At 36.0% G+C, this 112,701-nt stretch overlaps 2 protein-coding genes across 2 annotated transcripts in view; one reads left to right on the forward strand and one right to left on the reverse strand.

Annotated features, from left to right (window-relative positions):
* LOC136039849 (uncharacterized) overlaps positions 1 to 842 on the forward strand; it is a 13,072-nt gene extending 12,230 nt beyond the window's left edge. Inside the window, exon 3 of the mRNA XM_065723782.1 lies at positions 577 to 842. Coding sequence (XP_065579854.1) covers positions 577 to 785 — 209 coding nt within the window. The 3' untranslated portion in view covers positions 786 to 842. The remainder of the gene's footprint in view (positions 1 to 576) is intronic.
* Positions 843 to 5,741: 4,899 nt separating this feature from the next.
* On the reverse strand, positions 5,742 to 96,284 carry LOC136039848 (ADP-ribosylation factor-binding protein GGA2-like). The gene is made up of 12 exons (XM_065723781.1): positions 96,174 to 96,284; positions 77,027 to 77,187; positions 65,913 to 66,146; positions 58,789 to 58,983; positions 50,066 to 50,258; positions 45,334 to 45,519; positions 43,305 to 43,509; positions 30,821 to 31,148; positions 25,184 to 25,289; positions 23,793 to 23,959; positions 18,044 to 18,154; positions 5,742 to 5,916 (listed from the first exon to the last, which is right to left on the reverse strand). Exons 1-12 carry the CDS (start codon positions 96,220 to 96,222, stop codon positions 5,821 to 5,823), a joined length of 2,031 nt encoding a protein of 676 aa, XP_065579853.1. The 5' UTR covers positions 96,223 to 96,284; the 3' UTR covers positions 5,742 to 5,820.
* Between the last annotated feature and the right edge of the window lie 16,417 nt (positions 96,285 to 112,701).

Here is a 112,701-nt window from a genome sequence, read left to right on the forward strand (position 1 = left end):
TTAATTTGAGTTTTTATTCTTTGTATGCAGGAAGGTATTTGAACCATGATGAAAATTCTTCATCTCTTTGGACTGGTCTGTTGAACATCCAGTGTGTTTGGTATAAGCTAACCGATGTTTAGTGGATCATCTTTAAAAGCGCCATACATTGAATCTATTTTTAATGTGATTTTGAAAGCATTTTGGTATTATCCTAAATTTTTAGTTGAATGAGGTAAATAAAGAGCCATGATATAGCCTAAAGAGACTGTGTAGATTTCAACACAGATGTTATCTAGCTGGATGGCATAGGAAAATTGTAATAGTAGTTAATTTAAACTCTAGAAGATAAAAATCAAAATAACTTGTTTTGCCCAATAGTGCAAGAATGACCCTCAAATATTTAGAGTGCCACAAGCTAAAATTTGAGTAATTTCATTGTGAGAAGTAGAGTATTGTATATTTAATTTTCTCGTTAAAAGTAATGTCTTAAGAAGCGACAGAACGACCTAACTCTGTAGTCAAAGCTAATAGCTTTGTAATAGAAGCTTAGTAATAATGAAATTTCTTATCATGAATCTTACCTTCTCTTTTCAGGGCTTTATCAGCTTACCCGTAAAATCAGTTGGGTTGTATTCACAACGGCCGCTATTTTATTTGCCCCCATTGCTTTTGAAGTTGAACGAGGACAAATGTTAGAGATGGAGAAACAGCAACAAAGGGCCATACTCCTTGGCCCTGGTGCAGCTGTCTCTGGTGGTCCCCAATTGATTGGTGGTGGAATGGCTCCTCCACCCCCTAAATGAAGTTATTATAACGGTTTTGTTACACTTTTTAAGTAATAGACTTTATTTAGACGTTTATATTCATTTGTTTGTTAATATTGTTGACTTGTCACGAGTTTTGAGTTTTCAATTGACAGTTTTAGCATCATGTTATCAAATCTTGTTTTCATTAACTAAGCGATTTCTCTATGAAACCTTCAGAATAAATAGCGACGAAGACCACACTGCCTTTCCATCATAAACACCAAAAACAAAAAGAGCAATAGGGAATCTCTCAAGACAGTGGGAAACAAATTAGAATGAATATTTCGGCCCTATGTCCAAGGGCCGTCCTCAGCAATACAAAAATATATAAGAAGAAACCACTTACAACAGGATAAAATCAATGAAACTAAAATGAAAAGTTTTCAAAACAGTCCCAGCATCCTTACCTCAACGGAGTTCATCCAGGACTGACGAATAAATTGTGATGAAACGAGGCAATTCAATGAGATGAAAGAGAATGATTTAAAAACACGTTTTTAATGCCAGCCTTGCTTTTTTGGCTGTTTATCTCGTGGGTCTATTTGTGACAGGTTCTGTGTTAATATCTATTGGTTTTTTATAATATTTCGTAAGGTCATTTTTAATTAAATTTGTGTCTAGGGCATTTAGTGAATATTCTCCCAAGTAAGGAAATAATATTATTAATCTTAAGTCTGATTTCAATTGCTTCTCAAACTACTTGCTTTATGCCTAGGTCATTGCTAATAATGGCGGATTCTTCAAAAAGTATTTTGTGGCTAGGATTTTCAAAACATGGCTGCTTAAAGCAGAATCAAAACAAACAGAAGTAATATTAGAACTCAAAGCTTTGGTGATATCATCCTTATGCTGTTGTAGGCGTTTTTCTCGAAATTCTGGTGGGTTCTCCCCACATAGAATTTGTCACTGTCGCATGGTATTCGATAGAACCTCATTGGCGAATAACTGGAGTTTTATCTTTACCGGAATTTAGGAGATTTATGATTTCCAAATTATTTGTAAATACAACATACAGATTATTTTGTGTGCATACTTTTTTAAGATTCCTAGTGATTTTTGGGATATATTGGAGGTAAATTATGTTTTGGGGCTTATCGGGATTCTCACATGGTAAATTATCGCTGATTTTACGGGAGCGTCTTTTCAATCTACGGTTAATTGTATTATTAATAAATAAAAGAGGATACCAATTTCCAAAAATTATGTCCCTGAAAAGTGTAGTTCAGCTGTAATGTAGGAATCAGAACAAATGTTTAGGACACGATCGACGAGAGATATTACGACACCTCTTTTAACTTATGGGGGGTGGTTTGATTCAAAATGTAAATATCTATTGTTTTGTGTTGGTTTTCTGTAAATAGTAAAATTGAGTTCATCTAAGTTACGAATAATTAGCCCATCTAGGAATGAGACTTTATTTGCAATTTCAATTTCTAAGGTAAACTGTAAATTCCTATCATATGTATTAAGGTGATCTAAAAAACCCTAAGTTCATTTTCCCCATAGTTCCAAAGTGAAATTATGTCATCCATGTAACGTCCCCAAAAGATACGTTTCAAAAAATACGAATTTAATGCCCAATTTTCGATATGCTCTACATAAATATTCGCCCGTAACCTGGAGAGAGGCGAACCCATGGGTAAGCCATTTGTTTGTTGGTAGAAAGAATTACGGAATTTGAAATACATTGAGTACTTGTTACAAAGTTTAACCAAGGTCATCAAAACGTCGCAATCTAATCTTGTTGCTGAAACTTCTATTAAGTCGTAATTTTCATTTATTTTATTTTCTAGTGATTTCTCGGATTCTGCTACATTAATATTTGTATACATAGATACAATGACAAAGCTACTGATAATTGTATTTTTTGAAATATTTACATTTTTGAGTTTTCAACTATGTCAACCGAATTACATATATAAGATTTTTAAGAAAAAAGCAAAGGTCTGAAGGCTGTACATAACCATTTTCCAATGTTGGAGGCAGGGGCTTTCGTACAAGCTACAATGGACCTTAAAGGAATGCCTTGCTTATGTAATTTTGGTAGACCATAAAATTTTGGACAAAAGCTGCCCCGGGGGAAAAATTTATTATATAATTGTGGAGTAATTTTACCATTTTGTTCTAGATCTTTTAATAGTTTTATAATTTTGTTAGCAAACTGATCAGTATGATCGTGGGCTATAGTTTTATATGTAGTTTTGTCATTTAGATGTACATAAATTTTTGTGTTGTAATCTGTCGTATCCATGACAACCAAAGAATTGCTTTTATCTGCTTTAGTTATAATAATGGACGGGTCTTTGCGGAGACTAGATATAATTCTTAGGTCATGCAAATTATCTGGTTTTATATTGGCGGGAGAATTAGCCTTTTTTATTATTGTAAAGGGTATCAATAAGACTAGCCCTAACTTCGTCTGGGTTGGAAATAGATGAATAAAATTTGTGCAAAGAAGACTCAAGAGAGGAAATCAAATCCGCCACAGGAACTTGTTTCGGAAGAAAAGAGAATTTTGGACCTTTTTCGAGAGTTTGAAATTCCAATGGTTCAAGCGTTCTAGAGGACAAATTAACCACAGCCGGTTCAGGAGTGAATCTTGGAGCATAAATAGGGTTATTTATTGATGATTCATTTCGTAGGTTTTCCAATTTTTTAGTAAGTTGTTTCCTTGATAAGTGGAAATCGATTTAGACTAAATAAATTTCTTTCCAATCCAGTAACTTGGTTAAAATCAGCAGAAGACAAATTTTCGAATAAAACCTTTTCTAGATATTACCTTTCAGAGGAAATAATGTATCTTCTTTGTTTATAATCTTTAATAATGTGTATTAATGTTTTTAATTGTAATGTATGAGCAAGTCACTCTTCTTTTCAGGTATTTAAGTGTAATCTTAAAGACTTGGGAATAAGATTTTCAAATTTGCAAGATTCCAAGAATTTTTGTTGGTTTATAATATTAGCGTGTTTTTTGCCTAAACTAACGAAGTAAAATATATATTTGGTCAACTGCTCCCCATAAGCGAGACGTAAATAGCGACGAAGACCACACTGCCTTTCCATCACAAACACCAAAAACAAGAAGAACAATAGGGAATTTCTCGAGTCAGTGGGAAACAGATTAGAATAAATATTTTGGCCCTATGTCCAAGGGTCGTCCTCAGCAATACGAAAATATATAAGAAGGAACAATTTACAACAGGATAAAATCAATAAAACATAGATAAATAAATTTTGACGAAACGAGGCAATTGCCTCGTTTCGTCACAATTTATTTCAGTCCTGGTTGAACTTCGGTGAGGTAAGGATGCTGGGACTGTTTTGAAAAACTTTTCATTTTAGTTTTATTGATTTTATCCTGTTGTAAGTTGTTTCTTCTTATATATTTTGTATTGCTGAGGACGACCCTTGGACATAGGGCCGAAATATTCATTCTAATTTGTTTCCCACTGTCTTGAGAAATTCCCTATTGTTCTTCTTCTTTTTGGAACCTTCAGAATTGTGCGTTCTTAAAAGCCCAAGTAACAAAATTCGTTTCCAGCGGCTGTTTGTAATTTATGTCGGGAATTCCGTTTCGTTCCTAGGTATTGGACTAACATGACCAGGGATAATTTTTGCTGAACATGCTGATGCTGCAAAATAGCAAACAATGTAGATGCACGCCCAAACCTTAAGTAGATTAGTATTGCACTTTAGCACCCTAAAGTAAAATCAAAACGGTCTTGTCCTCAAGGAAATCAGTCCGTAATCCGATTATGGTTCGGATTCTCGAATTGTCAGTCTTTTACTGGACAAGATTGTCAAGCTGAATTTATAGCAGGCACATACCCAAGGAGGTCATGTCTAGCTAAGTGGATAGCAAACCAGAGCTAACCTCTAAAAATTTCATTAGAAAGAAAAAAAAATCAATTGACAGTTTTGGGTGTCTATAATTTTTAGACACTGTATTTTATTTATTAGTATGTAATGACATTTCCTGGAAATACTTGCAGTTGCAGGCAAAATCGCAAATAAAATGTTTAACAAGTAATTATGGTGCACCAGTTGCGAATATTTTAATAAAAAAGCAATAAGTTCTCAAAAATAAAAATTTTGCCGTTAATAATATAAATTTTAACCACTAAAAGTTGTTCTTGCTAATTAAATTAACAGTAAAACTTGGGCAGCCAGAAAGTATACTACCAACGAAAATTAAATTTGGATTGCAAAAAGCATCCAACCTAACGTTACACGTGGTCAGATTTCCTTGACCAAATCAAATTTTTGACGTTTTAGCTGGAAGGAAAATCCGAATTAGGGTTTGAAAACCTTATTTGAAGCTTCTTCATCCGCTCTTTCCCTACTTACCTGCTTGTGATAGTCTACAAGAAACATCAGAGCTAAAAAATATCTTCCTTAGAATCAGACTTGCATCCTGGAGCCGCATTCAAGAATGTCTAACCCCTAGTTTCTCCAAAGCCCTTTAACACATGGACTTTTTTTTCCCAATAGACACGAGCCAGTGTGTGCTGGCAATCGGACCTTGTCTCCTAGACAAGAAAACATTCACTGTTTTTTATTCCTTTTCAAATATTTCACGTGTCTTTCACATACAAATGAATGTACCATTTCTTAGTAAACTTTTATCATTTCCAGATTATAGCATTTTTTAAACCCTGAGGATCTTGGTCTTGTAAACAATCCCTAAGAGCTTTTCTACTAAAACCTATCTGTGAAATAATGGCTAACTTACGTAATTTAGGACCGTTCCCCCTGGGGTTGTCCAAATACAATGCTGCAATGTTGCTAGGCTTGTAGACTGTAGTTTCCACTTGGCTAGCCCTAGTTTTGACTGTCTGTATACTTTTCGTTTTGGTGAGACAGGATCAGCCAGGAAGTTAAATTCAACACGGAAAAGTAAGGCCCAATACTTAACACCTTTAAAAAAAATATCGTGCCAACATATATGTAGAATTTTCAATATAGGTCGCAAAAAAGCATTTATGACGAAACTTGAACTCTTAAAAAAAATATTTAAAACAGCAAAATACACTTAATTTGAGATTTTTAAAGACTCGATTTCTTCCATGTCAGTCAAAGTTTCACCATCTATTTCAAAACTTAGGACAAATTTCATGTTTACTTTATCCTGAAAGAAAGAAAAGCAAATATTAATGTTAATCATAGGCACGCATAGTAAAAAAAAAAAAAATACCAAGGGGGTAGGGCAGAAACATGCAAAAAGCTTAGAATTTGTGATCATATTAATTGTAACCAGATTCATTTTCGAGTTTTGAAATAAATTCTCATGCACCTTTGTACAGAAAGGGGTATCGTAAAAACACGGGAAAGGGCTCATTCAACCGGAAATTGTAAGCTCTAGGAAATTTTAAGATACAAAAGTGATTGGAAGGCATCCACCTTCCATGCCCTTTTTTGCCCATATACCCCGTAACCTCCATGGTATCGTATCAAGATCTTAAGATAACCATTTGACTCAGAATAATCAATAAGGTTCACAGCGCAAAGGGCAAATCGAATTTAACCGACCATGTACTTCGCTCAATGTTGAACGATTTAATTAAGTAGAAAAGGTGGGAATTTGGCACCAAGATAAACCCAAAATCTCGCAAGGAATCTAAATATGTATGACTAGAGGTACAAATTAGGCCCTTAGCCCCCAAAACCACCAATGTCGCTTGTACTCCCACACAAACCGCCTCTGCCGGGGATCGGAATCCGTTCAGACATAAAACAACACCTAGGATACTAACTCCGACTTTCCAACAGGTTTGGTTGGGATTCGAAGTTGTCTTCTGGCAGATATTTTATATGATATGTACTTAAGAACTCCTTCCCCATGCCCTCCACAGAGGAAAGACCAAGCCCGAACTGCGAAAAGATAAAATTATGGCACTAGTCCTTACTCCCTAGTGAATTTGATTGAAATCAACCAACCTCTTCCGAAAGATGTCTTAAAGACAAGAGGTTTGAGCCACCCTTTCTCCTTCTCTAAAGAGATCTCAAATCTGTCGAACTTCAAGAAGGCGGGAATGGTGCATTGACTTTTGCTTCGGAACAAATTTGGTTCCGACCTCCCATACAATGTTCGGATCAGGTTCTGACCTCCTAAGAGGAAACTGAGACATTAGCTTTTACTACTACTACTACTAAAAACTTACCGTAGCACCAAGCCACCTGAGGTCAACACAGTTACGCACACCTTCATCCCAATCGTTTCCTAGCCTATCTTCCTAGCCTTTTCCTTATCTTCCATCACATCCAAGGTCTCACAAACTTTTTATACTCTTCTATATCTTTCCCCGTAACTCTGTCACAGTTTAACACATTTTCAAAATGTTCTGCCCGTCTCTCTTTAACTTTTTCATTATCATTAACTGCCCCCATTCCCATCTTTAACTGGGACAAGTCAAGCTTTACTACTCCCTGTCAATTTGTTAACATACCGTACAATATTTTACTATTATGCCGTCTAGCTGCATCTTCCGGATCTTCAGCAATTTTATCCACGGCCTCCACTTCACACCTCCTTAGTTCATATTTTAATGCTTTTCCCAATTTCTTTGCATTCCTCTTATTTTAATATGATCTATCACTCGGATAATTCTTGTGCAAGCCCCTCCTCCTCTCTATTAAATATTAATCAAAAAAAGAACTTTCCGAAGAAGTTTTTAAAGAAAAGTAAAGGATGAATTAAGCTTAAAATCATAAATAGAAACCTACAATAACTCAAAACGACCAGAAATTACTATTTAAGTATAAATGAAGCCCAAAACAAATAGAAATCAAATAAACAATCATAGCAAACAAACATACAATAGGTACTAATATAAATGGGGACGTCCTATACTACTTATGATGAAGGTTTGGCTAGACTTGAACTCACTACATTGGAATCACGACGTCACTTCCTTACCATGAATTTCGGGCACAAGTGCTTTAGTTCTGACTATCATCGACGTCTTCTTCTCCCCTTCAAAGAAAACCCCCCAATCCTTCCCAATACAAGACTTAATGCTCGTAGAGCTCCAAATACTCAACTTGACTTATGTCCCCAAATGTTGACAATGAGGTACAAAAACTCTTTCGTTCCCTATTTTGTTTCGCATTTTAATAATTGATTTAACTTTGTAACTATGTTTATCCCTTAACATTTATTTGATCATTGTAATTATAATTGTTCTGACGTGCTTATACTAGCTTGTGTGCTATTTTAGCCAATAAATCATATTCTATTCTAAATGAATACATAAATCTTAAAACGAGTGAAAGTTAAATTCAATATGCAAATCAAACTTGAAATGAAAAAAAATCACTACAAACAATGGTTTGCGTTTTGCCCCCTTTTCTCACTTTTAAAAGTCTAAAACCTACTGCGTCATAAAATTTAACTAAATATTTAATATATAACGATATTAATTTCTGAAACCTGATCAACTCAAGATTTTGTTTCCCTCGGACAAGGGGGGGGGGGCTAGTTGTTCTCCAATCTCTTTTGACGCTTAAAGAGTGAACTAGAACTTTCAATTTCGAATCAATTAAGCCTCATCATAAGTTTGTACGAGCAGCCCTTCCATAAGAACCATATATGCCCCCAGGGCAAAAATTACAACCCCCTGCCCCTGGGGGGTTGCGTCGGACCCGGATTTTTTGTTATCTAATCTTTGAACGATTTAAAAAATTATCGGATGCATTTAAGTAAAAGGGCGTAGGGGGGGGGGGGGTTTGGCTAGTAGCCCTCCAAATACTTTTGACTCTTAAAAAGGGCACTACAACTTCCGATTTATACGACCACTCCTTCCATCTGAAGTGTCTCTGGGGAAAAACAATAAAATATTGGAGCTTTATGGCATTACAGTTGGTGGGGGGGACTAGAAAAGGTTCTTAAAAAGGGAACTAGAGTTTCCAATTTCTAATCATTTGAGTCGTTTCTAATCAATTCTAATTCAATTCTTTCTTCTAAGTCAATTCTAATCATAAAAACCTTATATGCCCCCAGGGCATAAATTACAACCCTTGACCGGGGCTCTGGGGGCGAAAAGTTGACCCCGAAGCTTTCGTCATCTGACCGTTCGACTCATTCAAACAAAATGGCTATCTCTAATTTTGATCGGGTACATTTGGCAAAAAGAGGGTGTGTGTGAGTGGGGGGGGGATAGATGTCACCTCTGAAGTTTATGCGACAACCCCTTAGATAAAACCTTATATGCACCCGGGGCGTAACTAACAACACTTGCCCCCAGGCACTGGGGGGGGGGGGGTTTAACCCAAAAGTTTCAGTTATTTGATCTTTAATTATTTCGAACGAAATGGCTGTCTCAAAATTTTCATCAGATGAATTTGGGGGGAAAGGCCTTGGGGAGGGGGGCTAGTTACCCTCCAATCACTTTTGACTCTTAAAAACGACAATAGAACTTCCGATTTTCAATCGAATCAGCCTCCTCCGAAGTTTATGCGACCACCCCCCTTCCATAAAAACCTTATTTACCCCTGGGGCATAATTTGCAACACTTGTCCCTGGGTTCCGAGAGGCTGTGTTGTCCCTGGAACTTTTGTAATATGATCTCATGTCTATTTTGAACGAAATGGCTATATAAAAAAAGTCGATCGGACACATTTTGGGAAAAGAAGGTTGGGAAGGGGGGGCTAGTTTCCATCGGACAACTTTTGACTCTTAAAAAAGGAATTAGAACTTTCAATTTCTAATCATTTGAATCCCCTCTGAAGTTTATATGACCAACTCTTCCATAAAAACCTTATATGTCCCCTGGGTACAAGTTACAACCCTTCCCCTGGGCGCTGGGGGGGTATGTTGACCCCGAAGTTTTTTTATCTGATTGTTGAACTATTTCCAACAAACGGGCTATCTCGAAATTTTGATCGGATGCATTTGAGGAAAAGAGGGTTTGTGTGTGTGTTGGGGGGGGGTGGCTCTAATCACTTCTTACTCTTAAAAAGGTAACTAAAATTTTCAATTTCAAATCAAATGAGCTTCCTTCGAAGTTTATAAGACCACCCTCTTCCATAAAAACGTTATTTACCCCTGGGGTATAATTTACAACCCTTGCCCTAGGGTTCTGGGGGGCTGTGTTGTCCCTAGAGATTTTGTTATATGATCTTAGATCTATTTTGAAAAAAAAATATTTATAAAAAATTCGATAAATCCAGACACAATTGGAGAAAAGAAAGTTGGGGAAGGGGAAGAGATAGTTGTCATCGGACAATTTTTTACTCTTAAAAATGGAATTAGAACTTTCAATTTCTAATCATTTGAGCCCCTAAGCCGTTTATACGACTACCTCTTCCATAGAAACCTTAATATGTCCCTGGGGCACAAGTTACAACCCTTTCCCCGGGCAGTGGGGGTTATGATGACCCGAAATTTTTGTTATTTGATCTTTGAAATATTTCAAACAAACTGGCTATATCAAATTTTTTATCGGATGCATTTGGGGAAAATGGTGGGGGCAGGGGATAGCTCCCACCACTTCTTACATAGAAAACCTTATATGCCCCCGGGGCATAACTTAAAACACTTGCCCCCGAGCACTGGGGGATTGTGTCGACCCCGGAATTTTTGTTACCTGATGTTAGAACTATTTTTAACAACCTGTCTATTTCAACATTTTATCGGATGGGTTTGGGGAAAAGGGTAGGGGGGGACTAGTTGCCCTCCGATCTCTTTTTACTCTTATAAAGTGAACTAGAACTTTCAATTTACAATCAAATGAGCCCCCACTGAAGTTTATACGAACACCCCTTCCATAAGAACCATATACGCTCCCAGAGCATAACTTACAACGCCTGCCCCCGGGCCCTGGGTAGCTGTGTCAACAGTGAAGTTTTTGTCATCTGATTATGGAACTATTTTTAACAAGATGGCTATCTCAAGGGTGGCTAGTTACCCATTGATTAATTTTGACTGTTAAAAAAGCCACTAGAACTTCCAATTTTCAATCGAATGAGCCCGAAGTTTATGCAACCACCCCTTCCATATGAAGTGCCCCTGGAAAAAAAATACTAAAACACTGGAGCCTTATTGCGTTTACTACAGACAACGCTATGGCGTTGCTTCTGGTAAAGCAATTTTACTAACATTCCTAGCTGTGTTTCTAACTTTCTTCCCTAAGATACCATCAGTGACTTCACATTTTCGTGATATTGTCCAATTCATCTTCTACACTGTCAAATTTTAAATTCTCGAGTTTAGTATACAACTGTTCCTGGAAAGTTTCTTTCAAATTCTCATCCTGGAGTCTACCAAGGTCATTACATTCGCGGAAAGTAGTTACTCTTCGTAAATTTCAGCTTTTAATTAGCCCTAGCCACAACTGGACGGTGATCGATACTTTTAACATCAATAGCAGCACTCCTATATATCCAATTACCTTGTAATAATCCTTTTAGTCTTTGGTTTAGAATAACATTATCAAGGTTAGTTGTCTTACCATCATGCGAATACCATGTTAACTTATGGACCATTTTATGACCAAATACTGTATTGGTTATAGCTAAATTATTATACCTACACAATCACAGAAGTCTGTAGCCATTAGTGTTTTCTTTTTCTACACCAAATTTACCCAGGCTAGAATACCATCGATCCCTATTTCTACTGACCTGGGTGTTAAAATTTCCAAATAAAAACACGATATTTTTACCTGGAACCCTGTCCATTTATTCCTACTTTAAGTAAAATTCATCTGAGTCACTACTATCTGTGTCAGCCGGTTCTAAAGGGGGCATATTCTACTATGACTGATCCCTGCATTTTTTAGCCATAAAATGAGCGACTAACATTATATTATGAATATCTTCCCAACCTAAACAGCACTTAACAGCTTCCTTATTCATTGTGAGCCCTACTCCCTGTTTGTGTACCCCATCCTTCCTTGATGGGAACTCTTAATAAATTCAGTTCGAATTGTCTAAATTCTTCAATCAAAATGTCAGTAGGATATTTAATTCTTAACGTTGTAACACTACAAGTTGCAATTTTCTTATTCTTTATATCATTGAAATTATTTTGGCCTCGAGAAAAGCAATGGTCTCAGAACCAGTGCAGAACAGGGACTAACACATCTTCTAAGGTCTACACGAATCGAATAAGCCAGCTTTGAACCGGACAGCAAGAAGTCCCTGAGGATCTCCCGTTGAATGTCGCTTTGTGCAATTCTGGGCCCATCTTGGTCTTACAGTGGTTTTCAGCACTTGGCGATGCTCTTCTATCAACAAGAGTCGAAATCCTGTACAGACAATCTCAAGCCAATTATTCGACTTTATACTTCTCCGGCCCACAAATATTATGCTAATACGGTGAGGCACCCTATAGTAAATAAATTAGCTAGGAAGAGGTTTTTCAGCCCGAAAAAGTCCACCAAAACAGACCAAACGAACAAGAATCATCTGCTAATCAGGATCCGGTACAAATGGTGTGTCAATTACTACGATATAACTACCTCAAGGGGCGTCACTCCTCAAGGTTACTTTGGAGCGCGTTAACCATCAACTTAATTGGCGTGAATAATCCGACAATCAAATTCTCTTCTCGACTGTGAAATCGAAAATTCTTATCTAGACTTTTGTTGCTAGATTGAATCAAAACTCCGATACCTAGAGCTTTTTCCTGAAACTCTTCTTTGATAATTCAATTCCAAACTTTTTCATAATCTGATTCCATCGAAATACATATTTTAAACCACCAATACCTTTACACGAAAAAGAATTGAAGAGAGACACAACTTTCACAAACAGTATTCAAACCGAAATAGAAGTAGAAATGAAGGAAACTCTTAAGCATAAGCATTCCTGAAAAGAATATTTTGTTAATATAAAACAACAAAGGGCAGCTGAATTTATTCTCTTCTTTTTTTTTTCGAAAGTAAAAACTCGGTTGAGTCAAAATTTTAGGTGATACTTTGTCTCCAGAACGTCAATTCGTTATGCTGATCTAAGATTTTTATGTAAACATTCAACATTGACATCACACCTTAAGACGCAAACACTTAAAAGCATTAAAAATCTCAATGATTAGGAAAATATCATTTAACCAACACAAAAAACGAACAAAAAGAAAAATTACATCGATGAATATCTATATCTGAATTTTGTCCATTACTGTGTATTTGTCGAAGTATAGAGCGAAGTAAGCTCTATAATCTTCTATTCCATTAAATAAAAAATGAGCAAAAATAAAATTGAATGATCTACCAAACGTAAAACAACCACCAGTCAGCATCGATAAATAAATGGAACCCAAAACGAGCAGAAATTAAGATGAGTAGGGCTCAAAACCCCTATGCCTTCCCAAGGCCAGAACATGGGTCAGGAAGGGTGTGTGAAAGCACAGGATGGTTGGCCCCCAACCCCCCATTGCACTTCCTGGCTGAAGTGCCATGAAACGGAGATATGCACCACCGGTTTGGACCTTAAGAGTCTAGTGCCGTCTTACTTACTTCTTTTACTTAAGGCCAGAACATAATTTGCACTTTACTTGAATTTTATTTTTTTAATGTTTTCGCTTTTATAACTTTAATTTGTAAAATATTATTAACATGTTAAGGGATAAATATCAGCATATGCACATTCATTGAACTTACAATGCATATCCATTTGTATTTCTTTTAGTAAAGTCCATATTATGTTCTGGCCTTGGGAAGGCACGGAGGTTTTGAGCCCTACTCATGTTAATTTCTGCTCGTTTTGAGTTTGACTCACTTATTTATTGTAATTAATGTTCGTTTTGGGTTCCATTTATTTGTCGATGCTAATTTGTGGTAGTTTTAAGCTTAGAAGTGTATTTTTTTTTCGCCAGGGCGCTTCATACCGAACAAATTGTCGTGAAGACTTTGGAAGTGGCTCGTTTGATTAGAAATTAAAAGTTCTAGTTGCAATTTTAAGAATCAAAACGATTAGAGGGCAATCAGCCCCCTCACACACGTCTTTCGCCTCCAATTTCAGTGGATCAAAATTTAAAGATAGCCATTTTGTTCAGGATAATTGAAAGGTCCAATAACTCTTGGGATGCCCACCCCCACACACACATCCCTCGGGCAAGAGCTGTAAATTATGAAATTTACCCATTTTTTAGCGTAAGAGGCGCGTGTTTGACTTTTGGTGTCCAAAAAGAGCGAGGGCAGTCAGATGAAGCTTTCAGAGCATGGTGAGGGTAGCGTCGAACTAAATCGAAACACTATATCCCTAAAGATTGTCAAGAGGGCTGATCTCAGGAGTGGCTTAGGGTATTAAGTTGTAAATTTCAGGGAATGATAAGGGGGATGATAAATTGACTAAAATACAATATGTGAATGCTATTACCCCCGCTATTACTACTGCTACCACTACTACTACACTTACTACATCTACTGGGACTGCTACTAAAGCTGAGAGTATTAAGGTGATATTTTGGGAAATGTTGAGGGGGAAGTTAAAATAAATAAAACACAATATTTGCTAACAGATTGTCAATAGGGTGTGTTAGCAATATGCTAGGAAAGGCTTACACCAATAAATTGAAACTTTCCGGGGATGTGAAGGGAGGTTATCAACTTACTGAAAGGAAATACGTGCATACTACTACTGTATAATTACTTCTACTACTGCTACTACTGTTACTGCTAATAAAAATAAAATATAGGGATTATTGAGAAGGAACTTGAACTAAATAAAAACACACTATGTGCATACAGGATGTCAAAAGGATGTATCAGCAATATCTTAGGAATATACTTTAGTAATGAATTTGAAGCCTACAAGGCATAAAATTAATACTATATTAATTTGAGGATATCAAATGAATTTGATAATTTGAGGATTATCCCCCATGTCATTGGGGATATCGAACGAACCAAAAGACAAAATTTGCATATTACTACTACTTTTACTGCTACTACTAATACTACTACTATTGCTACTACTACTACTGTTACTACTGCTACTCCTGCTGCTGCTACTAAAGCCAAGAGTATTAAGGTAAAATTTAAGGGAATGTCGAGAGCATATTGAACTAAAACAAAACGAATTAATTGCATACAGGTTGTCAAAATAACGCATAAGAAATGAATGTTGAAAAAAAATGGCAAAAAATTAAGCAAGAAAAAACGTACTTTAATTTCAACAATGCAGTGAACAAAAAATAAAAACAAAACAACACTTTAATTAAAAAATATTCCGAATATTTCGACCCCACGTCGGGGAGCATTTCTCAACAGAAAAAAAAACACGAAAAGAACAAAAAAACAAAAAAAAATGTTTTAAAAAACGCACACAAAAAAACACGACAACTAAAAGCACGAAAAAAAAATAAGAACAACTCACATTAGAAACAAACTTCAAGCACTTGTTTATAATGTGAGTTGTTCTTTTTTATATTTTTTCCTTTTTCGTGTGTTTAGTTGTCGTGTCTTTTTTCGTGTATGTTATTTTTTATATTTTTTTGTTATTTTTGTTTTGTTTTTTTTTTTGTTGAGAAAGGCTCCCGGACGTGGGGCCGAAATATTCGGAATATTTTTAAATTAAAGTGTTATTTTATTTTTATTTTTTGCTCACTGCTTTATTGAAATTAAAACCTTTTCTTTCTTGGTTAATTTTTTTTTAAATTGATAAGAAATTATTTACAAATAAAGACAAATAAATAAGTTGAAACTTTCAGGAATGTTGAGTGGGATGTTGAATTAAATTAAGACAAACTATAAATGCAGGGTGTTATGAATGGTGTCAAAAGGTCATATGAGCAATATCTTAGGAACAGTGTAGAGAATTAAGGCTACAAAATCTAAGAATATGGAAGCGAAAATTATAGGGATATTGGGTGGAATTTGACTTGAACAAAAACATATTATCTTCAAGAAGGTTGTCTAAAAGGCGTATCGACAAGAACTTAGGAATAGACTGGACTATTAAGTTGAAACTTACTGGGAATGTTGTGTGGGGATGTGGAATAAAAGCAAAGGCAATATTTGCATGTTACTACTGCCACAACAACAACAACAACTACTGCTACTAAGGCTAGAGGTAAGAAAAATGAAACTTCCAGGAAATGTCCAGAGGGATATCGATTTAAATCAAAACACTCTGTGCATACAGGTTGTCAAAGGGGCGTATCATCAATATCCCAGGAATGGTCTGGGGTATTAAGTGGAAACTTTCAGGCCATGTTAAGGGGGATGTTGAACTAACAAAAAGGCATTATTTGTGCGCTAACACAACTACCACTTCAAACGGGACTAATAATACTACTATAAGGCTAAGGATATTCAGGAGAAATTTTCAAGAAATGTTGAGGGGGATGTTGAGCTAAACTGAAACACCCTATGTGTATGCAGGTTGTTAAAAGGGCGTATCAGCAGTATCTCAGGAACGACTAAGAGTATTAGTTTGAAACTTTCAGGGCATGACGAGGCGTATGTTGAACTAATAAAATGCGTTACGTACATACTGGTACCACTTAGGGTATTAGGCTAAAACTTCCTTCGCCACCAATATTACTGTTACTTTTAGTACTACTTCTACTACTACTGCTACTATTACTCCTACTACTGAGCTAAATCAAAATAGTTTAAGTGGATGCAGGCTGTCAAAATAGACCAGGTTGTCAAGATATCCATGAAGGATATCTTAGAGCTGGAAAAGGGTATAAAGTAGAAACTTTCAAGGAAAGCTTATGTTGCCCTAGAACCTAATCTAGAACCTAATTCAGAACCGAATTCATGATTAGAACCTAATCATGTGTATGCTGGTTATCAATAAGACGTCTCAGCAATATTTCAGGAACGACTGAGGGTATTAAGTTGAAACTTTCAGTGCTACTACTATTACTACTTAGGCTCTTACTACTGAATTAAACAAAAAGGGCATAAATGCATCCAGGTTGTTAAAAAAGCGTAGATACAATGTCTTTGGAACAGAGTAGAGACAAGATTCAGTTTTCGGTGAAAGTTGTGGAGAACGTGTATCAAGATTTTCATAAGGGCGTATATTGTCAAAAATATTGTTCGAAAATTTTGTCTAACATATGAATAGTAATCCAAAACCTGCATTGATTAGATTGATTTTTGTAGAGAAAAACTGAAAATATTCAAAAAATAATAATTTTCCTACGACAATGCTTCTTATTTACCAAATTTTCTAAATAAAGGTTGATTAGATTGATTTTTGTAGAGAAAAACTGAAAATATTCAAAATATTAAAGTAAAAGTATTAAATAAAGTATTAAATAAATTAAAAGACCATAGCAATTGAAAACGAAAAAAATTAATTTTAGGACTTTTTTCCACAAAAGAAGTATTTCAAAGAAAAGCAAAGAGTTAAATTAAATTAAAGACGAGCAGAAACAAAGTGCAAATAGTTTTTCAAGCGTAAACTTACCATAAGAAACAATCAATAAGTAAATGAAACCCCCAAAGGAAAAAAAATTAAATAAGTAACTGAGTCAAACTAACAAAGAGCAAATACATAATTTTTCATTTTAAGAAAACAAGATACATTTTGATTTTTTTTTTCCTTTTTTTTAAGTAATGAATGTAAGATTATAAGGACTTTTAGGAATGAGTACGAGCCAATATATTATGCTGTCAATCAACTTTTTTTTCAGTAATCTTGGTTATGATGGTGATTTTTATTTCTGCTTTTTTTCAATATCATAATAAATAAAACGTATAGCTCGAAATAATAATTTTCAGTAAATGGTAGTTTCTAAAGTAAATTCAGTAATATTTTAGTTTGTAGAAGGCATGGGAGCGTCAGCCCAAGTTCTCTTATCTTCTGTTCGTTTTGAGTTTGACTGGATTTTTTATTTAATTTTTGTTTGTTTTGGGTTTCATTTATGTATCGATCATGGTAGATTTCATGGCAGTTTTCTATTCAATGATTTATTTGTCTTTATTTCTGCTTTTCTTTGGTTTAATGTAGCTCTTTACTTTTATTTGAATTTTTTCTTCTTAATTAATATTATAAAATGGAGCCAGAGTCGGCTATTTCATGAATGTGTAGTAATAGTCTAAATAACAACTTTACTAAATCAAAAGCCTAGCCATGTTTCGGCCCAAAACGCCTGTTAACTTAACTGATGAATTTTATAAAAAGATCAGCTATTTTTTCTAGTAAAATGTTCATTTTATTTCTTCAAAGTAAAATTTGAAAAAAAAACTATGACGAAACCTATTAAGACAAAGTATTTTAGGATTTACACATTGACGGCATTACTTTCCTTTTTTTGAGAGAATAATATGTTAAAATATGGCAAATATTTCACTTACCCAATGTGGAGTAGCCAAAAGTACGACTTGGGTAATTGCTGAAGGCGGAAGAATTGGATTAAAAGCTGGTAAATTCGAACTCGATGCTGGTAATATTTTTATACGACATTCCTATGGAAAAAAATGAAACGGCTTAAAATAATTATTTTCGTAAGATAGTAAGAATAAAATCAAGTAATCTTCAAAATTAACTACACTGAAAATAAGGTATTACTTAGTCACAAACAACTACTAGAAGCGAATAAAGCCAAATTGGTCTTCTGGGTAAAAAAAAAAAAAAAAAAAAAAAAAAAAAAAAAAAAAAAAAAAAAAAAAAAAAAAACAATGAGCATAAGCATAAAGTGAGTCTAACAAAAGTAACAACAAAAGAAATGGAGGAACTATATTTAGGAAAAATGCTAATTTTCCTACGACAATGCTTCTTATTTACCAAATTTGGTAAATAAAGGTTGATTTCGTGACCTGAAAATTTCAAATACTTTCCTTTCGGCATTTCCAAGCCATTAGGTGAGACAGGGAGGGATTTTATTATCTAGTATTTTTAAAACGCACAGATGTGGTACTTAGATGAAATTGCAGCGAAACATTTCATTGAACTTACAGATGCTTCTTAACTAGCTTATGTAGGAGCTGCTCTAATTCAATATAAAATAAAAATTAACCCTAAGTAGGAGTTTTAAGTGTTTAATCATTTAACTTTACATCATGCTCCTCTAGTATTACACGGTTTCTCTACAACTTTCTTCTTTTAGGTGGTTAGCCATTATTTTAACCTACGACAGTCATGTACGTGATGTTAAAAATAAATTCAAATTGATTTGTACCTGTCGCAAAAAGTATACTAGACATGGCACTGGGTAGTTTTTTTTTTCTTGTTTTTTTTTTCTTTTTGATAATTTTGTCCTCTACCTTTCTGGTCTTCAAGTCACTACACCAAAAATCATGCTAAGCAAATTTGGTGTTTATTTTGCCGCAAATGCAGGTCCTAAAATTTATCAAAGCACTGTCTAATTCTATTGAAAAAGTAAATTCTAATTCTATTGAAACTGCGATCATTGTCAGTTTTTGAAAAAAAAAGAAATAAAAATTTACTTTAGGACACTATTTCTCAACTTTAGCCTCATATTACATAGCTTCCATAGCTATATTCCTTACTCCATAGCTTCACAGACTGTAACCGTCGGGCAAATTTTTGCACCAGTTTGGCGTGAAAAACCCCACACTCGGAAAACAAGCAATGCACGGGTACATGAGCAAGAAACTGGGCTTTCAAAAGAGTGGTAAGGATCGAGGCTTAAAATTAATTTGGGTAGAGAATAAGTGCGAGTAGAGGAGTTAGGCTACCTAAAATCGAAACTATGGTGACATATCATTCTTCAAAGAGATCAGATTTAACTGCATAATTTACAGAATAATATCATCTACCATCTTAGAACAGCCGCAAAAGTAAAGTTTCATAGTAAATGCAGAAAAACGGATTTTTTTTCTTTTCTTTTTATTTAGCAAAACCTGACTAGCTGACCATTCTCCGGTCCTATCTTGGATCCATGAATTGGGGTGGGGGGTAAAATATCACACAATAAGAAAAAAATATAGCGTTGTCCACCCAAGAGCACTCAAACGTTCACTGCAAAACAAATGGATCTGTTCCATTCAGCCTGTTTCTTGGCTGATTAGCTCAATACGATTCCTATGACCCATCTAGTTCCGTTTTAAAAAATTGCATTCCTATATAGTGAACATACAACTATTTTTTCGTGCCTGTTTTTACAGGCTGAAAAACAGTTTCTCAGGGGAGTAGTCTTAACTAATCAAACAAACGTATTGTTAATGTTCATAACAAGGAAAATTATCAAACGAAATAAAAATATAAAATAAAAAAAAAACATGTTGACAAATTGTTTTGCCAATGTCGCAATCTAACTGAAAGCCTTGTTAGTTGTGAACACATCTAGAGACAGAAATACAGCCACAAAAGGCAAAAATTACAATTCAAGGGCACAAAACAAATTGTTAATGCATAGATGGATAGATAGATAGATGAGTGTATTTCAAAAGCCCATGGGCCATATACACACAAAAATATAAATAAATAACAAACAAGCAAGGAAATTAAACAACAGTACGAATTACAAACACGCAAAAAAGCAGAATACAACGCGAAAATGCATAATCTAACAACAAAAGAAATAAGTTTCCCGTAAATCCAAGAGCACCGGGCATTTCCGGAGAAAATGATCCAAGTCTTCACCCTCATCTTTACAAAGGGGACAAACATACCGCCTATCAGGACCAACTATCATTTTTTTTTTGTCGAACGATTTGCCTGTTCTGGATTGGATGACAATTCGCCCTAAGCTGAATCCAACGACGTAGAATCATAACCGCTAAATTAAATTTAAAATAAACCTCCTCTCCAAAACTAGGTTTTGCCTGATTATAATGTTGTAGAGTTGTAGAATCTAAAACCAGCCCTTGTTAATGCATATTGTTCAGCCGAGAAAGTTTTCTCTTCCACCCCTTGTTTGATCCTGTTGCTAGTTAAAAAGATTTAATAAAAATCGATCTATATCCCTACCCCCAAATAGATTTTTTTTTTCGAATCTGGCATGTCATTTTCCCAGACCAACGATAACAGCGTAGATTTATTAATCGTGCAAGCAAAGTAAATAAACAGTCCTTTATAAATCGCCTAATCAACGAGATCTAATCAATTCAAAAAAAAAATTCTCAAAAATGTATTATGGCAGACATTATGAAAAGGGACCTGGCTCTAAATACTCTTCTAGTGTTCTGTAGAAAAGGGCTATGTGCAGTGCCAAAGGCGGTTAAAAAGTATCACAGCCTTGTATTTGATCAGCGATCAGCTTCAAAGCTTTAGAATTCACACTCATTCAAAAAGTAATGTATATTTTCGTTTCCCCTGTGCATTTCCTGTATCGTATGTAAGGAGCGACCCGGCTCAATAATAAACGAAACTCTAAAAAACGGAATTTTGATGCTAAAAAATACATCAAAAGAATCGAATTTTTATGCTGATTCTAAATATATAAGTTTCATCAAATTTAGTCTTTGTCACCAAAAGTTACGAGCCTGAGAAAATTTGCCTTATTTTGGAAAATAGGGGGAAACACCCCCTAAAAGTCATAGAATATTAACGAAAATCACACCATCGCATTTGGCGTATCAGAGAACCCTATAGCAAAAATTTCAAGCTCCTATCTACAAAAATGTGGAATTTCGTATTTTTTGCCAGAAGACAAATCACGGGTGCGTGTTTATTTGTTTGTTTGTTTTGTTTTTTTTCCCTTGGGTCATCGTATCGACCAAGTGGTCGTAGAATCTTGCAAGAGGGCTCATTCTAACGGAAATGAAAAGTTCTAGTGCCCTTTTTAAGTGACCAAAAAAATTGGAGGTCACCTAGGCCCCCTCCCACGCTCATTGTTTTCCAAAGTCAACGGATCAAAATTTTGAGATAGCCATTTTGTTCCGCGTAGTCGAAAACTTTGGGGATGACTTACTCCCACACAATCCCTGGGGGAGGGGCTGCAAGTTACAAACTTTGACCAGTGTTTACATATAGTAATGGTTATTGGGGAGTGTACAGACGTTTCAGGGGGATTTTTTTTGGTTTGGGGGGTGGGGTTGAGGGGAGAGGGGCTATGTGGGAGGATCTTTCCTTGGAGGAATATGTCAAGGGGGAAGAAAAATTCAATGAAAAGGGAGCAGGATTTTCTAGCATTACTATAAAAAAACAATGAAAAAATAAACATGAAAAGTTTTTTTCAACTGAAAGTAAGGAGTAGCATTGAAACTTAAAACGAACAGAGATTATTACGCACATGAGGGGTTCTAAAAATACTTTAGCATAAAGAGCGAGGTATTTAGGAGGAGATAAATACCTCGCTCTTTATGCTTAAGTATTTTTAGTAATTTCAACTATTTATTCTACGGCCTTTCTGATTCAGGGGTCATTCTTAAAGAATTGGGACAGAACTTACGATCTAGTGTAAAGAGCGAGGTATTAACGAAGGTACAAACCCCCTCCTATACGTAATAAAAATATAAGAATATAAAAGTTTGTTACGTAAGTTAATTCTTAAGTTACGTATATTTTTTACTAATAAAAACGTTCGTTAAAAATTAAAAGTTCTAGTTGCCTTTTTAAGTAACCGAATAATTGGAGGGCAACTAGGCCTCCTTCCCCACCCCTTATTTCTCAAAATCGTCTGATCAAAACTAAGAGAAAGCGATTTAGCCAAAAAAAGATTTAATATATAAATTTCATTTCAATAATTTATGTGCGGAGAGCCAAAATCAAACATGCATTAATTCAAAAACGTTCAGAAATTAAATAAAAAAAACTATTTTTTTAACTGAAAGTAAGGAGCGACATTAAAACTTAAAACGAACAGAAATTACTCCGTATATGAAATGGGTTGTCCCCTCCGCATTCCCTCGCTCTTTGCGCTAAAGTTGGACTCTTTGCCACAATTCTGCTTTTTAAAACAATTAAAAGATTTAGAGTAAAGAGCGAGGGATTGCGGAGGGGACAACCCATTTCATATACGGAGTAATTTCTGTTCGTTTTAAGTTTTAATGTCGCTCCTTACTTTCAGCTAAAAAACTAGCTTTTTTTATTTAATATTATTTCAATTTGCAGTTAATGAAGATGCAAAAAAAATGTATTTTAAAGCCTAGAGAAAGGGAAAGTTTTGTTTTCTTGCAATGTAAATACCGAGAAAAGGTATTTTTAATATCTGGGGGAAGGGGATTTAAGGAGTAACTGAGCCCCCGCAATCCCCCCACCATTCAGTTTTTTTTTACATATTAACAGTTACAACAGCTTGTTCTTTTGTAGTTGCCACAAACCCAGGTATAATTTAAGCCGTGCTCTTTGCGAGAACATCGCAGCGTGGATCACTCGCCCTTGTAGTTGAAGTGAACTATATTAATCAGGAAGATACTAAGATAAAACTGATCTCAACAGATATTAAGATGGACATCATAGCGTTATTATGACCCAGTACATGAAGGAATATGGGGTAGAACAGTGCGTTGATGTTCTACTTGGCAACTCGAGACCTGGGACTCGATCTCAGTTGCTGCGAGGTTGGGCAACAGGCTTGCTACTTGCCCCTGCAAAAAGATCTACAAATTAAATGTCAATTCGACACCCTATTAATGACTCAGTAGTATCTACATCCTTTATATAGCCACAGGATGACGGTCAGTATGGCTTCAGTCCTATAGAAAGCCAAAATTAGGTAGATTTTCAATCCATTTATTTGAATGATTTTTCCCCTAACCATTCATCCAAAATTTAATAGCACAAATACCATGAAAAATTTGTTGCAAAATTTTGTCCAAAATATACATAGCAAGCCGAAATCATAATTCTTATACAGAAACATCGAAAAAAAAACTTTATAAATATTCCATATCTGCCATTAATTAATAAAAAGAAACAATACCAAATAAGAGGTAAAGCCTTTGTTTTTGCTGACCTTTAAACCTGGAGCCCTGAATGTTTCCCCCTCCTCTCTACCTTTTCAAAGACCTTGAAAGACTAAAATTCTGCGAATTCTTTGAATTCTTTGCTATTCATATTAGAATTAGGCTATATGCGCATAATAAATATCTGTGTGCAAAACTTAATTATGATAGTTATTGATCTTCGATCTAAATCTTGCATTTAGATCTTGATTAGAGCTAAATTGCACGAATACGTTATATCCTACTTATATACCTTTGGCACGATGGCTTGCATTATATAGGAGCTGACTGGACTGGAGTTTCGATTAACTGTAGTTAAAACAATGACAGAGACATCTGGTCTCGGTCGATCATAACAAATATTCAGCGTTATGTCTAGTCCATGTTTTCTCTCAAAAATCTTCATCGGCGGAATACTTCCTATAAAGAAAATAAAAAAAAAATAAATAAATGAAACTGAACACTGCGGAGGCTACCGATAGAACTAATTCTTATTAATTTCAGACCGTTGAAGCGATCACTGGAAAATGAATAGCATTCCGTAGTCCAAAATTTTTAAGAAAAAAAAGTTTAATGTTGATTCACACAAAATTTTCTTTAGTAAATTGGCTTATTTACTAAAGCTAATGTCAAACCAATTATTTATTACACGACTTATTACACAGACCTCAAAATAGCCCAATACAAATTTGAAATAATAATCTACTTTACTGACATATATGCCCACAGGTTGAAAGGGTCCATTAAGATTGGTCTAGAGTAAAGCAAAATAAATTTTGTATTTCTAACTCCTTTACATAAATCATAGGTTACAGAAAAAAAAGACGAGGTACACAAACAGCTTGGTCCCCAAATAAGATATTTTACTTCGAGAAAGTGGGAATTACAGCCATAGACGAACTTTTTAATTGTTATTACTAATGTCTCAGTATAGAATCTGCTACTTCACAATATGCAAGAAAATCGATGAATTTTGCGTATAGACTTATTAAAGTTAAGAAAAAAGATCTATCATTTGAAAAAAGAAATACAACAAAAACACGAACAAATAATAATGATAATAAAAAACATCAGAAAACAGAAAAACATCGAACACACAAAATAATTTACTAGAAAATGCATTGGATTCATCGTCTCAAATAGAGTAGGGTAGGTGGTACATAAATCTAAATTTGACAGAAGAAGCTACATAACAACTTGTAAATTACCACATGTAACGTCAGGGTGACCAAAAGATTCGACATAAGGTCAGTTAGAGATATTAACTGAATCTATTATCACTGCGGCTACAAAAACCAAATTAAGCTTAGTACATAACTACGTAGGTTTAGAACAAAATTTATCAAAAATAAAAAAAAAAACATGTCAAAAGATTCGCTTGGTAAGTTGGTTATTAAAAGCTAACAATTTAAGCAAGTTAGCACCTTCTTAACCCAGCATTGAGCCCAAATGAAAAAAGGAAATGTAATTGCTCTTCATAACAAGCACAGCTTCTTGGGCCAAAAAACTTTTTTACGTTTGTAATAGTGTTTTGGTATTAATTAAATGATTGATGATTGATTCAATATCAACCACATTTCCTTTAAAATTGAAACAAAAGCTTTAGAGCTCCAGAAAGAAGTATCTGATAAAAATTGGACATACCAGGCTTAACTAATTCAACAGATACAGTAAGGTCACCCAGTGGTTTAACTTCACGGCAGTTACTGGACTGGGACTGATTGTCAAGTCGGATATTCACTCCGGATACCTAAAATAAATATTTTTTATGACAATTTTCCTGACACCAGGTCGCCAAAAAATATAGACCTGATATGTCACTAGTCTACGTTTAAACCTTATAATTCTATCATATTCCTTCTAAAGAGATGTAAAAACTATTTTACAAGCTCAACCGTTTGTAGGTAATCCGACCCTACCGTATTTTTGCGATTTTTCCGTATTGACAAGGTAAACGACGACGCAAGTAGACATAACCACACAGGGTGGTGGATGTGCTTGTATGAAACAGCCATTGAGGAAGCATCAAATAGAGGTTGTAAGAGTACACAGTTGACCTCGTTTTGGCCCTATTTCAAGTCCTATTGAGTTCTTCTTTTTGTTTTATTTTTACAAAATCTTTAATAAGAAGCCCATTGAATCTAAACTCCAGCACAAGGTGTCCGTTTTTTATGACTAGTAATTTACGGTAAACGCTATATGTTCAGGTTTAGGTGATTTAAGCAGACTAAATGACCATTCACACAGGGCTTAGTCATAGTCGCGGTCGCGGCTTGGCAATGAAATCTCGTGCACACCGGTCTCAGAGTCTCAGCCCCTGGCGTAATAATAGTTCAAACTGGATCAACTCACCAGCAACTAAGAGTAGGTTTCAACCGATTACATCGAAGATTATTGGCAAGAAATTTGTCAGGAATGGAGGTTGAGCAACTGGTACAGATATGGATTGGTATAAGAGTTGATTTTCTTGAAGAACTTATTGGGCATGTATGGTAAGACAAAGAAAAAGCTGGACCTGGCTTTCAAACAATCTTATTTGATCTCTGAAGATTTCCCTTGTCCAAATCCTTCTGTTTCTTTCTGTTTTTCTAGCTTGGCTTGCCATAAGCACATATAGTCCAAATCTAGACTAAACTCCAAAACTAAACACAAAAACTCTAAGTCTTGAACCTCCTCATCCATATTTTTCAACTTTCAAATCTTGCGCCAAATTCATTACCTAGGCGTGACTACGACAACCCCTATACCCCGTGTAAATGGCGACTAAATCCACAACAATAGAAAAGAAAGATCAATACAATCCAATGAGGTTAGGCAGATATAGAACAAGTTCTGATCACTTTATCATCTTCTGGGAAGCCAGTTCGGCAATTCCGAAGCCAAAACGAGTCAAGTATACGGTGCGACCACTTACTGAGGACTCGATATCTACATTTGGTCGCTGGATCGGTAATTATCAGTTTGAGGACATTTGCTCTGAACAGGATATTAATATTAAAGTCAATAAGCTGAATACTCTGCTTCAGGAGCAATTTCAGACTTGTTTTCCCGTAAAAGTCATTACTGTGAGTGACACTGATAAACCGTGGATAACCAATGATCTAAAGAATTTAATAAAAACCCGTTGTCGCCTTCATATCGCTGGTGATACCGTAGCTTCAGCCAAGTTGCGTAATCATATTGTTAAACTAAACAAGCGTGCCAAGAGGCAGTATGTGAGGGATAAAATTACTCCCTTACTCACAATAGACCCCCACAAATGGCATTCCTCAGTAAAAAGACTTACCGGTAAGACAACACTCAGAGATCTAAGGCTCCTCAAAGAGGACGGTGCCTTAACCTCAGCTAATGAAGTCAATTCTTTTTTTGCTGACATTTGTACCTCATTTCCATCAATCACCAAATCAGAAATCGATACTATCATTGCTGGTGCAGAGATTGAGGACGTATGTGAGGTCTCTGAATTCACTGTTTATAAGGAACTCCTAAGACTGAAAGCGAACTGTGCGTCCTACCCAGGTGAGCTTCCAGTAAAGCTGTTACGTGAATTCGCCATTTTTCTTGCTAAGCCACTCTCTTCTATAATCAACCAATGTTTCCTTCAGCAAGTATTCCCTAGTGCTTGGAAAAGAGCATATGTCCGCGTTATTCCAAAAGTAAGGTGTCCAAAATCTTGTGATCAACTCCGGCCTATATCAATAACTCCGAACCTTTCTAAAGTTGCAGAAACGTTTATTTACCGCAAACTTATGTCACAGGTCTCTGCACATCTAGACCCGTATCAGTATGGATGCTTAAGAGGCAGCAGCACAACTGTTTATTTAGTACGGATGTACCATCTCATTGTCGAGTGGCTCGACCGAGGAAGTGCTATAGTCGACCTTCTCCTCGTAGACTACCGAAAGGCTTTTGATCTTATTCGCCATTCCGTTGCTATCACAAATCTACGCACCATGGGTGCGCAAAAACATATTCTCCTTTTAGTGATCAATTTTTTACAAGCCCGCTATCAGTGCGTTTACAGTCTTTTCCCAGGAGATACCGACTCCGAATGGGTCGAGCTTACATGCGGAGGCCCACAAGGTACTAAGCTCGCTAGTCTACTGTTTTTGGCAGTGATAAATTTCATCCTTTCCGGCTATGAAGAAAGATTTAAGTATGTAGACGACTTGTCAGTCCTACTGAAGTACATTGTTGAGAAGTCTGAGGCTGTCCCCCAATTCTGTAACGAAATAATCAAAAACTTCAAAGATGAATGTACTGCGAACAGCCTCCAAATCAACGAAGGAAAGACTAAAATCCTTCGCTTTAATCCCCTGAAGAGAGACTTTGTGTGCCCTCCTCCTCCTTATCCTAGTGAATCTTCGGCAGTAGTGCTTGGTGTCAAGTTTAGCATCGACTGCTCTTTCAGCCTCCATGTCGATACAATTATCAAAAAGGCAAATAGTGCGATGCGGACACTTATACTAATGCGTCGATTTGGTTTTTCAGTGACACAACTAAGGATAGCCTATCTTACTTACATTCGACCAATTTTAGAGTATGCATGTCCCGTATGGGGCCCACAAGTCAATAACACTATTTACCTAAGTGACCAGCTTGAGTCAATACAAAGAAGAGCAGTCAAAATAATATTGTGCGATGCTTTTATCGAATATAAGTTAGCATTATCCACTTTACAAATTCCCTCTCTTCAAGAGCATCGTCTCAGTTTGATTCTTGAATTTGGCCAATATCTTCTCAGAAGTGATAAATACAGATCGATACTACCACCAGTTTTAGTGAAACATCGAGGTACTAGGTTGAAGAAATTTGACAGATTAGCAGCACCTCCTTCACGCACAAATCGTTTTTCCAACTCATTCATCCCTTTCTTTGTACCAAAGTATAACAATTGTTGATTTTAAACTATTTGTCTTCTGATTTTTTTTTTTTGTCGTTTGATTTAATCCTTTTTTCTTTTTTGTAAGCACAAGCGCCATTTAGTTTTATGACTACGAGAGATTGTGCAAATAAAACCTATTCTATTCTATTCTATTCTATTCTATGGAATTTCTTACCAATATTCATGATTCTTCTTCAGAGCTGAGTTCAAATAAATAAAATCTTCTGTTTTTTTTTTTTAAATAATAATATTTGGTTTCTCACCAGCACAAGATGCGATCAGTCTTTCTTGGAACGTTAAGGTTTACGTTCTCTGTGCAGGTTTTCGATTTGTTATTTTTCTGCGGCCCCACAGTTTTAATATTTGAACTAACATGACAATTTTGCTATTGTTCAATAGTTAAAATACACCTTTATCCATGTTTTGAAACATAGCATGTTTAATCCATTTTTTATTAAATTTGGTTCAAGTTTTTTTTTCTTTTTTTTTGGATGAAAAAAATACGTTCGGAAGGAAGCCGAAATAGTAAATGTTCCTATCTTCATAGACCATAGCAACTTTAGATCATTCTTTGAGAAACAACCAAAGTTGATCCAAAGTCTGAAAGTAAATCAATTAACAGTTTACTTCAAAATGTAATTTAAAGTACACCATTCATTGAACTAATGCCATTAATTCTGGCTCGTTGAAAGGTAAAATGTAAAAAATATGGCATTGGATTTTATAGCCCCTACCGGAGGCACTGATCTTCGTTTAATGGCATTTTAACCAGCAAATGTAATGGGGGGTCAAGGGCCAGCTATCCTGTGCTTTCAGTTACCCTTCCTGTTTAACTTCCCCGGATTTCTTAAGGTACCTATTTAGAGCTGGGTCGATTTCGGCTAAGGTTAGAGAGTCACGCCACAGAGCCTATACATGAACGGATTAAGAAGAAGATAGGGGTTCAGAGCTATCCCTAAGATGTTACTTGAGCGTGGGAGAGGTGGGATGAGATTCCACATCAAAATATATAAAGAGTTCGGCGAGGTCGACAGGTATATTCACCTTCACCTATATTACATTAAAATTTGATTAAAACAACATGATCAACCTTAGTCATGAAAAAAATATATAAAATAAAAACTCGGCAGGCAGTAAGGCTATATCAATTTTATTGACTATTTCATCATAAACTTAGAGAAACTTATCAGGGGACATATGTCCTCTTTCAGAGTGGAGATCAGGATATGGGTGACCTGATTAAGACTTACAAACCTGTAAGCAAATTTTCTCCAACAATGCGTTCAGGAGGTCCTCATTGATTTTCAATCATTAATCATAAATCTGCCACATACGAGATTCCAGTCTACCACAGTTTACCAAATATGGGGGTTCAAAGTTAACGCTTTAAAGCTGGGAGGCTTGCTTTTGTAACCGGACTCAATTGTTACCTCCTCAAAAGGTATGAAAAAACCAACATTTCATTTGCAATAAAAAAACACTTACTGTGCGTGAGTAACCAACACGTTGAACTAAAGAACAAGTCTCTTTTGTCCTTAAATAGCAGAAAAATTTGACTTTACCCTACAATTATGGGGAATAGGGTAGGGGTTCTAGTCAAAACCGTTAAATCTGTAGATATAGCCTTGAAAAAGCCTTAATATGTAGGTTATATAATTCAACCTATAGTTTAAGTACCCGAGACAACATTCTCTAAAGTAAGACGCCAAATCAAAAATCCTTGAGTTTACAAGTCACTTTTACAAAGAGGTACAAGTGTACTCGCTAATGACTTTTCAAAGTCAAGAAAGTGACGCAATAATAAAGGCGCGACTTTCAGCGGGAAGTTTGATTTTTTTTTTGCAATCTTTGCGAGTCCATCAACAACGATGACATGCCGCTAGTCCTTGTAATTTCCTCATTTTATTCTCAGCTTTGATGTATTTGTTGTATCTTCACTTGAATGCTTTAAGCGAGAGATTTTCAGGGATCACATCAGCTAGAAGGTTATTCCAGGTGTCAAAACTCATTCTTAGGTATTCCTGACGGGATGTACCCTGCTCAGTGTAGTCCTGCCAGGCTGCCAGACAATGCAGTCTTGCTCTTTCAGAAACAAGCTTCATAATTTCTCCAAAATCTACCTATAGTTTCATTTACACACTGAAGCAGTTTAGCAATCTGAGCACGCCGTGACTTGTCAGCAGCTAAATCACAACCTCTAACAAAGCTTACTATGTTCCAAACTTTCAGGACAGAAATAAAAAGTTTCAAATGTAATTTTTTATATACATATTTACGTTTCAATTATCGAGTTTTCATCCTATATGTACAATCTTCGTTCCAATATGTAGTTGTTTAAAAATATTACAATCTTACGAAACTTATAGATAAAATGATAGCTAGAGTAATGTACTTACATCCTGTTGGGACATTTGAATCTCATTCAAATCTACTATATCTAGAAAACCACTGCTATCTTTTCTGTGGCTTATGCTATCAACTAAAAGTACATCATCCAGAGAAGAATTGGTAGACTTCAATGATGTTTTGGATCCAGCGTTACTTAATGTAGAATCTATAGATTTCGAGGAATGCTTTGAGGTTGAGATAGAGTCAAATACCAGTGCAGTAGAACTTTCACCAGATAAGAGGTCAAGCTCTTGGCCAGAGAATGTAGAAGAGACGGAGGGACCTTGGGTAGAGTTTAACTTGGTCATTTTGTTCATTGGAATCTTCTCCTTCGACCTATAAAACAAATATATATATATATGTATATATATATATATATATATATATATATATATATATATATATATATATATATATATATATATATATATATATATATATATATATATATGTATATATATATATATATATATATATATATATATATATATATATATATATATATATATATATATATAGTACAGGAGACCAGTATGATCAGAGACGAGATAATAAACAATTTGTTTTGGAAACACCTTCATGAGGTAAAAAACTTAATTTTTGCTTCATGTAAAACCTAATTATATCGTCAATCCACAATCTCGACTCTTATAAACTAGATGTAATAAAAACAAAAGGGTAACACTATTTTACTCCCTGTTCAACATTCTTCCCAAATATAGCAATCACTAAGGTTACTGTTTCGTCCCCGCTTCCACCCAAAATTCTAATAAACTTAATTTATCACCTTTTCTGAATTAGAAAATTGTCGCAATATTTTGTTTCATTACAGTTAGAAATTTCTAATTGGTAACAGTCTATTCGTCCCACATTCCTCGAGGTAGATTTCTTTAGCTAATTTTTATTCACTAGTCATATGTCAAGACATATGACGTAGGGGGGATTCCAATCAGTTCAAAATTTATCGTAGTTGAAGGTTTCGGAAATTATGTCTGCGAGGAAGACCCCCCCCCTACAGCTCTCAGGGCAAGAGTTGTAAGTTGTGTCCTGTGAGCACATAAGGCTCTTATAGATGTTTTTGGGGAAGATCAACTGACAAAAAGTTAAAATAAGGACGTCACTACTAACACTAATACCACTACTACTTTTCCTTATGCTACTACTGCTACTTAACTGCTCAAACTACTATTTCAATTAAAACAACTTGTAAGGCTTAGAGTATTAAGGTATTAAGGTATTAAGGTGAAAAGAGCGTCAAAAGGGTGTCAAAAGCAGATTTCAACAATGTTTTTGGAACGGCTTAACGTGTCAAGGCGAAACTTCCAGGACATCATGAAAGCGATGTTCAACTGATCAAAATGCAATATGCACATGCTACTACCACTATTAATACTGCTTCCACTACTGCTACTAATAAAACACTAACACTGGAACTAATTTTACTACCACCAAAACTACACTGATAATAGTAAAGTCTATGAAGGTAAAACTTGAGAGAATATTGGTGGCAAATTCGAACTAACAATAGGCGCTATGTTCATTTAAATTGTCATAATAGCGTATCTTAAGAACTGATTTTTGAGTTAAGTTGGAACTCTCAAAAATTGCTTAAATGGAAAAATCAATTGACCAAAAGGCAATATGTGCACACTACTAATGCTACTGCTACTGCAACATTTAGTAGTTCTACTACTACTATTGCTCCATTTACTACTTCAATCGCAGCTATTTATAAGGTTAAGAGCATTAAGATAAAAATATCAATAAATATATGACCATACAGGTTATCAAAAGAGCAGATCGACAATATCATAGCAATGGCTAATTGTATTAAGTTGAGTAGTTATGCTACTGCTGTTACTGCTATTACAACTATGCCTAAAGGGATGGCATATACCTGTCATCCGTATGCAGGTTGTCAAAAGGGCATCTCAGCAATTTCTTAGGAACAGTTTCGTGTGTGAAATTAAAACTTCCAACGCTTGGTGTGGGGGATGTTGAACTAACCAAAATCAATGCTTATTTCAGCAATGCTTCAGGACCAGTTAATGTTACTACGTTAAAAATTTCATCGCGTGTTGAAGGGGATTTAGAAAAAAAAGGGTACTATTTGCATACTGCTACTACAACTATTGCTACTAAAACTAAGGGTATTAAGGTGAAGCTTTCAAGGAATATATAGGCGGTTGCTGAGCTAAATTAAAATGAACTATGATCATGTAGATTGCACTTTAGAATTGCATTTAGAAAAGCAATGTTACTTTAGACCTTTCAGGGTAAGTTGTGACAGGTTTTGAACTAGCCAGACACTATGTGTATACTTTTGATACTACTTTTAAGGTTACTGTAACTAACGACACTAAGGGCATTAAGTAAAAACGTTTAAGGGGAGGTTCAACTAAACGAAAAAGCTATACGAATGCAAGTATTAAAAGGGGCATATAAGTAAAATCATAGGCAATGCTTCTCTATCATAGCAAGTAATATCATTGATATTTTAAAGGAGCTAATTTGAATTAAATTCAAAGTTCTAGTACCCTTTTTAAGATTCAAAGTGATTGGAGGGCCATCAGCCCTCCTCTATAGCTCAACAAACACTTCCAAACAAAAGTTAGGATAGCCAATTGGTTCGGTACAGCTAAACAGTCTTGTAACTGTATCCCTGGGGCTATTGCGTGGGTAAACCCCCCACAATTATGCAATTTGCACATTATCTTTAAAAACTAAATGTTACCTTAAGGTTGAATCAAAAAGCATTATGTCTATGTTGATTTCAAATAGGACATCTCAGCGGTATCACAAGAACGACTGAGGGTATTATGTTCAAACTTTCGAAGCTACTTCTATTACTACTTCTGCTTTTAAAATTTAAGTAAATCAAAGAGTGTAGGTGTATCCAGTCTGTCAAAGAGCATAGATAGATTTTTTTGCGAATGATATCAAGTTTTATTGCTCAGGTCAACGAGAAGAGGTATAAAATGAAATTAAATACTACTATTTATGTCCAGATTTTTAAAAGGGTGTATATTGTTAAAAATTGTGGAAAAATTTCCTCCAGCATACAAATAGCAGGCCAAACTATAAATTCTGAAAGAAAAGCCCGAAAAGACTTGAACTATCACTTTCTTTTTCCATGAAAAGATTACGTCAACATAAAACGAACAGAAATTAATTAAAAAAAAACTTTTTCCAAAAAATAAGTTTTTCAAAGAGAAGTAAAGAAATCCATTCAACCAAAATGAGCAAAAATAAAATCAAATAATGTACCAAGCGTAAAACTACCGCAAACCAACATCGATAAGTAAATAAAACCCAAAACAAACAGAAATTAAAATAAATAACCGAGTCAAACTCAAAACCAGCAGAAATTAACATTAGTGGGGCTCGAAACCCCTATGCCTTCTCAAGGTCAGAACATAACTTGCACTTAACTGATTTTTTTTTATGTTTTCACTTATATAACTTTAATAAATCAAATATTATTAACATTTTAAGGAATAAATATCCGCATATATATATATATATATATATATATATATATATATATATATATATATATATATATATATATAAACTGACAATGGACATTCATTTGTATTATTTTCAGTAAAGTGCAAATTATGTTTTGTCCTTGGAAAGGCATAGAGTTTAAGCCCTACTAATGTTAATTTCTGCTCGTTTTGAGTTTGACTCGGTTATTTATTGTAATTACTGTTCGTTTTGGGTTTAATTATTTATTGATACTGATTTATGGTAGTTTTTCGCTTGGTAGATTATTTGATTTTATTTTATCTCATTTTTGGTTTATTGGATTTTTTTACTTCTCTTTGAAAAGCTTATTTTGTGCAAATTTTTTTTTAATTAATATCAAATAAATAGTGTTTGTAATCGGATTATATTTGAAGTGACAAAAAGGAAATTTTAACTGCGCAATTCAAGTATATTTCATAATGAATGTAAGTGAATATAATTTCACAAGTTTTGCTAATAGTCTTAACCTAGTGGGCAATGAAATGAATGAATATAGTAATAACCTTTACTGAAAATTTTTCTAATAGTCTTGACCTAGCGGGCAATGAAATGGATGAACATAATAATAACCTTTACTGAAAATTTTGCTAATAGTCTTAACCTAGTGGACAATGAATGGATGAATATAATAATAAACAAGGCGTCATTATGTCACTGTGAATACGGCAAACATCAAGTGCATTTGAAAGGTGCATTTTCATACATTGAAATTCTTAATGAAATTAAATAGAAACACAGAATAAGTTTTTCCAGCCACAAGTAAGGAGCAACGGTAAACCTTAAAATAAACAGAAATTATTCATACATAGGGGGAGCAGCCCACTCGTGAATACTTCTCTTTTACACTAAAGTTAAATTTTTTGTCCCAATTCTTTAAGAATGATTTCTGAAACACTAGAGCTGTTTGATTAATACAAGAAGCTTTTTTTAAGTATTTGAAAATCTTTAGTGTAAAGAGCGAGGCATTGACGAGTAGACAGCTCACCCACATACGGAATGATTTCTGTTCGTTTTATGTTTTGCGGCTGTTCCTTAATTTCAGTGGAAAAGAACTTATTATTTTTTTTTTTTTATTTAATTTCTGATCGTTTTTCAAATAATCCCAGAAAATCTACCTTCCCCTCCATTGAAATCCTCCTCCACGAAAAGTTTTTCCCGCGTAAAATCCCCCTCCCCCGTCCAGGGAATCACCACCGGACTATTTCATCCTCGCAGCAAATTCATCATCCTGCCAGAAAACTTTCTTGCGGACGATTCTGCCTGAAAAATTATCCTTAGAAAAAACTTGCTTTTCATTTAAATTAGGAACATTTTTCAGGTCATGGCAGACCCCCCCCCCCCCTATGTGGACAATTGCTCCTAGAAATCCCCCCTAATGAAAAGTATCTCCCGCGGAAATTTCCCCATGAAGGAATTCTCCTGATGACAATTACCTCTTGGAAAACATTTCTTTTTGAAAATCCACCCTCCCCCTCTACTTAAAAATCCCTCAGCGAATTCAGACTCCGCTGAAAATTTCCCCTGACAATTCCCCTAGAACATCTCCACATGTAAAACTGATTCGTTACCGAGAAAGTAAGACAAATAAAACGAATTTTATGTATGAATTCCGGCAAATTATCCCCGTGTAAAATTTCCCCTGAAGAACTCCCCCCTGGAAACTTCCCTCCCAATGGAAAATTCATCCCGTAAAAAATCCTACCAGAAAATCTCCTTCCCGACCTAAAAAAAATATATGTATACTTCCCAGCAACAAATAAAATATGTAAACAATGGGCAAATCTTGTTTCATCGTGGGCAAATGTCATCCACACAGGTATAATTCTATTGTTATCAAATTTATGTTTTTTAGAGTTTCGGTTACTATTGGGCCGAGTGGTTCCTTACTTAGGGTTCTTTACCACGAACTGCTTGATTGATGTGCCTCTTTTTCAAAATTTTTATTTCTGTAAATGTTCACGAAAATGGTGCAGAAGAGAATAGATAAGAAAGTAAAAACTGATGGTGGATATGTGAGTGTTGATATATCACAGGAAAGTCTAACCTCAATTCCATTTCCAACAGAGATTAGATAAGAAAGTAAAAACTGATGGTGGAAAAGTGAATGTTAATAAATCAAAGGAAAGTCTAACCTCAATTCCAATTCCAATAGAGAATAGACAAGAAAGTAAAACTGATGGTGGATATGTGAGTGTTGATATATCACAGGAAAGTCTAACCTCAATTCCATTTCCAACAGAGATTAGATAAGAAAGTAAAAACTGATGGTGGAAAAGTGAATGTTAATAAATCAAAGGAAAGTCTAACCTCAATTCCAATTCCAATAGAGAATAGACAAGAAAGTAAAACTGATGGTGGATATGTGAGTGTTGATATATCACAGGAAAGTCTAACCTCAATTCCATTTCCAACAGAGATTAGATAAGAAAGTAAAAACTGATGGTGGAAAAGTGAATGTTAATAAATCAAAGGAAAGTCTAACCTCAATTCCAATTCCAATAGAGAATAGACAAGAAAGTAAAACTGATGGTGGATATGTGAGTGTTGATATATCACAGGAAAGTCTAACCTCAATTCCATTTCCAACAGAGATTAGATAAGAAAGTAAAAACTGATGGTGGAAAAGTGAATGTTAATAAATCAAAGGAAAGTCTAACCTCAATTCCAATTCCAATAGAGAATAGACAAGAAAGTAAAACTGATGGTGGATATGTGAGTGTTGATATATCACAGGAAAGTCTAACCTCAATTCCATTTCCAACAGAGATTAGATAAGAAAGTAAAAACTGATGGTGGAAAAGTGAATGTTGATAAATCAAAGGAAAGTCTAACCTCAATTCCAATTCCAATAGAGAATAGACAAGAAAGTAAAACTGATGGTGGATATGTGAGTGTTGATATATCACAGGAAAGTCTAACCTCAATTCCATTTCCAACAGAGATTAGATAAGAAAGTAAAAACTGATGGTGGAAAAGTGAATGTTAATAAATCAAAGGAAAGTCTAACCTCAATTCCAATTCCAATAGAGAATAGACAAGAAAGTAAAACTGATGGTGGATATGTGAGTGTTGATATATCACAGGAAAGTCTAACCTCAATTCCATTTCCAACAGAGATTAGATAAGAAAGTAAAAACTGATGGTGGAAAAGTGAATGTTAATAAATCAAAGGAAAGTCTAACCTCAATTCCAATTCCAATAGAGAATAGACAAGAAAGTAAAACTGATGGTGGATATGTGAGTGTTGATATATCACAGGAAAGTCTAACCTCAATTCCATTTCCAACAGAGATTAGATAAGAAAGTAAAAACTGATGGTGGAAAAGTGAATGTTAATAAATCAAAGGAAAGTCTAACCTCAATTCCAATTCCAATAGAGAATAGACAAGAAAGTAAAACTGATGGTGGATATGTGAGTGTTGATATATCACAGGAAAGTCTAACCTCAATTCCATTTCCAACAGAGATTAGATAAGAAAGTAAAAACTGATGGTGGAAATGTGAATGTTGATAAATCAAAGGAAAGTCTAACCTCAATTCCAATTCCAATAGAGAATAGACAAGAAAGTAAAACTGATGGTGGATATGTGAGTGTTGATATATCACAGGAAAGTCTAACCTCAATTCCAATTCCAATAGAAAATAGATAAGAAAGTAAGAACTGATAGTGGAAATGTGAGTATTGATAAATCAAAGGAAAGTCTAACCTCAATTCCAATTCCAATAGAGAATAGATAAGAAAGTCAAAACTGATGGTGGATATGTGAGTGATTCGAGTACTGGTTTCGAGTTAGTTATTTATAGTGTGTTGATAAAAAAGAATAAAATATGCTATACTGTGTCCACTCAGCGAATTTCTTCTTGAGTGAATTTTTTATTTAGGAGTTGATATGCGGACTTATATTGACCGACTAGCTGATCTTTTTTTCCGTCTGTTTATTTAATTAAGATATTAAATATTTCCTCCGATGCTGTTACTTTGTCCAATGCTAAGATATAAAACATAATGGTTAATAATATAATTTGGATAATGGTTAATTTAATTGGTGGGTTGAGGAAGCTGGAAGCCCCTAAAATAACCCCAATGCCTTCTCAAGACCAGAACACAATTTGCGCTTCACTGAAAAAAAATTACCTTGGATTGTCAGTTAAATTGACATAAACCGACATTTCTTCGTTAAGGTTTTGATAGTTAAGAAAGGTGAAAACATTTCAAGCGTATTTTGTTTTCAGTAAAGCGCAAATTGTGTTCTGGTCTTGAGAAGGCATACGGTTATCAGCCCTACTCATGTTAATTTTTGCTCATTTTGAGTTTTACTCGGCTATCTACTGTAATTCCTGTTCGCTGAGTTTCATTTATTTATTGATAGTGATTTGTGGCAGTTTTACGCTTGAAAGATTATTTGACTTTATTTTTGCTCATTCCAGGCTTAATGGAGCTAATTACTTTTCTTTTAAAAGCTTGTCATGTGGTAAAGTTTTTTAAAATAATTTATGTTCCTTTTTATTGACATAGTCTTTTCTTCGAAAAAGAAATATTGTATATCTTTTCAGTTTTCTTCTATAAGAATCCGTTTTATGAATTGCTATTTGTATGTTGGAGAAACGTTTTCAACAGTTTTTAATCCTGACACAAACAGTATTTTTTAATTTGATTTTGTAGCTTCTGAAAATGACCTGAAAAATAAAACTTAATATCAATCCCAAAAAAATTCTATCTATGCTCTTTGACAGCCTGGATGTACTTACACTAATTTTTTTATTTAAGTTGTAAGAACAGATGTAGTAATAGTAGTATCCCCAGAAGTTTCAACTTAATAACCCCATTCGTTCTCAATATATTGCTGATGTGTCTTTCTGGCAACCATTTAACACAATACCTTTTCATATATTTTTAGAAAAAAATTTAATTTTAAAGTACAATGGACCAATTACATTGTTGGGGGGTTGACATGCCTAATGTCTCTAAAGACATAGCTACTGGACTGCTCTACTTTGCTGAACAAAAGGGCTGTCCCAAAATTTTGACTGGATACGCTTGGAAAATGAATGGGCTTTAGAAAAGGGCTGATTTCCTCCAATCTGTTGTTACTCTTAAAAAGGGCACCAGACACTTGCGCTGTAATTGGAGCGCAAGGGGGAGGACTTAAAATATCTAGTAAAAACATTTTAAACAAGTAAAAACATAGTGAAAAGTTTTTAAATATATTTTGTTTTCAGTAGAGTGCAACTTGTGATCTGGTCCTTGAGATGACATGGGGGTTGTCAGCCCTACTCATGTTAATTTTTGCTCGTTTTGAGTTTGACTTAGTAATTTATTGTAAAATTAGATAAAAATATACGTTTATAAGGTTTTAACTTTAAATACATTAAAAATTATTAAAATTGTAAGGAACATATATCAGTATACGTATACTAAACAGACAATTCACAGCCATTTTTTCAGTAAAGTGCAAATAAGGGTCTGGTCTTGAGAAGGTATGGGGGTTTCCAAAGACACTATTTCCAAACCTTTCAACAACGCTGAACAAAATGGACATCTCAAAATTTCGATTAGATGTGTTTTGGGAATTGATGGGCGTGGGGGCTTGTTGCCCTTCAATCACTTTTGACTAATAAAAATAGCACTAGCCCTTTCAATTTCAAATCGAGTGAGCCTTTTTCGAAGTTTCTACGACAGCAAATGACCATCTCAAAATTTCTATAAGATGAATTAGAGAAAATACGAGGTTTGGGGGAGTATCCACCCTTAGATCACTCTGAATCTTAAAAAGGGCACTAGAACTTCTGATTTTCAATCCAACGAGCCCCCTCCGAAGTTAATACAATCACCCTTTCTATAAACCTCATGTACTCAGGACATAACTTACCTTGCCCTATGGGCTGGGGGGGGGGAGGCTGTCATCTTCAAAGGCATAATTTTCAGTCCTTTCAATTACGTTGGACAAAATGACTATCTCAGAATTTTAATTGGATCTGTTTGGGGAAATGGTTGGCAGGGGATGGGGGTTAGTTGCTCTCCAATCACTTTCGACTTTTAAAAAGGTCACTGGCCCTTTCAATTTCCAACTGAATGGGCTGTTTTCGAAGTTTCTACGACAACAAATGGCCATTTCAAAATTTCTATCAGATGTATTTCGGTAGAATACGAGGTATGGTGGGGGATATCCACCGTCCGATCGCCCTCAGTTTTAGAAAGTGCACTAGAACTTCTGATTACAAATCCAATGATCACTCTCCGAACCCTTTCTATATACACCTTATATGCCCCTACGGCATAACATACCACTCTTGCCCTGAGGGCTGTGAGGGGGTTGTCATCCTCAGAGACAAAATTTTCGTGCTTTTCAATTACTTTGAACAAAATGGCTATCTCAAAATTTTTATTGCATGTATTTAGGGAAATGGTGGGCTTGGGAGGGGGGTTAGTTGCCCCCCAATCTCTTTCTACTATTAAAATGGGCACTGGCCCCTCCAAATTCCAATCGAATGAGTTTTTTTCAAAATTTCTACGACACCAAACGTTCATCTCAAAACTAAAATCAGAAGCATTTCGAGATAATTCGAGGTTGGGGGGAGAGGGGTATCAATCCTCCGATCACTCTGAGTAATAAAAAGAGGGCACTAGAACTTTTGATTACGAATCGAATGAGCCCCCTCCGAAGTTTGTACGATCACTCTTTCTATATAAGCCTTAAATGCCACCACGGCATAACTTACAACCCTTGCCCTGAAGACTGTGGGGGGGGGGTTAATCCTCAAAGACTTAAATTGGATCTTTCAACCATGTTGAACAAAATGGCTATCTTAAAATTTTATTGCAAATGTTTGGGTAGGAAATGGAAATATGTTTAGTAGGGATAGAGGAACGAGGTGGAGTAAGGGTTTTTGTTCCTAGGAAGTGTAACAACAGTTGTTGTTTTTTTGGGTCGTCCCAAACACGCTAATTTGTGTCGGGACTTATTTTGAATGTAATATGGTAATGTATTTTTTTGGTTAGTATTATATGGAGATTAAACTATTCTGTTTTGTGCCCTATTTGTTTATATAAAAAACAGAAAACAGAATATAATGCAATACACAAACCAATAAATCCGGGTTTGATATAAAAAAGAGGCTATGTCTTCTTTTAAATGTTAAAATGCGTCAGAGCTTCAAAAATGTGCAAAAACATAGACAATTCTAGACATTTTTTCCTTATGCAAAAGGGCAGATTGAAGTAGTCTCTTCCATAGAGGCCAGAAAAACAACAACGTGAGTGGTCACTTTTTAAATTTAATGCCTATTTCAAATGATGATATTTTACAGATCTAGGAGCTTGATGACCTTTTTCCAAATCAGGATCGCTTTTTTTTTTACTGACGGTTTTGATTTGGATTCAGCATTGAAAATCTTACGATTAAGTATGCTCCAGACCATGATGGATTATTTTCTAACCACTTGAACCTTTCTCCGGCTTCCTTTTTTGGCTATACTCCTGTTTTTTTTTTTGTTTTTTTTTTAACTTGGTCTTTTTAGATGGGCAAGTGCTAACTTCTTTTAAAACAGGTGTTTAAAACAGGAACCCTGGTGTCGAAGCAAGAAAAAAGCAAAAGGTTCACAATTAAGTACGTTGTCAGAGCTTAGTGTAAAATCTATATTAAAATTGCTCCATTTTCATTCCAGAAGTTGGTTTTACTAGATATTCAGGTTGTGATCAAGCCCACGTCACCTTTTCGCAGATATATTCTTGGATTAAGAGAAACCTGTTATATATACATTTTTTATTGACAACAACGGGGCGTTTGATCATTTTTCACCTGCTTATGCCTAGCTTAATTTTTTTTTAAAGCTGATTACCACATAGCATGATTAAAGTTTTTCATTTATGGTGTTCTTATCTTTATTCCGCGTTACTTCAGGACCTCAGAATTGTGCTGATGAAATATAGTCAAGAGAGGGATTCCGATAAAACAGTTGGAAGTTTTTTCACTCCGAATTTTCAAATTATGTCTGAAAGATGGTTTTACTTCTTTAGAAACCTCGCTCATTTATTTAATCAGTTGAAATTACTTCTTCAAAAACCTCGCTTATCTATTTATCAGTTGAAATTAGGTATTTGGAATAAGCCGATTATTTTATTTTACTTAGTCGATCAAAAGCGGTTAAATGATAATTAATAATTAATTGATAATTTTAGGATTTTATTAGACAAATTACAGGAAAAAAGAACTGAAGATTAAAGTTGCAAAATGTCAATGTTTTGCAATAAATTATCTTCTTGGCTCTCTCCCTCTTGGTTTCGGTAATGGTTGGCTATTTCATACTTCAGATCCAGAATCCTAATAACTTATTTAATAATAAGTCATTCAGAGGCTAGGATCCAAAGACTTTTCATTTTTCTCATTCATCTGCGAGGCTGAATGAGAAACGAAATATTAGCTAGACTTTCTTACGACTAGACTTTATAGACTTTGGGATGGTTCTCCCTTTGGCTAGCTTCCCTGTAGTTATCTTAATAAGTCTTCAGCCTTCTTTTCTTCTCAAAGCTATATTTTAAATGTCTTGAATTTGTACATGGTTTTTCAAGAATTTATAGAATTAAATACCCTCATTGAGGCAGTGAAGAATAAGTGCCATCTCCAAAAAGGCTAAAAATTATTTATAAGACAGAAATCTATTTCTTTATTTTTTTTTAAAAAAAAAAATCAAATTCATATGCATCATTTTACACTTACTTATTTTTAACTAAAATCGTGGAATTTATCGTTTCGATTATTATTTTACACTGATATAATTAGAATTTTTATATATATTAATTACTCTTCAATTTTTATATTCACAAGGAAACAAAAGCATCATAATGATGAAAACCCTGCTGTTTCAGTAAGTATATTTTTATTTCCAAAGCCTTTTGTTCTCGAAATTTCCAAAACGGAGGTCTCAAACAGTTTTTAGGGAGGTATAAAAAAAAATACTAACTTTGGAACAAACTTTCCCATGGCCATACTTGAGTCACCACCTGGAAGAGTTTTCAAGAGATCCCCAAGGAAATCTAAACTGTCAAGACCATGAGATTGCTGGCTCACTTCAGATGTTTCATTAGAGAGAGGCAAGACTACAGTGGAAGGTTTAATAGGTTTTTGATGTAAAGACGGCACAGTCGACGCACTAGTAAAATTGAAGTCTGCAAAAGATGAAGTTCATTGTCACATATATGATTGTCCTTATTTTTGAGTAGTATTGCAAACGACTTAATCTCAATAAGCGTATTTCATCTTTTTTTTTAATCTGGTCATTTTGCAATTGTCGTTGAGTAGATCATTGAAAAGAAGTTTAGCTGTTAACTTAACGCTTTATTTCGTTTCTATTGTCTATTTTCCAGAGAGTGTGTGAAAAAAAAACTGAAAAAAAATACGAAGCATCTTTGCTCTTGGATAAAACTTTCCAAATTTGGAAATGGCCTTTTGAAATATGATCTAGGCATGTATTTAGGGGAGGGGGCAGATAAAAAAAAATGGAAAGCTAGAAATAATATATGTAAAATTATGAGAGCTCATAAAAATGTCAATATTTTTAAATAAATGTTAATTCTCACACAGACTTGTATAGCCCCCTCCCTGTGCGGGATGCAAGTACTAAATCTCGCTTACACCGAATATCTGTTGGTTCAGACTTACTGGGTTGACAAAAACCATTAACTGAGTTTCAAATTCCGTTAGCTGCGGTATACTTCACAACAAGCTTCACTACAACTAATGGCAGTAAAAATTCGAGAAAAGGACCCATTTAAGCAAGTATTTGAATTCCAATGTCCTTTTTAAGTGGCCAAAAATATCTGGCCTAAATGAACAAAGTTTTTGTCCATTTTGTCCCTTAGAACACATTTTTGGCCCAAAAAGTCATCAGACTAAAACTTATAACATAAACCTACAGGTAAAAAAAAAACATATAAAAGTATCCCAGTTCTCAGTGTCCACGCGGTTGTGTTCTTCAGCAAGTAATTGTGCATTTTAAAGTTTAGTTATTATGAAAAAAGTAGAGCCGAACACTACAAATACCAGCGAAAATTATAAGCAAAAATTTCACACAAAACTATAGGGCAACGTTAAAGACTTAAAACCAGCATAAGTCACCTAAGGAAACTACCCCCCTCCAAGAGGGGGTTTTTATATTCCTCTCTCTCCAAAAGAGAGTACCCTCATTAGAAAACATGAGCCTGGTCAGAATGCGTAGTAGAAAAGGCCAGCCCGTTGTTACTGCTGTCTTAAGAAACTTTGATATATATAGAAACATATAGAAACTTTTGATATATATCCTACTTATACAAAAACAACGCTTCCTCGGGCAGCTTGTCATTACATGTCAGACAGCCGAAAAGGATGAGGTCTCCCGAAAACCGCTTTATGACTGACTTGTAGCCGAGATCTCAGAATGCCTGAGATTTCCTTAGTACCGGAATGGGGAAACGCAACGAATGCGGCCCAGCTTGAGAAGAGTAGAAAGACGTCGATGCTCTATGTGTCATCAATGATTCTGTAGGAACTAAGGTCTAAGGTTAGGTAGCAAATTCACTTCAAAATACATCTTATGTTCCAATATCAGAAATATGATTTACTCTTAATTCTCAATTAATCCCTTCAAAATGTGAAATGAAAATTGTACTATTTTCAATCTTATTGAAAACCATACATTTAAGGCCAGTTTACATATTCGCGTAAGGTAATTATCAAAGCATTGCGACCAAGGGTGCACGTTTGAAAATATGTAGTTATTTTAAAAGAGAAAGTTAACTTTATCCAAAACAAACCTAATCCTTCCACTTAAACTGGGAATAACTTTATGATTCGGAATAACTTTATGAATAACTCCATTCGGTTTAAACTTTATGATCACTCATTTTTCACCATTTATATTTTTTGAAGCCCAGCAGTTTTCATCAGCAGTACAAAAACGGGAAGATAGCAATATCATTATCGTGTAACTACAGCAGTAACACACAAATAATTACCAACTGATAGCAATTCTCCACCCATGCTTGAACCATGGACACGATTTTCGGTGTGCATAGTGGGGTCACTTCCGCCCAAGTCCAATAAGGCTGCCGAACTTGGCTTCTTGGTTACATAGTCTCTGTAAAGATCCAGCACTCGGTTTAATTCATCTGCTGATTTTAAGATCGCTTCAAGAGATTCACCTGTAAGATATAATTTACTTAAAACAACATTATGTAAGTAAAAAGATTAAACTTTTCAAATTCTAACATGGGCCGTTCAGAAGCCAAATCAAATAGCCCCTCAAAATAAGCATGGGAAGTAGATTAAGCGGAAATTTGCTGATTATTTTAATAAGCAGCATGTATGGATCTTGAAGTATGAATGTAGCCAAATTGGCTTCTAAGGGTTCTTTGTTCGTATTTCACGACATAACAGTTTTCTCTTGTGGTTACTTAATTTTAAGCATTTTTGGTTTTAGTTTTTTTTTTAATATACAGATTTAAGATCAAACGAATCAAGCCTAAAATGTAAAAAACGTAAAACAGTGAAGTTCGATCGGGGTCCAGAGTAGCTAACTAGACCTCTGGCGCTAAGACTCCGAGGAGTGTCGCAGCAAATTTGAGCCATGGTTTGCAGTTGTGGAGCAGCAAATGGAACTATATCTCATGGGTAATAAAAGGGCATGCTCCCGTATCACGGTTGTATACTGTAAATTATTATTCGCAGGGTCAACACTTAATTAGAGAACTTCTAGATAAAGCTATTTGCGTGAAAACTAATCGGCAAACTCTGTTTCTGTATAGTTTTACCAGCATTAAGACTCTTTACTATTTACTGCGGTTAATGAACATCCGTGAAACTGTTCATTGGGTGAACCTTAATTTCTTAGTGTATGGTTTATCTTCGGATATAGAAGGATGCATGTTTTCTTGCATGATTTTCGAGGAATTAAACATTTAAAGTACAATAAACATCAATTCGAAATTTTCAAAAAAAAATAATAAAATCGGAATTTCTGTTTTTGAAATCAGGATTTCCGTTATCATTTCCCAAAAATTTATGAGAGATACGGAAATTTTGCTTGGGCTGTCGAAAATATAATATGAAGTTCTATCTGTCAGTTCCAGTTCTTACAATATCAAGATCTGTTAATTCACGTTGGAAAACTAGTTCTGTCTTGTCTAGGAAAAGCTACCTCTTGGATATCAAAAGCATTGGATGTGTCATAACAACTTTGGAAATTATTTCTAAGGAAACGAAGCAATTTCGTATATAAGGAAGTTCATGTTATCTTGCGTGCTTTTAATAGTATTACTCAATTAAAATACAAGAGGCATCCAAATAAAAATTTGAGAAAACAAGCAAAACATTGGGAATTTGGCATTCGAGATAAAATTTTCCGGAACCATTTCAAAGAAATCTAGCTGAGATTCAGAATTTGATTCTCCAGTTCTCAGAAAGATACTTTAATTTTCGGCAGGAATATGGCACAAAATCCTTCTGAAAAGTTTACTTTCCTGGCTACGATAGTTTTGTTTTGACATCAAGTAGAATACGAAAAAATGACTTTTCTGTGAGAAACTACTGGAAACTTAAAAAATCACTGGAACTTTTATTTCCCCTTTCACGTTTCCGATACCAAAAATAATTTCAAGTTTGCATCTCTTGTGACTTCACAGCCACATCCCGCTGACCAAAAATAAAAAATAAATAAACAAAAATCTGCGAAAGCAGTATTCGCACTGTTAAAAAGTTGGTTTTACAGACGACCTCAGACAGGGTTGCCAAAACTGGTGATTTACTGCCAGATTTGGTGGTTCGTTTACGCTTTGGTTAATTTCAGGTGCTCCAAAGGATTCAGTGATAATCGATGATTTTACCCCAAGTCGCAGGTTCTTGGGCGTTAAATATAGTATTCATTGGTCCTTCAGTCATTTTTCAACTACATTATTTAGTCAGATAATGAGGTTATTTAATTTTCCTTCGAATGATATAATTTTCTCTTTTTTTTACAATCATGACTCCGAGCCTTTCGTGCTCTTTGAGCACACAGGGAGCCATCATAGCTTTTATAATTGAATTTAACAAAAAGCGTAGTTTTTCAACAGAATTAAAACTTAAAAAAAAACAAAACAACAGAAATCAAGTAGGGTAAGAACTTAAACTTAAAGCCAAAAGGAATTGACAAAATGAGCACTATCCCCCCCCCTCACTTTTCAACCCAACAAAAGCTAGCGTGCCACTCGGATAGATTGCGTAAATTGGAATTTGTAATTAGCCTGTTGGTTTTCAGTAAATTCGAAAAGAATGAATGAAAAAGAGAGAAAAGATCGATAGAAATCAGTACTATGTCAGACTACATAGTGCTATATTAGAATAATCAAATTGATTATCAGAAATGTACTTGTATAAAGATCTCTTTCGTCAGCAGGCCTATTTCAAAAACCTAAAATGTCTCATTAAACAAGGAAAAAAGTTCAATTGTATTTTAGTTTCGTTTTCAGTAAACCGTCTTTAATCATTTTCAGTTTTATTTTCAATTTAACATCTTATAATAGTGAATCCCTTTTCGTTTTAAGTTTTAATTAAATTAAAAATAAGCTTTTTCAACTGAAAGTTAGGAGCAACATTGAGATTTAAAACGACCAGAAATTATTCCGTATCTGGGGGGGGGGGGTATTCAATTATCGTTCCTGAATATCTGGGGGGGGGGGAAGGCAACCACCTTGGATACTTTCAGTTGAGTAAACTTGCTTTTTAGAAATTTATTTTTTTATCGTTTGTCAAATCATGCCCACACTTAACCCAGAAATGATGTGGGGTTCCGGCTCCATAAACCCCAATTACTCGCTGTTGAATAGTGTATATCAATAATTTTATATTGATTGGTAACACCCCGCTTTTCTGCTTAGGAATTAAAATGATGGACTATAAGTAGCACTTTCAAAAGTAGAACTTTCAAAAGACTGTAGTATTCCTTCCAATGTCAACTCCGACAATATATAACTCTCGAAAAAGATTCTCAAAAACAGACTCTGGACTCTCAAAACAGACTCTGAAAACAGATTAACTACAAAATTACTTTATTCACACAAAGAAAACGTTGTGTTGGGGTGGACCCCAGAATGACTCTGCCCAACCCGATAAATGGGGTCGTCAAATCAATGAGCTGTTTGAATAACATTATCTTTTCAATGACTGAGATCGGACGGGCAGAAATAGATTTAACCAAAAGTTTACTTATCGCGAAACAACTGCCATGGCAACAGGAAGTTAAATTATTTCTTTAAATTATATTAAAAGCAAATCTAATTAACAATTTATCTGAATAAAGAAGAAGGGGCACAGCCTCAACAAATATTTGAGTTACAAAATTCTGGTTTGACAGAGAAGGATATTATTGTTCCTATGGATGGAAATTCCGCGTGACGTTTGATCTTCTACACGGTTGAAGCCATTGTGCCTCTACAATAGGGTTCTCTGATGTTCAAATACACAGTATTAATTTTTATCTAAATACATTAAAATATAGTAGCCAATATAAATCGAAAAAGAGAAGTATTGCCATTTAAAATCTTTGCAAATAAAGCTCCTGGTAACAATTGCCGTTAAGCCCCCTCCCTTCCTCCACCTCTGTGTTGATAGATATATGAATGCAAAATTTTACACGACACTGGAAAAGATTTTTGCAATGGGAGGGGCACTATTGGCCCCCCTCAAGCACCAATAATGAAGGTGTAGACCATAATTACTCCTGGATATCAAGAGGTGTCAGATTATGACCTACTGCCCCTTCTTCATAACAGCTGATGTGCACTTATATATGCCTGCACATAATTTTATGAAATATGGATCAAATCAGTTTAGTTACATGAAGCTTTAAAATAAATATCAGAAACATTTTTCACTAGAAGGAAGATGAGAGATTAATTCCAACCTTTAACCCCATATCCTTTTCTATATTTACCTGAAGGGTCATGGAATGTTAGACAATTTCAACATTGAAATGCACTCTTTTAGGCATCTGCCCCCTCCCCCTACACAATGGCCTGTAACCCCTCCTTAATGCGCAATTATACGTCAATAAATATAACTTCATTAAAAATCAAGTGAATTAAGTAAGTAAAATCAAGCATACATATCCATATTAACCATTTAACTTGTATGAACTCCGTGACTTCTCGGGAGCAAATGCATCCCCATCCGGTATTGCTTCCTCTGCAACTGGTAAGCCCAATATATAGTTGTTTCATATTTTTAAATCAATTGGCTAACACAGAACTTAGAATTGATAGCAATTTGGTCTTCTTTAGAGTAAAGTCGTTGTTTGGTACCACAAAATGAAAGAAAACGCCACTTTCCCGAGGTACAATCTTTTTAGTAGCTTAAAAAGGGAACTATAACTTTTCATTACCTTTGGAATGAGCCTTCTCTCAAAGTTCTGTTCGATACGGTCATTCATAGAAAAAATAAAATAAAAATAAAACAGAAAAGCACCCATCCATGATTTTTATTATGAGAAAAAAAGTAAAATTTCCCATTTTGTCCATCTTAAAACCCCAAGAGAGGGGTTTTCTGATACTCTGAATATAATGATGTGATTTTCATCAAGATTGCTTCCCTTTTTGTGGCTGTTTCCCCCCTTTTAAAAATCAAGCAATTTTCTCAGGCTCGTAGTCTTGAGAATAAAAATACTCGATCAGCTTTAAGAACTATAGAAAGCATAAAGAAAAGAAAACATGAAACCTTCCGTATCGGCAGCAAACTTAAAGAGTTGAGGTCTCAGCTTTTCACAAGTTTCAGCAAGCTGCTGCATTAACTCAAACTCTTCGCTACTTGAAGCCCCATTGTTCATCATATCTCGTAGGATCTTCATGTGATTAGCAATCTTTTCTAATTCTAGCGCCCTCAAAGCAGCCTCTTCTGCTTTCTTTTCATCCTAAAAAAAATAAAAATAAGTAATACGTAAAACAGCAACTAAGACCACGAAAACCTTTCCACTTAACCTTAGAGCAAAAACGTACATATTGTAAAAGACGCATCTCCGTTTTTCTATATAGTAATTTTAAAGGAGTGCATTGATATTATTCTTGTAGAGAAAAGTCTGTATTTATACAAAAATTCTAACTTGTAAAAGCCAAACAAAGTTCATATTTAAGCTGTAAACTAATATTGACTCTTGATGAAAACTATGCACCAAAAGCATTTTACTTTCACAATATCAATCAACATACTCTTGCTACTTACCACTGATAACAATGGAACCTGAAACCTGAACTGAATTACATGTGTCTACTAAAGTAAACGCTTCCATGGAAATTCATGACTTTGGAGAAGAAATTCAGTGCGGAGCCCACGATTTCATTTTAATTGTATCCTGAATGTGTAATTAAGGTGTTATATTATGAAGGCAATATGACTTTAATTGGATTTTTGTGATGCATATGTTCTACATCATGTTTGCAGCAGTGACAGCAGCCTGGTAAAAAGCAAACTTTGGCCAATAGTAGCCCAAAAATAAAAAGCTCATTTTAAAGAAATCTGGTGTACAATAATTGTCAATCGCTATTGATTCAAAAATAGTGACTATGACTAAGGTTCAACTTCATAGTAAATTGTAATTACAAATAAAAAAAATTCAAAAAAGAGCCTAAAAGCCTTTGAGAATGACGGCGAATCTAAATAAACACATAACCAGAGTTTTACACTGTCCACCTTGAAAATCAAAGATGTTAGCATTGATAAAAGCATGCTAGCGCCAGTGGGTTATTGGAAGGCTGCTCAAAGCTACTGTTCAAAAGCTGTAGACTTAACTTTACAGCTTTTGGGTATATATTACCACACGCATTCATCTCTAATTCTTTCATCCCCGATTTTCCATTTAACACTCCACCCAATTTATTGCATCAATTACTATCACTATGGGAAATTTTAGTGGCGGGGAGATGGTCATCATCTCCCTTGCTTTGGTCTACTTCATTTTTTACCTTCGCAGTTATATTTATACCTACCTGACGAGAAAAAATTTTGAAAGTCACATCTCTCTTTTTCCAAATCTTCGATGTGCTGCTGCCAAGCATCGAAACACTCAAATGTATAAAAATCCTATTTCTTTTTATTATTATAACTGTGCATGAAGGAACTTTAAGCCCATTAATTAAAAGTAGAACATTAATTATTTAGTCGGGTTGATTGCGCGGTAAGCTAATACCACTTTTTCAATTTTGCAAAGATGCGGCTCAAAGCTCACTGTGGGTAGTCTTTCTTTTTTGGCTTCACAACGGCGGCTCAAAACTTGCTGTGGGTAGTCTTTCTTTTTTGGCTTCACAACAGCGGCTCAAAGCTTGCTGTGGGTAGTCTTTCTTTTTGGCTTCGCAACTCTAAAATTACTTTTACAATGTCAACGTCAAACTTTTGACCAACCACTTTTGGCTTAAGATGGAAAACTTCTTTTTATTTGTTTTGGTTGCGCATATTTTTCTAATATATTTCTTAGCATTCAAGCATTCTATAAAAAATATCCTAATGAGATTATTGCCATTGTCAGTAAAGCATAAATGACTATTTACCGTTAAAAGTCAAGGGTTGACAATTATAACTGAGGATAGTCCCTTTCTCCTATGAAAAAAAAAAAAAAAAAACAAAAAACATTTACATGCAAAATTGAAAAAAAAAAGAAATAAAGTTTCACAAAAGACAAGTTCTCTTTTCAAATAAAAGTAGAGTGATGATAAAACTTGAAACGAGCGAAAATCACCTCCAGTAGAATGATGGTTGTTACCCCTCTCAATCCCGTCCTAGAAATGTTCAAGTGATTACTTACGCTTGACTGAAACTTCTTACGATATATATAAGAGGTCCAATTAGGACTATAAATGTTCTATCAAGTTCTGAAAAATTACATATAGGTATTTTGATATTCTCAGTGAAAAAATCGAAAACGCTTTGTTTGCGCTGAAACACCAGCAAAAACTTGAACGTTACGACTGATAGGGGGGGGGGTCATCCTCCTGCGCAGGGTAGCTTTAGCTGAAAGGAACCGTAGTGAGAGTATTTGTCTGCCCTCTAAAGGGCCATAGTGAACCCACCTTAAGAAAATAATGTGAAAAGTATATTGGAATTCAAGTCAAGCCAAAAAATTATAAACCTTATTTACCGAGAAGGATTTGTTAGACACTGCCCGTTTAACGGATTTAGGTCTTTATTTGTCAATCCAGCTTCAATTTCGATGAACTGAGAACGAAGTATTTTTTTTTCTTTTTGGTTTACCAAAAATTAAGCTAGTCTTTATTGAACTTTTCATTCGTGTTTTCACTCCAAAGAATGTCGTTGAATATATGATCAAAACATTCGAATGTTAAGGCGAAGCTTCCCCTATCTTGAGAAAAACAAGAAACCCTCATCCCATCACCAACTGTTGGAACAAAAATAGGAAAGTTGCACCTTGTTTGAACAACATGAAGGATCTCAATACGCATGATTGGAGGACCAAGTTTGGGTCATGCCCACGAATAACACTGGGCCTACTCAGCCCCTTGGTCAGTTTGTTACGATACAAGAGGGCATGTTCCGCCTTTTTTCGGATAAAAAGTTCTTAGTCTGTACAAATGGAGGGCCAAAGTAGGCTCATGGCCCCTTCATTCCCCCCACCCCAAAAAAGTCTCCTTATTAGCAGCCGGATAGGTAAGTTACACCATGTTTTAGTCGAAAAACTAAGATAATGTTCAATGTAAATGATTTGAACCAATAGCCCCCCCCCCCATCCAGATTTTTAGCCGTGAGGTAAACATTATTTTACCGTGTTTGAGGCGAAATCAAACGAGATTTTTTTTTCAATCAAAACTGAAGGAAACAAAATTAGACGCATAAGCAGGTCAAGGCTCTCCCCTTCCTTCTTGTCCTATGCAAAATTCAACTTTTTAGCAGAACGGTAGGCATATTGCGTTTGTTTGGGAAAAAGAAATTACAGAAGAGTTTTCAATCTGTATGATTTGAAAGCCAAAGTGGGACAGTTGCCCATTCAAGATACCCTCTTTAAACACTTAACTTTTAAGTGGAAATCAAGTATGTTGCGCCTTGCTTGAATACAAAACAGACAATGATTTAAAATCTGTGATATCAAGAATACAAGATGGATTTTTTCTTTCGAGCAAACCTTTCCCTTCACCTGGGCACTTAGACCCTCCAGGACCAACCACCATCACCAACTTTTCTACAGAGATACAAACAGGTATTTGAATTGTTTTACTATTCGGTTGGAAATTCTAGTAAAGTACCCTAGGCTAAAATGACATGACAATAATGGTTTCCAAGGTTTGTATTGCTTCCCCAGTTCCAAGTTCCTAGAAGCTTAGGGAGCAAGTAAATAGATTTTCAGAGACATCCACCACTTTTGAACCCCACCCACCTTCCAAACTAAAATGACTATTTTCACTGGAAATTTGTTAGGAGAGTACCTAAAGCCAAATTGACTTTTCAGAAACTTCTCCTTTATCACAAAGATTGACTTATAAGCAATATTCGAAACCCTTGTTGCTTTTCAGGGACACCAGAGCAAGGGTTAAATGCTTGTGCTGTTTGATATACCTTTATATTCCTTTCTAATACATTTCAGGAAGGAAAATCTTGGTTCATACGAATACTTAAGCAACGATCATAAACAATAAAGCAACGCAATGACCCAGTTTGGTAATTATTACTAAAGCGTTTACGTGGTAAATCAGTCGGCAACAGATATAGGATCGAATGTATTCACCATTGAATATGAGTAAAAATAAAAATATATTATATAACTTCGAGGCAAAGTAACCTAGCCTTTGCTTGTACGTGCTGCAATTATAGAGGTTCCTTTATAGAGGTTCGTACCTATTTTCTTTTTTTTTAGAAAAAATTATTCTTGAGACACACAATATTTAAAGCTTTGAAAGATTCACAACTACAAAATTCAGCTGATGGTAAACAGACAAAATCAAAATGCCCCCCCCCCCAATTTTGTCAGCAAAGCCAACCGAAGGTTGCTGAATAATTCATGTTGCCCAAGCAAGATAAACCTAGTTTTTCTTAATTTCAAATGCTTTCAGGTTTTAGCTGTTATATTTTGAAGGAAGCCTTTTGGGCAAACTTTTGTTCAACTGCCCAAGAAAATTTTGCCGTTTCAGGTTTTTGAATATGTCCCTGATTTATTAGTGATGGGAGCGCTCATAAACTTTTAAGACCATTCTCTTGATCGTTATGTAAAGGCAAATTAATATCTACAAATAAGAAAAAGAAAGAATTCAATGAATCTGATTTCATAAAAGGAAGCAGTAGCTTTTGGCGCATTTTACGGTTTACTGACCAAGGCTTCCATCCTTCAATTATTTCTACATCTACAACAGTTCTAATCTTTAAAATTTGCAGGCAATTTCCTCGACCCTTTTTTTAATTTTGGTTGAACTCGCTTACAAAAACCAACCACAGTTTTACATGATATTTGAGTACAGTAAATGGTAGTAACAACTGGTGTAGTTACTACAGGAATCGCCGCAACGATACTTCCGAAATAAGTGACTTTAGTTATTGCACAACTAAAGAAGGTGGCAAAAAGTAAACTACCAAGAGGCACTCAGAGCACAGGCAGATAAGCTACACAAGTCCCAGTTACTACCTTATGATCATCATCATCCTCTGAAAGCCCGTGAAGTTAAGGTAGAGAAGGCTTATTTTATCTTCAACTAATTTATTTGCTCATACAAAAAGAGACCTTTAATGAAAGCATAACTTTGCTTTAAGGTACAAGGAACAAACAACCTTAGTAAACCAGAACTTTTGAAACTTTACAAAAAGGAATAAACTGCACGATTGGCATCCATGAGTAAGTGTAACAAGTCACTGGTAGAATTAAACTTAACAGAATTAGCGTCATCATTTCATAGGTTTTTTTTTAAAGGTGATCGATCAGTTCAGATTTACTCTTCAAAACAAGTACTTCCAGATTCTCAACAGATTAAGCATCATCTGGCCTTTCCCTTTCTTTAGAACGAGCTTTTAGTGCTGCTTCCAGCAGGCTTTGAGCCAAACCAATGCTCAAAACGTACTTCTCTTCTACTGCTTTCTTCAGACATTCTCCTGCTTCTTTCAGAAGGGTATCACCGATTTCTTTCTTCTGTTTGGCCATCTCTTTTTTTTCGTAAAATGTCTGACTCTAGCTCCACTATTTTCTACTTCCTCTGGACCAGGTCCTAGACTGCCAATTCAGCATCTTTCTTTTCAGCTTCAAACTTTTCTTTTTCAACTCATCCTGTTTTCATCCAATAAACTGAAGTTCATAGCAAGCTCTGGCCAGATACAGCCACTTTTTTTTTAGATCGGCACAAGCTAGGGTTTGTTTTCATAGTTGCGCAGAGCATCAGCAAAAAGGCTTTTTAGCGTTTATGACCCGCTCCTTTGTATGGGCTTGCATACTATTCATCAACTGAGCTGGACGACGAAATCCCCACCCCACGTCTGCGCTTCCATGACAGAGCGAAAGAGCTGCTCTAATTAATCGAACCGAGGCCTGATATTTCACATCACCACCTGGTGTCTTCAATTCTTGGATATTTGACCAATAGTAATCGATTCCTGTACAGTTCGTAGGTGATGACAGGGGGTCCAACTGTAATAATAACCATCCCTCTTTGACTTTCTCTATGTTCGTCTAAAGCGGAAGTTGCGACGCAGAGAACATCATTGCAATCTATCGGCAGGGGATCTGGCTTGAGAGGTCTGAGGCAGTTAAGGCTTCGGAGAAACTCGTTGTTCACAGGGTATTTTGCCAATAATTCTTTTACAGCAGTTTTGACGTGCTTCATAATTCCTAGGAAAAGAAAGTTTCCTATTTTTCTGAGTCACTTTCGAAGAGGCAAGAGCTTCTAAGATCCACTCATTACACAAAGGTTACTCTAGATTTACTTCTGCAGCACTGCCTACGCTTTCAAACCCACGGCGAGTTGGTGGTTGACCCCATCGGCACCTACAATCTGTTCGAGAAGAACTGTGCATAAGCGACGCAACTAAAAATTCACAACATGAATCAACGGCTCTTGTCCTTGAAACACTCTAGTGAATACAGTGAAGGTATTTGCAGAACTCACAGCAACTCGATTTCAGCTTGCATTGTGAGCTTTCTTAGCCACCTAAAATTTTCAGATACTTTGAATTTGAAATAAAGTACTTTAAGCTCTTTTTTGGCACAAATTCCAGAAAATATGCAATCAGAACATACCCTTGCTTGGTCAAGCGGTCAAAGCTTGGTTGCTGGTCAAGCGGTCTATAGCTTCTCCTACGGTAATCCACCTAGTGGGGACATTCTTTACGAAATTATGTCACGGAGCCTTAGCTTTTAGCTGATGCTGGCTAAAATCGTGACAACGAGCAGAACATCTGCGGAAGAAATGGTAAATATTAATTATCACATCAGAACACTCCTCCTCGAATTCCTGTAATCCTTCTTGGAACGCATTATACATTGCGTGGATGTAACAGACACTGATATTTAAGACCTTTCGAATACCACTTTTTCTTTCCAAGTCAACAATTGACCAAACTTTCATATATAGATTGACCATCGCTCATAAGCATCAAAAGTCTCTCAAGTGGAAGTCCTTCATCTTCTATACACTGGAAGAGTTTCTTCCTCAGATCCTCGCCAGTAGCATGCCCCAGATAATATGTTCTAACATGCTGCATGATAACTAGTTTTTAAACATTAACAAGAAGAAGGACAATAGGAAATTATTTTCGCAAGAAAGTGGAATTCTAATTTGAGTGAATATTTTGATCTTATATGCAAGGGTCGTCCTCAGCAAAACATACTTATATAAAAGAAAAGAAACTTGCGACAAAATACGACTATTAAAACTGTAGTTCAGTCAGCAAGGCTTTCGAGCCAGTCCCCCTTCCGAGGATGTTATATGCATAGTTTTGAATATGTATAGTCAAAGAATAAAAAAAAAGAACTTGAACTAAAGATTTTAATTTAGATTTTTGAAGGAGCAAAAAATCAAAGGGGCAAAAACTTATAAATAGAATTCCCTATTGTTCTTGTTGTTGTTGATGTTTATGATGGAAAGGCAGTCTGGTTTTCGTCCTTATTTATAACAGTTTTTACCTCTTCGACCAGTACCATGCCCTTATTTAGAGCTCCTTTACCCCAGCATTGTTTGTGGTCTCATCATGTTCCAGTACTAAGTTAGACATCTGGATGGCTTCAACCGAAATTTCCCTAAAATGAGGATAAATTGTTTCTGTTAACAAGTAGGTCATTTTTTTGGCATTTAACGAGAAGCCTTCCGGACCCGGGAACATAGTTTAAAAGACATCGGCAACACCATAACACAAAGATGTAGCAAAAAAACTGGCTATTATCTTCAAATCCCATATTATTTCTGCCTTTGAAGCTGCATCTCTCTCACAGAATATCCCAAGCTTCTTCTTAGGTACAGCCTTTCCAGCTTGTGACTTGTTTTCGGGTTGAAGTTGATCCAGTGAGTCTGAGTTAATGTGGGTTTAACACAGCAAAAGCACTCATCTTGTGTTCCTTTTTTGCCGGCATGTTGAAGAAGAGCTTGAAATGCTTTTTGACATCTGTCTTTTTGAATATTTTGCACTAAAATGGACTTTAACCATCATTACTCTTGGCACTCCAGTCTTGAACAATACGTCCAGTACCGTCTTCCCTACCAAACCAGTTTTCCTAAAATTTTGTCTTGCCCATCTCTCAAAGTGACTTGAAAAAAGAACAAGTGTTAGAATTGATTTAGAAAACCTACTCAACAACTAATATGTTTATGCAAATTAGTATAAACTGAGAAAGCCAATGGAAGACACATTCCTTCTCACTTTTTGACGTCCCCAAAACTTATCGGTCTTAATTTGTACCCTCTATAGGAATCAGCCAAACACAAAAAGAGAAGCAATTACTGGAAACATTAAGAATCCAGGCCAAAATGTCTATCTTCTAAGCAGCCGATTTGGGGGGACGCTCAGAGAAGGAAGGCCTATGAGTAGCTATAGGAGGATTATTTATCAAGAATAAACTTACCTTTTCTAGGAACTTGAATGTCCAACCTTTCTTTAGTTCACTAAATTGCTGAGAAAAAGCTCAAACCATGAACAAAAAAAGTGACTGTAGTGACAAATTCAATGAAAAAGTGCCAAAAAGTGACACGTCCTAAAAAAAATGACAAAAAGTGACTGCGGTCAATCCCTGTTACTACCACTACTGGCAGTAACTAGCCTACTGTTGCACTTAGTTTCTATTTTGCAAATAATAAAGGATTTGCCCTTATTTTTACTTCTAATTTGGTGAGCTGCATTAACATATGTTGAACTAAAATTAAAAGCTATCATCCACATGGTAATTAATACAGGATAACCCATACTCCCAATATAAAAGATTTGAACAGCTCCAAAGTCTTTTTATCAAGGATAATAAAAATTCAACCTACCTGTTGAACAAGGTTTTTAATTAGTCTGTTGGCTCTTTCCAGATCTTCGGGTTTTCCACTCTGTATTAAAGCTTTAATCGTTCTCTCTTGCTCTTCATTGCCCAAAAACGGTGTACGAGCCTTTGGTTGTACTGGCTCGTCATTCTCTAGGCTATGGGCGTCTACATTTCGAACTCCAAGATATTTAGGCTCAGACTGAAATAGAAACGCAATGCTTTCACTCAATAATAACAAGTGGAATTTTGAAAATTACCTTTAAATTACTGGGTTTAGATACTAGCAATGTTAGTAGGTTTTGCAACTAAGGTTAGATTATAATTTATAAAAAAAAAACGTAGTTGGTTTGACTAAATAATAACAAATCCTCACTAACATCAAAGTTTCAGGCGAAGCTTGAATATTGGTTTATGTCATTTTTTACATATTTAAATGGTTTAGCTGTGCAAACGGCAGATGAATTTACATCATAAAACAAACACCATAGGAAAGTGCACTAACAGCTTTTAATATGGTAAATTGTTCTAAAGATTAGGTAGAAAGTAATTACATTATTGCTACAAAGGTTTGATTACTTAGCACGTATTTATACATATATTAATGCGCATAAAAGTTACCCAAATTGGCTTCGATTGAACACAAATCCATTACTCAGTTGCCAGTCATCTGGTAATCTCATTTTTACTACAAGGGTTAGGTCAATCAGCTTGCTTGTAGGCCTATTCAGCGCTTTATTTTCAAAAAATAGACTTTGATATTAAAAATATAAGAAATCATTTTCTCATACATATTTTTAAATTCTTCTCCTTTTTTTCATTTATCCTGTGGCATTCAATCCATATTGAGTAAGTTCTCTGACTGCCATTTTTTTTTCTTGATCAGAGAGCCACAGGAGTAAATACCCAGTGTAGTGAAACTACATAGCTATTAAACTGGATAATCAATTTTTTTTTTTTTAAATACACTTGGATTTACAATAATGTGGGCCTACTTCATTTATTGGAATCCATTCCTACTACCAGATCCAACACAAGCTTTAAATCCGAAAAATGAACTCATCTTAATATACAAAACATTAAACTATTGTAACTCGTCTTAATCTTTGCTCGTGACGATATATTAGTTCAATCAATTCAATGGTCACCGTGAACGTTAAAACAGAAAAAGAGAAACATTCAAAGACAGTACAACCCCTGTAACAAAACCGCTGAAATTATGTCATCATAAAGAGTGTCATTCCAATAAGAACAAGTAAATCAGTTCGAAAACTTTGGCTCGCGTGCCCCCTCCCCTAGATTCTCCCCTTGATTTAAATAATACGCTTCTGGAGAGAAAATTTTATTGAAAATACTAATTTTTAGTATTTTCATTGTAAGAAACCTAAAAAACGACAATCTCCCCCCCCTCCGTCCTAAACAAAAATAATCGGGACTTGAAGCCATTATAGAGAAGCAAAATAAGTTTAACTATGATCATTGCTTTTCTTTTTTTTTTCAAAACAAAGTTTTCGCCAAGTTTAGAGCATAACAAAAAAGAAAGAATGAAGAAAATTAACAGCCAGTGAATTAATTAGTAAAAGTGCAAATATTTTCCAGAAAAAATGTCTGCTTAGCTTTTTTCAGTACAATAAGGGTACAACAAATAGCAAAATGGAGAAAATAAAAAAAAATCTCAAAGAGAAAACTAGTGATGGGGCGATTAACCGGCATCTCAATTAGGAATTGAGACATTTTCCTAGAATGGAATTTTTTAATAAGGGAAAAATTTCCCTTGTCATTAATTTGGCAAATGCAGCCTTTACTTGGGTTTGGTAGCTTCTGGTCATAGAGATACTTGTCAAGTATTTAATTTAGCGAACGGTTTCTTATCATACCGTGACATATACAACACGAATCTCGTACGTAAAAATTTATTTTGGAGAGTGAGCGACTCCGTCAAACCAAGAACCAAAAAAATGTCCAAAATAAGTTATTAATATGGGGAAAATCAAAAAAAAAACTTTTGAGAGGATTTTCGAATGAGCCATCTTGCATGTGTGGCTATATACAATCATATGAACTAAAGAAAAAAAAATTAATTCATTCTACAACTACTATTACTAACAACTCACTACACCACCAAAACGTCTGAGGCCAACACAACTGCGCAAGCTCCTCCTCTATTCCAATATATTCAAAGCCTCACTCTTATAGCCTCCCAAGAAGTTCCCTTTCTCTTAAATCTTTGCTTACGACGTACTCCCAACCCATTTGGGTACAACCTGCTGTTCTTTTGACCCTAGATGGTTCGCCGACAATGGACGATCTGTCATCCTTCATTTGTCAAACATATCCTAGCCATCTCAGCCTATCTCCGATAACAGCCCTAGAAAGCAGGACTGTTCTACATTTTTCTTACAGCTTACTATTACAGATACGGTCAGTCAGATGGGTGCCCAAAACAGTCCGTAGGTAATTTCTCAGGAAAACGTCTAGCAAATCCTCCTTCATCTTCCGGAGCACCAGCGCTTCAGAGTCATACTTGCCCACTGGCAACACTGTAGCTTTCAATATTCTAATACTGGTTCGCAGATTTGTCTTCCTGTTGTTTCAAACTATTTCCAAAAGAACGAAAAACACCATGGGCCTTGGCTATTCTACTTTTGACCTCTTCACTGCATCAACCATATTTACTAATAATACTGCCAAGGTAAGTGAAGCTATTCACTTGGTCGATCTTCTCGTTACCCAACATCACCTCTTTACCTCCACTTACTCATAGTCTTAGCGACTTAAGTCTTCTTGAAATTAATTTTCAAATATATTCTTGCAACCTGAACTCTCAAAAATTCCAAAAATTCATTCATTTTGCTAACAAATTCATCTGGGATGCTTAAATCAACAAAATTATCTAAGACTATGAAAGTTAAATGGAACTTCTTTGAATTGTGAATAGAGGGGTTTTTTGAATAGATTGGGATGGAGGAGAAGCATGCGTGGCTTTGTTAGCCTCAGACTGTAATCAAGATTCATTTCCCTCCAAAATGAAAGTTAAGGATAAAGAACCACTTTTTCCTAAGGACACGAAGTGTGTATTATAGTATATTTATATTTTCAAATAACTCGAATACCGCACCCAACCAAAACTATTTTTCAATCCATAAAAAATGCTTCAAAAACTTAAGAATCTCCCTGTTTTCTGAAAACGTCAGGTTGGATCCAAACAAATTAGAACCTTAAGCTGAAATCAAAATTTAGTATTTCCGAGGTATAATTGTCATGAATTTTAGTTCTGTTGGATAGCATTAGACTGTTATTAAATAAAAAAAAACTAGTTTTTTTAACTGAAAGTAAGGAGCGACATTAAAACTTAAAACGAACAGAAATTACTCCGTATATGAAATGGGTTGTCCCCTCCGCAGTCTCTCGCTCTTTACGCTAAAGTTTGACTCTTTGCCAAAATTCTACTTTTTAAAACAATTAAAAACTTTAGCGTAAAGAGCGAGGGACTGCGGAGGGGACAACCCATTTCATATACGGAGTAATTTCTGTTCGTTTTAAGTTTTAATGTCGCTCCTTACTTTCAGTAAAAAAAACTAGTTTTTTTTATTTAATTTCTGAACGTTTTTGAATTAATACATGTTTGATTTTGGCTCTCCGCACATAAATTATTGAAATGAAATTAGTATATTAATTTTTTTTTGGCTAAATGGCTTTCTCTTAGTTTTGATCAGACGATTTTGAGAAATAAGGGGTGGGGAAGGAGGCCTAGCTGCCCTCCAATTTTTCGGTTACTTAAAAAGGCTACTAGAACTTTTAATATTCAATGAACGTTTTTATTAGTAAAAAATATACGTAACTTAAGAATTAACTTACGTAACAAACTTTTATATTCATATATTTTTATTATGTGTACGAGGGGGTTTGTACCCTCGTTAATACCTCGCTCTTTACACTAAATCGTAAGATTTGTCCCAATTCTTTAAGAATGACCCCTGAATCAAAAAGGCCGTAGAATAAATAGTTGAAATCACTAAAAATATTTTAGCATCAAGAGCGAGGTATCTATCTCCTCCTAAATACCTCGCTCTTTATGCTAAAGTATTTTTAGAACCCCTCATATGCGTAATAATCTCTGTTCGTTTTAAATTTCAATGCTATTCCTTACTTTCATTTGAAAAAACGTTTTCATGTTTATTTTTTCATTGTTTCTTTATAGTAATGCTAGAAAATCCTGCGCCCTTTTCATTGAATTTTTCTTCCCCCGTGACATATTCCTCAAAGGAAAGATCCTCCCACAAAGCCCTCTCCCATCAACCCCACCCCCCAAACCAAAAAATCCCCATGAAAACGTCTGTACACTTCCCAATAACCATTACTATATGTAAACACTGGTCAAAGTTTGTAACTTGCAGCCCCTCCCTCAGGGATTGTGGGGGAGTAAGTCATTCCCAAAGACATAGTTATTATGGTTTTCGACTATGCTAAACAAAATGGCTATCTTAAAATTTTAATCTGTTGACTTTTGGAAAAAAATGAGCATGGGAGGGGGCCTATTTGCCCTCCAATTTTTTGGTCACTTAAAAAGGGCACTAGAACTTTTCATTTCCGTTAGAATGAGCCCTCTCGCGACATCCTAGGACCACTTGGTCGATAAGATGACCCCTGGAAAAAAAACAAAAAAAAAAACAAACAAATAAATAAACACGCACCCGTGATTTGTCTTCTGGCAAAAAATACAAAATTCCACATTTTTTAGATAGGAGCTTGAAATTTTTGCTATAGAGTTCTCTGATATACCGAATGCGATAGTGTGATTTTCGTTAAGATTCTGTGACTTTTAATGGATGTTTCCCCCTTTTTTCCAAAATAGGGCAAATTTTCTCAGGCTCGTAACTTTTGATGACAAAGACTAAATTAATTGAAACTTAATATTTAGAATCAGCGTAAAAATTTGAATCTTTTGATGTATCTTTTAGTATCAAAATTCCGTCTTTTAGAGTTTCGTTTACTATTGAGCCGGGTCGCCCCTTACTACAGTTCCTTACCACGAACTGTTTGAAAAGAAAATAATTCGGTATTTCGGGGCTTCTGACATTATTACTCCTTTGCGGAAGTTAGGCTCAAAATTGAAAAAGGATTATGTTTTTTCTCTGGGCCCCTTCCACCTCTTAGTTCGTTTATTTTCCCGTTAGTTTTCACCTGTTTTCGCTTTATAGTTGTGTTATCTCTTAGCAGTTCTTTCGTTAGTTGAGTTATGGTTGTGGTATATATGTTTTATCGCTCGTATAGTTGTGTTATTTTCAAATTATACTCCATAATAGAGAGGCTCCAAACACCCAGCATTGTATATTAAGCTCTTAATTTGACGTTTTTTTCTAACGTGACCAGATTCGTCCTGCGCCCTTTTCATTGAATTTTTTTCCCCCATGGCATATTTCTCCAAGGAGAGATCCTCCCACATAGCCCCCTCCCTCAACCCTACCCCCAAAACCAAAAAAATCCCCCTGAAAACGTCTGTACACTTTCCAATAACCATTATTATATGTAAACACTGGTTGAAGTTTGTAACTTGCAACCCCTCCCCCAGGGGCTGTGGGGGAGCAAGTCATCCCCAAAAACATAGTTATTATGATTTTCGACTATGCTAAACAAAATGGCTATCTCAAAATTTTGATCCGTTGACTTTGGGAAAAAAATGAGCGTGGGAGGGGGCCTAGATTCCCTCCAATTTTTTTGGTCGCTTAAAAAGGGCACTAGAACTTTTCATTTCCGTTAGAATGAGCCCTCTTGCGACTTTCTAGGACCACTTGGTCGATACGATGACCCCTGGGAAAAAAAAAAAAAAAAAAAAAAAAAAAAAAACAAACAAATAAACACGCACCCGTGATTTGTCTTCGGGCAAAAAATGCAAAATTCCACATTTTTGTAGATAGGAGCTTGAAACTTCTACAGTAGGGTTCTCTGATACGCTGAATCTGATGGTGTCTTTTTCGTTAAGATCCTACGACTTTTATGGGGTGTTTCCCCCTATTTTCCTAAATAAGGCAAATTTTCTCAGGCTCGTAACTTTTGATGGCTAAGACTAAACTTGATGAAACTTATATATTTAAAATCAGCATTAAAATGCGATTCTTTTGATGTAGCTATTGATATCAAAATTCAATTTTTTAGAGTTTTGGTTACTATTGAGCCGGATCGCTCCTTACTACAGTTCGTTACCACGAACTGTTTGAAACCTCCACATGACTAGCTTTCAAAGGAAAGTCTGATGGATTTTTTTCCCGAAAGTTATTTTTGACTTTCGGAGTTATTTTTTTTTTAGTTATTCTACGATAAGAGATGAAAATTTTTGACAAAGATATTTAAGCATCTAGAAGATAATTTTTATTTAGCATCAATATAAATTCCAATAGCGTGAGATATTATTAGTTTATTAGACCCAAATTTTTTCACATGGGTATACCAACTACCTGCTTGTACAATATACCACTCAATTTTACACATGTATTAAATACTACACCTGACCGACTAACCGTATTTCAAACAGTATGTTGCACGAAAAATATGGTTCAATCCCACTTTCTAGGGCTATAATGAAAGAAAGGCTGAGAATGCTAGGGAACGTTCTACAGATGAATAGATTGCCGAAGATTGTCCTTTTCAGCCAACTGTCTAGGGCTAAATGGAAAGCAGGTCGTCCTGGTCTGGGGTGAGAGGATATCATAAAAAAAAGATTTAAAAGACATGGGAACTTCGTAGGAGGGTGTAAAGAGGAAGGCTTTGAATAGATTGGGATGGAGGAGGAGCATACTTAGCTGTGCTGGCCTCGGGCAGCTTGGTACTGCGGCAAGTTGTTAGTCGTAGTAGTAGTATCAAATACTACAAATTCAGATAACTGCAGTAATATAGTGAAAGTCAAGAAATGTAATACATTTTGAGGTTTTTTTATAATCATCATTATAGCATGTGAAAATTATTTATGTCCCTTAGTTTTCATAACAAATAATATTTTCAATCTAATAGAGAAAAAGTATTACTTTTTTCTTAGATCTTCAATATATTTGGATTACTATATGCCTAATATTTTTCATAGTGTCAAGTTGAGCTGTTTGACACCTTCAGAGCAAAGGAGAAAATTTTGCTTACTTTAATCACTCCTTGTTTTTTCAACATTCCATAGGCTTCTCTAATCTTTGGCTCATTTGGCACGTCAATCGACCATGTAAATAAGAGTTCAAGTACTCTCTGTTTTACAGATGAATGAGTTTTAGCACCGTCATATTTCGGTGATACCAATTTAATCAACTCATTGAGAAACCTGAATTTGCCAATTTCGTTGTGGAATTTAGGTCCACAAGATTTCACGCATTGATCAAGCAACTGAAAAACATGAAGATGTATTTACAGAAATTAATCTGAAAAATAAGAATTGTTATAGATCTGGGGACAGCTACCTCTAGATTCTAACATTGATTGGCAAACTTTGCCTGAAAATGCAATGAGTCACAGCTTTAACAGACAATACAAAGTACTTTAAGAGACAATACGATGTATTTTAACATCCTAAACTAGATTCTTAAAGGAAGCAACCAGATGAGTATCTACAGACCATGAATGGGAGGGTACGGTGTTTTTTTTTGACTAACAAATAACGAAATACATAATATTGATAAATAGTTTAGATTAAAAGATTTTATGCCTTTTCTTATATGAATTAGAAGAAAAAAAGAATCTTCACTCCATAGTTCTGGTGTAGCCCCAGGAAAAACAGTTTGAGACAAAAGTTTGTAAATACTTTTACTAGTTTTAATGGTAGTCATTACTTTCAGTTGGACAGACTTGTTTTTTAATTTATTGAATTTTTCAGCATATTTCACCCTGTAGATCCCCGATTACAGGCTGATAAATTGTATATATATCAATTACCATAAATTGACTGGTAGGGTTCCACATTTCAGTTTTTCAGATGAAGAATTAAAACATTAAATTGTCGTTAAAACTTTGGGCAAAATTTGGATATTTAGTCAAAGATTTTCCATGAACAGTAGTTTTCTTGAACAAGTTCTTGATACTTTTACTACAGAATTCCGGGTGGACAGAAAGGTGTATTACTGTTCGTACAGATAGAAATCCTGCCTGACTTATAATCCTCTGCGCGGCTATAGCCATTGCAACCTTTACAATAGGGTTCTCTGATGTTTAAATACAGTGTGCACATATGTTTAAATACACCGAAACATTGTACAAAAATACCACCATTTAAAATCGCTGAAGATAAAAGCTCCTTATAGTACTTGCCATGCCTCCTCCTCCTTGAAACTTCATTTATCTAAAGGTTCAATGAGAAAAAGGATATTTAGGCATTAAAATACACGTATTAATGCATCTGCACCCCCACACACAAAATGGCCCTCCACCTCTCTTCCACATTACTATTTATAATCTTATGAAATGTAAAGTAAATCAGATTAGCTAAATGAAGCTTTAAAATAAATTTCAGGAACATTTTTCTGCAATAAAAAGGGATGCATCACCTTGCATTACCCTTATTCATGTTTAGTCTAAATAAAGGCAGATGACAAATTAACTCCTAACCCCACCCCATACCTGTTTCTATACTTATTTAAAAGATCATTGGGAGTTAGACAGTGTGGGTATTCAAATGCGTTATTTTAGGTATTTGCTCCTCCCCCCATCCAGACAATGATCCACTACCCCTACTTCATACTAGCCAAGGCGCAACTATACATCAATAAACATAATTTCACGAAAAATCAAATGAATCAATTTGGTTATATCAAGGATTGAGATAAATGTCCATGTTGACCATGTGTCTTGCATAGACTAACTGACTTTTCATGAACTAACATGCCAACGTAAGGCATTACTTCCTCTGCAACTCAGAAGCTCAATGTATAGTTTTTTTATACTTTTAACAGATTGACTATCACAGAGTTTTCAACTGAGAGCAAATTGATCCTCTTTGGGGCAGAATCGTAGTTTGATACCAAAAAATGGCAGAAACACCACTTTTTCGTGGCACAATCTTTTTGGTGTTTTAAAAAGGGCAGTAGAACTTTTAATTTTCGTTCGAATAAGCACCCTACCGATCTTTTAGAACTATTGATTCAATAAAATAACCCCTTGGAAAAGAAAACATGCATATTTAATCTTTCTTCTGGGAAAAATGTAAAATTAAACATTTTTGTAGATAGGCGCTTGAAACATATACAGCAGGGTTTTCTGATATTAAGGCTTTTAATCCTTGCTTAAGGCTTTGTTAATTAAGGTTTTGCTAATTAAGGCTTTGTGTAATCCTTGGCTCATCTTGGTCACTACATGTTTTTCCACATTGTACGATGCTTTTCTATCAACATGAGTCGATGTCCTGAACGAGAAACCTCAGGTCTATACCTTCAGCTTTTTATATATTCATACCTACAAAGATTATACTAGAATAGTGAGGCAGCCCATAATAGATACCTTAGCTAGAGGAGGATTTTCAGCCCAAAAAGCTAACCAAAACAAACAGATTCTAGAACAATTATCCATTAATCAGAATCAAGTACAATGTTGTGACGTGTACTAGTACAATGTTGTACTAGGATGTACTTCCCTTACGGGGACCCTGCAGTGCTGTTTGCAGTCACGGTTGTGGTTAATCAAGCTGAAAATATTAATATAGTAATATATCATTACAATAATACTTAAATTATAAATATCAATATAATATTTAATTTTAAGCCCGGAAGAGAGAACTTTAAGGCAATATTTTCAACAAAATTAAATACAATATCTTTATTCACGGTGAAAGCTTTAAGGTTACATGAGCATGTCAAAAAAAGAAACAAAAAAAAAACAACAAACAGAAACAACAAACAACAAAAAAAGTATAAAAAAGAAACAACAACAATCAAAATCTAAAGTAACATGTGCGATTTCAAGGTCAACATATCTAGATACAAAAATCAAAAATCAAAGAAAATCAAGGAATAAAATCATTGGCTAAATGACGCATAAGAAAGTGCACAAAGGAGTTACAATATCCTTCTATTGCCGAAGCACAATTTTCTTTAAGTCAGAGGGCACTGGAATATTCTTCTAGTTAGTCTAGTATAGTAAATATTTTGCAAGTTGTCTTGGTAGGGAGAAAGAATACAATGATAAAAGTGGGCTGTAGTTTTATAGAGTCTCATTTGCAAGCAAGTCAGGCACCACTGGCTCCAGGAGGAGCCAGAACGACTTTTGAAATCATTGTTTTTTTTAGTATTCTCCATTTTTCAGGGGTGAACATAAAAATAATAAATAGTTCGTAAATTAGTTATTGAGGCACAAATCTTTTAAGTTCAGATAATGTTTTAGCAACAAGCAAGCAAATTCAATCTTTTTAACTATATGAGAATTAAATTTCAGGGAAGTTTTGGGTAGTTCGGCCAGAGGGTGGAGCTTTTATTGTTTTCACAAAGTAAGTGCAACACATATTTATGATGATGGTAATGAAACGGCTGAGCAAGTATTTGATATACTGTATAAACTTGATTGCGACAAAGCACTTGATTTAAACGATTTTTCGAATACGATGGTGAGCACTTTTTTAACAGTGTCGGCAGAAACCCTACCAAATCTTTTAAATTCTAGTTGAAAACCCAACAAGTGCCAAAGAGTGGAAGGTGCCAAACATTAAACCACTGCACAATAAAGGGAAAAAGCAATCTAAAAAAATACATACAAATACCAAGCACTTTTCTCTTTTGCAGATTTGTTTATAGAAAATAACGGTAATCCAAACACAAAGGTATTTTAAAGGTAACAATTTATAGACTAATGCTCAACACAGGTTGAGAAAAAAACGTCCATCTAACAAGCAACTTCGTTTTATTTCCATAAAATGGTCAACGGTGCATGATAAACGGGCAACGGTACCTTTATAGAAGAAATATTTGTGAAATAAAAACAGCAACAAAACAAGAGCTAAGAGCTCATATGGCACTTGTGACGAGGTCAGACGAGCAAAGAGCCAAGAGCTCCTATGGCATGATCCCCTAAGAATCTACAGATTGATTTAAACGAGAAATCAGAGGCTTAATGCCGTCAGGATTTAAAATAAGAGCTCTGAGACACGAAGTCCTCCTAAATATCAAAATTCATTAAGATCCGATCACCCACTCGTAAGTTAAAAATACCTCATTTTTACAAATTTTTCCACTCCGTTCCGCCCCCAGATAGTCGAATTGGGGAAAACAACTTTATCAAGTCCATTTGTGCAGGTCCCTGACAAGCCTACCAATTTTCATCGTCCTAGAACGTCCAGAAGCACCAAAATCGCCAAAGCACTTGACCCCCCTAACTCTCCCAAAGAGAGCGGATCCGGTTCAGTTACGTAGAAAAGTATCTACGACATTTGCTTATTCTACTCACCGAGTTTCATCCCGATCTCTCCACTCTAGGTGTTTTCCAAGATTTGCGGTTTATCCCTCCAACTCCCCCCAATATCACCAGATCTGTTCGGGCTTTAAAATAAGATGTCGGAGACATAGTTCCAACTAAATCCAAATTTCACTAAGATCCGGTCACCCATTCTTAAGTTAAAAATACCTCAATTTTTCTAATTTTTCCGAATTAACAAACCCCACCCCAACTCCCCCAAAGAGAGCGGATTCGATCCAATTATGTCAATCACGTATCTAGAACTTGTGCTTATTCTTCCCATCAAGTTTCATCCCCATCTCTCCACTCTAAGCGTTTTCCAAGATTCTGGGAAAACGACTTTATCAAGTCAATTTGTGCAGCTCCCTGACATGCCTACCAATTTTCATCGTCCTAGCACGTCCAGAAGCACCAAACTCGCCAAATCACTGAAACTCCCCCCCCAACTCCCCCAAAGAGAGCGAATACAGTACGGTTACGTCAATTAAGTATCAAGGACATTTACTTATTCTATCCACCAAGCTTCATCCCGATTCCTCCACTCCAAGTATTTTCCAAGATTTCCCCCTCCAACCCCCCAAATGTCAAAAGATCTGGTCGGGATTTGAAATAAGAGCTCTTAGACATGGATTCCTTCTAAATATCAAATTTCATTAAGATCCTATTACCTATTCGTAAGATAAAAATACTCCAATTTTCACGTTTTCCAAGAATTCCGGTTTCCCCTCCAACTCCCCCCAATATCACCGGATCTGGTCGGAACTTAAAATTAGAGCTTTAAAGCACAAGATCCTTCTAAATATCAAATTTCATTAAGATCTGGTCACCCTTTCGTAAGTTACAAATAACTCATTTTTCCAAGTCACCCCCCCAACTCCACCAAAGAGAGCACATCCGGTCTGGTTATGTCAGTCACGTATCTTAGACAGGTGTTTATTCTTCCCATCTAGTTTCATCCTGATCTCTCCGGAAATCCTAAGATTTCCGATCCCCCTCAAATGCCCCCCCCCCAATGACGCTGGATCCGGTTGAGATCTAAAATAAGAGATATGAGTTACGAGGTCCTTCTAAATATGAACCTTCATGAAGATCCGATCACTCCTTCGTAAGTTAAAAATACGTCATTTTTTCTAATTTTTCAGAATTAACCCCCCCCCCCCCCAATAGAGCGGATCCATTCCAATTATGTAAATCACGTATCTAAGACTTCTGCTTATTTTTCCCAACAAGTTTCATCCCGATCCCTCCAATCTAAGTGTTTTCCATGATTTCAGGTTCCCCCGCCAAACTCCCCCAATGTCACCAGATCCGGTAAGGATTTAAAATAAGAGCTTTGAGACACGATATCCTTCTAAATATCAAATTTCATTGAAATCCGATCACCCGTTTGTAAGTTAAAAATATCTCATTTTTTCTAAATTTTTTTAGAATTAACCCCCCCCCCCAACTACCCCAAAGAGAGCAGATCCGTTCCGGTTATGTTAATCATGTATCTAGGACTTGAGTCTATATCTAGGACGAGTGTCTATTTTTCTCACCAAGTTTTATCCCGATCCCTCCACTCTAAGTGTTTTCCAAGATTTTAGGTTTCCCCCTCCCACTCCCCCCAATGTCATCAGATCTGGTCAGGATTTAAAATAAGAGCTCTGAGACACAATAGCATTCCAAACATCAAATTTCATTAAGATCCCATCACCTGCTCATAAGTTAAAAATACTTCATTTTTTCTATTTTTTCCGAATTAACCGGCCCCCCACTCTCCCCAGATGGTCAAATCGGGAAAACGATTTCTAATTTAATCTGGTCCGGTCCCTGATACGCTTGCCAAATTTCATCGTCCTAGCTTACCTGGAAGTGCCTAAAGTAGCAAAACCGGGACCGATAGACAGACCGACAGAATTTGCGATTGCTATGTCACTTGGTTAATACCAAGTGCCAAAAAAAGCAGTAGCATATTCTGACTTCTACATTTCAGTTTATTATCGCATTTATAATCAATAGCCCAAGAAATCCAAAAAATTAACTACAATGATGATAAAACACTTTTTGTGAAAAGTCTACTTAGTACATTTTTATGTTGTACTGTTATATTAAAATCGCAGTCTCAGATTTGAAGTCTACAAGCTTAAAAGCCGATAAATGTATACAGTGATAAAAATTAAATATTATTTGTGAAACGCATATGAAGATATTAAATTGAAAACTTATAGCCCCTTGAATAAAAATTTTCTTAAGCCAAAACTTTGAAAGATGACAATTAAAAATCAGGCGTAAGATTCCCCTGTAATTTGCTGACGTAATGAGATTCGGTCGTACAGCCAGCCGCTATGGCTGGGAAATTTTCGCTTATTGCGTAGTAATTGGAAAAATTTTCAAAAGTAGGCGGTGCCACTAGAACTTGTAATGAAATTCATTTGTAATTTGTATCATTTGTTAAATTGCTTTACAGCTGTACACACGTTAAACTTGTAAGAACTTATCCTTTTAGAAAGCATAGAAGAGTACTTTACAGAAAAGGATCAGAATATGGGAAGTATTACATTTGAAGAATTTATGCTGGAAATGCGAAATGAAATATTCAAGCAAAGAGCCTTCAAAACTTACAATGATGACCACACATTTAGAAGCCACAAAGAAGAAGGGCGAGCAAAACAGATGTTTACATTGAGAATGAAAAGTCAACTTTTTGCAGAGACTGTGTATTCTTTGGTAAATGGTACAGATTTTGCACTAAAGAATACTGCTGAGGCTGCTACTACTCAAGAAACGCTGATTGAGCAAGAACAAAGCAAAACAGATGCAGATTTATCAGCAGGAGGATTACTGATTCATGTCCGATTGCCAAACCAATCGCGAAAGAACTGAGCATATATGAAAGACTTAGACAAAGGCTTGAAAGACTTAGAGAAAAGAATGGACAAATTGCCGATCAAATCACAAAAAAAATGAGTATCTATGAAAGACTTGGACCTCATGTAAGTATTCAAGAAAAGCATGGCCAAATTACCAAGCAAATTAAAAAAAAATAGTATTTATGACAGACTTGGAGCTCATGTAAATATTCAAGAAAATCACGGCCAAATTGCCTAGCAAATTACAAAAAAAAAAATGAGTATTTATGAAAGACTTGGACCTGATCTCAACGTTAGAGAAAAGCCTGGCAAAGAAGCCCCCCATTCGAAGTCGTCCGATCAGAACTTTATAGTCATTTTGTTCAACATAGTTAAAACGTCCAATAACTATAAATCTGGTGATAAAACGAACCTCCACAGTTTCTGGGAAAAAGGCTGGAAGTTACAAAATTTAATTGCTTATGTATAGTATTTATTATTTGGAAGAAGGCTATATAGACATTGTTGTGGGGGGGGGATTTGAAATTTTCTGCCTCTGAAATTTTTCATAGTAATTTCTGGGGGCGAGCTTTCGAGGGAGAATTTTTACACTGGGGAAATTACGAGTATTCCTGGGGAAAAGGCTGGAAGTTACTCAATTTAATTGTTTGTGTGTAGTGTTTATTATTTGAAATATATAGACATTTTTATGGGGGGGATTGAGAATTTTCTGCCTCGGAAATTTTTCACGGTATTTTCTGGGGGTGAGCTTTCCAGGGAGAATGTTTACACTGGGGAAATTACCAGTGTTCCTGCACGAAATTCTTTTGTCACTTTGCCTTTGCTGACTAAATTTAACATATGGATATTTTCCAGGGAAGATTTTAAAAGTGATTGGAATTATCTAGAGGATTTTCCCATGGGATGTAGGGATCTAACGTGGAAGAAATTCTCCATGTGAGAGTTTTCCATGGGAACAATTTTCAACTGTGATTGGGAGATTTTCTGGAATATTCTTTAGAGGGGGTTTTCTGACAAGCTTTGTAAAAATATTTAAACCCAGACATCGCTTAAGAAAAATTTAGAGGGGCTACCTCATTGTCAGATAATGGCGACATTCATTTATTTTTGCCTTAAAAAGGGATAGGGTGGAGGACTGGCCTCTTTCCCGATCCTAAGTGTGAGTGCCGATGTTTGAGTTAGCTAATAGTGAAAGAATTTTTTTCAAGACCTATTTATACATTTAGGTAGTTTTAGCTAGCTCCCAGGTCTCCCTCACTTACTTTGAAGTGAGTATTATCTGCTCAACCGACAGGGGTGTCATGAAGAGGCTATCTTCACTTATTATCATCTGGTTTTGCTAAATTTATCTTTTTTCTGTGCCAAAAAGAATTGGGAAAGATATTTTTTCTACCCGACAAGTTTCATCCCAATCTCTCTACTCTAAGCATTTTCCAAGATTTGCGGTTTCCCCCTCCAACTCTCCTAAATGTCATGAGATCTGGTCAGGCTTTAAAATAAGAGCTCTGAGACATGAGTTCCTATTAAATATAAAATTTCATTAAGATCCAGTCACCCGTTCTTAAGTTAAAAATACCCAAATTTTCCTAATTTTTCCGAATTAACACACCCCCCAACTCCCCCAAAGAGAGCGGATCCGTTCCAATTATGTCACTCACGTATCTAGAACTTGTTTTTATTCTTCCCATCAAGTTCCATCTCCATCTCTCCACTCTAAGCATTTTCCAGGATTTCCGGTTTCTAAGATTTCTGTTTCCCCCTCCAACCCCCTATGTCCCCGGATCCAATGCGAACTGAATGGAGTATCTGAGACATAAGATCTCTCTATATATCAAGTTTTATTAAGATCCGATCACACATTCGTAAGATAAGGATACATCGATTTTCACGTTTTCCAAGATTTCCTGTTTCCCTTCCCACTCAAACTCCCCCCCCCAATGTCACCAGATCAGGTCGGGATTTAAAATAAGAGCTCCGAAGCAAAAACTCCTTCTAAATATCAAATTTCATTAAGATTTAATCACCCACTCGTAAGCTACAAATACCTCATTTTTTCTAATTTTTCCGAATTACCCCCCCCCCCAACTCCCCCAAAGAGAACGGATCCGTTCTGGTTCAGTCAATCACATATCTTGGACTTATGCTTGTTCTTCCCACCAAGTTTCATCCTGATCTCTCCACTCTAGGCCTTTTCCAAGATTTCCGATTACCCCCCCCCCCCAGCTCCCCCAATGATCCTGGATCCAGTCGGGATTTCAAATATGAGATCTGAGTTACGAGGTCCTTTTAAATATGAAATTTCATTAAGATCCGATCACTCCTTTGTAAGTTAAAACAACCTAATTGTTTCTAATTTTTCAGAATTAACCCTCCCCCAAACTCACCCAAAGAGGGTGGATCCATTTCGGTGATGTCAATCATGTACCTAGGACTAGTTCTGATTTTTCCCACCAAGTTTCATCCTGATCCCTCCACTCTAAGCGTTTTCCAAGATTTTAGGGTTCCCCTTTCACCCCCCCCCCCCCAATGTCACCGGCTCCGGTCGGGATTTCAAATAAGAGCTCTGAGACACGATATCCTGTAAATATAAAATTTCATTAAGATCCGATCCCCCGTTTGTAAGTTAAACATACCTCATTTTTTCTAATTTTTCTGAATTAATCATCCCCCTACTCTCCTCAGATGGTCAAATCGGGGAAACGACTATTTCTAATTTAATCTGGTCTGGTTCCTGATACGCCTGCCAAATTTCATCATCCTAGCTTATTTGGAAGCGCCTAAACTAGCAAAACCAGGACCAACAGACAGACCGACAGAATTTGCGATTGCTATATGTCACTTGGTGAATACCAAGTGCCACAAAAAAAAAAAAAAAAAAAAAAAAAAAAAAACTTTTCAAGGCTACCTTGCACCGAGCAGAATAAAAACTGGTAACAATAGCAGTTTAACAAATCAAAAATCAAATGTATGATGTTATTACCTATTACTAACAAATGCAATAAATCATGAAAAGTATTTGATAAACATATGCAATGATGGACAGATAGAAAGTATGGCAAACAACTAAAGACAATGAAGCACACTTGACTAAGATCGTAAAATATAATAAAAAGTAAAAACATTGGCAAAAGCCAGCACAAAAATCTATTTGAAAAACAAGATTCCAAAGAAAAGATTCAATTTGATTTTGTGTAAACCTCCTTATAACAACTCTTCATTCAGAAATAATTAAGAATCTAGTGGGATGATGGGAAAGATTTATGTTTGGGCAGTAGTTGCTCCTGTGTCACCATTGCAATGCTAGATAAGAAGAGATCAGACGGGAATATTTTTTATTTATAGGCCTTCCTACTCACATTATAGCCAGATATATAATTCACCGATTATTTATTCTATAGTTAAAGATAGCCAGTCAAAAATTCGAGTTAAAAGTCAAAAACTCACAAATTAAATTGACCTCTGTTATGAACATATTTCCCCTTTTTTATCCAGGCAGGAAATGACAAAGAGCTAGTCTAACAGAGCGATATCAGCATAAGCTCAAAGGGTATGACTCATGCATTGAATCTGATGAATCGAAAAAATTTTATGATAAATTTAATGAATTGAGAGTTTATTAGATTTTATTAATTTTAAGCTATTAAGATTTATTTATTAAAATCTGATGACTTGTTTTTGGTGGCAACTTTTGTTTATATTTTTTTATGTGCCTGGTTTTAGGAAGTATGGTTAAAAAAAGAAAACTATTTTAAATCTAAGAAATTTCTGCTACCCCAAAAGAGTAGCTTCATTAACCAATTTTATTTTTTAATACACTAGACACCTCTTATTGATTATGGTACAGGTTTCTTTGAATGAAAAGCAAGCTCCAAATCTTTGCCAGAGTTCCTCATATTTTTTTTTAGCTAAAATAAATCTAAAGTAAATAAGGAAAGAGAGTGTATGTGATTAGCCTACAAATCAAAGGGTATGAAGACTTACAAATAATGAATTGAGAGCTTCTTTTTCTTGAGGTGAATGTATTCTATATGCAAGCAATTTAGTAGCTTGTTGTGCTCCATCTTCTAACTTACAAACAAGGTGACAAAACTTTTGTACTTCTAAACCATCTATAACTGGACTTAAGGGATTAGTTATTTTTACTAGAAAAGAAAATTCATGATTATTTTATGAGGCACCTAAGAGACAAATTTAAAGCAGAATTATGTTTGAACCATTTAATACTATTTGTCAGCAACCTATAAAGAACAAACGATTATGAAAAATAAGCTATGATAGGTGAGCATTATTACACCCATTAAGTATTACACAAACCTTTTAAATACCTTTAATAGTTTCTACTAACAGAACAACTGACTCCATCCAGGAAAACCTGCACAGGAGGGATTAGGTTCAAGGTAAATAAAGGGGGGAAGGAAGCATCAAACTTGCAGGGAAAATTCCCTACTAGCAAAGGGTTGGATATTCTCAGATAAAAACTTTTGTTTTGAACCATATAATTATATATACATATATATAGGCCATAATTTTTCCAAGGGACCCTCCCTCCACCAAGTAGCTATGGGCTGTATTTCCTTTGGTCCCAACAAGCCTGAAGACTGTTTTGGGGCTGAGCATGTAGTTAATTGGTATATTCTGACGGTAGACTTACACTGCCCTTTTCAAGCAGAAACAAGCTTGTAAGTTTGTATTTTTTAAGGTAATTCATTACTTTTGAAGTTCAGCACCCATGTGGTCAGAAGAGCTTGTGCATTTGGCTATTTACGATTGCACAAGGTAGTTGGGGGAGGTAAATTTATTGGAGATCGCCAAGTCTACGTTGCAATTTATAACTCATTCCTCTGGAGCATGAGTAACTACTTCTTGTCTTGTTAAGTGTAGAGTTGTTTAAGCTTAAGATTACCTAAAAGCAGCTAGCAATGGCTGCTAAAACCATAATGGGAACCAGGGCTGTTCCTTTGGACACATGAAGTGCTAACCATGGTGCAAACAAAAATCCCTTGAGGAGCAATCACAAATGCATTGGATCAATCAGTGTGAAAAGTTTATTCAAAGGTGCATCACTCAGTGTAGACTGCTCACACAGTGAACATTGCAAAGTTTGGAAAACCATGTAGTGACGAAGATGGGCATGGATTTCACATATCCTCTATTCAATTGAAGGTCCCAGAGACTTATTGTTGTCTGGTTCTAAGCTAGCTAAAGTGCTTTGCATAGACGTGAGAGATGTATTAGTACCTGACCTGTGTTGGTGGAACCCATTACTTTCCCTGAGGTCATAGCAATTTCTATGATTTCAGAAACATGGAAATTGCAATTTGGACTTCTTAGCATTTTCAAAAACTCATATTCCAGGAGTTAAGACATATAAAATTAGGCAATCTAGAATGTATTTACTCAGACAGGAAGGATAAGGTACACAGCCAGAGAGTAGGAGTCATGATGAAAACTAAGGCTTCTGAATCATATTTAGTTTGGAAAGGCATTAATAATGCAATTCTAGTTGCTCATTTTATAACTAAAAAGTGCAAAGCATCAGTTTTAGTAGTATATGCTCCTGTAGAATAAACTGATAGAAAAAGTCATGACTCAGATGAATTTTACTGCCAGTTAAAAAAAACAAATAGACAGAATTTTAATGCTAAGGCTGGTAGAAATAGGGATAGATGGTATCAGAGCACTAGTAAACTTGGCATAGAAAAAGAAAATAGCAATGATTATAGACAGCTACAATTTTGCAGATTCAATGATCAAGTTGCGAATACAGTATTTTGCCATACAATGGCCATTAAGTTAAGATGGTACTCACATGATGGCAAGTCAATCAACCTTATAGATTATGCTATTGTAAATCAAGGACTGGCAGGATCAATACAATATACCAGGGTATATAGGGGTGCTTTTATTGATGTTAAAAGTAGAGAGAGTTTTAAGAATTAAAAGTTGCAGTAAATCTTTTGATAATAGCAGTTGAATTATAATAGAATATATATTGAGCTCTGTGCTCTGTGTGCAAGTATGGTCAGCAAAACTCTTGGCTGTTAGTGGAATTTTGTGGCGTTTGAAGTATTCTAACAATTTACATTGCAGGGTATACTGTGCAGACGTCAGCATATTACATTCAAATAGGCAATGATCTATTGTTTCATTTTTAATATTACATGACCTACAAAGGGGGGAGGAGGGAACTTCACCACTTGAATTAGGGATCTGATACGAAAATGCCTGAAAATTTATCCCATTTGAATCTGACCGAATTCTATGATAAATCTTGGAAAGGTGCTTACTGGGGAAAGGTGATAGGGTTGGATTCTTATTATTTATCAGTACCTCTGTAAGTCTCCAGCAGTAAATATCTCTAATGGGGATTAATCTCCCACTTGGCTGGTCAATATTTAAAGCATTTTTTGCTATTTCATCTGCCTTATGGTTACCTATTAGACCAGGGTGGCTTGGAATATACTGGAAATGAGTTAAAATACCTTTTGAAGCAAGAATATCAATAATCCTAAGACAAAGAAATGTGTCAATATCCATCTTGTATTGAGAAGCTGAAGAAAGCAGCTCAAGAGTGGATAAAGAGTCAGAATATATTATAACATTTTCAATATTAACAGTCATATATTCATTAACCATGAGGAAATCTAATGCCATGATTATGGCATTTAGCTCGGCAGACATTACAGATGCATTACCGTGTAATAACTCGCCTAAAGCAATATTATGGGTTGGGAAAAACGCTCCGCTTGCCACTTTCTCATTCATTTTGGACCCATCTACAAAAATTAGGGAATAGTTTTTATATGCAACATTATTGAGCTCTGCAAATTTTTTCTTAATAAAAGCAATGGGGGTAAGTTCTTTGGTCCACTTTGAGAAGTCAGTCTTTATTATGGGGATTGATCAACTCCAAGGGGGGGGGGGAATGTGGGTGCAATAGATTTTACTGGCACTGGGAACTTCTTCTGGATATTTACATATTCATTTGCAATGCTCTAAACGTAGATGGATTTCTTAACCAGTTATGCAGGGTATGAGAATCATTGGCTTCGATTTTTGTAAGGTATTCAATTAGTAGAGATCTTCTTCTTTCATTTATTGGTGATAGTCCACTCTCAGTAAGCAGAAACTTAGTATTTGTTGGTTTCCTAAGACCAAATATGAGATAGGTTATGTCCTTTTGAGTCGTTTCGATTTTTTTGCATATGGGTTTTAGCACAAGCACCAAAAACTATGAGGCGATAATCAATATGGGGTCTTATATGTGATTTAAAAAATTGAAGTAGTGTTTTCTCATTACAGCCCCAAGGTGTGGCTAGTAGCCTTTTAACTATTCTTATTTTTCTATAGAGTAATATGTGGTATAGAGTAGTAGTATGAGACCTAGATAATTAATTTGATTGTCCTTTTGAATAAGTATTCCATTTAGTGTTAGCCTTGCATTAGAATGATTTCGCTTATGGTGGAATTGGATAATTTTTGACTTTGTGGGTGCAATAAGTAAAATGGACTTTTGAGAAAACTTTTCAAATTGGAAAAGTGCATTTTGCAACTTTGAATGTGCAATCTCAAAGGTGTTGCCAGTTGCCCATAATACCAGATCATCAGCATACTGTAGATTGGTATGTGGGAGGTTCATGTCCCAGAGAAATAGTGAAAAGAGGAAGCAGCTCAGGACTGCACCCAGTGTAAGGCCTTTGGTTATTGAAGTTTTGGGTGAAGAGGCTGAGCCTACGCAAACAATGAAACTTCGGTTTTCTATGAAGGATTCAATGAAGGATACAAGTTTGGGGGGTACTCCAAGCTTTGTAAGTTTAACTAAGAGAATCTGGTGGTCAACATTATCATATGCTCTTTCAAAGTCTAGGAATGCAGCAGTTAGGACATTATTTTTTGATAGGGATTCATTTATTGCATTTGTTAACACTATGAAAGCATCTGTTGATGAGTGGTGTTTCCTGAGGTCAGTTTGAGTATGGATATCAGATTATTCTTCTCAACAAGCCATAGCAGCCGATGGTAAATCCTTTTCTCCATTACTATTCTCAGCACAGGGGTAATCATTATAGGTCTATATGACTCAGGGTCATGTTTAGGTTTATTTTTCTTTAAAATTTGTAGGAGAGATGAACATTTCCAGATATTAGGGAATGTGGATGTAGCCCATGCATGGTTATAGCAATTTAGGAGCTCCTGTTTGTACAAAGGGGTAAGATTCTTTATCCATATAGAGTGTATATTATCATAGCTACTTGTAACATCGGCCTTGATATGTTGTATTGCATTATTCAATTCATGTATTGAGAAGGGATGGTTTATATACTCTGAACCAGGTTGGGGCTGGTAAATTGGATTTGTCAAGATTTGAGCAGTGATATTTTTATTTTTAGATGTTAGCTTTTTTGAGAAAAGGGTGGCAAATAGTTTTGTCTTTTCAATGTCATTGTCATAATGAGTATTCTCATGTATTAGTTTGGGGATGTTTTTTTCCCACAGATTTTGCTTATAAGTCAGTGTATGATTAACTCAGATGTTTCTCTGGAAAGATTATTTGCAAAATTATTCCAATAATTATATTTAGCATTAATTATTGTTCTCTTGAGATTAGCCCCTGCTTGTAATTTAGTTAAATATGCAGCAGGGGATTTTTTTTTTTTAAGTATGATCTCCTACTTGCATTTTTTATTCTCCACATAATTTGGTAATCTTTTGTCCACCATGCTTTAGGGGTGTGTTTAGGGATTGTTTTCTTAGGTGATGTTTTGGGGATAGCATGATTAGCTGTATTAGTTAGTATAGATGTCATAACTTCCTCATGTGCGTCAGCTGTTACAACTGGGGTGTGTGAATTCTGGGTGAAACTTAGAATTTCATCATTAAGCTTATTTTCAAACATGGTCCAATTTGCTTTAGTGTTGACATATTTAGGGATATGTGGGAGAATATTAGCTGGTTCATTTAAAGAGGATACTATTGCAAAATGGTCAGGGCATAAATTTTCAATTTTCTTTTTATAAATTTTATTTAGTATATTTATTGACACAATTTGTAGGTCAATAGTTGAAAATTTGCCATTTTGGGGGTTAAAATATGTATTTAGATTAGGAGGGGTAGCAATTGCTAAATCGACATTATTTGAAATCAAGCTTTCAATAAGCTTACCAGCTTTATTTGCTGGCTTATCCCCCCCCCCCCCACAGAAGAATGTGGGCATTGCAATCCCCGCAGATAATTATGTTTTTTAACATATTAGAATTAGTTATGTAAGTGAAAAAATCCATGGCATCTGTAGTCTGGCCATTAGGGTTATAAAGGCTTAATATGTATGTTTTTTGTATTATTTATCCAGATATTGATACCAATAACATTACAATCATTTGAGAAATCTGGGAAATTAATACCACAAAATTTAATATTATTATTTAAAATTATAGCTATGCCACCTCCTTTTCTCTGTGAAGACCTATCCTTTCTCAGGATTGTATATCCTGGAGACTTTGTTTGTTGGTTATTAGTCAAATGGGTTTCCTGAAGGCAAGCAATATCAATGGAATTACTATTCATAAAAGATAAAAGTTCATTTAACTTATTTTCTGAAAGTGATCTTACATTCAACTGAATTATTGACATATACTGTTTTGTTGTTTTAATTTTCATATTGCTGTGTATCAATGTTTAGCTTTGCTAGGAGTAGAGCAAGATTTTTTTTTGCTTGGATATGCATGTGATTGGGTAGGTACGATTTTGCCAATTTGCTTATAATTTTTGCTTTTTGTGGTTGTTCTAGGTTCATTGACTGTACTACATTAGAATTAAGTATAAAAAGGCACATGTTATGTGTTAATTCATTTGGATTTTCATCTGGCTTTTTGTTGATAATTTGATTAATTCCTGATAATACTTCTGATTTGCTTCTATTTGATAGAGATAAGATAAGAGATAAGATAATATTTATTTTCAAAAGACTATCACAAGCTCTTTAGAGCCGAATTCGCTTTATATGTCAGTAAAAGCTAAGAAAAAAAAAAAAAAATTCAAAACAGTACATTAAGTCAAACACTTAAAATTAAAAGGAATTAAAAAAGCGAAATCATCAAAGATAAAGGGCAAATCAGTAAACTTAACAATCAAATTACAAACATATTGCAGTAAACCAAAAAAGAATAAAAACGGCAATAGAGGAAAAGGGGAATTTTGCAAGTACATAATCACGAATTATTATTAAGGTGTTCCAGAATAAAGGGTATAAAACTTTTACGAAACCTTTCTGTAACAGCATGGATTGGAGAGTAAGTTGGGATTGCTAAGGAGGCTGACCAGGGGTGTTTGGAGTCTAATGGGATTGTGAAAATCAGGGAGTAAGTCCTCAGTACGGGGATTGGAAATGACTGATTTAGCGAAAAGCAGGCAAATTTTTTCCCTCCTTTCTTTTCAGGTGGTAATGCGTGCAGCTTTCAGGAGGAAGGAGTATGGAATTTTGCCTTCTTTGTAAATGATCCTGAGCGAACGCTTTTGGACTGACTCGATTTTGTCACTAAGTTCATTTGAAAGTTGCAAATGCCAGACTGGACATGCATATTCCAATAACGGCCTGATAAAGGATAAGTAAACACGGAGGGAATGTATCTTAGGACAATTAAATTTGTTTAGCAGCTTAAAAATGGATAGTGAAACATTTGCTTGTTTAACAATGTTGGAAACATGTGTGTCCCACTTAAGATCATTAGAAATTGTGACACCAAGAAGCTTAACATGTTTCACTAGCATTTTGTTTGGGATCGGGTTGCAAAAAGCAGGAGTAGATTTCAAGAAGTTGATCGTCATTATCTGTGATTTAGTGGGATTTACTGTCATATTTAGATTCTTAGATTCATCCAAACATTGGGTTAGGATTTCAACGGGGTCACTTTTAATATTCCTATGACATACTTCAAGGATTGACAAGTCATCCACATATTTCCATCTTTGGGGGAATTCCTTGCCAATTTCGTTAATCATGACAAGAAATAATAGTGGTCCCAATAAGGATCCTTGAGGTATTCCACAGTACCTAGGGAGGGGGTTAGAGAAGGTATTTTTGTATTTTACAACTTGTGATCTGTCTGAAAGGAACAATATAACAATAATTACTAAAAGTGGGTCAATTTCAAAGTTATCATGTAGTAAACGAATTAGGATAGTGTGGTCAACTAAGTCAAACGCTTTTTAGAAGTCGACTAAAACCAGGTTTAGCCAAACATTTGGTTTCTCTAGTTCACTTAGGATCGTGTGAATCAAGTGTACAAGGTAATGGGTGGTGGAGGTTTTTCTTAAATTACCAAACTGTCCGATGTCAATGTGTGGTATAATTTTAATTTTAAGCCAGTCACAAAGGAACCCTTCGTAAAGCTTAGAAAAAACTGGAGTGAGTGTAATAGGACGCATGTTGGTTATAGTCAGGCTGGAAGATTTCTTTGGGATGGGTGTTATAAAACCTAGTTTCCAGCAACTTGGGAATTTACCAGATTTTGTAATTTGGTTAAAAATATCAGATAAAGGTCCAGCAATTGTGTCTGAAAAGGCTTTAATCAAGTCAATTGGGATGTCTAATGGGCAAGTACTTGATTTTTTGAGCTCTCGGATTTTATTTATAACATCAGAGGGAGAAATTTGGGGGAAAGAGGTGGAGGGAGGAATAGTTTGACCTGAGCCAGTGAAAGGGGGAAGACTTTGTACTATGGACGCAAGATGCAGGTTCAAATCGTAAGGGGGCTCAGGGAGATGAAAATTAACTTCAACAGGGTTTTTTCCGCAAATCTCTTTAATTTTCCTGTACCATTGTTTGGGTTTGTTAGAATACAAATTCTTAACCTTACTATTGTAATACTCAGAAGCTGCCTTTCTCAATTTTCTCTTCAGGAACTTTCTTAGATCATTAGCCTGTGTGATATGTCCTTGCTTGAACAAATTGATTTTTTTTTCCTTATTAGTTTTTTAAAAGTCGCAGCAATGTAAGGTTTATTGGTAGAGCATATTTTAATTTTTTTTTTCACCGGAAAATGGGCTTCATAATTACTCCTCAATAAATTTTGGAGGGACAAAGCCTTGAAGTTGACATCATTTGTTTGGTACACAGGGGACCAATTTTCACTAGTGATCCAAGAGCCAAAATTGCAGAGTCCTGAGTCAATTAGAGGTCTAAAGACGGTTTCAGTAATAGTAAAGGAATGTTTAACTGTAGCTAGTGGAGATAGGAGTAGGCTAAAGTGGTAACTACCTCCAAGAGGGGGAAGAATGGTGATGGGTCTGTAGAAATTTGACATATTGGTGCATATTAAATCAAGAGTAGAATTGCCTTTGGTAGTAGGGGCTTTTAAAATTTGTTTCAGACTAAAAGTATTACATGTAGACTCAAGTTTTAATTCATTTGCATCACCTAAGAGGAAAATTCTAGCATTTGGGTATTTAGATAGTAGATAGTCAGCACTGCCATACAATTTTTCAATAAAATTAATTTTTTCAGCCGCTCTCTGCCCAGGAGAGTAGTAAAAACAACACAGTTCAATCAAATTGAAAGGACGTGGTAAGACCTTAGGTTGAACACAAACCCACAAAATTTCATCAAAGGGAGTAAGACAAGGAACTAATATTTCTGAAGGATAAAAATCATTATGGACAAAGAAAAGAATTCCACCCCCTTTCTTACCCAGTGGGTGGGTTTCAGGTCTGAGTTTAATAAACTGGGTGAAATTATTCATTTTTAACATATGTGTATTTTGAGCATGTACTTCAGTAATAGCAATTATGTCTGATCTATATATTTTAGAAAAGGAGTCTAATTCAATAAGTTTTTCAAAATTAAGACTTTCAGCATTGCTTAACAAAAGTGTGGGAAATTTAAAACGACCTGCAAAGGTACCATTTTTACACTTAACTTTATTTAAATTACAAATGGGTACAGGGAGTGTGGTGGGATTCTTAGCGGGGGCCAAATTAATGTAGTCAGAACAAGGGAACAAGGGAGCACATTTGACTTTTATGGGATGACTATTAGAGTCAACATCAATAGATGAATTATTAGAGTAAGAGAAGGAATTGTCTTGGGGATTTGGGGGTGGGGGGACAGGCAATGATATGGATGAAGCATGAGGAGAACAATTAGGATTCATTACAAGACAATTACTGAATGCAAAAAGTCTCAGACCTGAGTCACGTTGACAGGGTAGGCATGAGGGATAAAATGAATGGGTTGGGGGTGGGGGTTTTGTAAGGTGCTGGGAAAGGGGGGCTGGTTGGGAATAGTGATTCATGTCCATCAAGAAATTGCTGGTTTGTGGCAGAGTAGGGAGGGTATAGGGCAGCATACTGTGAGGGGGGGAGGAAATAGGACTTCTGTATGCGGGGAGGGGGAGGAGGTAGCAAAGGATAAGGGAGGAGAGTTCAGGATCAAGAAGGGTTTGTCAATTTTTGAGCTATGCCTGATGAACTTTGATGAGAAATTTTTGCTTGAGTGTGGTGCATTAAAAAAAGGATGGTGGAAGGGAGATGAGTGGCTCTTACAATTTTTATCTTTGGACAGGGACACTGGAACAGGGCTCCAGGGAGGAGAATTAGCTTCACCTACTTTTGGTGCATGGGCAAACCTACAATATTTGTTATTAAAAGCTAAAACTGGACAAAGCTTCACATGGTCAGAACTGCACTTAATGGAACCACAACTACCTGAAAAAAATTTACAACATATATGTAAGAATTTGCACTGCTTACTAAATTTACAACAATTATGATTAAAATGTTTGCATATCACATTTTTTGTTGTTGGAGCTTTGTTGATGCACTTGGTTGAAAATCACTGAGCTAATTTTTTTTAGTGTAATTTGCATTAGCTCTATTTTTGAAAACACTTTTTGGCTGGAGCTTGGCTGAAGAAAAAACGTGTTCAAATACACAATTGTCTCCTAATTGGCAAGAACCTGCCAAGATTATATTAGCAAATTTTAGTTTATTATCAGAAGAGACAGTCTTATTGTCCACACATTAATTGTCCTTGTTAATGTCCACACGTTTTTGAGCATCTGTAGTGTGGTAATCAAGGTTACCATTATAATTGGGCTGTATCAAGGGTGGATTGAGGTCAATGAGAATTTCTGGATTTGTGTCACTTGTTGTGACAGGTATCACTGGATTTAATCCTCTAAGTCCTTCATCAATATTCATTTGGTTTATGGACATCACACTTTTTTATGGTCAGAGATGAAAGTGTTATTAACCTCATTCAAAATGGAATTAAATGCGGGTTGATTTGCTAGATCACTTTGGTGAATTGTCAAAAAATTGGAGATGAAAGTTAATGCATCCATTAACTTTTCTTGTAAAACCAAGATTTTGGTAATATCTGGTTGTAAGATGGAGGGTGTAGGGACAGTGTCTGTTTGAACTGATTTACCAATGCTACAGTCAATTGTTTGGCAAGATGCATTTGTTTTCCCTTCAGAACAGCCTCAGCGCTGGGGAGGGACAAGGGAAATTGTAGGATCACACAAACTAGTGCCAGCCTTGTTAGAAACGGTTGGTTCTTCAGTTAATAGAGGAAACTGGCTGAGCGGAGTGTCTTGAAAATGTTTAGGGCTGCTGAGATCACTTAGAATGCTAAGAATCCTTCTTCTTTCAACAGGGGTATGGGGTGTCTGAGAAGTTCCAGATGGGGAGATAGAAAGCACTTGAGAAGAAGTACTTGAGAAGAAGTACAATTTACCTTAGACTTAGTAGAGCAATCTAGGCACATCTGGGAGTTACTACTAGTGATTTCTATCATAGCACACTTTTCAGTCCCTGCATGGAACCAAGAACTGCAATTAACACATTTGACTGCATTTGAAGTAACCTGTAATCTGCATTCAGGACAAAATTGTTTTTATTTCGTCATTTAGTCTTGCAACACAGGTTTAAGCCTTACTTGATTGAAAGGTCTTAATATGTCTTAACAGGTCAGAGACTGAAGAGAGGTGGCCATTCTGATCTTCTATCATTATGTGCAGAGGCTATATGGTTTGTCCACAGTGAATCTCTCTTATAGGAGTGTGAGCTTGGTTGTTTTGAGGAAGGAGTCTTATTGGGGATGCTTATTGTGTGATGTTTTTGGTAGAATGGTTGGTCTGTGGGTGAGAGGGTTGGGTGGTTTCATAGAGTTTTTGATCAGGTGTGATTGGGCTGCATTTGCTTCCATTGCTGCAAGTGGGTAAGGTATGTTTTTTTCTGTTGCTATTTGGAGTGTTAGTGCTCGTTTTTTATATACAAGGCATAAAGTTTTATTTGTAGAATTGTGGGAACCATTGCAGTTAATACATTTTGGCTGATTGTTTTTATAATTTGTCATTCCAGAGGGGTGGGATTTTTTACAAGAATTGCATTCATGTAATGTTTCACTGCATGTGTGTTTTGTGAGTCCTAGTTTTAAACATTTTTGGCATTGGATAGGTTTTGGCTTGTAGGGTTTCCTTTGTCCAAAAAGGAATATCTGATCCAGGTTATTATTTACTTCTCTTAGTGTGAATAAGAAAGACTTGCTTAACTTTTGGCCATTGGTATCTGGTTCACCCAATTGGGTTACATCAGCTACTGGGATTGGGTTACCAGTTCTGTCAGAGAGCCTTTCTTTTAGATCCTGAATAGGATTTCAGGAGGGATGTTGTATACTACTATTTTAGTTGGGTTTTGGTTTGGGGTCCAGAGAACAGATTTTATTGGTATGTTAAGAAGAGATTTTGAATTCTGTAGTATATCTGCTGATTTAGAATCTTGGAGGGCTATTAGCAGAGATCCATCATGGTTAATGTTTAATGAGAAAATTGATTTTAACACTTTGAAGATTACAACCCTCAATAGAGCTATCTTTTTTATCTCAAAGGGGGTATCTTGAGTGATTTTTAAGTATATTCCAAGGTTTTGTAAGGGGAATGTTGGATCATGAGGAGGGATAGTATTTTTGATTGGAGAAATTTTTTTTCTTTTTTTTGAGTTTCTTGATAGGACCTCTTGAAATTCATTTTCATTATCATCCTGTATCATGACATACGCCCCACCACTTCCACCATTGTATTATTCAATGACCCCTCAGGTGAGCTTTGAGAAAGTTGACTTGACCAGCCAAGAGGTTGCATTTCATCTGAGTTTATAGAATTTGCTGCCATTTCTTCTCAAAATAATGCTAGATGATGATAATGCAACACTGTCATACCTCTTGGAGTTTGTTTTTCATTTCTGAATCAAATCTTGACCAGCTTGATGTCTTGAACAAACATTGATAGCCAGTAGCATAAATTGTTAGTTCCATTTTGAAGTTTAAGGCAGCATTACTGCAGGCCAGAATGGTAGCCCTGTCTGTTCTACATCTATACCCTGGGTCTGCTACTTCAATTTCTTTAATAAGGTGTTGCTTTGTGGCATTTTACAATCAAGTACTGTTTCATCAAAATTAAACTTTTGACCTTTTGTTATGCTCCCAGCTTTGACAAAAATTTGAAGATTAATTTTAAACAGCTATGTCTTTCACAATTTGATGATAGCCTTTGAACATGGATATGCAATTGACCAATTCTGCATGGGATTTTCAATGTTTTGCTAGCCTCTATTGGATGTAAAATTTGCACCACCACCTTCACTTTTTTTTAAGCAGTTCCTTTATTTTAAGACAAATTCCAGAACAGGCAAACCTTTATTCCTAAGCCATGCAAACTTAATATACAAGGTGTCACTAGTTTCATTATTTCATTTTTTTCTTGTCTTTAAGTCAATCTCAGAAGCTTCTGAGAAAGTGTTTTTTTAATTCTGTTATTTTCTTCTCTAGTCTACAGTGCATTGACTAGCATCATAGTAATCAAATCAATTGTACTACTGGGTGCTGTATGACATCCAGTTACTTTAGATAACTATTTTCATAGATTTCTTATGATTATGTGACAAACCATTCTGAATTGCAAACCTGAGTTGCCTTTCATAGCTTGGTTTGGCTAATTCAGTGTTTGGATGGTAAATGTATGAGTCACCATCCTTAGGAGGTTCAAACTAAACAGTTTATTGATTAATTTCACCACATCATTTGTCATTCCCTTGAAGTACCATTTATATTGATCACAACCACAAACTATGGATACCTCTAATTAGTCATTTTTTTTCTAAGGACTTGGCTTTTTGTACAAATCAGAGGTTATTTGTATGAGCCTATTAATATGCTAGATTTGAAGGAGAATAGAGTAAGTGGTAAAATTCTAGTTAACTGACTTCTTGCTATCTTGGAAATGGGTTAGGTTAGGAAAATGAAACTTTCAGGGATGGGTCTACAGGCTAAAGTATGTCCTGAAAAGGTATTTAGAAGTGCCTAACTCTACTCCTTCACCCTCTAGAGGGCACTGACCTTTGATGACCTTTAAAAATATGTGTGTTATAAAAGTGAAATCTTGCAAAATAGATCTTCTGATTCCATGATAACAATAACAAATCCATGTGGCTGAATAAATTTGAACCCTGGATATATATGTATTAAACTGTGAGATAAAACTGTTTTTCTTTGTTTTTTGTATTTTCCTTGGTCTTGTGTTACCCTAGGTGTTGATTTAAGGGACTTACCTCAGTGCTGTGACTGATATATTTAGACTTTTGGGCAATTCATTTTGTTTTCAATTCTCCAGGGAATTGCGCATCTTCCCGTTCTTCCTTATCTACCTATACAGTGTTGCCACAATACATTTGCGAAGTATTTATTTTTTTTTTGATAAAGCCACAGATTACGTAAGTTGAATCGTTTATTTTCTGCATTTGGGGAAACCTGTGCAGAAGAGAGCGATAACAAACACGAAGAGCCGTATTGGTACCGGCGGGATATCCATCCTTAAACTGCTGGGGATAGGTGATTTGAGTATCCGCGCTTCCCACAGGTCCCCCAAGTTCTGAATCCGTGCCCACAAACTTGACACTCTCATCTGCGTACGAGTACGAATTAATTACAGACTTTTCGAGAAAGAACCACAGATGGCATCGCAGTCATCTAAGCGGAAGAAAGACAGTCCGATTAAAGGCCAAGACAAATGCTCAGCGTGCGCGGTAGCATTAGACCCTAACTCATCTGCCCTTGAATGTGATTCTTGTGAAAATTGGCTATGTATAAAGTGTTTGGAGATGCCCCTAGCTGAGTACAATCTTTTCACAAAGATGACAAGGCGAATTGGTTGCCAGTGGGTATGCCCAGTGTGCAAACTCAGGGCACCGCAGTCGTCCAATCAAAGTAACATTGGTAACCAAGTAAAAACCCTCCTTTCCGAGTTTGAAGATCGAATCGCAAAAAAGTTTGATGATTCGTTCGACTTATTTAAGGACAGTATCACAAAAGAAATAAGCGAGGCAGTAAACCCACTCAGTGATCGGATCTCCAACATTGAAAGAGACATGGCATCTAAGTGTTCTGTTGCTGATGTCGATAGCAGAATCTCTAAACTAGTCGCGGAGGGAAGAGTTGGTACTGACCTAGAGGACCAAGTCCTAAAAGTGATGAGGCAGGATAGGGACAGACAACGCAGGAAACTGAACCTCATCGCTTACGGTGTCTCACCTACAGACGATGATACAAACTTTGTGATCCAGCACCTAGCCTCAGATTATAGTCTCCCCGGCGTCAAAATTCTGAACCTGAAAAGACTCGGTGCAAACAAACCACCCACCCAGCAAGTCCCACACCGCCCTCCCCCGATTCTTTTTAGTGTTACAGACATTGCCACCAAGGTAAAGATCTTGAAAAAATCCGTCGAGCTGAAAGCAGACATACAGTTCCACAGCGATGAGTCCCGAGAGGACAGAGCTAAACGTAAGAGCGCTACAGAGGAACTTAAAAGACGGATTGCAAACGGTGAGACTGACCTCGGAGTACGGAACGGCAAAGTCGTCTCAAAAAACGGTCAGCGAGCTCCACCCCCAGCATTGGGAGCGATGGAGCACTGGATGCACAGCCAGACGAAAGACATGTAAATAGTAGTTTAGTGTCATTTAACAGTGTATTATATAGTAGTTCCATATCAGCTCAAGAACATTCATCGGAATGCAGTTTTGAAACTGCCAAATCTGACACTAGCTGCGTTCTTTCTGTTGAATCGGAATACAACTCGCCAGATTCTTATTCAACTGACGCAGCATCTAGCGAAGCAGACGAAAGTCCGTCATCCAACGATGACGTGCTAGTTCCAGCGGGCTCAGGAAGAAGAAGAAGCAGACAGAAACAAGTGATGAAAGTGTTGTCAACAAACATTGACTCCTTGCCAAACAAGCTGAATGAGCTAAAAGTGTTGCTGGCTCACGAAGATATAGACGTTGTGTGCTTAAGTGAAATTTGCCCAAAAAACTCTCAAAATAGACTGGAGGATAGCCATATTCAGATACCAGGATACACAGTCATTTCGAATCTGGACAGACCCAATGTGAGGAGAGGAGTTGCCATATACATCAAGTCAGCCTTGAAGGTAAATAACTTTGACCTTTTCACAAGTGCCAATTATTTTTGGGTAGAGTCTATCCTGGTTGAATTGACAGTAGGGTCTGAAAAGTTTAGAATTGGTGTGATTTACCGTAGCCCTTCCCCCCCCAGCTCCGAAGAATCATTTCAGTATGTGGCAAATATTATAAATGAAATGACAATATGTAACCCCAAAAATGTCATCATCACAGGAGACTTTAACATGCCGGACACCAGGTGGGTCGATGGTTTAGGCTTTACTCTTCAAAACAACTATACCAATCCAACTCTTGAAGCCTTTGCTGATAACCTGCTGGTCCAGACAGTTGAGTTCCCTACCAGACATAGAGATCATCAAACTCCATCTCTCCTTGATCTCGTTCTGTCAAACAACCCCGAAAAAATTATGTCAACAGCAAACTTACCCCCCCTTGGAGCAAGCGACCATCTTTGTATCCTGAGTGCAATAATCTTGAATCAGATACCAACCAACAAAATCAAACGAACGTTTGTTGATTACAAGAAAATACGCCAGGACCTACAAGAGATTGAATGGGAAAACTCCTTGCAACAAGACACTGAAGCATCCTGGGAGCTTTTCAAGGACATACTACTGAGTCTTGAGTTGAAGCATACGAAAACTTACTTCTCAGAACGTCCCAGAACCCTTCCGTATATGTCACCACAGCTAAAAAAAGTCATTAATAAGAAAAAGAAAGCTTGGAAAAAGTATAAAAATTGTGAGAGTGCAGCCCATCTAGAGCAGTACAAAAAGGCCAGGAACAAACTGAGAAATGCGACCAGAAAAGCAACCATAAGATATGAGGAGTCGATAGCACTAGAGGCAAAAACCAATCCAAAAAAGTTTTGGAGATATGTCACTTCAAACAACCCAAGCCGCAGGTCGATCCATCATTTTACCTCCAGCGATGGAACCAAAATAACCGACCCATTGGTAATGGCAGATACCCTCAATCAATGCTTCTCGTCAAATTTCTCTAAAGACCCTGGATGCCCCCCACCGGATATGCCAACCACCCACATCAAACACCCTATGCCATCGATCCAGTTCACAGCTTGTGATACTTACAAGCGCCTAAAAACTTTGGACCCATCCAAGGCAAAGGGACCCGATGGCATCCATCCTAGGTTGCTGAAGGAGACCGCAGCTGAAATAGCGGAACCCCTGACAAGAATATTCCAGATGTCAATAGCTTCCAAAACTATTCCCTCTGACTGGAAAACAGCAAATGTCATGCCAGTTTTCAAAAAAGGACAGAAAGATAAACCACAGAATTACAGACCCATCAGCCTGACTTCTGTCCCATCAAAAGTCATGGAAGGCGTCTTAAATGATGCAATCGTTGCACATCTGGAAACTAACAGCCTGTTATACGATGGACAACATGGTTTCAGGAAGGGTCGCTCTGTGGAGACAAACCTAATTCAATCATATGACATAATCACCAAGATGATTGAGGAAGGCCTTCCAGTTGACGTACTCTTGCTGGACCAAGCCAAAGCTTTCGAGAAGGTAGTACACTCGTACCTGGAAAGGAAACTAGAGTTCTATCAACTCCACCAAGATGTAAGAGAATGGATTATCCAGTTTCTCAAGGATAGAATACAGAGGGTGATGATGTATGATGAGGAGGGGAATCAAATCATGTCAAACCCAACTCCAGTGCTCAGCGGAGTTCCGCAAGGAACTAAACTGGGACCTACCCTCTTCAACATGTTCATCAATGACTCAGCCCAGTCAGTGCAAAATGACCTTAAACTGTTTGCAGACGACTCGAAATTGTTTGGCCCAGTCGCAAACAACCAACAGTGCGCAGCTCTGCAGGCAGATCTGCACACCCTCAACAACTGGTCCTCTTCCTGGTCCCTCGAGTTTAATGCTGAAAAGTGCAAAGTCCTACATCTTGGCCCTAAGAACCCAGGAATGACATATACAATGACAGATCGTACTGGGAAGCTCATAACTTTGGAAACTGTCACCGAAGAAAGAGACCTTGGGGTCATTGTTGATGACAAAATGAAATTCCATAGTCACAGCAAATACCTAGCTGCAAAAGGCAACAGGTCCCTTGGTCTCATCAGACGTAATATCACCAGTAGATCTCCCAGGACAATCAGGAAGCTATATACAGGACTGGTCAGACCGCAACTTGAGTACGGAGTCTCTCTTGCCGTTCCCCACTATGTCGTGGACAAGATGATCCTTGAGAGCGTTCAGCGGAGGGCTACAAAACTACCAACCAAATGTAAGAACCTCTCGTACCCTGAACGCCTCAAGAAACTCAAGCTCCCAACCCTGACGTACAGGAGGAAACGCGGAGATGCAATCCTGACCCACAAGCTGCTGGAGAATGGTGTCACACCAGGGCTTTTTAATAAGTCGCTCTCTAGCCACACCCGGGGCCACACCAAGAAGCTCCAGCAACAAAGAAGCTCACGGAGAGAACGTTCCAACTTCTTCTCAACTCGTGCTGTTCCACTGTGGAATTCCCTTAGTGAAGAAACAGTTCAGTCCAAAACTGTTGACAACTTCAAAAAAGCAATTGACCGAGACTGGGCAGCGATGGAGTGGAAACTACACTGGGAGGCCAGTGGATCTACTCAACGGAACTAGACAACGCACTTCCACCTCCATCACTCAACCGGCGAATCTACAGGATGTTCACCCAACCTTATTCGCCGGACAGTGCGATTTAAGGTAATTTAAGGTAATTTAAGGTAATGAAGTATAACAAAATTGTTTTCAGCTTCACAACTTTGCTCAATCCAAATTTATAAGTTTTAAAGATATGCAAATACATTTTCTAAATTTTGAAAAAAAAACATTGATATGGCTCAGAATTCTACTCAAATAACAGGAATTTTATTTTCAGAACTAAAGGTAGAGAAAAAGAAACTGTTAACTGAAAATTAAGGTAAAATGTTGTCTTGTTAAAATTCCAATAGGTATAGACTTGTCATGTAGGGGAATTTCAGGGCCCTCTAGAGGGAGAAGGAGTAGAGGTGGGTACTTTAAAATACCTTCCTGGGATATACTTTAGCCTGTAGACCCATCCCCAAAAATTTATTTTCCTAACCTAACCCCTTTCCAAAATAGCAAGGAGTCACTTAACTAGAATTTTACCAAGTAAGTTCTTTGTTTTTGGATTTACTACATACCTTATTGCCCTACAATCTGACAAGGGTGACAAATAGGCCTACCACAAGATTACAATTTTGTATAATTAGGGAGTATTGAAGCCATAGTTATTTAAGTCAACATAAGTGAGCCAATGTGATAGGTGTAGAGTACTAGCAGGAGAGTAGCTCCTGCATTTTACTGAAGGGGTCCATATCTGGATAGTCAAAGGGCATGGGCACACAGAAAACAATCATGCACACATAGGTCCAGCATTTTTATTGAGGGGTTGGGGTCCATATCCGGATAGTCAAGTGGCATAGGCTATATTATAGTTATTGTTTCTAAATTATTGAGGGGGCAAATGCCCCCCCCCCTTAAATGACTCTCCTAGCTACTAATCCAGTAAGAAACCAAAGTAATACTGTTATTTTGAATGCAAGATCTGGTAAATTATTTCACATTTTAAAATAAAAAGAAACATTTTGGAACCCTCACAGCTAAATGCTAACCTAAAATAATATCAAGCCTTTCATCTGAATTTAAAGAATTTGCTGCCATTTCTTCTCAAAATGATGCTAGATGACGATAATGCAACACTGTCACGCCTCTTGCAGTTATAGTTTTTCAATTCTGAATCAAATCTTGACCAGCTTGATGTCTTGTACAAACATTGATAACTATCGGCATATATTTTCAATTCCATTTTGAGGCTTGACGCAGCGTTACTGCAGACAAGACTAATAGCCCTGTCCTTTCTACATCTGCACCCTGTGTCTGCTATTTTAGTTTCTTTTATGACGTTTTTGCTCGGTAGCATTTACAATCAAGTCCTGTTTCCTCACAATAAAATATTTGATCTTTTGTTATGCTCCCAGCCTCAATGAAAGTTTGAAGATTATTTTTAAATAGTTCCGTCTCTCATAATTTTATGATAGATCTCCAGGACAGTGATGTGCAACTGACTGATCCTACATGGGGTTTTTCATGTTTAGCTGGCTTCCGTTGGATGTAAAAGTTGCGCCACCGCCTTTAATTTTTTTTTTTAATATGCAGCACTTTTTACCTTAAGATATATTCCAGAATAGGCAAATCTTTATTCCTAAGCTGTCCAAACATAAATGTCACTAGTTTTACCATTTCATCTTTTTCTTGTCTTTTAAGTCAATCTCGGAAACTTGTGAGGAAAATATTCTTATAATTCTTTAATTTTCTTCTTCAGTCCTTAAAGTGCGTTGACTAGCACCACAACCATCAAATGAATTATATTGATGGGTGATGTGAGATATCCAGTTATTTTAAATAACTTTTTTCGTAGATTTATTATGATTCCGCGACACACCATTCTAAATTGCAAATCTGAGTCGCCTTTCACGGTTTGGTTTGGCTGTTTAATCAAAATTCAGTGTTTGGACTTTAAACGTCCCCAGGGGGTTCAAACTAAACAGTTTATTAATTAACCTGATCAAATTAATTGCCGTTCCATCCAAACACTATTTAGAGTGACTATAACCACAAACCCTTGGATACCTCTAATTGGTTATTTTTCTCAACGCACTTGGCTTTTTATACAAATCAGATATTGTTGTTGGTATTATTTCTATGATTGATCTGAAAGAGAATAGAGTAAGTTCTTTGTTTTTGTATTTACTACGTACCTTATCATTTTACAATCTGATAAGGGATGACAAATACCATAAGATTACAATTTGGTGTAATTAGGGAGCGTTGAAGCCCCAGTTTTAGCTTGCTATTTTTTGGCAGGGAGTATACTCAGGCACTTCCAAGTCGGGCTTTAAGAGGATTTTGGCATAGAGAATTCACGCTTGATTACTAGTCCTGCATGCCTATTGTGGCACATAGGGTTCTAATGCAAAAGAACTCTCGATTAGCGTAACCATGCGCAGCTCAATATAATTAATTTAACCCTTGTTCAATCCATCCTATGTTTATCAAGAACCCAATTTAACTCAACCCGTGTTTAACTTAATTTCTACCTGAAACAACTTGGGTTTAGCTGAAATCCCATTCAACTCAACCCCCATGCAATTCATTGTTCATTTAACTTAACCCTCATGGAAATCAGCCCTGTTTGACCCAGCCTCATTTAACTCAGTCCCGATTCAATAAGACTTTTTTGCCATTTAACTTCATTCACATCAATGGTCGTCAAATAAACAATAAAACTAGCAAATGTAATCTAGTTTGTTTTACTAGAGGTCACAAGAGCTGAATCGAATGAAATGATCTTTAATCATTGGTTAACTCTTATGTAAGTGTTATTTATTTTGTACTGTTTTAAAGTAATAATATTCATCCCCTCCCATTTTTAGAAATTAATTCAATTTTTTTCCACAGTAAAGGTTTTTCAAAGGAAAGTAAAGAGCTCTATTAAGTTAAAAATGAGCAAAAATTGAGTCAAATAACCTTTCAAGCGCAAAACTACCACAAATCACTATCAATAAATAAATGAAATTGAAAACGAACAGAAATTACAATAAAAAGCCGATTCAAGCTCAAAACGAGCAAGAATTAATATGAGTAGTGCTGATAACCCTTATGCCTTCTCAAGACCAGAACACAATTTATTCTTTACTGAAAAAAAAAAGAAAAAAAAAGACCATGGATTGTCAGTTTAATTGACATATGCTGACATTTGTTCCTTAAGGTTTTGATAAAAAAAATTTATGAAAGCAAGAAAGGTAAAAACGTTTCAAACTTATTTTGTTTTCAGTAAAAAGCGCAGTTGAAAGTCCTGAAAGAACTTTCAACTTAAAGCATAATGGGCTAATTGCATAATTGTAAGGGGTTTACGTGGTTTATATCCCTAAAGACATAGTTGCTGGACCGTTCTACTATGATGAACAAAACAGCTGTAACAAAGTTTTGATTGGTTTTGTTTCGAAAATGAATCGGCTTGAGAAAAGGGCTGCTTGCCATTCAATCTCTTGTTACTCTTAAGAAGGGCACCAGAAACTCACGCTGTAATTGGAGTGCAACGAGAAGGACTTGTTCCTTCATATATCTAGTAAAATATTTTAAACAAGTAGAACGGAAGTGAAAACGTTTTAAATATATTTTGTTTTCAGTAAAGTCCAAATTATGTTTAGGTCTTGAGAAAGTATGAGGGTTATCAAAGATATAATTTGCAGAACTTTTAACTATGGTGAACAAAACGGCTATCTCAAAATTTTGATCAGATGTGTTTGGAGAAATGGTGGGTGTGGGAGGGGGTTGGTTGCCCTCCAATCACTCTTGACTATCAAAAAGGGGACTAACCCTTTCAATGTCCAATCAAATGAACTTTTTTCGAAGTTTCTAAGACAACAAATGGGCGCCTCAAAATTTTTATTAGGTACATTTTGACAAAAATACGAGGTGTGTAGGGGAATGGGGGTCCCACCTTCTGATCACTTCGAATCTCAGAAATGGCGCTAAAACTTCTGATTAACAATCCAATGAGCCCTTCCGAAGTTTATGCAATAACCCTTTCTGTCCATACCGTATATGCCCCCTTACGACTATTGCCCTGAGGGCTCTGGGGGAGGGTTGTCATCCTCAAAGACATATTTTCCGGACTTTTCAATTGCGTTGAACAAAATGGCTATCTCAAAATTTTGTTTCGATGTGTAATGAGAAATGGTGGGCGTTGGAAGGGGTTAGTTGCCTATTCTTTTGTAAATGAATTAGGAAGAAATTCTTTCTACAGTCAAATCCACTCGATACAACAAGGTGATCGCCTGAACTTATACCAAGACTAAGCTATTTTTGACTGCTTTTACAGAACTTCTTGTTTTTAGAGAGTGAAATCTTGAAATCTTCAAACAAGGAAATCAGAAGATTAAAAACCCATTATCCTTTATCCTTTCAATGTTTTTACTTTTTAACTTTAATAAATCAAAAATTAACTTAATAAATCAACGCCGAATGTATTGGGGTTGTCAGCCCTAGTCATGTTAATTTCTGTTAGTTTTGAGTTTAACATGGGTATTTATTGTATTTTCTTGTTTGGTTCAATTTATTTAGTGATAATAATTTTAAGTAGTTTTACGCTTGGTAGATTATTTGATTTTATTTTTGTTCACTTTTGGTTTAATGGAGTTCTCTACTTTTCTCTGAAAAACTTATTTTGTGGAAAATTTATTTTCGAAAATTATTTTCAAAATTAATTTTTTTCGTTGTTATTGACATAGTCTTTTTTTAACGGAAGAAGAAAATGATATTTTATACATTTTTTTCTCTAAGAATCCTTAGTTAAGCTTGTTAACTGTATGCTGGGGAAACTTCTCAATAATTTTTATCAGCATGCACCATTTTGAAAATTTTGAGACAAATGATATTGTTTAATTTAGTTTTATGCCTCTTCTAATTCACTTGAAAAATAAACTTAATATCATTCCCAAAAAATTATGTCTATGCTCTTTGACAACCTGGATACACTTATATAGTAGCAGGCCTGAAAGTTTCAACTTTAAAGCCTCAGTCGTTCTCGGTATATTGTCGAGATGTCTTATTGGCAACCAGCATAAAAACACCACCTTTGGATTTAGTTTTAAAGCAAGATTTAGTTCAAAAGTAAAATGGGCACTTTGCATAACTGTGGGGGTTGGTATTCCGAACATGTATAGAGATAAGGGATACAGTTACTGGACCGTTTCCAACAAAATGGCGCATCTTAAAATTTTGATTGGAAGAACTTAGAAAATTATGGGATAAATAGGAGGGCTGCTTGTCCCCAATCGCTTTTGACTCTTAAAAAGGGTACTAGAACTTGTAACTTCCAATCAAATTAGTCCCTTTAAAGTTTCAATGGTGTTACTAGCTATGATAGAGCAGCGCTGCCTATGCTATTGCTCATATGTCCTTTTGAAAACCTACATGTATACAGTCTTTTCGTTTAATTGAAACACCCCCTCAACATTCTCAAAATTTTTTACATCAAGGTCCTTTGTGTCATTAGTTACATTAACCGTAGTAGTAGTATTAACAGTATACACATAGTGACTCTTCTGGCTAGTTCAAAATCCGCCACAACTTACCCTGAAAGGTCTAATTTAATAATGCAAGCCATTCTTGAGATATTGCTTTGTCACACTTCCGACAAGATACATGATCACAAGCTCGTTTTGATTTAGTTCAACACCCACCTAAATATTTCTTGAAAGCTTGACCTTAGCACCCTTAGCTTGTCTAGTGGCAACAGTTGTAGTAGCATTCGTACCATTAGCAGTGGTTTGCAAAAAGCATCTTTGGTTTTCTTCACCATCCCCTTCGACACAGAATGAAAGTTTCAGCTTAATACCATCAACCGTTCCTAAAACATTGCTGGTACGTCCTCTTGACAGCCTGTATGAGCAGAGTGTATTTCAATTTCGTTCAATACAGTTTCAATATTCCTCAAAATTTTGTCTTAGTAAAATGAGGGTGGAATTGCACGAGGGATGAGTTGAATGAGGGTTGAGTTCACCGGAGATTGAGCTGCACAGGGGTGGAGCATGTTGAGTTTAATGAGGGTTTTATTCATGGGTGGTTGAATTAAATGAGGGTTAGGGTTAAATGGATTGAGTTTAACGGGAATCAAGCTACATGCACACAAGATTTCTGCGCAACCGAACCCCTGTGTAACTAAACCCTGTTCAACACAACCCATTTAACTCAATTCTCGTTCAACTTAACCCTCAGGCAACTCAACGCCGGTTGAATTCAATCCCCAGTTTACCTCAACCCCGTTCAAAGTAACCTCTTTGCAATTCAAATCTCATTCGACTCAGCCACCATGCAATCAAACCCCCATTCAACTCAACCTCACTCAATTCAAGTCTCCTTGAATTGGTTTTCAATATAACTAGATAATATAACTAGATAATATAACAATATAACTAGAAAATGTAAATTAGCCCGGTTTTTCGGAAGTGTAAGTATTTAGTTTGAATGGAATAGCCTTTATTCATTGGGTAATTTCTATGTAACTGTATTTCTACAGGGTTAAACTAAACCTTGTTCAACTCAACACATTTAACTCAATCCTTATTCAACTCAACCGTCAGACGACTCAAGCCCCGTTTACTTCAATCCCCTATTTAACTCAACCCCATTCAACTTAACTCCTTTGCAATTCAAACTTCATTCAAGTCAACCCCCATTCAACTCAACCCAACTCAACCCAAGTCTCCTTAATTCAACAATATAACTAGAAAATGTAAATTAGCCCGTTTTTTTGGAAGTGTAAGTATTTGGTTAAAATGGAATAGTCTTTGAATAATTCCTATAAAAGTGTATTTTATTTTATACTGATTTAGTGCAAAACCATTCCTCCTTCCCCCCTTTTTCTAAAAAAATAGCAACTTATCCTTCTGTCTAATATATTTAAAATTGGGAAAGCTTTTACTGGTCGGGCCTGAAGATACTTAAATTTCATGGTTGCAGCAATAGCTGCAAACAAGTACATAGCGAACCACCCCAACCTATTCAAAGCTTTGCTCTTTACTCTATACCATAAACTACCGACTTCCTTCGAATTTTTTGAACTCTTATTGATATTAATGCATTCTTCTTCGTGTAGCTCTATATTCCCCTTCATTCGATAAAGTCCTGTTTTTTATGTGAACCCAGATGGATGAACAAAAAGCACATTTTCTGATGACAAAAAAAAAATCTTAACCTTTTTTTCATTACGGTTCTTGAAAGTAAGATGGGTTCATATTTTTCGTACAGCTTATTTTCTACGTAAAATTTGTTGAACCATAGCATAAAACTGTCTTCAGACTTATTCCCCTGAAAAACACCTAGCACATTTCCCTCAACCTTTCGAAGCGCCCATATCTCAATATCCTGATATTACTTCGAAGACTTATCTTACTTTTCATCCAACCTTCTTCAACCGCAAAAAATTCTTTGCCATGGTTATCTTAATTTTACATCTTTACTACCTTTTACAATAATGCTAACCAATCAACTCAATCCATCTTCTTGAATGAATGCGTTGCACTTAATATTGCCACTTTATTCTCCATTAACTCTAGTTTTAGTGACGTATTTTTCCTAAAGAACTTTGCAAACATATTCTCGCACCCTGAACTCTCTAAACCACTCGAAACTCATTTATGTTGCCAATCTTTACATAGCGCAATCAAATTATCGGCATAATTTAAGAAGCTAAGTCTCAGAGAGTTTAACCGTCTCATTTGAAACCCTGTTCCGTATAGTCCCCTGAGGACGACGTTAATCAAATGAAACCCATGTAAACATAGATAAGAAGCAACCCTGCTTAAGTCCTTATTCAAAAACGAGTGGACCACTAACCTCACACCGTATTTCAACCGCAGCAATACAATTATCGTAAACAGCAGCAATATCTTTAACGTGCTTATTCGGTGTACCATACAAGAGAACGACCTTCACTAAGTCTAATAAATTTTAGATTCATTTTAAGCATTTGAAAATTATAAATCCATTAAAATACATCACACTAAATTAGTTTGTCATTTGGATCATAGACAGGTTTAACGTTGGTGAATTCATACCAGACCTTAGACTGCTAGAATCCAAGACAGAGAAAATGAGCGGCATTGCAAAATTTAAGGATCAACATCTACATTTTTGTAAGCAATATTTTTTGATCTGACTGAAAATTTCCTATGTAAACAAGATTCGTCCTGCTCACAACTTTGCTAAAAAGCTTGGTATGGGGAAAAGGTAGGAGTAAGCAGAACTTGGACTGATTCCAGTTTTATACCAAATCAGAACTTGTCTTTGGACCAAGTCAGGATTGGGCTCGTTGATATGCCGAATAGGGACCTAGATCATTTTTTTTACACTGACCCGTGACTAATCTAGTTTTTGCATCACTTCGTCAAAACTAAACAGCTTGGATTTAGCTTTTTTTGGACCAAGTTGAGACTTATCTCGTTTTACACCGAGCTAGAACTTCAGCTTTTTTGCACCAAGAAAAGAACGGGTCTGTTTTGCCGCATGTTAGTCCGAAGCTTCAACTTAGCTTCTTATATACCAGTTTGAACGTTTTGCCAGATTGAACATTTTTATGTCCCAGTCGGGACATATCTTGACTCTTTATCAAATCAGTCTGTAGCTATGCTGCAGGTTTCTACACTTCAGACTTAGTTCCTTTTTTTTATCAAACAGCCCACAAATTGGACTTAGCAAGTCAGGCCAGGACCAGTCTCGTTCTTGCTTCAGTTTCCCAATTGTTCAATTTTTTGCCGTTTAATCATGCACATTGAAAATTCTTGCGCGTGTCATATTTAAGCAGTATCCAGGAAACAAACATGTCTGCTTAAATACTTTAACGAGGAGAAGAAAAGAGAAAGGAAGGGTCCAATGCCCATCTTGCACCTCTAATAATACATATCTAAATTCCCTGCAGAACCAGTTTCAACAAGGTTTAATTCAAGCTTTAAAAGCATGTCCATCGAGCAGTGTGGATGATTCCCCTCATAAGGTTACTAAGATCAATTGATGGGTCACTCTTTTTTTAACTAGTACCCGATGTCATTAAAGGAACGGGGACAAGAGTGTTCCAGAGGGGAAAAGAGCGTCATGCTTCCTAAAACCATATGATATTTTCCTTAAACATATTTATAAGGAAAAAAAGTTACCCAATCCAGGGAGGGGGGACCCGCATCTCCCCCCAAACCCATACCTGGTTTTGCTCTTCATTCACCATAAAGACTAATGAACCATTTATCAACTTTTTCAGATAGGCACGTTGCATCTTGTTTGAAGCGGAATCACTAAAGGATTTTCAATCTATATGATTAGAAGCAAAAGTAAGTCCATTCCCTTCCAATATCCCTGTACTCCTCCCACCTTCTAGTTAAAAGATAGACATTTCGCACTTTGTTTGAACTGAAAGTACGCACAAATCTTCAACTGGTATGATAGAAGAGCCAAATTGGTCCTGTGCCTCCTCCTTTTCGTCACGCCTGTCCAGTTCTCCTCGCCAAATATTTTGACACGACTTCTCCAGCGCCGAACCTTCTCCCCAATGCCACCACAAAATTTGAACACAACTTCTAGCCTGGCTTCTCAAACATATCTCTCTCACTAGTTCCAACGAGTTCAATGGAAACATAAGCACGTGGCATCTTTTTGTCATCATCATTATACAGAAATTTCTGATCAATGTGATTCCAAGCATAAATTCGACCCACAGACCATCCTTCCCATTCTATAAGCTAATTCATTTGCCGGAAAGCATGTAACAATAGCAAGACATAAGGGGTCAACCAAATTCTTCCTTCCTATCCAATACAGTCAAACTTGCTTGAACTGGAATCGCGAAAGAGATGTCAGTCTGCATGACTAGTGGGTCACTGGTATCAGAGTTCTTTCATAATTAGTTTCTTACTAGAAAGGTAGGCACATAGGACTTCCTTTTAACCGAGAACGTGCTCAAGTTTCTAATCTGTATAATTTTTTTCGTTGTTATTGACATAGTCTTTTTTTAACGGAAGAAGAAAATGATATTTTATACATTTTTTTCTCTAAGAATTCTTAGTTAAGCTTGTTAACTGTATGCTGGGGAAACTTCTCAATAATTTTTATCAGCATGCACCATTTTGAAAATTTTGAGACAAATGATATTGTTTAATTTAGTTTTATGCCTCTTCTAGTTCACTTGAAAAATAAACTTAATATCATTCCCAAAAAATTATGTCTATGCTCTTTGACAACCTGGATACACTTATATAGTAGCAGGCCTGAAAGTTTCAACTTGAAAGCCTCAGTCTTTCTCGGTATATTGTCGAGGTGTCTTATTGGCAACCAGCATAAAAACACCACCTTTGGATTTAGTTTTAAAGCAAGATTTAGTTCAAAAGTAAAATGGGCACATTGCATAACTGTGGGGGTTGGTATTCCGAACATGTATAGAGATAAGGGATACAGTTACTGGACCGTGTCCAACAAAATGGCTCATCTTAAAATTTTGATTGGAAGTACTTAGAAAATTATGGGATAAAGAGGAGGGCTGCTTGTCCCCAATCGCTTTTGACTTTTAAAAAGGGTACTAGAACTTGTAACTTCCAATCAATTTAGCCCCTTTAAAGTTTCAATGGTGTTACTAGCTATGATAGAGCAGCTCTGCCTATGCTATTGCTCATATGTCCTTTTGAAACCTACATGTATACAGTCTTTTCGTTCAATTGAAACACCCCCTAAACATTCTCAAAAGTTTTTACATCAAGGCCCTTTGTGTCATTAGTTACATTAACCGTAGAAGTAGTATTAATAGTATACACATAGTGACTCTTCTGGCTAGTTCAAAATCCGCCACAACTTACCCTGAAAGGTCTAATTTAATAATGCAAGCCATTCTTGAGATATTGCTTTGTCACACTTCCGACAAGATACATGATCACAAGCTCGTTTTGATTTAGTTCAACTCCCACCTAAATATTTCTTGAAAGCTTCACCTTAGTACCCTTAGCTTGTCTAGTAGCAACAGTTGTAGTAGCATTAGTACCATTAGCAGTGTTTTGCACAAAGCATCTTTGGTTTTCTTCACCATCCCCTTCAACACAGAATGAAAGTTTCAGCTTAATACCATCAACCGTTCCTGAAACATTGCTGGTACGTCCTCTTGACAGCCTGTATGAGCAGAGTGTATTTCAATTTCGTTCAATACAGTTTCAATATTCCTCAAAATTTTGTCTTAGTACCCTTAGCTTTAGTAGCAGTAGTAGCAGCACCGGTAATAAGAGCAGTAGCAGTAATAATAGTACCAGAATTAAAAGTAGTTGTGGTAGTAGTAGTCGCAGTATAATTAATAGTAGTTGCCTTGTTTTAATAGCAGTGATAGCAGAAGCCGTAGTAATAATAGTAGAAGAAGTAGTAGTAGCAGTAGGAGCAGTACGAGTAGAAGCAGTAGCATAATAAGGCAAATATTGTCTATAGGTTAGTTCAACATCCCCCAACAGGGAGTTGAGTTACATGGGAGATGAGTTAAATAGGGTTGAGTAAAATGAGGGTGGAATTGCACGAGGGATGAGTTGGATGAGGGTTGAGTTCAACGGAGGTTGAGCTGCACAGAGGTGGAGCGTGTTGAGTTTAATGAGGGTTTTGTTCATGGGTGGTTGAATTAAATAAGGGTTAGGGTTAAATGGATTGAGTTAAACGGGTATGCTACATGCATACAAGATTTCTGCACAACCGAACTCCTGTGTAACTAAACCCTGTTCAACACAACCCATTTAACTCAATCCTCGTTCAACTCAACCCTCAGGCAACTCAACACCCGTTTAATTCAATCCCCAGTTTACCTCAACCCCGTTCAAAGTAACTTCTTTGCAACTCAAACCTCATTCGACTCAGCCACCATGCAATCAACCCCCATTCAACTCAACCCAACTCAACTCAAGTCTCCTTAATTCAACAATAAAACTAGAAAATGTAAATTAGCCCGTTTTTTTTGGAAGTTTAAGTATTTGGTTATAATGGAATAGTCTTTATTCATTGAATAATTCCTATATAAGTGTATTTTATTTTATGCTGATTTAGTGCTAAACGATTCCTCCTTCCCCCCTTTTTCTAAAAAAATAGCAACTTATCTTTCTGTCTTATATATTTAAAATTGGGAAAGCTTTTACTGGTCAGGGCCTGAAGATACTTAAACTTCATGGTTGCAGCAATAGCTGCAAACAAGTACAGAGCGAACCAGGGCCCTTACTATGCGTGAAAAAAAAGTTTAGTCTCGTAAGAAAAATTTACCATTCTGCAAATTTATGGGAATTTCGAAAAATAGCTGGAAACGATGATAATTCTTCTTTTTTCCTTTTTTATTTTTTCAAGGCTAACAGTGCATTGGGACAACGAGAGACCGGTTTAAACTTTAAAAAGCTTAATTTCACTTAAAGCTTCACTTAAATTTCACTTAGACACATTAAAATTATCAGAACATTAGGTCTCATATTAAGTTTAGGGCATAGCAATATAAGATAGAAACTGCAAGCACAGAGAGAAGTAAGTTTTCAGCACTGGTTCAAACTTATTTATAGGCCAAATTGAATAAGTGTTGAGTCAAATAGAGCTTGAACTAAATGACGGTTAAGTTAAATGGGGGATTAAGCTAAGTGGAGTGGAGTCAAACGAGTGCAGAGTTAAATGGGGTTGAGTTAAATGAAAGTTGAATTGAACTGGGACTGAGTTGAATGAGGATTGAGTTGTATGAGAGATGAGTTAAGTGGAGTTAAGTTCGATGAGAGTTGAGGCACACGGGGAGAGATTGGAATGGGGTTTGAATTAAACAAGGGTTAAATTGAATGGGAGTTGTGTCGAAGGATAATTCAATTAAATGGGTTGACTTGAACGAGGTTGAGTTGAGCGGGGGTTGAGTTTTACGCATATCCTGTATTATGTATGTTTATTTACGCGTATTTGAATAATAAAAATACATTTTTGGAAGTTCAAATTGTTTCTAGAACTCGGAATGCTAAATTAAAACTAGTGTTTTTATGGTTTTATTACAATATTATACCACTTGAATTTTTTATAATTAGAATAATCTGTTTTGCTGCTTAAAATCATCATTTTATGTCGGTGAATCGGGTTAGTTTAGAATGGCATTACCAAGGGATACAATTTTTTTGCTAAAATACTTGATAACTTCCCTATTTCTAATTTGCTAGGAGTTTAAGACATAAATACACATATATAATATCAAATACCATCTTATTGTGATAACACTACCTTCAGATAACTTCTAAATTAGATGTTGAGTTTTCATGTCATGCGCAGAATATTGATAAAACCACATAATTTAATTGTAAAAGTTTCGTAACTAATAACGACGATGACAGAAACAGAGGATATAGAATAATTAGCCCTGTGATGGGTCTGATTTAGCATTGCTACTACTACCATCAACTCATCGCAGCATTAAGCCACCCAACACCAAAGCACCTACACAAGTCCCTCCTCCACCCCAACCTATTCAAAGCTTCACTCTTTATTCTATACCATAAACTACCGACTTTCTTCGAATTTTTTGAACCCTTATTGATATTAATGCATTCTTCTTCTTGTAGCTCTATATTCCCCTTCATTCTATAAAGTCCCGTTTTTTATGTGAACCCAGATGGATGAACAAAAAGCACATTTTCTGATGACAAAAAAAAATCTTAACCTTTTTTTCATTACGGACCTTGAAAGTAAGATGGGTTCATATTTTTCTTACAGCTTGTTTTCTATGTAAAATTTGTCGAACCACAGCAAAAAACTGTCTTCAGACTTTTTCCCCTAAAAAACACCTAGCACATTTCCCACAACCTTTCGAAGCGCCCACATCTCAATATCCTGATATTAGTGCGAAGACTTATCTTACTTTTCATCCAACCTTCTTCAATTGCAAAAAATCCTTTGCCATGGTTATCTTAATTTTACATCTTTACCCACTACATTTTACAATAATGCTAACCAATCAACTGAATCCATCTTCTTGAATGAATGCGCAGCACTTAATGTCGCTACTTCATTCTTCATTAATTCTAGTTTTAGTGACTTATTTTTCCTAAAGAACTTTGCAAACATATTCTCACACCCTAAACTCTCTAAACCACTGAAAACTCATTTTTGTTGTCAATCTTTACCTAGCGCACTCAAATTATCGGCATAATCTAAGAAGCTAAGTCTCAGAGAGTTTAACCGTCTCATTCGAAATCATGTTCCGTATAGTCCCCTGAGGACGAGGTTCATCAAATAAAACCCATGTAAACATAGAGAAGAAGCAACCCTGCTGAAGTCCAACCCCGAGTAGACCACTAACCTCACCCCGTATTTTAACCGCAGCAATACAATTATCGTAAAATGCAGCAATATCTTTAACGTGCTTATTCGGTGTACCATATAAGAGAACGACCTTCACTAAGTCTAATAAATTTTAGATTTATTTTAAGCATTCGAAAATTATAAATCCAATTAAATACATCAGACTAAATTAGTTTGTCATTTGGATCATAGACAGGATTAACGTTGGTAAATTCATACCAGACCTTAGACTGCTAGAATCCAAGACAGAGAAAATGAGCGGAATCGCAAAATCTAAAGATCACTATCTTCATTTTTGTAAGCAATATTTTTTGATCTGACTGAAAATTTCCTATGTAAACAAGATTCGTCCTGCTCACAACTTTGCTAAAAAGCTTGGTATGGGGAAAAGGTAGGAGTAAGCAGAACTTGGACTGATTTCGGTTTTATATCGAATCAGAACTTGTCTTTGGACCAAGTCAGGATTGGGCTCGTTGATATGCCGAATAGGGACCTAGATCATTTTTTTTTACACTGACTCGTGAATAATCTAGTTTTTGCATCACTTCGTCAAAACTAAACAGCTTGGATTTAGCTTTTTTTTGGACAAAGTTAAGACTTATCTCGTTTTACACCGAGCTAGAACGTCAGCTTTTTTGCACCAAGAAAGGAACGGGTCTATTTTGCCCCATGTTAGTCCGAAGCTTCAACTTAGCTTCTTATATACCAGTTTGAACATTTTGCCAGTTTGAACATTTTTATGTCCCAGTCGGGACATATCTTGACTCTTTATCAAATCAGTCTGTAGCTATGCTGCAGGTTTCTACACTTCAGACTTAGTTCTTTTTTTTTATCAAACAGCCCACAAATTGGACTTAGTAAGTCAGGCCAGGACCAGTCTCGTTCTTGCTTCAGTTTCCCAATTGTTCAATTTTTTGCCGTTTAATCATGCACATTGAAAATTCTTGCGCGTGTCATATTTAAGCAGTATCAAGGAATAAACATGTCTGCTTAAATACTTTAACGAGGAGAAGAAAAGAGAAAGGAAGGGTCCAATGCCCATCTTGCACCTCTAATAATACATATCTAAATTCCCTGCAGAACCAGTTTCAACAAGGTTTAATTCAAGCTTTAAAAGCATGTCCATCGAGCAGTGTGGATGATTCCCCTCATAAGGTTACTAAGATCAATTGATGGGTCACTCTTTTTTTAACTAGTACCCGATGTCATTAAAGGAACGGGGACAAGAGTGTTCCAGAGGGGAAAAGAGCGTCATGCTTCCTAAAACCATATGATATTTTCCTTAAACATATTTATAAGGAAAAAAAAGTTACCCAATCCAGGGAGAGGGGACCCGCATCTCCCCAAAAACCCATACCTGGTTTTCCTCTTCATTCACCATAGAGACTAATGACCCATTTATCAACTTTTTCAGATAGGCACGTTGCATCTTGTTTGAAGCGGAATCACTAAAGGATTTTCAATCTATATGATTAGAAGCAAAAGTAAGTCCATTCCCTTCCAATATCCCTGTACTCCTCCCACCTTCTAGTTAAAAGATAGACATTTCGCACTTTGTTTGAACTGAAAGTACGCACAAATCTTCAACTGGTATGATAGAAGAGCCAAATTGGTCCTGTGCCTCCTCCTTTTCGTCACGCCTGTCCAGTTCTCCTCGCCAAATATTTTGACACGACTTCTCCAGCGCCGAACCTTCTCCCCAATGCCACCACAAAATTTGAACACAACTTCTAGCCTGGCTTCTCAAACATATCTCTCTCACTAGTTCCAGCGAGTTCAATGGAAACATAAGCACGTGGCATCTTTTTGTCATCATCATCATACAAAAATTTCTGATCAATGTGATTCCAAGCATAAATTCCACCCACAGACCATCCTTCCCATTCTGTAAGCTAATTCATTTGCCGAAAAGCATGTAACAATAGCAAGACATAGGGGGTCAACCAAATTCTTCCTTCCTATCCAATACAGTCTTATTGGAAAAAAAAACTCTAGGGATGTCTCAACTTGCTTGAACTGGAATCGCGAAAGAGATGTCAGTCTGCATGACTAGTGGGTCACTGGTATCAGAGTTCTTTCATAATTAGTTTCTTACTAGAAAGGTAGGCACATAGGACTTCATTTTAACCGAGAACGTGCTCAAGTTTCTAATCTGTATAATTTGAGGTACAAAGTACACCCATTGTCCCTCCAACACTCCCTGCAAACTTTTTGCAGAAAGTTTTACAGAAAGCTATGTTACACATTGTCTAAAATGGAACACATACAACAACCTACAACCTACATGATTGAAGGCACACATTGGGTCCATTATCCCTTCAGCAGCACAACTCCCCCCAATTTTTCAATGAAAAGGCTGGTAGGCTTTTTTTTTTCACTGATCGGCGACATTAAAGTTTCGTATTTTAGGCATTTTTCTTTAACACGGAAAGTTAGTGACAAGCAAGAAACAAAAAGCACTTTCATCTTCAATTGAGAGGGCTTAGATACTTCTACTGTGTTTATTATTTGTTCACGGCATGTATTCGAGGATAAGAAAATAGGCTATCACATAGTAGCTTATAACCAAAAAGCATTTTATCTATATATATGAGGGATTTCAAACTTTGGCTGATTGTTCTACCTTTTATTCGTTTCCTGTGCAGGTTAGGATGAGGAAATTCGTATTCATGCATATAGCTACATGACTACTACCGCCACTACTACGAACAAATCAACGCTGCACCAAGCCGCTTGTTACCAACACAGATACGCACGCTTCTCCTCCATCCCAATCTATTCAAAGCCTCCCTCTTTACACCCTCCCAGGAAGCTCCATTTCCTTTAAATCTTTCTTTATGACATTCTTCCACCCCTACAACAGATTACCTGCTTTCCGTTTAGCCCTAGACGCTTGGCAAAAAAGGAAAACCTTCGGCAATGTATCATCTTTCATCCACAGAACGTGCCCTAGCAATCTCAACCTTTCTCTCAATATAGCCCTAAAGCGGGAATGAACAACACTTTTCGTAGTCTGCTGTTTGAAATACGGTCAGTCAGTCGGGTCCCCAGAACAATTTGTAGGCAATTTCTCTGGAAAATCTAGTAAATCTTCATCCGCTTTTCGGAGCACCCATTCTTCAGAGCCATATTTGACGTCATCAATATAACTTCCAATAATCTTATCTTGGTTTGCACTTATTCAATAAGTTAGAAACTAATTCTAATCTTGGTTATGCAAATTTTAATTGTGAAAAAACACCAGGAGCCTTGGCTATT

Source organism: Artemia franciscana, chromosome 20 (genome assembly GCF_032884065.1).
Source record: "Artemia franciscana chromosome 20, ASM3288406v1, whole genome shotgun sequence".
NCBI lineage: Eukaryota > Metazoa > Arthropoda > Branchiopoda > Anostraca > Artemiidae > Artemia > Artemia franciscana.

Coding starts and splice junctions, on each gene's coding strand:
- LOC136039848 (XM_065723781.1), bottom strand. CDS start 96,222: ATGGCAGCAAATTCTTTAAATTCAGATGAAAGGCTTGATATTATTTTA. Junction 66,147..77,026: donor AAGCTCTCAATTCATTATTT/GTAAGTCTTCAT, acceptor CATGTTTTTCAG/TTGCTTGATCAATGCGTGAA. Junction 58,984..65,912: donor AAAAACAAGGAGTGATTAAA/GTAAGCAAAATT, acceptor TTTCTATTTCAG/TCTGAGCCTAAATATCTTGG.